Consider the following 128,631-nt stretch of genomic DNA (forward strand, 5'->3'; position numbering starts at 1 on the left):
ATGAAGACTTCCATGTACCAAACCTGCTCTGATTGCTAGCTATATACTGTATAGACTGTCACCAAACAGACATGGTATGGGTAGAGGGGTCTCAACAAAAACCTTGGCCAGCAGAGTGTTGATCCATGTGAGGCAAGAAGGAAGTATGGTTTAACACACTCAGTAGATGGGATTGGTTCAAACTTCTAGACTATGACACCAGGCAGTATTGGGAAAAAAAAGGTTTCCTAGTATAACACTATCCTGTGTGCACAATAAAACTTAAGACATAATTACATTGAAATGCTTTTCAAAATATATGTCGTCTCTTCTATAAAGACAGGTTCTACAGATAGACTACACCTGTCATCCTAAGGATTTTGGGGAAGATCTAGTATGGTCTCAGTCTTACAGATAGCACAGAGGTCACCTGGGCTAGTAACCATTTCCAGTTCTGTTTCTAAGAGTCTTAGGGATCCAGATATGGCCTCTGTCATACAGATTGGAGAGTTCACCAGACTATTAATCACATCCATTCCTAGCCTTCTGGGTACAAAATAGATCATTTCCTCCTTTGAAAAGGCAGCCTTCTGTATTTAACATTCCTGCTTTTCCCAGTGCTTCTCTGTGAACACAAGGATCTTATGTCCTCTGCAACATCAGTTAATATCTGATGGTACCTGTCTGAGGTGCTTTTAGCTAGTTATGAGGTCTCTAATTCAACACTCTGTTGGAGACTGAAGGGTTGAGTGTCATTTTAGGTCGACCAGTTGGAGCTTGCTTAGTGACAGCAGGTACTAGATAAGTGATTGTAGAATTTAGTGCCCTTTCATGGACCAGACTTTGATAGCAGGGAAACTCTTTAATCAGAAAGACACAAGAGCAGTAGGCGTCACAATCCAGCTATATTTGAGGCCTGAAATATGATCACATCAGTGTTAAACTTCCCTTCCATGTTACTATAACATATTAGTGTCATTACACATGTGTCTCTGAAGTCCTCAGGCATCTTTCTCATCATCACATTCTTAACATTTGGCACAGAGCTTTTCAAAACAGGTATTAAATAAAAGTCTGCTGACTTTTTAAGGGTAAAAAGACACCCTTAACACACTTTATCGCACATTAAATAGATAATAGAAACAATAAACTATCGGATGGAAGGAAATCTGTTCACATCCTGTCTCTCTTAAATCGTCTCTCACCACAGAGAATGGAGTTCCCTTTGTGCTCACTATTGAGAACTCTTCTTTGTTTCCTGATACAGAGTATTGTACCGGGTACTCGAGAACTCTGCTAGGGAAGTGTAACATGCGATATCTCCATGACTATTCTCTCTCACACGCAGAACCAAAGGACTCATGGGGATAAACACGCAGCCAGCCTGAGCCTCCCAAAGAAGCCCGGGGGGAGCTAGACCCCCAACAAATGATACTTGCCTACTGGGGTTCAGAAATCTCAATCCATAACTGCATGACATGTTGGTTTCTAGAGATTTTCAATGATCTATATCTCCCTGTGTATACCGCCTTCAGCGCTGCATTGGAAACACGCCAGGCAGTCCTCCCCTGATGATGTCAACCTGGAAGAACATTTGCAGGCAAACAGGTGTCCCACCCCTGCTGTGCCTGGTGCCTACAGCACCCCACAGAAAAGGATTCTGTGAAATTAAGCTATAAAAGAACTAAAACATAATTATTTCAGGCTTCATGGCTTTCAAACATTGCAGTTGAAAATGTTTGTTGGGAGACTGTTGCCTGCTGTTTTTTAAAATACATTTTAAAATACATAAAATATTCCTAGTTGGAGAACCATAAAACATCAGACTATACAGGACTCCAGGATAACATTTCACAGCCTTCTAGTGATCACTGTTGTACTAATAACAGTAGCCAGGGAGGGAACCAGCCTAGACAGCCACCAGAGAACACATGGTAGTGATCTACGATCAATGGATTTTAAATTGCTGGGAAGAAGTATGAAACCGTGGTATTTGCAGGGAAATAGATGGAAGTAGACTCATTATATTAAGTGAAATAAGGCAGACAAAATGACAAATAGCATGTTCTTTCTCATTGTGGGACATAGAGTTTAAATTATATATGTATGATGCATGTGTGTGTGTATCTGCGTGTGTGTATGTGTGTGTGTATATGTGTGTATGTGTGTGTATGTGTGTGTATATGTGTATATGTATGATGCATATGTGTGTGTATGTGTGTGTGTGTGTGCGCGCGAGCGCTCCCGTGGGCACACACACACGTGTTTGTTTATATTCATGGGTAGAGGTCATGGCACAAGAAAGGGGATCCTGAGACGGATTAAGATCTTTGAACTAGAGGCTAATAGAATAATACAGCATAAGTGAATGCAAAGGGAAGGTTAAAGGGGGAGACCAAAGCTGGGCGCCATGCAGAGAGCATGGGTGAGTGCAGTGGGGGATGGGAACACATTCCAATAGAGTATTATGTCACACATCTATGAAAATACTAAGATGAAACTTGTCATTTTACATATAGAAAATCTACTGGGCTGGCAAGAAGGCTCAGTGGATAAAGGTGCTTGGCAACAAACCTGACTACCAGAGCCTGATCCCTGGATCACATGGTAGAAGGAAAGAACTACCCTCAAACAAATTGTCTCCTGACTCTACACATGTACAGTGCATGCTCACATGTACAGTGTATACACACACACACACACACACACACACACACACACACACCATTAACAAACAAATACATGTAAACATTTTTTAAAAAATTAATAAAATAAGTTAGAGGGTCGTATTTCACCCATGATAGCTTCCTAGCTCTTGGGAAATGTCAAACCTGCTGCTGGAAGATGGTATTATTCTTTTCTGTTGAAGGTGCATGAAACACAGCATGCAGTTCATTGTGCTTGGGCTCTTCTGTCCTGAGAAGAACTGTCTGTCCCTGAATCTCTGTGTGACTCAGTCCTCCGCTCCTTTGCCTTTTCGGAGCACTAGTTAACTTGTCTTAATCATTTGAAGATGTGTTTTATCTCACTTGTTTGAGTGTTTTGCCTGCAGGCATGCGTGTGTACCACCTGCACACAGTGCCTGAGGGGTGAGGAGAAGGCACCGCATCCTTCGAAACTGGGTTTACAAGTGGTCGGAAGTTGCTATGTGGGTGCTCAGAACAGAAGTCTGGCCCCTGCACAAGCATCCAGTGCTCCTAACCACTGAGCCATCTGTCCAGTTCCCAATTACCCTGCTTTTTTAAAAACAAAATTTAGAAACTTCAATATTTTTAAAAATACAAATATAATATCACACACCAAATTTAACCAGTCCCCATGTCTATATACTCAGTGAACTTCTACACAGTTAGGATTGTCTTAAAACTCTGATCCATTGCCTTAGAAAAGGAATGTGAAAATTCTTTACAAACTCTAAACTGTACTTAAACACTTGTTGTGGGGACTGTGAATGTCATTGAACTCCACAAAGATATTAATTCTCACAGGGCATCGTGGATTACTTTGTGTGGATAAGGTTCCAGTGATAGAGTGTGGGAAAACCCTAAAGAAATATTACTTTGGAACATAAATTTTTAGCAAGCTATGAGCTTTTCTTAGAAACTCTTGTTTTGTTTACATGGGAAACTACTTTTGGGGGAGAAAGTTGTGGTTTCTTGACTTTCCACATTCAATGGATTAAAAACCACAGAAAAAGAAATCATTTTTGTAAAATATATTTTGAGAAGTCAATAATAAATGCCAAAGATTTTGTCCTTCAGACATTAAAATGACTGGAATCATTTCTTAGACAAAAAAAAGATTTTATCTGATAATTAGCAAATATACCTCCGTAGAGAAACAGTACATGCAGATGAATAATTGTTGTAACCACAATGCTTGCCTGTCTAATACATTTAGGGATTAAACAGCATTGAGTGCCACTGAACTGTAGCCACTCCCTACAACCTTCCGAGGGTGTACTGATGACAAAGTAAGACCATTTATAAAATATGTATTAGAAGTCATATCTAATTCTACACTTTGTCTTTTTATCTGTAATGTGCTTTATCATTATTTATACGTACCATTCAACATTTATAGCTTTAGGGGGAACAAAATTTGACATTTCGAAACCTGACACTTCCAGGTCCTTCCCTCCCTGGATCCTCTGTATATCACAAAGACGAAACAACTCTCCAGGCTCTTCTATGGTCCCCAGACATCTCCTCATTAACCGTGGAAAACCACATGTGCATCGCATGCTTGCGCGAGTGCTCACACACACCGCAGTCTGACAACCAGAGCTGCAGTACCAACCCGCCAGGAAGGACGTGCCCGCTGGTTCAGTAGTGAGCCTTAAGGGAAGGGGAATAGAGTGGAATGGGTGAAGGAGGAAGGGACCGTCAGGGCACATCACACACATTCACATGGGACGCTGAAGGAGTGAATGACAAAGGCCAGTGAAATTAACGAAGGGAAACTAAACACGGATCCGTAAAGCTCAAAAAGGACCACTGCACAACCACACGTGCACCCCAGCCGAGCAGAGAAAGTTCCATGAGAAATTCAGGAAGACTGTGATGGACGTTCAACAGGCTTTCTCAAGACAACAGTGTCCAGTAAGCAGGGAATACACATATCCTCAAAATAATCCTGTTTGTTAACTATTTCAAATATTTCCCTCTCTCAATTAAAATTGTAATTCAACACTGCCTGTTTCTTCCTTCTACTAAAACAAACCATTGGATATTAGTATGGCTCGAGTCACTGATTTTTTTAAAACAAGTTTTTTTTTCCCTTTTTTATGTTTATTTATTGTGTGTGTGCAGTGTGTGCCACAACCTCCGAAGTGTGTGGAGGTGAGAGGGCGATCTGCAGTAGTTGGTTTTCTTCTGCTGCTTTGTGTTCTGGGGGTCAAACTCTAGTCATTGTTTCCTTTGCTGCTGAACCATTTCACAAGTTCTGGTTTTGATGCCATGGTTAAAAAAAAAGTAGAGTTTCCTAATCCTGATTTTCCAAAATCTCAAGTGTGGCCACTAGTTCTTTCACAGGTCACCCTTCCCCTGTGAAACCTCTTCTGCTCCCTGCTGGCATCTAGACCCACACTGGAGTACTAGGCTGCCTTAACTCACTGTCACATAGAATCAAGGTCCACAGTCCCTCTGGACATTCTAGAATCTCACATACAGACCTGATTATCCACCCATCTTGCCGTACTCACTGCTAGCTGCAGAGATTTTGGAGACAGAACTGAGAAACAAATTTTATGGGAGAAAAGATTGTACTCGAACCTTGAAGTTGGCTTTAAAAGATGAACACATTATTTTAATTTAAACTTTGTGTGTTTTGTGTGGTGGTTTCTAGAAAACTGACAAATGTCACCGCCAAACACGTTAGTCTAAAATACTGTTTCTTACTTCATTAGAAATTGATGATTTTTTCATAGTTTAGAAACAGATTGGTCACTGAACATAGCAAGTAGACACTGAGGGTTATGTGTTTTCAAGAGTTCATTTTATTTGTTTTTCTCAGCTGATTATGTAGCCCTCCACCTTAGTTACTTTTCTATCACTGTGGTAAGATAGGATCCAGGTAACTACAGAAGCAAGAGTACATTTGAGGCATACAGTTCCAGGAGGCTTCCTAGTTATTGTAGGTTTAAAAAAATGGACTTTTAAGTGTATCTTTTCCCTTTTTCTTCCCTCTTAAGCATATTAAAGTCCTCTCCGTTAGGGTCATTGATTGCTCCCATGGGATGCAGCAATGATAATGTGCTTTAGAACTTTTCCCCCCACAGTAGAATTTGCTGTCTTGACTTTTGCTGATATGGAAGAACAAGACTGCCTTATCAATTTATGTCTCGTGACCTCTAGAAGGTAAATGTGATGCATCATTGGCCATTAATATAGCAAGACTGGATAGAAGTCTGGTTATTGATCCAGAGTACAAGCTTAGCCTTCAATAAAAAGAGTAAAATCCTCCCCTGTTTCAAGTCTTCAAGTGATATCATACTTTTTACTGAACTGAAGCTAGAAGAAATAAAGGAGCCTCTCTGTCCTGATGCTGTACAGAGTCTTCATATCAGAAAGACTTCCAAAAACATTTTAGGAATTATGTGTGTTCTTATGTAAATGTGAATGCATGTTTTGTGTGAATATGTGTTTGTGGAAGTCAGAGGTCAATGAACATCACATGCCCCTCAGTCTACCTTGTTTGTTGAGGAGTCTTTCACTGGCCTGGAGCTCACTGATTTCTACCAGGAAGGCTGGCCATCTATCTATAGGGAACCTCCTCTCTCTACCTCTCCAATATTGGGATTACTAGTGTGTTGCCACCATGCCTTGTTTCTTCATGTAGGTTCTGGGATTTGAACTCAGATCTTCATGCTTGCATGGCAAGCACTTTACAGACTAAACTATCTCTCCTGTCCCTCAGAGAGTCTTTAAAACGAGTTTTAATTCTCATCTGGTTCACATGACATAATTTCAGTCCTAAAATAAATCCTAAACATGGAAGGGAAATTCAATGAGTCAAGAGGGTGAGGGTAAATTCTTCCATGAGGTCACCCTTCCTCATCACAGAGGGAAAGTCTTATAAACTCCTGGAATGTTGCACGAAACACAGGCAGATGCAGTTCTTTGGTAAACTAGGCATACATTTGACAGGAAAAGGAAGCAAGGGTGGTTGGTGGAGTGTCAGACATGCTGTCTTAGCAGGCTTGAGATACTATTTGATCAAGTGACCAAGAACACTTGGTTGATATGGTTCAAGTCAGATTAGGTCATGGGACAGCAAATAAGGAAAATCTCTCCCTACAAACAAGTTTATAATGTGTTTCTTTAAATGTCTGTGAGTAGAAGAAATAAGAAATCTCAAAAGTGCTCATTTTAGGTTTTAATTTTGCTCTTCCAAAAAGCAGACAAGAGGGCATGATTAGGCATAGAAGTAACTTGTTGAGGAAATATTTGTGACAGGAAAAGGGAGGTGGGGAAGTCACAGAGATCCTAATCCAAACCATGAAATAAAGGGGGAAGGAAGCAAGAGTGGTTGGTAGAGTGTCAGACACGCTGTGTTAGCAGGCTTGACATACTATTTGATCAAGGGACCAAGAACACTTGGTTGATGTGGCTCAAGTCATATATGCTGTACGAGAGCAAAGCTGCCAGAGTAGCTAAGGGGTAAGATGAGTAGCATGTCCCTACTGTGCTACACGGTAAGCTGAGGGGGGCAGGTGAGCTCACACTGTTTACAGGAGGCTGTTTTCCCAGGGTGCTGAGGTTTGGGGGCAGTTGACCTCAGGAAGCCTCCTCCCACAGTATCTTACACTGTGCGGTTTTCACAGGTTGTCAGAGGATTGGAACTCAATGCTCGTTTGGAGAATTGTGATTTATTACTTCATCCACAGCCTTCTGAGCAATGTTTTTCATTTTCCTCCTGTTTTAACTTCCTAAGCCGTAAGAGAATTAATGGACGACACAGGTTGCAGTGGTGGTTGTTAACGTCAAGCCGTCTACTCTTCCACTTCAAATCGTAAATCCCAGAAAACAGTCCTAATTTCATTGTGCATTGTTCTAAGAAGCTGATTGACAGATTACCTGCTCCAAATCTTGCACTGTTTCTTTCTCACTAATCTTTAACTCAACCCTACCAGCCAAAGAGACCAGGTATGTATGTGCTGATTGACTGATCCTTCTCCAATCAGACTGCTTCTTCCTGTGTTACACACACACACGCACACACACACACACACACACACACACACACCTTGTGACTGTTCTGTTCAGTTGCTTTTCCCCTTCCAATCTATCAACCTGAATCTGGCTTAGCCTGCAATCCTTCAGTCAAGTGTGTTACCAACAAGCTTTGCAGACTCTCCCCATCTCCTGCATGTCTTGACCCCCACCACAGCCGGTGACACAGTACTTCAGAATGAAGCAAGAGGAACCTCTCTTTGAGTTTCTGAGTTTTAGGGAATTCAGCTCTGATTCTTTAGCCACAGACTTCTCCTTGATATAAGGGTCCACGGGACTAAACCTCATGCCTGATTGGAGCCTGCACCCTGAATTTCACCTGTCTCCATCCTCTCTGGACAGACTCACAGGTTTGTACTTGTCACGGCCAACATGTGGCTCTCAGGAGGCCTGGCTTAATGGGCTCAAATCCATTTGCCTGGCCCCTGTAGACTCAGGGAGAGGAGGAGAAGAACAGCAGGTGTCGGTCCTTGGTCAGCTTCTCCAGCTGTGCAACGTTGGAGCCTTCTGATGTCATCATTTTCCCAAGTAAAATTTCAAATTCAGCATCTATGGCTTATGCTAGATTATAGGTATATTTCTACTAAAAGTAAACCAAAAAATGTGCAGGGGATAAAAGGAACTCCCAAGTAATTGATCCATAAGATGAATGGTAAACAATTAACCAGAACCATGAACAACACTCTTCAGAGAGTTGATTTCATGCAACCTCACTAAAACAGCCTTGGTGGGTTTCACTATTCCCTTTAAAACTTAGAAAGTCAAGACCCAAAGCCTCACAGGAGGTGGGACTTTCTCCTCAGGTCTCCATGGCCAAAGTCTCTTTGATGCACCTTCCAGGAGTCTGAGTCATTGTTGTCACCATGCTTTAAAGGGTGACTAGAGTGACTAAAGAAAGTGTGTACTATGTGCACAATTCAGCCATGAGGAACAAAATGACATCATTTGCAAGAAATATATGGAACTGCCAATTATGGTGCTAAATAAAATAGGCTGGACTCAGGAAGTCAGACATTGCATGTGGGCAACTCGATCTGTACATATATGTGCATAACATTCCTAAATATTACATATGACGTGAATGTAGAATGTAAAACTACTTGAGGAAAATATAGGGAACTAGGGGGAGAGGGTGATGGGGGTGAATATGGACAAAGCACATGACATATTTGAGCTAACATGTCATTTTTATAAGCTATCATTTTGAATAATAACTATAAGCTGATAAGATAATTAAGAGTACATAGAAGGTGGCTAGCTTCCCACTCATCAACCAGTTAGCAACCGGAAGCTTTGTGCTGAGTCAAGCTGCAAAGATTGAAATTCTAAAGCTGAGGAGGTTTGGAAGCCGACGTGGTTAAAGTGAGTGGTTTGCGCAATAACTAGTTAGTGGGTGGTTTAGGTATCATCCCATGTGTTGGGCTTACAGATTTAGGGATTCCAGAAACTTTAGTTCATTTTTCCCTCCACAGCCTGTTTTCACGCAGACAAAACCACTTACCTCATCTACTGTGGAACAGATATTAAGAAGGAATGTTCATGAGGTAGGGTAATCTAAAACTGAACATCGGCTCTCCCTCTAGGGGGCGAGATTCCCAAAGAACAAACAACTCCTCCACATTCATTTGACCAGGGACAGAAGTCCTTCCGGTTCTAGAGCAGCCTCCTCCAAACGGGGAGGGATCTCAGAGAGCACGTGATTTAGTCTCTGGGGTTAAAAGAGCTAAATTTCTTGTCTGTGTGTCCACTGGGCTTCCTCTATACTCCAAGTTTGTCAAGAAGCAAACCATTTGTGTATATTCTCCTTAAATGTTACTAAAGTCCAAACAAATCCAATGTGGCAGGTATGGGTAGCACATCTCTAGACTCAGGGGTACTGAGATTTTATACATAAAGGAGAAATAAATCTAAGTACTAGGTCTTCAGTATCATAAGATCCCTGGTCATACTGTGTGTCATACTGCTGTTGAAAAGTTATCTCTAAACATCATTTTTTGGAAAATGACTAATGTTAACACATGTTTGTTCAGAAGAAGTAGCAGAAATATAGGGTTCCAGTGATCCAAGCCCTTATTTCATACATGCACGCAAGAGAAGACGGTACCTACTACACGCAGCTGTAGCCCCACGCTCCTAAGGTTACCTCTGTCTTACCAGATTTACGGGATCCTAGCAAGCATTTGTAAAAACCATGCTCTGTCTGAGTCAACAACAATGAATGACATAGGCAATGGGAACCATACCGGGAAAATTCTTGTTTATTCCTAGTTCTCTGAAATTCTTTTGACTTCACGTAGTCCTAAGTTAAGCAGAGCATGGAATTTGTCCAGAAGAGATAAATAATAAAATCGGTTGTGTGAGCGCTCCACTAAAAAAAAAAAAAAAGAAGAAGAAGAAGAAGAAGAGAAAAGAAAAGAAAACGGAAGAGGGGAAACTCTCCTCCAAGGTTATATTTGGTTATATTTTCTTTTGAGAACCTGAAACAAATGCACTTAGAGACACTAGTTGTGCGAGAGACTGCCTTGAGAGAATATAATTTTTAAAACTATGTAACCAAGTGAAAGAAGGCGGGTCATATTTGAAAAGACTTTATTTTCCTTGAACTATTGCGATCAAATCTAAGGAATAGTCTCTGGGTTTATGAACTTTTTAGACACCTGCAAATACTGTCAAGCACCACCACATTTGCCACCGCCAGCCTCACACTTACTGTCTAAAACGAACCCGGGCCGGGACTTGGACTAAACTTTTCAAAGTAACCTTAGGAGAATTTCGGTGAGCACATTATCTATTCAGTAAAAACTTGGAAAGGGAGTCTGGTTTTGGTTTTTGTTTATTTGTTTGTTTGTTTCTTTCTTTCTTTCTTTTCTTTTGTTTTTTTTTTTTTATGTAAAAATCAGCCTATTGATAGGTGGAGACCCAGAAAAGGGAAGGAGAGGGAGGGGGATAAGGATCTAGAGTGGAAGGGGGGGGGGATAGAAGAGAGGAAGTGGTAAATGGGAAGAGAAGACACGGAGGAGAGGGGGAGGTGGAAAGGGGACAGAGAAACGGAGAGGAAGAGAGAAGAATCCACTTTCTAAGTAAGAAAGAGAAGGACAATAACCCCGAGTTTTACGAGATTTGTGCGGGTTGCTGCAGAGGAATACGGTAACAGCTGGAGATTACGGTACTCGCTAGGCTACCGCCTGCCTTGTACTACGTCAACCCGAGCCGCAAAGTTCCAAGCCGCTCTTTTCTGGTGTCCAGAAACTGAATATCAAACTGGTGATCGTGGAGTTATTGGCTCGCTGTATTTGTCATTTCTTTTCTCTATTTTCAGTCTTTATTTTTAAAAGATCCGGGAGAAACAGAAGCGAGCCCGGAGTTTGAGGTGCTCGGTAGTGGTGTGTGGGGTGAGTCAGCGGGTGCTAAGGACTGGGTCTTGGTCTTTGGAGACTGCCCCCCCCCACGCCCCATTCTCCTGCAGAGAAGCAGCCGGCGCTGCAAGGACTGAAGGTCCGCTTCTCCTGGCGCCAGGGCCTCCGCAGCCGCGCAGCAGGTGAGTAGCGCAGCGGTGCGGGGTGCGGAGCGCCGGCATCCCGCAGGGCCGGGTTGTGGGGTAGACTGGTGTGCCCCAGGACCTCCACTTAGCCCTGCATCTCCGCTTTGGGACCGGGTTTGATACCAGCACCCCAAACCACCAGATTTCCCTGATTTGCCATGGGGAGTTTCCTTCTAGTTAACAAGTGTCATTTTAACCCATATAAGACCCCAGATGGGAGGAAGCGGTCTCCGCAGTGGTGGCATAATTCGGTTATCACCTGTGAGGGCTTGAACTTGTGATTTTCACAGCAGCCTGCTCCTGAGATCCCTGCCTTAGGGCCCAACCCCAAAAGACAAAGTATGCAGGTCCCCAACCCCCAACCCTCCTCTCATGTCTTCTGGTCTGGTCCTTTTGCAGAAATCGGGTTATTTAGGTAGATCATGACCCTAGCCCAGAAAATCCCAGGCATCCCCGACTGCTGGCACGCGGGCTTGATTTTTTAAGTCCCTTAGGAAATCTGCAGTGACTGCTACTTGCAGAGCCTGGTCCGAGGAGTAATATACTCCCACCCAGGTCCCCAGAAAGCCCGGGTGTGGCTTGATACTGGAATCCCTAGAGCGGGCGCCCCTTGGAAATCCTGCCTGAATCCACCCGGGGCCCTGTTTAGCCCTGGAGATTGGCTTTGCTGGGAACCTGGCTCTTTCTCGAGCGTGGCTTGGCTGGTTGGCAGACCCGCGCGCTCTGCTCCCACCAGCGCAAATTCCGCGGGAGTGAGCGTGCGCGTGGCCCTGCGGTTCAGTACCCTCTGAGGTTCGCACTCCCAGGCCGCCCTCTCCAGGTGACTATGGTGCAACCTGTTCAAAGGGCGACACGGAGGATCCTCCAGATTCCACCGGCTTGCCTCTGTGAGACAACCTCAGCTGCACTCCAGCATGTGGAACTGGGAAGGTGGTGCAGGAAGGGGGCGTTTCAGGGTTTTATTTTCTTCAACCTATTTCTCGAATTTCAGTTTCCAGCTACTGCAGCTTGGGGTTTTGTTGTCATTATTTGAGGTGGGGAGATTGTTTTGATTTTTTTTTTATTGCTTTTGATTTGGATTTTGAACTTGGTCAGCCAAGACAAGGTGAAACATTTGAAGGCAGCTTCCCAGAGGGGAGGACTGCAGAGGGGGACAGAGCACGCAGTCCTCTCCTTTGTCCCGTTTTGCCTACGTCAGGGCAGCCCAAAGCCACTCAGGGACTGCAGAGCGGCGGGCTCCCAGCAGGAGTCTGGTTACTGGGCGAGCTCCCCAGGGCCTGGCTGTCCAGGGAGCCTGGCTCATGGTTTGCCGTTTTCTTTGTGCTTTTTATTTTCAGCTGGATTCAGATAAACGAAGCTCCAGGGCCACTACGGTCTCCTCAAATATTTCAGACCCATGTCACTTAGCCAGAACTCCTAGACGCTGGAGCTAGCGACATCCCATAGATGGGCGGACAAGTGGCGAGTAACTGCGGGTCGTCTGCAGCACCCATATGCCCAGCGTCCCTGCCTTGAGCTTCGAAGGCCGAGCCACACTTAGCTACCATTTCAGCAAAGACTGGTCATAGACTTGTGAATTTCTAATTGTGTGGATGCACAGAATGGATCAGACTGCACAGAAAAGCAGATTTTTGTAATTTCAGGTTGCTTCCGCAGCCTGTCCTTTTAAACCTTGGGAAGGTGTCCCCAGAAACCCAGAGCGCCCCTGGCCATGTCACCTTTAATGCACTGTACCTTAACGTGGCCCTCTGAGGGTTTCCAAGGCTGCCCAGGGTGGTTTGCAACAGGTGTGTTCTCTCCCTACCGGAGCCCAACCCAGCTGTCAGGAGTCCCCCGAGCTGAGATTTTTTGACTTGGCTTCCTCACACCGGGTTTCGCACAGGCCCCACCCCCACTCCTGGAGGGTGGCCATCCAAAGCCTGACCTTGCCCCCTCCCTGAGACCATGGTGCTTCTCTCTGAAAATGCTTCGGAAGGCTCCAACTGCACCCACCCACCAGCTCCGGTGAACATTTCTAAGGCCATTCTGCTTGGGGTGATCTTGGGGGGCCTCATCATTTTCGGAGTCCTGGGGAACATTTTAGTGATCCTCTCAGTGGCCTGTCATCGGCATCTGCACTCCGTGACTCACTACTACATTGTCAACCTGGCTGTGGCAGACCTCCTCCTCACCTCCACTGTGCTGCCCTTCTCTGCCATCTTTGAGATCCTGGGCTACTGGGCCTTTGGCAGGGTGTTCTGCAATATCTGGGCGGCCGTGGACGTCTTATGCTGCACAGCGTCCATCATGGGCCTCTGCATCATCTCCATCGACCGATACATTGGTGTGAGCTACCCGCTGCGCTATCCCACCATTGTCACCCAGAGGAGGGGCGTCAGGGCTCTGCTCTGCGTCTGGGTGCTTTCTTTGGTCATCTCCATCGGACCCCTGTTCGGCTGGAGGCAGCCGGCTCCAGAGGATGAGACCATTTGCCAGATCAATGAGGAGCCGGGCTACGTGCTGTTCTCAGCGCTGGGCTCTTTCTACGTGCCACTGGCCATCATTCTGGTTATGTACTGTCGAGTCTACGTAGTAGCCAAGAGAGAAAGCCGGGGCCTCAAGTCCGGCCTCAAGACGGACAAGTCAGACTCAGAGCAAGTGACGCTCCGCATCCACCGTAAAAATGTCCCTGCAGAAGGCGGCGGAGTCAGCAGTGCCAAGAATAAGACTCACTTCTCAGTGAGGCTGCTCAAGTTTTCTCGAGAGAAGAAAGCTGCCAAGACGCTGGGCATCGTGGTGGGTTGCTTCGTCCTCTGCTGGCTGCCGTTCTTCCTAGTGATGCCCATTGGTGAGTGTTCTCAGCCCCTTGTTTACAGATACTGGGTGGGGAGTCTCAGTGGGAGACCCACCCGCTATGGAGGAAGAGGGATCTGCATTTCAAAGGCACAGGAAGGACTTCCTGCTGGGAACTCGAGTTTCTTCTCCTCTTTTATCCCCCTAGTCTTCTTTGCATTGGGTCCTAGGGCACTTTGTCAGATTCAGTAAAGAAGGTGACTGACTGGCTGCTAGAGATTTGTTGGCTTTTAAGGAGAATGTCAACTTTTCTTAATGTTAACTTAAATCAATTCAGTCTCTTTAGAGTCCCCCAAGCAGACTACTGGATACTGCTCCTGTTCTGTTATGGGTGGGGACAAAAGTCCTCTTGGCTTGAAACTACACACTATGCATGTTCTGGGCAAACCGGACTGTATGGCTGGGTCAGATGTGTTAGTCTCTGCGTAGGCTCTGGCTGTGCTCATTTTGTTCTCAAATTCAGTATGGAAGAGAATATGGCAAGCCACTCACAACAGAAACATTTTTTTCATGTCCAAACTAATTAAAACTCCATAAAGAATTCCCCATTAAAAACCCCATCGAGCGAATACTCTTTTATTTGAGCAATGAGTTTGAAAACAGACACCACTCTTATCCAAAACCATCCTGGAAGTTGCAGGTGACAGCTTGAAAACAGTACAACAATGTGGCGAATCCAACCTTTGCAGATGCAAAATTAGCCATTGTCAAAATTAATTAGCTCATTGTAAGTGTCAACAAGTCAATCCGCTGGGACAGTCTGCTCTCTCCAAAAGGCCTTCCTGCAATTCCAAAGCACTTCTTCGCTATTTTTAGTTTGTAAACGAAAATACAGACTCACATGCTGGTTACCACCAAACACAAAACAAACTCAAAATCATAGCAAATGTGCCCTCTAAAGGGCCCTTGAACCCTGTATCAATTACGGTACCATACTCTGCAACTCCGTGTCAGAATAACAGGACTAGTTTTTGAGTACCAATGGTGCCCCAGATGTTAACCAGTCTTTTCAATACCTGTCATCTTGCCACCACACATGCAATAAAGACACTTCTCAACACTATATCCTCCACACACATGTAGCTGTTTAAAAGTGCATTAAAATTAAATTATACCCAATTTCCATCTCTCAATTCCACTAGCTACTTTGCAAGTACTCAATGACCAGCTGTGGCCAGTACCTACATTTTGAGACAGTAGAGGCACAGACATTTTCTACAGTTGCAGGATTTCTGTGGAACAGGACTACTGAAGAGGCTGACCCTACAATGGCCTTCCTGTGCCTGCCTGTCCCTGTTCCTAACTCTTCCTGGCAGGATGTTGGAGCTTTGAGGTTACTGGACCAACACTCTTTGCTCTAGCCATTCTGCCTACTTTTCTTCCCACGCTCCTTCTCTTTCTGCTTCTAGGAGTGTACACTATTCTAGTTGCCCCTACTCACTCCACAAATGCTAGGTGAACCCTTGTTTCAGCCACTAAAGGTGGCTTTGTTCATGAAAATAGACACGTGCACATATGCCCTAAAAATGTGAAAGACCAATAAGCACTGAGAAGTACTGTGGAGTGCAGGGGATATTTGAGCAGAGCCCTGACTGAACTAACCTTGCAAAATCCCGAGGGAAGAACAGGTTGGCAGAGGGAACAGTGGCTGCAAATATGGGAGAGCCTCACATGCTTTTAAGCAAGGGTAAGAAGCAAGGACAAAAAAAAAAAAATAACACTTGAAATGTATATAAGAAATACTCAAGCTAATAAAAAAAAAGGGTAGATAAGGTAACATCATTGGTGTCTTTAGTTGTTGTTGAAGTAAACTTTGGATACTTGTGATTGGAAGCTGTTGGAGGGGTTTTAGCAGCTGAGTGACTCACCTTGTATTTTGTAATGATTATTGTGATAGCCAGATAGAGAGTGGCCTATTGCAAGCAAACAAGGAGACCAGTTAGGAGGCTGAAGGTCTGGAGCTCTGGTATACTGTGCAAGTGACCACACTCTGCACTTCCCTCAAAGGCAGAGCTGGGCACAGGGTTAAGAAATCAAGTGTAATTTTAAGTCCAGAACTGAGTCAATGGTGATGTATTTGACCGGGACTGAAAAGAATGGAGAATGAGAAGGGAGGGGAGGGGCTGGGGAAGGAGGGACATCGGAGCATTGCTCCCACTATGCTGAGAATGCCCCTTGGACATCTGAGTGTCTGCCAGGTGGGCAGAAGATATGTGAACTGGGAGCTTCGAGGGGACACGGGCTAAGGGTAAAACCTTGGACACACCAATGTATACAGCAAGAGGCACAGGAAGGCCTGCCAGAGAGGAGGCACCCAGAGAAAAGACAGAGAAGAACCAAGCCTCAGACGTGTCAGTCAGGGAGAGAAGCAGGCAACACAGGGAAGGCAGAGTGTATGTAACCCAAGAGGTGGGAGGAAAATTAAGAAAAATAAAGAGACAATTGTGTCACATACAGCTCTGGAAGACAACTTGGTGTCCTTAATGGTGGACAGCAGTCAGGTGAGGCTGATGGCTTCTGTAGAGTAGTGGGAACAGAAGCCCTGCTGTGCATCCTCCAGGGAGAATAGAAGATCAAGTGGGATGAGGGAAGACAGACAACTCTTAGGAAGTGTTTGCTAGAGGCACTAGGAAATGGTATTGCTTGAGAAAGCCAGGGGCAATTCTCAGAAGGGAAGACGGACCTTGATGTTTATATTCTGATGGGAAAGATCAGATAGAGAGGGATGCAAATGGCATAGGCAAGATTAGAGAGAAGTGCCCAAAAGTGAGAAATGGCAAAGCAGTCAAGGGATGTGAGCACCACAGGAAGAAGGAGAAGGAGAACATTAGAGAGCTCTCAGAGCACTTCAATATCCCCAGTGAACTAAGCAGAGAGAAGGAACAAGGAGCCTGTCATTGAATAGCAAGGAAAAAGACACGAGCTCTCTTAGGAATGAGAGTCTGTATATTATGAAAATTTAGTCAAGACACACCAGTGGCCCAAAGGCCTGTTTGGAATCTATGGTCATGAATCTGAAACCAAGCAGGAAAGAAGCCTACACCATGCTCTCCCAGAGCTAGTGACTGAGGGATATAGGGTGTGACTGAGGGTGGATAGGCATATTTGAGAGGGATGAACGCCAATGAAGTCAGATTGGGACCCACACAGAGCAGATGCTGGAAAAAGTCAGAGATGATGGATACCTGGACTTTAGGGTTGTGCTGGTGACTGGGGCTCTAAAGGAGATGGAGTGTGGTTACCTAGATCCTGGTGTCCCGGAGAGTAGGTGGATGTTTGAAACTTGAGTCTTCTCCTAAGCACTGCACTCTCGAGGAGTTGATAATACTGAAGTAAAGATGTTATGACAGAGGGACTTCTGGCTTTAAAAATAAATTGAAAGTAAGTAAGAAGGTAGATAGATAGATAGATAGATAGATAGATAGATAGATAGATAGATAGATAGATAGACAGACAGACAGACACAGAAGAAAATTGAAAACCTATACTTCACAGTGTGTCAAGAAGCTGCTTACTGGACCAGAAGACCCCTAAACTCACCAATGTGTGATTGGCAATTTCCTCTTCACACCAAATGAATATGGTGGTGTTTCTCCCAGGAGTTATGGATAGGTAAGTCCCAGCCACCAAAGCAGAAAGAATGGAAAGACGCATTCAGCACACACTAGCTTTCCAGGCCTGGAAAGTTAATTAAAAAGACATGGGCCTGAAAGACAGATGCAGCATCAGTCCCCCGTGCTGAGGAATATAGCAGTTTCATTCATCTGGAAGTCACTGTAGAAGCTTCTAGAAGTAGCACTGCTGATGGAGCAGGTTAAGAGAGCAGGACCTTGACTGGGCCATCAGGGAGATGTAACTTGTTTTCATTGGCAGCCTTAAGTGCCTTTTACACACAAGATGTGAACAGAAAAGTAAGTAGGCCATTATGTTATCAATCCCCAAGAGAAGAGGTATCAATCCACACTTGGTGGCCCAAGATTGTAAAGATTAGAAATAAAGCAGAGTCCAGAAGGAGGCAGATATGCCGAGCTGGGATGTGAAACACCCACATGCAGGCTATCTAAGGGAAGTCAAATGAGTAAGTTCTATCTCATCACCAAAAGTTCCTGAACACCGAGGTTCAATGGCTCATACCTGTAGTCTCAGCACTTGACTGGTGGTGTGAGGGAGATCAAGAGTTCAAGATCACCTTCTGCTATATGACACTCAAACTACAATGAGCTCGAGAGTGGCCTGGGCTTTAAGAGACACTTGCCTTTCAAAAATCCCCAACTGGAGACCAGGAGCAGGTTAGTGACTGATTTATTGATGATTGATTGATTGATTGATTGATTGATTGATTGATTGTATTCTGCCTTTGTTATAACACATTCCTTCCCTCCAAGCTCCTTTCCACTGAGCCTGGGGTATATGCTGGATTGACCAGTGTGTCTGTGGGTGAGAATCTAACAGGACTGCTTTCTAACCTAAGCCTTGCTTGTCCTGTTTCCTTTTTGCAAGCCAAATGTTTGGTTGAAGCTCAGAAGCCATTCAGCTAAGGGAGGTGACTCTGGTGGCTGCTATCAGACATTCTGACTTGGCAGTAACAGCTTGTAAAAAGTGAGTGTTGATGCCAGAGAGACTAGGAAAGTGTTAGTCCTCTGCTGAGCAAAGGAAGGGTGGAGACTGACCCCCAGGGAAGGCCAGCAACTGCATGATGTCATCATCTTTGGAATTTGACTCCTTGTCTGTCTCCTACTACTTCCTGGGGCCTAAGATTTAGACCTCAGCTCGACTTTTTCATAAAACAAGGGACACCATACAGACTGGGTTTCCCTGTAGTGCCTAGCTCAGAGCAAATGACAAAGATTACTGATCTTATTAAAATTCATACAACTCATTGTGGATGTGTGGACATATGGCTGTTGCCATGGGTGTGTGGCTGTTGCCATGGATGGGGGATGTCCCTGGAGGTGTAAGGGGGAGAGAGCATTAGAAAACAGGAAGTGAAGGGGACATTTATCAAACATATGATTACATGTCTGAAATCTGCATATAGTACGCTGTTTCAATACAATGCCTGGCATTGCTGTTGGACCTCCACCACTGCTTCAGCATCAAAGGATCCAATGAATTGGGTTGGAGTTTGACTTATAAAGGCAGAGAACATTTGAGAATTAGCTTCCTGGAAGACAGGAGACATGGCAAGGAGGGAGAGTGTGTTCTAAACTGGGATGCCCGTGTGAAGGAAGAGCTGGTGAGATGCTTACTACATGGAGGCAGAAGGAAAGAATTTGTTTACTCCATAAAGTTTCACAGGCTGCCTATTATGTTTTAGGTAGCTAGAGACCCACCGACAATCACAAGGAATCCCTGAAAGTTAGAACAATTAGAGACACGCGGAACTTCAGACAGTGATAAGTGAGAACACAGCCAATTGAAAGCACCAACTCGTAGAATAGCTTTTAAATGTCACATAATGGCTGGTTCCTCAGTGGGTGCCCAGATAACAGGTGTCAATCATTGCTTTCCTGTAGGTAACATGGGACCAGGCCCATGGGTACTATAGAAAAGAATGAGGTCTTGCCAGCCAAAAGCACTGGCAAAAGACTGCATCCATCTTTTTTTAAAAAAAATTTATTGGATATTTTATGTATTTACGTTTCAAATGTTATCCCCTTTCTCCTCTACCCCCTCCTCCTGCTTCTATGAAGATGCTTTCACTCCCACCCATTCCCACCTCAACACCTTGGCATTCCCCTACACTGGGGCATTAAGCCTTCACAGGACCAAGGGCTTTTCCTCCCATTGAAGCCAGACAAGGCCATCCTCTGCTACATATGTGGCTGGAGACGTGGGTCTCTCCATGTGTACTCTTTGGTTGGTGGTTTAGCCCCTGGGAACTCTGAGGGATCTGGTTGGTTGGTATTGTTGTTCTTCCAATGGAGTTGCAAACCCCTTTAGCTCTTTCAGTCCTTCCCCTGACTCCTTCTTTGGGGTTCCCGTTCTCCGTCTGATGATTAGCTGCAAACATCCTCATCTGTATCAGTAAGGGTCTGGCAGAGCCTCTCTGGAGACATCCATATCAGGCTGCAATCCATCTGAACTGTGTCTGTAGACATAAGTCAGAGCTCAGCCTGACTGGTGGTCAGGACTGGCTGGCCTTCATGGTAGCCTCCAGTGCTATAAATCAATTTTCTTATAGTGAGACCATATGTCTCCCATCAAAGAGCATTAGCTACCAGACATCTGTGCAACAAACTGCATCCACCTCTGGCCCAACATCAGTGCTCTCTCTTTCAGGATCACAGCAAGTCAGGAGACTGGCCTAAGCCCAAAGGAAGAGAAGCAGACCAGTCTCTTGATACAGGAGTAAGGAATACATATAGGGATGGGGATGGAGGGTTATAATGATAGTGCCAAGTACTGGCTCCAAGTGTGTGAAGCAGCCTCTCCCTTCTATCTGTCAGCTACATTGAGAATTTGCCATGAGCTGGGCTTAGCACAACACCTAAAGTCCTTTATTTTCCTTCCTGCTAGTTTCCAATGTCCAGAGTGAGACCCACACAAACAACTCTGAATTGTATATGATGCTAGAAAGTGGCTCTGGGTGGTACCTTAAAATCCATACAGTGGACTAGGGTAGTCCTAGCCACCAAGGGCTGCAATTCTCTCCCAGAATGACCTAACCTTTGAGCCAAGATCTATATAACTGGCTGATCACTAGTGGTTCAAAGTGAGTGGAAGAGCTGGGTATATGGCAACATTGGTGGAATGTTTAGCTGGCATTCCTGAGCCCTAGGTTGCATCCCCAGCACTGAATAAACCAGACATGGAGGCACACACCTAGAGTCCCAACACTCTGAGGTAGAGGCAAGAGGTTCAGCAGGTTCAAGATCATTGCCCACTATAAAGTTAGTTCAAGGGCCAGTCTTGTCTAAAAGGGGGACAGGAGGAAACAGAATGTGCAAAGAACCTGGCAGGGCCAACCAGATGTCCACAGGGTCTTTTCAGATGGTCACTGTGGTCAGAGTTAATCCATGTATGAAGCTGCAAAGAGTAGTGCCAGATCAGGCAAGGTTTGAGAGTCATTTCTACAAGTTGTTTTTAAACCGATGACAGCCAGGGCACAGAAATGACAAGTTCATATGTCAACATCTCAAAGATGAACGTAAGATTGTGGCTAGACCAGTTGGGAGAGCTTTGCCTTGGACGGGCTAAGCTATCTGTCTCCTGCCAGATACGGTCTGTATCACATGTTCCTTCCGGGGCTCTGCATGCCTCTGGGGTTCCTCCTTGGTCAGCACCTCCTGAGCTCTGATTTACAAGAAAATGTGCCTCATCGTCACAAACAGTATAGCCACGGTTGGCTTTAAATGAACTTCACCTCCCTCCAGAAGACAAATTTGTTTTGAAGATATACTTGTCATATTCAAAGGAATACACAGTGGGCTGGGAAGCTATTGGCCGTGACCCCTGCAGTGCTGTGAACAATAGCTGAGTCTTTCAAAGCCTGTGTAGTCTGGCAAGTTCCAGGCTGGCTGTGTAGGCACCACCTACGGAACACACTGCTGTGGCCTTACCTCAGCACTTTGAGGTGAGGAAGAGAATATCTTCTGAAACATTTTCTTCGTCTAATGAGTTTCTTCTCTTCCCACCCTACTATTTAGCTTGCCAGTCTGACACATACATAGTGGCCTTTCACTTTTAATAGCAGATTTCTCTGCTATTCGAACATTTCTTTCCACATTTGTAGTAGTCATTAATATTTTTCCCTCTGACAAAATTGCTTGTCTGTGCTTTGAGGGCACTTTTCTCCTTCATTGTCCTCAGTAATCACTCATAAATACTGGCTTGTCTGCCTTCTGCAGAACTCAGATGGGTTGAGAAAACGCAGCTGCTTTATATTCCAAAGAAACATTTGATCATTCAGATTTCTACAGCAACACACACACACACACACACACACACACACACACACACACACACACACAGCCACTCCCACACTTAATAGTATCCCAAATTAGCTCCCTCAGATCCGATCATTTCGTATCATCCTACCTACCCTGTATCCTTCATATGACTTGGTGCCTTGGTTTACTTTGATGCCCTTCCACACCAGGTTATTTCTGAACAACAGAAACTTACACCCCGTGGTTCTGAAGCTGGTAGGTGTAAGAAAAAGGCCCCAGCAGGCTCAGGGGTGAGACTCTGTGTTCTGGTTCTTACATTGTTCTAGTTGTCAAGGTGGAAGAATGGAGTTTCGGGAATCTTTTCTTCATCCCAACCAAAACCCTTACCTTCTAATACCATTCTGTTGAGGGCTAAGATGTCAACATACACACTTTGGAGGACATGAGTCCTCAGAGCGGAGGACATGAGTCCTCAGAGCAGAGGACTTGACCTTCTAGAACTTTGTTCAAACATACTGACTATGCCAGCTCTTGTAGAACTCCAGGGTTATCCAGGGCAGGAAATAAGAGAGTGAGTTGGTCAGCTTTCCATACTATAATAGAATGTCTGAGGCAATGAACTTATAAAGAAAAAAGGTTGATTCTCATGCATGGCTCAGCAGATTGTGGTCTAAAGTCTGGTAACCTCATTGCTTTGGACCTCAGATAAAGACAGTGTGCCATGATGGGGAGTGTGGCAGAACAAGTACTTAACTCCAGGAGCCGGAAAATCAGCCAAGAGATGAGAGAACAAAAATTCCCTAACCCCTTTGGAGCTCACCCTCCATGACTTCAGGACCTTCTGTAAATCCCCACTTCCTGAAGGTCCCCAGCATGCCAGTCTAGGCAGCAAGGTTTTATGGAACCTGCTACAGGATGTTTCTGTAGATACACTATGGTCTTAAATTTGTCTTATTAGTTTGTGTATTTTTAGTGTTCAACAAGGTGAGGTGGGTTAGCCCAGTGGTTGGCCCTCAGATATCTAGTCTCTAACTCTCACACCTGATGAACCTGGGACTGCTCTTCCACAGACCGCTGCTCCCCCAATGACCCTGCCACACCCTATCCTCATTATGACTATAGACCCTAAAGGTCTGACTGTGATCCCACTGGCCCATAGCTAGGGTCCACTTGCCCTATTGCCACTGGGCAGGGGGTCACTCAGTATCAAGAGTCCCCTTGCCCACCTTTGGTAAATTCCTGAGCCAATTTTGCTGCACAGTTTTTATTCTGGGCTCAGTGCAAAGAGAGCTGTGGGCTTCTTGCACACTTGTGCTGCCCAAGACGTGCTCTCTATCCCTGATTGGCTCCCCAGTTCTCTCGTCTTCAGATAATTTTAATGGTTCCCCAATCTGTGCTGAGGAGAAGCTCAGAACAAGTGACTACCTGCCATTTTCTACCATATCTTCACAGTCCTTTAGAGTAGAAAGAGACAAGGCCTCTTCCTCTGGCAAATAAATGGGACCCTCGGTGAATGTTGTCACCACTTCCCAGGGTGGCCCCCAGATTCTGTAAAATAACCATAGCTAGTAGGCTGCTGAGAGACAAAAATGGGCTTTAAAAGAAGAATGGGAATGTTTCTATAATCCTTATACTTGGGGATCATTTTCATTTGCATTTTTCTGGGACTTGTTTGTTTTCAGTCATGTAAACATAGAAAATAGTTATGCCATCAAATGTTTTAATCCATTTCTTCATGGAATGTGTCCTCTGGGGATACTCGAAGGAGCTTACCCAGCAGGACTCGGGTAGCTTATTTTCTTTCAAAGCATCATGCATTGTCTATCTGGAAGGTTTTGTTCGCATTTTGGTAAATGACACATAAGTGTATTAATTTTAAAATGGTTTTAGATCTGTCTCCACAGATTTATTGAGTAATCCATCAGACGCTATCGTACTTTGAAAATGTCATTTGTCATAGTAAAAGGGATCTTGAATCTGTTTTATTTCCATCCCATTCATGCTTTAGTGCTGATGCTGCATTAATCGAATAACTGTGCCCTTCTAATACTGTGGTTTCCTTTAATCCTTCGGTTTCCCTACAAACTATAAAGGACGTTGATCAGTTTAAGACCTTCTGGCTTATGACTCCTGAGTGAATACTCTTTCAAAATTATACCGTGCACTTTTAGATACCCAGTCTTCCTGGGAAGCTTGTGTGCTTCTGGACCCATCTCGGAACTGTTGCTGCTGCTCTAATTCAATTACAGGTCTCCCAAAAAGGGACCATTCAGGCCCCAGTTTAAAATGCATTTCAATTCATTTCTGTTTTGGAATGAAGTTCCATCAAAACTGGATCTATCAAACATGGGTTTTTTAAAAATCTTTTATACCATGTCCTAGCTGACATCCTTGGCTTAGGTTCTGTGTGAGTAGGAAGCTGCCCCTCTAAATATTTACTTCTGCTTTGTATTTCTGCATCCACATGGAGTTGAGCTGTCATCTTGACCCCTTTTGGGTACCAGCAAATTGTAACATATTGAATTTTTTTTGGACCATCAGTAACAGTTGAACTAGTGTAAGAATTATGTGTGCCCCGAAGCTTTGAAAAATTTGCCCCATAAAACACTTGGGCTCCGTTCCTTTTATGGATGTAAGCCTCTGAGACTCGTTTCTATTCCTTCCATGGATACTCATCTATTCTGATTGTCAGGTTTGATAATTTGTATTTTATTTTCCCCTCTCCCCTCTCCTTGCAGGTGAGTATTTGGGATTTGTGCATCGCATTGTATAGTTTCTCCTCTCCTGGGTGTCTTCCTCATCTTCCTCTTTAGATATCGAAAACCTCCTTCCCACGTCACTGCGACAACTGGAAGAGTTCTTTATTTTCTGACCTCATTTGCTTGGGGGCTTTTGCTGTTGTTTTGGTTTTCTGTTTTTCCTTTCAACAAACTCTGGTTCTGAGTTTATTATTTTCATTTGTTCTCCAATTAATTAATTTAGTCTCTAGGATCTTCTCTCTTTCATTTTCTGCTTACAGTTTTGTTTTTCAATATCAGCTTGACCACAGTGTTTGTGTATTTTGGTTCTCTCTTGTTGAAGATTGGAAACAATCAAAGCTATTCATCTTCCTCTAAGCAAATTCTCACTTCTTCTCCTAATGCTTTACTCTCTAGTTTTTTCATCTGCTTGGTCTGTATTTCTAATTTTGACTTTTCTTTCTCTCTTTCTCTCTTTCTTTCTTTCTTTCTCTCTCTCTCTCTCTCTCTCTCTCTCTCTCTCTCTTCCTTCCTTTCTTTCTTTCTTTCTTTCTTCTGTTCTGTGTAGACATCAAAGGAGTCCTTGTGGTTCTGGTTAATTTGAAAATAACTGGTATTTTATTTCCCAGTTCTTTAAAATTAATTCCAATTTACTCCATTCTAGTCAAAACAATGTAAACTCAGTAATTTTTAGCTATGGAAATCATCGAAGCTTTTAGAATTAATCAATGATACACAGGCTGGATATATTTCACGGTTAATAGATTTCTCTCATTTTTACCCTCATCCATTATCTAGTTTGTCAAGTGTTCTGAGGTCTGGTGAACTCCCACTGCTCCCGTGTTGCTTGTGAGTACTTTTATGCAGCAGGTGGAGAGCTGTCCTTGTGAGCCTGGGGCTATCATAGAGCAGCACAGATGTGGCCTACATGGCATCATTTCCTCCTCACAGCTCTGAGGCTGATGACTCCGGGCTCAGGGGAAGGTGTGATCAGTTTCCAGACTCACAGTCACCTTCCCTGGGTCCTCACATGGCAAAAGGAAACTTAGACCTCCTTCTCCTCATAAGGACACCAGTACTCCTCACGAGTCTCCACCCTCATGACCTCTCTGAAATCTAACTACTGGAGCTTCAACATACCAGTAGGGAATATGTGTCATTCTGTGCCACTGTATGTGGACGCCACTTACAGAATTAATTCAATTCTTGGACTTCAGGATAGAAGCTACAACACTGAAGGAAACTGAGGCCCACCTGGGAATCAGTGAGTTCTTGCTGGCCCTGTGTGGCTGCCTTCCAAGAGACGACAGTATGAAGGGCCTCATTCCCCAGCCCAAGTTCTCACCCACAGGGTACCACCCATCTTCTGGACTCTGCCTGTTTGTCCAAGGGAAGAGGGGGTTGCATTCTACTTTCCAAACCAAGTTTCAGAATTTTGTGCAAACTAGATCCAAGATACACACTGGATGTAAGTAGTGCCTTGCTGGTGACAGCCAACTAGAAACCCTGAGTCCCGAGCACTAAGCAACACCCACACCCACTCCCTTTCTGCTGGCAGCTCTGCAAGGAGATCAGAACACAGGTCGCTCTTCACCAGGAGTGTCAATTCCAGACGCTTGGTAGAAGGCCCTGAGAGGACTGTGGCAAGGAGTGCAGCCTGCCTTTTCCAGAGGGAAGGAGGCGAAGCTGACCTGGGCTCATGGGTTGTTGTTATTCTGGAATGCCCGCAGTGCAGTAGCCTTTGCCCAAAAAGGGTTTGAGAAGGGAACAGTTTGCACGATCACTTTTTTTTAAATGTGCTGTTCACATTTAGTTTATTGCCAGACATCTAGTTGCAAGTTAGAAACCTGCTGTTCACAAACTGACCATGTGCATCCATCCCTTATTGTGAGAAATGTTTTAGCAGTAGCCCCGCAGTCTACATTGGTGATAGGGGACCTTAGAAACAACTGAGCCATATTCCAGGCATCCCAGGCTGGCTTCAATCTCCTTGTGTAGTAAAGGATAACCTTGAGCTTCTGATCCTCCTATTTCCATCTACGAAATGCTAGGATGATGGGCGTGTGCCACCAGACCTACTGGGCTTCCCACATCTTAAATAATGATTGTTTTAGTCCTCAGACTCCTGAAGGTTCTCAAGAAGTCTCTCCATCATGTGTGTGTATGTGTGTGTGTGTGTTTAATTGTGACCATTTGACCATTCACATGACATATGATTTGCTGTTTTAACAACTTGAAAGTGTCAGTTCAGCAGCTCCTGGCAGTGCACTGATAGTGCTATGCAGCCACCACACTAATTAGCTCTTCTCCATCTCCTCCATATGAAACTGTATCCATTAGCAGTGATTCCTCTCTTGCCCCTGGCAGACATCCATCCTCCTTCATCTGTATGATTGCCCTACCTTAGTCCTGTGTCCATACGGAACCACGCAACATGTGGCCTTCCACATGTCCTCCCATAGCCTGCTCTTGCGAACGTCACTCGCGTTGTGACCTTGTCGTTCATGACAGGCTAATATTCCATCGTGTGGATATACACTATTTGACTGAGCTACCCATCCACTGCTGGGCGGTTACCTTTGAGCTAGTTTTGAATATTTGCCAAGATGAATATTCATGGACCAGTCTTTGAATGTCTGCCGCAGTCCATTTGGATCCATAATCAGAAGTGGAACTGCTGAATCATCTGAGACTTCTATGTTTAGTTTGCAGAGGGTCTGCCAAGCTGTTTCCCACAGCAGCTGCCCCAGTTTCTGCAGCCACCCGATGTTCGATGCACAAGGCCCCACTCTTTCCAAGGCAGCCACCACTTCTTTTCTTGCCTGTGAGGGTTACAGCCATGGAACGTGTAGCAGTACTCAGATGTTTGGCATTTCCTCATGACTCATGATGGCCTGAGGCTTCCTCTGTGTTGTGGTCACCTTTGTTTATCTGCTCTGGAGTAATGTCTACCTGCTTGAATCACTTGCCCACTGTGACCTGAGTTGTTTGACACTCATGGCTGAGTTTTCAGAGTTATTTGTCCCAATACCAGCTCTTTATCAGTTTCGTGAATTCACAGATGTTTTTACTTTTTAAGTTGCCCCTTTCTTCTTCATCCCTTGGCCTTCTTGTTATGATTCCTCCTCCTTCTTCTTCTTCTTCTTATTGTAGTTTCTATGTATAACCTCTCTCAGCCTCAAATTCGCCATTGTTCCTCCTCAACAGACCTACAGCTAAAATTTCAGGCACATTATCACAAGGCGCCATTTTCTTCATAAAGTCCTTTGATGCACATCTCTCTTTAATTTTTTTTTTTTGAGACAGGGTTTCTCTGTGTAGCCCTGACTGTCCTGGCATTTACTCTATAGACCAGGCTGGCCTCAAACTCAGGGACTTGCCTGCCTTTGCCTCCTGAGTGCTGGGATTAAAGGCGTGCACTACCACCCTGTCTTTACTTTTATACAGTGCAACTTATCTGTCTTTTCTTTTGTTGTCTATGTTGGCTTGCCATATTTCCGAACCATGGCCTGATCCAAGATTAGGAAGATCTATCCTATCTTCACATCTAAGGATTTCATGGCCTCAGTTCTTACAGTTAGTCTGTTGATAGGTTGTAAATTAATTTTTGTATTTGGGTTGAAATAAGGTTCCACATCATTCTTCAGTATGGAGAAATCAGTTGTTTCAGCACCGACCATTATTGAAGCGACTGCTCTCTCACCCACTGAATGGCTGTGGCACAATGAACACAATGTTAATATGCACAGACAGAGGCCTAAAGGTGACTTCAGCTGTATTCTCCATTGCTCTCCACAGTATGGGCATATTCTCATAACTCACAGCTCAACGCTCTGCTTAGGCTGGCTGCCCACCAGCCTCAGGGCTGCATCTGCCTCTGCCTGGCGAGTGCTGTTTACTGACTTGAGACACTACTCTCAGCTTTCTTCCTGTAGCTGTTAACGTCAGTGCCCGAGATCGGAACTAAGGTCTTCCCACTTGTTTGTCAGGCACTGAACTGTCTCAGCTGTCTCCTGGGCTCCTACCCTATTATGCATATTCCATAAGTGTGCTATCTCCACACTAAAAACGCACTGTATTGACTATTGTAGCTCTGTAATACATTTTAAAAATTGCTATCCACCATTTTTTTCCACCTCTGGATGCTAAAAAGACAATTTCAAGATAATTACTTCTCATAGAAAATTGTGTAATGTAGTATGGAAACATATTTTCATCGGAATGTCCAATTTCAAAACCTACCAAGACAGAAGGTTCAACATTAATAAGTTGTAGTGCTGATAAATTATTTTTAAATGTTCCAAGAGATGAAAATGCTAACTTTCCTGGTATGTTTAGTCAGTGTCTATACATGTAAGTTATTGAGAGGCATCTCATATATAAATATAATTAAAATAATAATGGGGGCTATAGCTTGACCTGATGAGAAATCTCTTGGCCCAGAATCCAGTCTGAACTCACAAGCCTATTTGTATATTTTAAACTCATACAATATGTTTCACAGTGTGTTCATATTTTATTCAAGCACATATACACTAGAAATATTACACAATATACAGCATAGAACTCCTTACTGTTATAAAAATCTATTTTCCAAAATACATTTAACTCCCAAGATTTGGGGAAAGGAATTATAGGTAGCTACTTTACAGTGCTCTGATTTCCAGTCTCCAATTAGAAAAACAGCAAGATAATTAATAGATTTGTTTCATGCAACTAACACTGATGGCGCCACCGCGCTGTGCTGGCATCTTGCTCCTCCTGGATCCACTGGGATTCCAGACAATTCTCCTCCGTCTGCGTCTCTTATAGTTCCCAAATGTGGGCCAGGGGTAGTAGCACAGAACTTTAATCCCAGCACTCAGGAGGCAGAGGCAGATGGACCTCTGTAGATCTGAGGCCAGCCTGGTCTACAGAGTTAGTTCTAGCACAGCCAAAGCTACACAGACAAACCCTACTTGACCAAACAAAATAAAACAAAACAACAAATTTGTACTTGAATCAGTTTCTTTGATTGCGCTTTACCCTTCTGAATTATCCCTTCAGAACAAAATGTCCAGGCCATCCCTGGGTTGTGCCACGATCTGCTTCAGGCATGACCAGTCCAATATTGTAGCTCATTTTACTCACTCTATAATTTACCAGTAAGACTTTAAGACAGTATTTTCACCATGATTTCTGCTCCTATAAAAGAGCCTCATAGAGGATAAATAACTCACTAGATATTACCAAGCTATTCCATGACACAAGCTTTCTCGGTGTTTCTCTATCCTGTTCACTTTCTTTGACAAATGAAGCGTTAACTGTGACTTGGGGAGAAAACCGATAATCCTACATTTTCTGCTCCACCTTTGTCATGAATAGCTTGTATCTCTCCCTGTGTGAGGGGAAGAAGAGAAATGAGTTGAAGCTGGAGAAAGCCATGAGGAGCAGAGAAGTGGGGGAGCAGAGAGCAAATAATTAACTCTGGGGTCTAATGTCCACTGAGTTTTCCAAGGTTTTCATGTTCAGTGCTAACCCTGCACTGACTGATTAATCACAAAGCATTTATGAAGCACTGGGTATTTACTGTGCCCTTAGTCCTGAGCTGAGCCTCATGAGGCACTTGGAACAAGATCCACTGCCCACTTTGAGAGACAGGGTTATGCAAACCAAGCAGCAGTCATCAGGACGAAGTCATGTTTGTTAGGAATGGGCTAGAAGTTCAGAGATAAGATGTAGCTGGGAGGGAGAGCTTAGGTAGTCACAGACTACTTCATGGAAACAAGCAGTTTTCAATGGGGTCATGAACAACAGGATTGGAAAAGTCCGAAATAGCAAGGCAGGAGCAAGAAATGCATGATCATGGCCTGGTGAGCTAATAGTGTGCTGGCCAATACTGACTGTGCCATCTTGACACTGTAGAAGAACATCCGTGTGCATTTGTGAGGGAGTTTCTAGAGTTGGATAACCTAGTCCAGAAGACCCACACTAAGTGTGTGTGTGTGTGTGTGTGTGTGTGTGTGTGTGTGTGTGTGTGTGTATACATGTGTATGTAGGAGAGGTTTGATGATATCCCACCTGATACTGTGGTGTAGAAATGAGGAAACCATGAGTATAAGACACTGGGTATTTCTCAAGAAGGCTGAGAGATGAACTTTAGGACATGGAGGAAACTGGAAGGAATAAACAGAAGAACAAATGTAAATTCCCTGAGGTTGGAGGCAACTGGAACATTTAGGATAGCATAAAACTCTGACAAGACAAAAAGAGACAAGAGTCAAACGCAGCAGCAGAGCTGGAAGGAGAGAAAACCACAGAAGTGTTGTCAGTAAGCCGAGGTCATTTGTATCTCCATTTACAGTGGGAAAAGTCCTCATGGGCAGGAAGACCCCAGTTCTCAGGCTGTGTAGCATTCAGAACCTGAAAAGAGTTTCTCAATTGGGAAAAATGTCTCCGTAAGATTGGCCTATAGGCAATTGGGCATTGTCTCGATTAATGATTGACGTAGGAGGGCCTAGCTCACTGCGGGCAGCATCACCCCTGGAAGGGTCCTCAATTGTACAGAACAGCAAGTAGAATAAGCAATGAGGAACAAGCTGGTAGAGAAGTCCCCCATGGCCTCTGCCTCTGTCCCTGCCTCCGTGCTCCTGACCTCACTCACCTCAATGTCGGACTGGGACAAGATGAAACAAACCCTTTCTTTCCTTCAGGTTGCTTTTGGTCATGGTGTTTTTCTCACAACAATAGAAACCAACTGAGGCAGCAAGTTAAGGGATTTACTTTGGCTCACAGTTTGAAGCCACAATTCATCATAGTAGGGAAGCCATGGTGGCCAGAAGCCACAGTGGCAGGAACACGAGGCAGCTGGTGACATTGTAACTGTTGTCAGGAAGCAGAAAGAGGTGAATGTTTATATTTGCTTTCTCTTTTTCATTCAATCCAGGACCCCATCCCTTGGGATAGTGTCAAAACACACACACACACACACACACACACACACACACACACACACACACACACACACACACTTAATGTGGGTCTTCTGGCCTAGATTATCCAACTCTAGAAACTTCCTCACAAATGCACACGGATGTTCTTCTCCTACAGTGTCAAGATGACACTATCAGTATTGGCCAGCACAGTAGCCACAGAAATGATGGCCTTCACATTTGGATGGGTGAGAAAGGGCAGGAGGAGAGGGTAGAGTCTGAGACCTCAGGTGAAAGGAGCCACAGGTTGACCGGAACACAAAAACATCTCAGCACATCTGATCACCTTTGGTCCCTTGTCTTCCCCTGGATTCTTCCTTTTGATTGGCTTGCTCTTAAACCTTAATTAGTTACAGCCTGATTCAAGACGCTTTATGTATAGTCACTAATGTACTCCACGAAGACATTTAGAGCAATAGGCATTTTGATTCCTATTTCAAAATAGAAAGTGTGGTCGAGTGTGATAAGAGTGTGATGAAGTAACTCACTCAGGGTCAGGCAACAGGCATGTGGCAGAGCAAGAACTGGTCTGGATCTCCCTGGTGCCAAATCTCATGCCCTAAATGTCCTCTATGCCCTCCAGACCAGCGTGCTAGAAAGGCCAGTCTACTTCTGCTGTGGTGGGTGAGTGGCTGGTTCACAGCTGTGCCCATGCCCACATAAGGATTCATTTGCTCTCTTCAGCCATAATTCTCCCTTGTTACTAAGAGGTGGAAAATGGGCATGGGAAATCACACAAATAACACCTCCCGGTGTCAACCCAGCTTCCATGGGGACAAAAGTGCTTTAGCAACTCTTTCAAAGTAACCAAGGAAAAGCTTGACCTTCGAGCAGTTTCTCCATTTAGAGTTAAATTTGTCTTCGAACAAATATAGTTTGAGCAAATCAAGACCTCCTGTTTCAGCTATGTAACTGAGAAGGTGATATTTCTAATCTGATTTAAGATTTTTCTTTTGCCAAACTCCTCGGGGCAAGAGAGAGAGAGAGAGGGAGAGGGAGAGGGAGAGGGAGAGAGAGAGAGAGAGAGAGAGAGAGAGAGAGAGAGAGAGAGAGAGAGAGAATGAGAATGCCAACCATCAGAATAAAAAAGAAATAACCCAAAAAGTGCATTGTTATAAACCATAACCGTGCTCGTTGTAAATAGCACTTAAACTTTTCAAACCTTTCTGGGGTTTTCATGGTAACTGCCTTTATTCCAGCTGATTTGAATCACGATGTTGTGTAGAAGCCATTGGCAAGAACTGGATGTGTGTTGAAGGTCAGGTGTCAAATGGATCTTCTGGGGCAAATACCAGAAAGAAAAATCCTGTGCACAATACCATCCCAGTCACCACCTACCCACACTCTGCAACTGTGTGGGGAGCAGTGCTTCTCAGTGATACCCAGAATCACTGTCCTCTCAAAGTCAGCCCAATGCCTGCATCCCACTGTGAGCATCTCTACACTCCAACTGTGCCCCTAGGAAGGGAATTATAGCCACGAGCTCTTAGTTTACTAATGTTGACTCTTCTCTCTGAGTGTTCTTGGGTAAGAGTGTTTCGTAAGGGTCAGGAAGGAGATTTGACAGCACGAGTCAAACACAAACTTGAGAAGCTACATATTGCCCTTCTGTGATTCACCCCGGCTTGCAGATGTAAGTGAGGTCCAAGGTCTGTGGGCAGCTCCATACAAAGGTGTCTCATGCAGAGAACAAATGGTATGGGGTAGAACCAAGGGCCTGTTCTCTCTCTTGACCTTGATTAACTTAGCTTGCCTGACTCTCCAGTCCCAGTGGAGTCATGACCAGTTTGTGTGTTTTCTCCCCAACCCTATACCCTTCTTTCCATCCCCAGGCCCTCCCTGCTTCTGACTTCTAGTCTCTGGGAAAGACTGAGAAAAAAAAAAAGCATGCACCTCTCACCAAATCAGTCCCATCTCTTAAAAGGAACTCAAGTGCACCTTTTATAGGAAGTCATCCCAGACTGGACTGAGGTCTTAGAATATCTTTAAGAAACAAGTTGAAACCTTAGTAAATGCCAGATTCTAAAAGATTCTGCCCTCACAGTTGGCCTGAGAATAAGCTCAGCATGGGGCTCATGGTCATACAGGTAGAGTCAAAGGTCAGAGGTCACTGTAGACTCACAACCTATCACTTTATGGGGCAATTAGCAGTGTGTGTGTGTGTGTGTGTGTGTGTGTGTGTGTGTGTGTGTGTGTGTGTGTTCGTGTGGATGGGCATGCTTGTAGAGATAAGAAGTCAATGTTGTGTGTCTTACTTAATTGCACCCTACCTTATGTTTTGAGTCAGTTTGAGCTCACTGACTCAGCTAGACTAGCTGGCCAACAAGCCCCAGAGATCCTCTTGTCTTTGCCTACTAGCACATAGATTACTCATGGCATCATATCCAGTTTTTCTATGAGGATATTGGGACTATGGACTCGGGTCTTGTTGCTTGTGTGGTATCCACTTTGTCAACTGAGCCAGCTTCTTGACCCATATGTTTATTTTGTGTGCATCGGGGAGGTATGGGTGTGGCTGTGTGGGCCTAAAGAAGCCAGAAGTCAGTCTCAGGAGTTGTTCCTCTGGTACTCTTCACCTTGTGTGTGTTTTTTTTTTTTTTACAAAGTTCCCTTGGTCTAGTCTAGGTGACTAGAATAATTTTTTTTTATTAACTTGAGTATTTCTTAAATACATTTTGAGTGTTATTCCCTTTCCCGGTTTCCGGGCAAAAATCCCCCTCCCCCTCCCCCCTCCCCTTCCTTATGGGTATTCCCCTCCCAACCTTCCCCCCATTGCCGCCCTCCCCCCAACAGTCTAGTTCACTGGGGGTTCAGTCTTAGCAGGACCCAGGGCTTCCCCTTCCACTTCACCTTGTGTTTTGAGACAGGCTCTTCCTCTAGCCTGAAGCTCACCAAGCAGGGTAAACTGGCTGGCCATTGAGTTCTCAGGATCTGTTTGGTCTTGCCTCCTCAGTGCTTATATTATGAGTGCTTTCCCATACATTTGGCTTTTTTAAAAGCATAGATTCTGAGGCTCAAAAGCAGGTCCATGTACTTCTATGTCAAGTACTTTAATGAGTGAGCCATCTGCCCAGCCCTATAATACACACTTTAGCTCCCCATATCCATATGCAACTGAGCTTGACCTGTCCTTCAATGGCAGGTCCTAAGTGTGAAAACCTTGTCCTTATTAGTTTGACTTCAATATCTAACTTCCCCAGAATGGAGCTAAGAACACAGTTAGGATCATAATGCTTTGAGGGCATAGTTGGGGACACATAGGCTACTTCGGTCAGAAAGGAGATGGCCCTGTGCAGAGTGGAAACGTGTGTCCAGAGGAGGGCTGGGTAGTTCCCTGAGGCCCAGGGCTACAGAGAAGCTCCTTGGGATAGTATTTTAACTGCCATTATTTTTGTTTGTTTGCTTTGTAGTTACATAATCCATGGCAGTCACGAATTCAAACATTTAAATTGCCTGAACTCTCGCCTGCTCTATACCCTTAGCTAAGACCCTTCCTTGTCTCCAGGTCTTGATATACCATCAACAGAACCACTGGGATGGCTTAGGCCATCAGCACTTAAGCCCCAGAGGATATTCTTGGGCCTACCCTGGATCTGCCTTACTCATATTTGAATTCTCAAGACTCACTAGGCATCAGAAGTAGGTGCTGAATAAATGTTTATTGAATTAAATTAAAGACAATCAAAGTCTTTTTGTATTTCATCAGCGAGTACCCAGCCAGCTGTGGTTTATTTAATGTGAGCAGCTTGTATTTTCAGCCTGTCACCTAGACTCCAACAGTAGTGAGTTGATCTTTAAGTAGGTCCATGTTGGTGACTTAGGCTGTAGATTCAGACAAGTCCTGGATTTGGGCCATGTGTTGTTGACTATGTGAATACACAGTGGAAAAACAATTTGGTTTTCCAAGGTGCTTAAATATAAACTTAAGAATGTATCCTAGCAGCTTTTTGATGCCTACGAGGGAAAAAAATATGGGGTGAAACATCTGTTTGATTAACTGCTTGTCCCGATTTGTACTTAATTACTTGGCTTAACTTTACACAGCTTGGAGAAGCAAGAGTCTTGTGATTGGGTGTAGACAGCCAACTGGAACAACTTAAGCCAAGGGGGGGGGGGATCTGAATTGTTCTGATTGTGTGTTCTGCTTACAACAAGTTGATGAATTCTATTTCCTTGCCTTCTGAGGTACTTCTTTAAAGAGTAAAGTAACACATAAAGGCAGATGTCAAAGTCAGTAAAGGTCACTTTAGTGGGTCTCCTTTAAAGGGAGGTGACTCAGTTGGCAAAATGTCTGCCTTACATCTCCGAGGGCTTCGGTTAGCTATGTTAAAAATCCCATCGCTGAGGAAGCAGAGACAGAACTATCCTTGAAGCTTCCTGAACAGACAGATTAGGCTTCTTGGCAAGTTCCAGGCCAGTGAAAGAACTACCCCCGCCCCCCTGACCGTGGAAACAGACAGTACTGAGGAATAACACCTAAGGTTGTTTTCTGGTCTGTACGTGTGCATGTGCATACGTGCTCGTGTGCACACACGCATGCACACACAGGGAGAGAGAGACAGAGACAGAGAGACAAAGACAGACAGAGAGGGAGGGAAGGAGAGAGAGAGAGAGAGAGAGAGAGAGAGAGAGAGAGAGAGAGAGAGAGAGAGAGAGTTCTATGCACAGCAAGGGAGGAACTAATTGTGACCATTCTGGATCACACATCTAGTCACAGAACCCTCTGCAAACAAGCTAGCTCACCAATGCAGGCATCTGAATAGCCCCTGCAAAGTAGTCTCCTTCATCCAAGCTGGTGTTGCTGGGTGGTACCACATCTCCAGGAAGCAGGAGACACTCTCCTCCAATGCATATTAGAGCCTTCAATGGTAAACTTCTTGTTTCTCCTTTTATCTCTTTGTGGGTGAATTATTTTTAAAAAACATAAAATCTATCCTCCTAAAGTTGTTTTCATCCTACATGGAACAGAAACCATAGGAGAAAAAAATGACTTGGCAATCTCTTTCGATGGGGTTAAAAGCCTATAAGCAGAGAAAGATGAAGTCGACGAGTATTAGTTTTATTGCAATTCACATGGTCAGCTGTTTCACAATGCCTCCGTGTTGGTCAAATCTGTTTTCTCATTTTGTACTAATAATACTTCTTGGGCCCAGCAGGTACAGGATCATGAGTTAGGAAATGGTTGGGCTTGGATTTTAACGTGGATCTCCAGAGTCTAGTGTCAGAGCCTTTCCAACTGTGTGGCTCGCACCCTCTGCTCTGAGCCTCTGTGCTCTCCTCTGCCCTTTGGAGCCTCATTTAACTGTGCACAGCCTACTGTAACTTCAACAATAACCTTGGCTCACCACCCACCCAAACACTACTGCTGACTCCTGGTACAGAACACAGGAGGAGCACTCCTTTTGAACAACCATTGAAGTTTTGCTTGAAAGTTCTGAGACCTGTTTGCAGTTTGCAACTTGACATAGGAGGCTGACTTTCACAGGCACTCATGCATATAATAAACCTGCCAAAGTTTCTTTGGTTACAGTTTCTCTCTCTCTCTCTCTCTCTCTCTCTCTCTCTCTCTCTCTCTCTCTCTCTCTCCTCTCTCTCTCTCTCTCCTCTCTCTCTCTCTCTCTCTGTTTCTCTCTCTCCTCCTCTTCCTCCTCTTCCTCCTCCTCCTCCTCTCTGTTTCTCTCTCTCCTCCTCTTCCTCCTCTTCCTCCTCCTCCTCCTCCTCCTCCTCTCTCTCTCTCTCTCTCTCTCTCTCTCTCTCTCTCTCTCTCTGTCTCTCTCTCTCTTTACTGAAAAAGAGTCTTACCATAGCCCAGGATATCCTCAAATTTGTTCCTCCTGTCTCAGCCTCCCAGTCTCTAGGATTATAGATATGCACCACGATACCCAGCCACCTCTGTGCTCTTGGCATTAAATAAGTCTCTAGTGACTTAGCAACAACGCAGTACATTCCTTGATTCTGAAACACCCATGCTTTCTGACTGACAGCTCTTTTGCCGCTTGCTCTTACATAGTGATGTGGCGTGGGAGCCTCAGCATTGGCCCCAAGAAAGGAGCGCTGGAACACTGGCATTTGTGACCATGTGTCCAGAATAGCAGCCAGTTTTGCTTACTGAGCTGTAGATTAGAGGCCCTAGTCCATTGCCCACATACTTGACTCTATTAAGGAATATGAAGAACACAGGATCACCAAGGAGAACACAACCAAACACATTTCAGCTTTGACACTACCCTCTCAGACTACACCATGGAGTGTCTAAGGACCCACAAAATCGGGTACTTAGCAAGGGGTTTCTATCAAGTTCCTTCCAGAGCTCAGAGTTGAACTATTGGAGAAGTGATTTGCCTACCATAAACAGTGAGTCACTATGGAGGTATAAGACAGTGTTGCATAGACCGTGGGAGATAAAGGTTCATCCTCTCCAAAGGAAGCCAGGCTTCTTCTGATGAGCTACATGACAGTCAACAAGGCCCACCTAAGAAAGCGCAGGGTTGGAGACATTGATAGCAATGGGAGACTAACTTCCTGTCTGTTGCTGAACATAATAAAACCAGCAGCTGCTTTTCTTGTTTCTCTTCTTTACTTCATTTTTACAATGATTTCTCTTACATTTACAATGAGCACCTGACAGATTTGAAAATGCCGACTCTCCACACAAAGGATGAGACCATCACCATCATGTGAAGCCTCAGAAGTCTAGTAGACACATTAAGCATTAAAACTGGGATCTACGCCTTTCACCTATATAGCAGAAAGCCCACAGGAAGTGGAAGACATCCAGTGTTCCAGCTGAATGGTCACTCCTCTGCCAGATGTTTGTTGTCATGGAGACCCAGCCACAGGATGTGCACTGAGTGCACATCCAGATTTTCTCAGTGCAGTCAATAGAGACAGGTCCAAATTGTAGGCCTGCACTGGTTTATCTAATACAATGCCCAGGAGCTTTCCTGGGCTGGTAGACTGGGATAGAGGAAGGCCCTGGGCAAAATAATATCCATGAGAACCCACAGTTGCCTGAGAAGCGAGAACTGATTTCTGTGTCCAGCTATGTTGGCTAGTAATTGAAAGAAAGCCCCATCTGCATTTTATCACTAAGGTTTATAAATAGACACAACTTCATTCTCATTTGAGAGAGAGAGAGAGAGAGAGAGAGAGAGAGAGAGAGAGAGAGAGAGAGAGAGAGAGAGAGAGAGTGTGTGTGTGTGTGTGTGTGTGTGTGTGTATGTGTGTGTGTGTGTGTGCATGTGGGCGTGCACACCATAGGGCATATTTGGAGGACAGGGGACAGGTTGTGGATCTTGTTGTCTCCTCTCACCTTTCTGAGTGCTCTGGGATCAAATACTTGTGAGGCTTCACTTCCTGCACTTTTACCTACTGAATCCTCTTTCCTGACTGTGTGCAGCTTTAAGATACCTTTTAAATCTAACCAGCCAACATTCATTCCCTGCTCTGCCTCATTTTTTTTCATTCATATCAATTCTTCCAGGTGAAATTAAGAATGTTTTTAGCCAATGCTAATAAACTATGATTTGGAGTTCTGTTCACTAATATACTCAAACAGATAAAACTGATATATTCAGTACTTTGAAGAAAGTAACAGTTTCTTAGAAGCCAGCCCATTTGCATAGTTTTCCTTGTTATTCTTCTGCACCTCTTTGTATCCCTGGGTTTTCATGCTTTTACTACTAAAGTGAATGGAATTTTGTCCTCTACTGTGTCAAATGCTGGTTGTATCATTACTGAATAAAGCCATAGGTTTTGGGGCATTTATTGCTTAACCAGATATGTCCCTGCTTTCTTATTATACTGCTAAGCACTTCTAGCTAATCCTTGTTCATTATCCGAGTATATAAACACTATCCTTATTTACTGGTGTCTCTCCTTTCCAGTTCTCATAGCTGGACTTTTTCTTGGCCGTCTGCATTGGCTGTTATTTCTACAACAGTCTGGGCTTTGTTTCTTTCCCTATTGCTGTAATAAAATGCAGGTTAAGGGAGAAAGGACTTATTCTGGCTCATGGCTCAAGGTCCACTCCAGGTAAGGAAGTTAAAGAATCAGGAGCTTGAAGCTTGCTGGTCACGTTCTATCCACAGCCAGGAGACTTGAGAACAATGAATGTTTGTTAGTATTCAGCTTGCTTTCTCTATGTTATGCTTTCCAGGATCCTCTACTTAGGGAATGATGCTGCCCACAGTGGGCAGGTCATCCCACTTATTAAGGCAATCAAAAATAATCTCTGACAGATACTCCCTGAAGCTTATCTCCTGGGTGATTCTAAACTCTATCCAGGTGATACTATCACAAGCACCATAGCAATACTATAGAATAGTATAGAGAAAACACTTAAATATTTCTGTTTAAATAAAAATAGAAGCAAAATAGTATAAATGAAAATGCCCAGTTGGAATACTGTAATCTTCTGGACTGTTCTTTCCATATCAAAAGCATCAGGTTACTTTGAGGTTGTGTGAGAGCCTTCACTTACTAATAAAAAGCAGAATGTCACACTGAGAAGTGATGTTGGGAGGAACTAACAGGCTGAATACATCGTTTCTACTTGCTTTGAGGATACAGTTGGGGGAGAAAGTGTCTAGTGATGAGGCCCTTCCATTTTTATAGCATCTTAATTAGTCTCAAGAGGAGAGCCTGAGTCACACTGGGATGCCTGTTTGGGGCAGAGGCAGAGCCAAGTACCTTCATTTCTCAGCACTCTGAGTCACTCTCCGCCTAAGGCAGACAGTGGGGTGTCCGCCTGGAGTCTTTGCTTTGTATTTTATTCTTGGTGCCAAGTATGAATCCATATTCAAGGTACTCTAGACAAGTCAAAGGGAGATAAAATTTATCCCTTGGTTCTATTTTCATCTCATTCAAAAATAGCAAGCAGAGAGCTCTCAGGAGTTGGTATGCACTCAGACAGGAGGCAGCGCACCTGCTGCCACTGGGACAAGGTCAGAGGGAACCATTGGTTCTGAGACAGCACCTGATCAGCAGGAACTTGTGTCTCCCATTGAAAAGGAGTCCTGCCAGCCTTAGAGTTATTGGTATTGATGCATTGTATAATTCAAGAACCAAAGAAGCTTACTTTTTCTAGTATAATTGTGCACACATGCTCGTCACTTCACAGACACACACAACCTGTACCCATGCCCTGAGTGCTGTAATGAGCCATCTGCCTACCCACATCCACTCCAGAGTGTGTGGATGATTGGCAGCAGGTAGCTGCATGTCTGCCCTGGTGGCTTTCCTCTGCAAATGGGAGATACTTCCTTCCTCAGTGTAAAAATCCCAATGGCTAATCCACATCCTTATTAGATACCTATATTCAGAGGGATGCTGTCTTTGCTACAGTTACTATTGCTGTGATGAAACACTGTGACCAAAAGCAACTTGGAAAGTTCCATATATAGTTCATTATCAAAAGCAGTAAGGGCAGGAATTCAAGCAGGACAGGAATCTGGAGGGAAGCAGTGGCTGGTGCAGAGACCATAGAGGAGTGAGTGCTCCTTACTCATCATCAGTTGTTCAACCTTTCTTTCTTTTTTTAATCTTTATTAACTTGAGTATTTCTTATTTACATCTCGATTGTTATTCTCCTTCCCAGTTTCCAGGCCAACATCCCCCTAACCCCTCCCCCTCCCCTTCTATATGGGCTTCTGCTCCCCATCCTCCCCTCATTACCACCCTCCCCCAAACAATCACGTTCACTAGGGGTTCAGTCTTGGCAGGACCAAGGGCTTCCCCTTCCACTGGTGCTCTTACTAGGCTATTCATTGCTACTTATGAGGTTAGAATCCAGGGTCAGTGCATGTATAGTCTTTGGGTAGTGGCTTAGTCCCTGGAAGCTCTGGTTGGTTGGCATTGTTGTTCATATGGGGTCTTGAGCCCCTTCAAGCTCTTTCAGTCCTTTCTAAGATTCCTTCAACGGGGGTTCCGTTCTCAGTTCAGTGGTTTGCTGCTGGCATTCGCCTCTGTATTTGCTGTATTCTGGCTGTGTCTCTCAGGAGAGATCTACATCCGGTTCCTATTGGCCTGCACTTCTTTGCTTCATCCATCTAATCTAGTCGGGTGGCTGTATATGAATGGGTCACATGTGGGGCAGGCTATGAATGGGTGTTCCTTCTGCCTCTGTTCTAAACTTTGCCTCCCTATTCCCTCCCAAGGGTATTCTTGTTCCCCTTTTAAAGAAGGAGTGAAGCATTCGCATTTTGGTCATCCTTCTTGAGTTTCATGTGTTCTGTGCATCTAAGGTAATTCAAGCATTGGGGCTAATAGCCACTTATCGATGAGTGCATACCATGTGTGTTTTTCTGTGATTGGGTTACCTCACTCAGGAGGATATTTTCCAGTTCCATCCATTTGCCTATGAATTTCATAAAGTCATTGTTTTTGATAGCTGAGTAATATTCCATTGTGTAGATGTACCACATTTTCTGTATCCATTCCTCTGTTGAAGGGTATCTGGGTTCTTTCCAGCTTCTGGCTATTATAAATAAGGCTGCTATGAACATAGTGGAGCATGTGTCTTTGTTATATTTTGGGGCATCTTTTGGGTATATGCCCAAGAGAGGTATAGCTGGGTCCTCAGGTAGTTCAATGTCCAATTTTCTGAGGAACCTCCAGACTGATTTCTAGGATGGTTGTACCAAGTCTGCAATCCCACCAACAATGGAGGAGTGTTCCTCTAACTTCTTGAGTTCTTTGTATATTTTGGATATAAGCCCCCTATCAGTTGTAGGATTGGTAAAGATCTTTTCCCAATCTGTTGGTTGCTGTTTTGTCCTAACAACAGTGTCCTTTGCCTTACAGAAGCTTTGCAGTTTTATGAGATCCCATTTGTCGATTCTTGACCTTAGAGCAGAAGCCATTGGTGTTTTGTTCAGGAAATTTTCTCTAGTGCCCATGTGTTCCAGATGCTTCCCCACTTTTTCTTCTATTAGTTTGAGTGTATCTGGTTTGATGTGGAGGTCCTTGATCCACTTGGACTTAAGCTTTGTACAGGGTGATAAGCATGGATCGATCTGCATTCTTCTACATGCTGACCTCCAGTTGAACCAGCACCATTTGCTGAAAATGCTATCTTTTTTCCATTGGATGGTTTTGGCTCCTTTGTCAAAAATCAAGTGACCATAGGTGTGTGGGTTCATTTCTGGGTCTTCAATTCTAGTCCACTGGTCTATCTGTCTGTCTCTCTACCAAAGCCTTTGCTTCCTCTGTACTCACTGTGTATCCTGCTCGAGACCCCACTAACAGTGCCTCTTTGGACAAAGGCATTTTGACTACTGTAAGATAGTCGTCTTTCTCAATGAAGGGATGCATGCTTCCAGTTGTAAAGATGTCTCCGGCTCCCTTTCCCAGGAGGCTGGAGCATGTGTCTCTAGCCATGAAGGAGAACAGCCTGATGTTTCTTGGCCCTGTAAGCATCCATGTGCAAATCAAAAGACAAGACAGAGCACTTGGTTTACTGTTGTATCACTCTCACTGCTCCTGTATGGATGGCAGGAGGAATTTGGCAGGAGAAAGGGAAGCAGGTCGTCTCAAAAAAAGGACTTGAGATCTTCATGGCTTCTTCATCTAAGCAGATGAGAGACCAGCAGGGCATCCTCCCCTCCTCAACCTGCAAACCAGAGACAAAGGTGAGCTAGCCTAGAGTATGGAACTATCCAAGGCAGAGTGTACATGGGCTGATACTACTGCTGAGAGCCCCAGACAGGAGTGGAGAGCATTGGAGGACAGAAACTGAAGATGGAGAAAGAATGGCAGAAATCAGAATGCAGCAAGACCCAAAGGATTCTCAGGTCCCTGTGTATATGACACTATGTTCTCCTCATCTGGGGGGTGGGGAGCAAAGGACAGGAAAAGGACTTTGATGTCTCTCTTCTCAAGATGACTGTTCTTAAGTTTAAGAAAACCCACTTGACTATTTTGGTATGATGCACCTCCTCCAATGTCTAAGACACCAAGTGTCACCTGGAATTTCCATGAACCTCTCAATGGGGTGTGTGTGTGTGTGTGTGTGTGTGTGTGTGTGTGTCTGTGTCTGTGTCTGTGTCTGTGTCTGTGTCTGTGTCTGTGTCTGTGTGTCTGTGTGCATGTAATGTGTACACACAGAGGCCAGAGGAAGATGTCAAGTGTCTTGCTCTTACACTCTGTTTTAACCCCTTAAGACGAGGTCTCTCACTAAAGCTAGAGCTGAGCTGGAAGCCAACAGGTCCGAGTGCTCAACCTTTGACACCTCATACCCCAGTGCTGGAGTTACAAATGTTCGGGATCACAGCTGGGCTTTTACATGAGTTCAAGCTCAAGTCCTCATGTTCAGCCTCACGGTAAGTGCCCTTACCCAAGCAGGATAACCTGAGCCCCAGCTAGACCTTTCATAAACTGGTCATCCTCAGTGAAGAGGCGCTTTTAGGGGCTGGCTCCCAGGCAGGCTCAGAAGGGCTCGGCGCCAGCTTATCTGCTTAAGCCCTGGGTACAACATCACCACTGTGTTCCTGCCTTGGCATTGTTGGCATCTCCTCTGCCCTCATCAGTTTGTGAAATGAATCTGCCCCTATAGGCTGATTTGTAGAAGAATCATTATCCACAATAAGCATTTCATAACTCCCTCGATTTTTACCAGTTGTTTTAGATCCTCCTCCCTAGCTCCGTTGGGCATGCTGTTATCTTAATCTTCATCAGGTCCATGTGAGGTTGACAGATCTGCAGGGTCTGTTTGTGTGGCTGCCAAGGAAATGTGATTAGGCTATAACTCCACAATATGAGGCTCCTGAATGTCCCTCTTCCTCACCTTCTGAACCCTAGGTTCATCTCCAAGTATATTTCTTTAAGCACAAGAAACTATGAAATTGTCTGTGTATAAGGCTGAACAAAGGCACCTCATACGAATAACATCTTGTGCTTTCAACAAGTCATTCAATCTTGTATAAATCTTGATAAACAACAGAAAGTAAGAGAGAGACCCACACCCACAAACATTAATCCCCTCTCAGACCCTGCTGTGGCAATGCAAGCCTGCTCTGGTAGGTCCCAAAGGAGTTTCCACAACATTCAAGGGTAGAGCTGGCTCTGTGATTTTGAATGGTTCTTCTAGGGTCATCTAAATAGGAAGATCATCTGAGTGTTGGCAGCAGAAATGACTGTGTAAGGTATAGCTCATTTCTTAATGTACTTGTGTGTGTGGTACATGTGCCTCTGTGTGTGTGCTCACTAGCGCGTGTGTGCCTGTGTGTTTGAGTGTGTGTGTGTGTATCTGTGTGTGTGTCTGTGTCTGTCTGTCTGTAAGTAGGGAGCATATGGCCCACATTGAATGTCTTTCTGTATCAGTCTCAACCATGTTTGTGGGGTTATTTTGTTGTTGTTGTTTTGTTTTGTTTTTTAACATGGTCTCTCACTGAATCCAGAGCTTACTGATTTAGAGAGGCGGGCTGACTGGCCAGGGAATCCCAGTGATGTTTCTGTCACTGGCTTCTCCCCTACGCCCAACCCCGCTCATGCCCAGCACTGTAGTTACACGTAGACCACCATGTCCAGCTATTACATGAGTTCTGGGGGTCCAAGCTCAGGTTCCTGGGCTTGTGCAGCAATGGCTTGGCCCATGGCACATTTTCCCCCAGCACTGCTATACTGTTTAAGGATTACACGGGTCTCCATTACCTTGCGTTTTAGAAAGACTGTCAGTGAGCTGGGAGAACTTCTCTGTGATAGATGATGGAGCACATACCTGAATTTACCTTACCTTGTGGCCATATTTTCATCAACCCCCTCCCCACACCATCTTGTGTGGCGCAGGGTTTATCCAGATTCTGGTGTGGCTAAGACAGGTAGGCTGCCTATGCTGTATTAGTCATTGTGGATATTGGCCCACTTCCAACTCAGGTGACAGACTGAAGTCACTACTGTTACTAGTATGTCTGAGATCCCAGAAATCACAATTTAGTGTGGCTCTGAAGTTACTGAGATGTAACATTGATATATGATATATATATATATATATATATATATATATATATATATATATATCAGATACAGGATACCAGTCAAGCACAGCCTTGAGCATGTAGCCCTCAAGGTAGGCACTCCATTGTTCCCACTGTAAAGGAAGAAACACAGAAATCTTAAGACAGTGTGAGTGAACTGGCATCTGAGAAAGGCAGAATTTGAGCCAGGTCCTGGCCTTTTACCCAGAATGCCCTGTGTTTGATTATGACATGGCCCTGACAAGACCATAGGCGTTGCTTTTTTATGTTGCTTTCATTGTTCAGATTCACTAGGTACCCTCTCAGGAAACACAGGGTTTTGAAAGAACTGGGACACCAAGCCATGGCTTCATAGGAAAAGGTTCTTCAGGGTGGGAAGGCCTCTGAAACCAAGTAGACTCTGTCATGCTATAGAAATGCCAGTGTTGCTGAAAAAAGAAAGGGAGGAAGGAAGGAAGGAAGGAAAGAAGGAAGGAAGGAAGGAAGGAAGGAAGGAAGAAAGGGAGGGAGGGAGGGAGGAAGGAAGGAAGGAAGAAAGAAAGGAAGGAAGGAAGGAAGGAAAGAAAGAAGAAAAAAGACATCGAGTCATGTCTCATTTTCTCAATTCTCTTATACCAAGCCTACCTCTGCACATCCCTACTTGTCTCCAACCTATTTTCATACCCATACCAAATTCCCCAGGTGTCCCAAGCTTACATCCCCACCTCCCCTCCCTGACCTTTTCCCTGCCTATGTCCTCAAATCGCCCATCAGTGCCCAGCTTGTTCTGGAAATGAGCAGCACCTATGGGTTAAAGCGTTACTGCCTAAGAAAGGACATGGGCATGACCTCGTCCAGGAAGAGATGAGAAAAAGGAAAGAGAGCTAGCATACCTGGGCTTAGCAACAGATCTGGCCCCCAGGGATGACTTGGAAGTCACAGATAAGTAGGAAGAGTTTGTTTAGATACCAATCAATATTCCTTAATATGAGAGAAGGAAGGAAGGAAGGAAGGAATGAGTGTTTGGGACACATGGGACAGGTTTTTGATCCTTGTGTGATTGTTCCTTGTGTGAAGTGCTATGTTAGTTTCACACAGTTTCACAGATAAGAAGGTGAGGTGTCTCAGTGCTATGGTCTGAATATTTGAACCCCCAAATCACTATGAAGAAACCTTGTCACCGCCGTGGTGGCAGCAAGCGCTGAGAACTTGAGGAGGTCATGAGGTCATGAGGACATAGCCCTGATGATTAAGATCACTGCCCCCACCTATGGAGACACAGCTACAAGGATCAAGAAACTGAATCTCATTAGACACTGAATCTGCCAGCACCTTGATTGTGGATTTCCCAGCCTCTAGGACCATGAATCTCTATTGCTTATAAGCCATGTAATAGAAGCTATTCTGCTATAAATGCCTGAATGAACCAAGACAGAAATGATATGGGCCCTAAACACCCACTTGCTGGTGAGTGACAGAGCTGATATCTCAATTTGTGTCTGTCTTATTCCAAAACACTCCTACAAAACCTCCTCTCTCTATCCAAAACTCTCAGCCACAGTGAGTCCCAGAATCTGTAGCTTGCTGTCTGTTGTGCTATGACAGTTCTTAGAAAATCTAAGTACTCCATAAGTACAAATCGTTTCTGTGCTGAATCACAGGGGTACCGATGGTCACAGTTAAAGTCACCATGATTGTGTTCTTGTACTCCATTTTATAGATGGAGATGCTGAGTCACAAATTCATTCAATCATGCATGACTCAGTCATTCATACGAACAGCACCCTGGCTCTAGACCAAGCACAGCAGTGTTCTAGAAGTCAAGAAAGAGACCTACTGCTTGCTGGGGGGGCGGGGGGACGGCAGTGGCAGGTAGTGTCCATGAAGGCAGCAGCGAAGCGAGGTTGCATGCACTAATGCTAAGGAGACGGAGCTGGGTGAGTGAGACCAGGAGACAACTGGTACAAATTAGATGAGCATATGCTACATACCACAACTCACTCTCTCTCTCTCTCTCTCTCTCTCTCTCTCTCTCTCTCTCTGTCTCTCTCTCTCTCCCTTCCTCCCTCCCACCCCCCTCTTTCTCCCTCCTGTGTGTGTATTCATGTGCACACAGGAGATGATATAAGGTATCCTTCTGTCCTTCTCTATCACTCTCTGCCCTCTTCACTTAAACACTTGAGACAGTGTCTCTCACTGAACATGGAGCTGAGCTGGCAGCCAGGAAGCTCTGGCAATCCTCCTGTCTCCATCCCTCAGTGTTGGCATTACAGATTCAGGTTCACCTGGGCAGCAAATGCTCTTCCCCACTAAGCTATCTTCCAACTCTATACCACAACATTTGAAGACCTCATAGAAATGTTCTATTTCTTTAAAATCAGAATAAAAATAAGCCTTATGTCAAATAAATCATACTGATGCACAATAAAGTCATCTTTGTACCAGTAAGGGTTATAAAATATAATTGTTAGTATTCTACATGACCATAGGGTCCCATGAAGGCAAAAGTAGCAGGAGCTAGAGCAGTCTCAAAGTCACATGCCATCCTCTGTGGTCTCCTCCATGCTGATGAGTCAAAGCCAATTAGGGAGTGATCCAACTACAGGTAGGAGAAGTCTGAGTCCCTCCTACGAATCTGTCAATCACAAACATAGATTCAAGAGATTATCTGTGACCTTCACCAATAGCTTTAGCATTCCATATGCCATTTTTCCTTGACAAAATGAGTGTTAGAGTTACTAGTTCTGAGGAAAGCCACGGCAAGAAATCTGATCCACTCCGAGCCATGCCAGGCAGAAAGTGGTAGCTCAGTTGGAGCCAAGCCCATGGTCACTGTCTCTACAAGGAGAATGAGGTCAACTTGTGGGGGTGGTGACTTTAATCACAAGGAGAGGAAGGCAGCGCTCACAGAGAAGATGTGCTTTTGGCATGGCCAGAGCCTAGCACTGTCTCTGGAACACTGGAGGAATTCAAGAAATGGCATTTGCTCCCTCATGCAAATACACTGAGCACACTCAGAAGCCAGCTTTCTGCTGCAGTGACCACTGCATAGGCAGCCCACAATGCCTGCACTATGCTTGCACAGCCTTCGCAGAACACCGAAGGGTGTAGAAGAGATGGTGCCTGACATTGCTTGCTAATTCCACAGGACCTAGAATCAACTAGGAAACTAATCTCTGGGACACGTCTTCTGGATTAGGTTAAGTGAGATGGGAAGAGCCATCCTGGCTGTGGGCAACACCAGCCCATGGACCGGGGTCCCAGGCTGTATAAGAAGGAGAAGGGGGAGCCTTCATCTGTCTCCCTGTTTCTGCAAATACAATGTGACTAGCTGCCTGAGCTCCTCCAGCCACACCTTCCCCACCAGAATGAATGGTATGAACTGTGAGCCAATAAACCCTTCCTTCCTTAAGATGACCTTGTTAACTATTTGATTATAGCAAAAAGACAAGTAGCTACCATATACTTAATACTTAATAATAATTCTTTGGTTTCCGGGCAAACATCCCCCTCCCCCCTCCCCTTCCTTATGGGTGTTCCCCTCCCAACCCTTCCCCCATTGCCGCCCTCCCCCCCACAGTCTAGTTCACTGGGGGTTCAGTCTTAGCAGGACCCAGGGCTTCCCCTTCCACTGGTGCTCTTACTAGGATATTCATTGCTACCTATGGGGTCAGAGTCCAGGGTCAGTCCATGTATAGTCTTTAGGTAGTGGCTTAGTCCCTGGAAGCTCTGGTTGCCTGGCATTGTTGTACATATGGGGTCTCGAGCCCCTTCAAGCTCTTCCAGTTCTTTCTCTGATTCCTTCAACGGGGGTCCTATTCTCAGTTCAGTGGTTTGCTGCTGGCATTCGCCTATGTATTTGCTGTATTCTGGCTGTGTCTCTCAGGAGCGATCTACATCCGGCTCCTGTCAGTCTGCACTTCTTTGCTTCATCCATCTTGTCTAATTGGGTGGCTGTATATGTATGGGCCACATGTGGGTCAAGCTCTGAATGGGTGTTCCTTCAGTCTCTGTTTTAATCTTTGCCTCTCCCTTCCCTGCCAAGGGTATTCTTTTTCCTCATTTAAAGAAGGAGTGAAGCATTCACATTTTGATCATCCGTCTTGAGTTTCATTTGTTCTAGGGATCTAGGGTAATTCAAGCATTTGGGCTAATAGCCACTTATCAATGAGTGCATACCATGTATGTCTTTCTGTGATTGGGTTAGCTCACTCAGGATGATATTTTCCAGTTCCAACCATTTGCCTACGAATTTCATAAACTCTTTGTTTTTGATAGCTGAGTAATATTCCATTGTGTAGATGTACCACATTTTCTGTATCCATTCCTCTGTTGAAGGGCATCTGGGTTCTTTCCAGTTTCTGGCTATTATAAATAAGGCTGCGGTGAACATAGTGGAGCATGTGTCTCTTTTATATGTTGAGGCATCTTTTGGGTATATGCCCAAGAGAGGTATAGCTGGATCCTCAGGCAGTTCAATGTCTAATTTTCTGAGGAACCTCCAGACTGATTTCCAGAATGGTTTTACCAGTCTGCAATCCCACCAACAATGGAGGAGTGTTCCTCTTTCTCCACATCCTCGCCAGCATCTGCTGTCACCTGAGTTTTTGATCTTAGCCATTCTCGCTGGTGTGAGGTGAAATTTCAGGGTTGTTTTGATTTGCATTTCCCTTATGACTAAAGATGTTGAACATTTCTTTAGGTGTTTCTCAGCCATTCGGCATTCCTCAGCTGTGAATTCTTTGTTTAGCTCTGAACCCCATTTTTTAATAGGGTTATTTGTTTCCCTGCGGTCTAACTTCTTGAGTTCTTTGTATATTTTGGATATAAGGCCTCTATCTGTTGTAGGATTGGTAAAGATCTTTTCCCAATCTGTTGGTTGCCGTTTTGTCCTAACCACAGTGTCCTTTGCCTTACAGAAGCTTTGCAGTTTTATGAGATCCCATTTGTCGATTCTTGATCTTAGAGCGTAAGCCATTGGTGTTTTGTTTAGGAAATTTTTTCCAGTGCCCATGTGTTCCAGATGCTTCCCCACTTTTTCTTCTATTAGTTTGAGTGTGTCTGGTTTGATGTGGAGGTCCTTGATCCACTTGGACTTAAGCTTTGTACAGGGTGATAAGCATGGATCGATCTGCATTCTTCTACATGTTGACCTCCAGTTGAACCAGCCCCATTTGCTGAAAATGCTATCTTTTTTCCATTGGATGGTTTTGGCTCCTTTGTCAAAAATCAAGTGACCATAGGTGTGTGGGTTCATTTCTGGGTCTTCAATTCTAGTCCATTGGTCTATCTGTCTGTCTCTGTACCAATACCATGCAGTTTTTATCACTATTGCTCTGTAATACTGCTTGAGTTCAGGGATAGTGATTCCCCCTGAAGTCCTTTTATTGTTGAGGATAGCTTTAGCTATCCTGGGTTTTTTGTTATTCCAGATGAATTTGCAAATTGTTCTGTCTAACTCTTTGAAGAATTGGATTGGTATTTTGATGGGGATTGCATTGAATCTGTAGATTGCTTTTGGTAAAATGGCCATTTTTACTATATTAATCCTGCCAATCCATGAGCATGGGAGATCTTTCCATCTTCTGAGGTCTTCTTCAATTTCTTTCCTCAGTGTCTTGAAGTTCTTATTGTACAGATCTTTTACTTGCTTGGTTAAAGTCACACCGAGGTACTTTATATTATTTGGGTCTATTATGAAGGGTGTCATTTCCCTAATTTCTTTCTCGGCTTGTTTCTCTTTTGTATAGAGGAAGGCAACTGATTTATTTGAGTTAATTTTATACCCAGCCACTTTGCTGAAGTTGTTTATCAGCTTTAGTAGTTCTCTGGTGGAACTTTTGGGATCACTTAAATATACTATCATATCATCTGCAAATAGTGATATTTTTTTAAATCAGTTCTTAAGAGAACCTCCTGACACAGCTGAGCTCCAGCATCTGATCAGAAACGGAGCCGCCTTCTGCTCTTTCTGCCCATGATTAAGAAGTAAGCGTGCTCATGGATCAGAGAGCATCGCTGACTTTTCTTTCAGGAATAAAGATGGGCTCATTTAACATAATTTCTACCTGTTCTCCTGTGATTAGTGTTTAAGTGACTGTCTCTGGGTATTAGTCACTCCAAGGAAATGAAAAGATGCCACGGTAATTGGCCATGTGGTTTTCTTTGCTTCCCTGGGGATTTCACTGGGCTCAGAAATCATTTTTTAACACAGGTCCTGTCTGCACTCTTTATTTAGCTAATTAGAGGGCTTAAGGGAGCAGTTGGCATGGGAGGGGGTGTGGGAGGCGAGAGGAGAGACAGCATGCTATAATGTCAGAAGAATTGCTTGAAAAAGACTGAGTTCTCGTCCAAACTAATAAGCTTCCTCTCCTATTACGTTCTTCCCTGGGACGGCTGCATTTCCTACTCATCTCCCCTAACCACTCATCTCCCCTAACCCACACCTTGGGACGCTGGCATTATGTCCTCCTTTGCACTGGTGAGCAAACCAAGTTCAGAGAGGCTGCCTTAAGCATGGTTTCCTTGCTGGGAAGCAACAAGAGAGGGGCCAGAGTTCTAGTTGGCCCTGACTCCTTGTTGGACCCATCCATCCTTGTTTAACCTATGAGATGCACCTGGGTTTGGGAACCTGCCACTCTGCCTCCCCACCGTTGCTTGCTTTGTTTGTGGTCCTGCTGATGCTGGCTCTGCTGGGCGTCTGAGTGCTTTTCTTTCTGAGGAAGATATTAAGCATCTTCTCTCACTTTCCCCTTCCTTGCTCTCTCCCTCCTTTGTGCTATTCTTCTCTTTCTTCTTGCATTTAAACTAGAGCTGGTGTGGCAGGTACAGAGGGTGGAGAAGGGAGGGACTGGAGAGAGAGAGAGAGAGAGAGAGAGAGAGAGAGAGAGAGAGAGAATTCTGTCCATTACAGTGTTTTCTGGAGCTGAGCAATACTTGCTTCTAAATGAGAGCAATATGAGAACAAGAGATGAAATTTCTGTTTCTGTGTCTTCACCATCTTGATGATGATGATGATGATGGTGGTGGTGGTGGTGGTGGTAGTGATAACGATGATGAAGACGACAATGACGATGATAATGATGATTCATTCACTGGACACATTATCACACCTCTAGTTCCTTGTCACCTCTCCAGCTAGAATTATCATCTGCAGGAGGTATTATCCCGCTTAGATTTCCTTTGTCCACTTGACGCAAGTCACCTAGAAAGAAGCAACTTCAGTTGAGAAAGTGCCTCTATCAGACTGGCCCATAAGCAAGTCTGAGATGTGTTCTCTTGATTAATGATGTGGGAGGGTAAAGACCACTGTGGGCAGTGCCACCCCTGGACAGGTGGTCCTGAGTTATATAAGAGTCTACCTAGGCCCTGGGTTCGATCCCCGGCTCCGAAAAAAAAAAAAAAGGAAAAAAAAAAGAGTCTACCTAAGCAAGCCAAGGAGAAGAGACCAGTAAGCAGCACCACCCCACGGCTTCTGATTTAGTTCCTGCCTATTGGTTCCTGCCTTGGGTTCCTGCCCCAACTTCCCTTCACAGTGGACTATAAACTGTGCAATAAAATAAATCATTTTCTCTATAAGTCGATTTTGGTTACAGTGTTTATCATATCAATAAAAACCAAACAACAGCAGGGGGGTTATAGTCCCCAGACTCTTAGACCCTCTAACCCCAAATGTCTATTAAACAGAAAGCAAGAATGCATCTCCTGGTGCTTCATTGGTGGCCTTGTGTGTGGGAACTTTGCCAGTCCATTTCATCCCATTTTTAAGAGTGTAGAAAGTATTTATTCCCTCTTCATGGAAACCACACCTCTTTTAGAGGACTTGTGAACTCACCAACATAAAACTGTAACTTCCTTTGGCTCCTTTAGAGGTTCTAGAGACAGGGCTCATCGTGGGAATCATACCCAAATATATTCTTACTGGTTACCTGCTGATTGCCTTCAGGCCCCCATCACTGATGCTACCATGGAAGGCAAAACCCAGCAGTTGACAAATGTAGGAGGCAGGTGCTACAGTATGATCCCGTGACTGTGTATTACAGGCAAAGTCACACTTTGAAAAGAGACCAGCCATATTGTTTGCCTCCCCTACCCTTCCCTCTTTTGTTTACTTCTGGCTTTTCTACCCACATCTGTAACAAAGATTCTCAGTTTACAGCTATGGGTAAGGTCATCCTCTATCCAAAACCTTGAGTTATTATATGGACTGCAGACTCACTTTAATTTGTAGGTGTCGATCCTTCCAAAGTCCTTTACATCCTTGTTTCTGCTTTGCATCAGCTCCATAGAGATTATGGGAATCTTATTCTATAGCAATGTACGTCTGTCTGCCCAATAGAAGAGCCACTAGCCAGATATGGCTAGTTAACTTAAAATGACTCCAAAGCTAAGTAATTGAAAAGCTTCATTTCCTCACACACCAGGCGTATGTCAAACTCCCAGTAACAGCCTAAAATAGTAAGAACATATGTGCAATCGTGTTAGCCCTCAAGACTTAGTGACATGGCCCAGGAAGCAAGTACAGCTTTGTACATGAAGATTCTGAGGTTTGGGGTAAAGAACATATGAAGAGCACTTGGGCTACTCAGGCTCCTGCATCCCCTTTCTGAACAATCAAACCACACTGTCCCCGGGATGGAGAATAGCCAGGAGGATGCTTACTGAATACTCTGCAAATACTGCTTCTGAGAGGTGTGCACACAGTCTTTTTACCTGATCCTCTCACTGAAAGCACAGCAGAAAACCCTAAGGCACTGTTTATGCGGTAAATGTGAGAAGACTCTGAAAGTTGGACAGAAGGTAGACAGACTGGCTACCGACCTAGAGACGGGAGAAGCGATCTGGTGACACAACCCTCAGATTTCCTTTTTTTTCTCTTGTACATCAGTCACTTCCTTGGAGCTAAAGAAACCAGCGATGCAGAAACTCGGGCTCAGTAAAAAATACTGTGAGCCAAGGCTGCGTTCTTCAGCCAGTCATCTTTGATAGGAGCAGACGGAGTATGACAGAATAATTTCGCTGCTTAAAAGAAACAGCAAAGGAAAAAATGTAGCCCCATTCTGACCCGTGTCATCAAAGGCTGGGTATGGAGCCGAGACTTCCGGCTGTGCCAGGTTGGGTGAGGTACCTGACCCTGGTCTACAGAGTGAGATTTTCATCTCCATCAATTGGCAACTGTATGCATCATGATTGTAATGGAGACATCTGAGAAAATCAAACCCCATTTCTACCAGGGGATCCTCTCCACTCCCAGTCAGGGAAAGTGAGTTGCTGCTGATGTGTACAGGGTTTTTAGATTAAAGTGTTGTGTTTGCGTCTTATAGGACATATACAGAGTTATATCCTTACTATGTTTTCTTATGGCTACTATTTAAGGTTTTTTTTTAATGTTTCAGTGTGTATGGGGGCAGGGTTACCCGCACATGTGGGCACAGGTGCCCCAGGAGACCAGAGGCATCCAGTCCCTGGGAACTCAGATTATGAGCGATTATGAGCTGTCCAACATAGATGCTAGGAAGTGAACTCAGGGGTTCTCTATAAGAGCAGTACAAGCTCTTAACCACTAGGCTATCTCTCTCTCTCTCTCTCTCTCTCTCTCTCTCTCTCTCTCTCTCTCTAACACAATGCTTATTCTTTAAACAACATGATATAACCACTCCTATTTTTTAAGATTTGTTTTATTTTATGTGTATGAGTGTTTGCCTGCCTGTATGTATGTGCACCACATGAGTGTCTAGTGCCTCAGAGGCCAGAGAGGCCCTGACCCAGGAGAGGCAGGTGGTTGTGGGCTGTCACCTGAGTGCTGGCAACTGAACCCAGGTCCTCTGCAAAAGCAGCAAGTGCTCTTAACTGCTAAACTACTCTCTCCAGCTCTGGAATAACAACATTTACATCATGTATTAGAAATCCTCTAGAAATGTTGTGAAAGAAATTTCACAGCACAGGTTATATACAAATGCTGTACCTTTTTGCACAAGGAGTTTCAGCATTCCCAGGCTTTAGTATCCTCCTAACCAATGGATTTGAGTCCGAAACCAATCCACCACAGATACCATAAGACTGTCTCAAAACAGCACCAACAATATCAACAAGAGCAACCTATAGAGCAGGTGGCTGGAGAAATGGCTTGCTGAGAGCACTGACCTGGCTGCTCTTACAGATTCGGTTCCCAGCACCCCCATGGAAGCTCATGGCCAACCCTGACTCCACCTCCAGGCCTTCACATTGGACCATCATGCTTTAGCTGTCAGGCCATCACTCCAGCCCCTTACCAAATTCCTTGAATAAATATTTTTTTCTTTTGCTAAATTTGGAGAGACTTCTGCCATTGTTTCTCTGGGTTGTTTTTGCGTTGGTTTTATTTCTCTTCTCACTGCAGGCCTCTAGTGACACAATGCCAGACCTTTATTGGTCTGTGTATTGGTCCCTGAAGCTAAGTTCTGCTCCTAAAAAGAAAGTGATTGTGTCCTCCGCCTCAGTTGGATCATTGATATTGGTCTGTCTTCCAGTTCACGAGTCTTTCTCATCTCCTCTATATCTCTTCTCAGTTTATCGCTTCCGTTGCTTGTTCCAGTCCCGGGGGCTCCTGCGCCCTCTTCTGACATCTGTGGGTATTGCACACACATGGTGCACATACTCATACACACATGGGCCAAACATTCATGCACACACACTAAAACTAAATAATTTAAAAAGAGAGAGTAGGAAAAGAAGAGCAAACTAGAACTAACTTAAAAAAGAAATGAGAGCAGAAATCATTGCAACTGAAAACAGAAAAAAAATCATTGACAGAAAGGACTGGTTTTTTGGAAAGATCGATAGAACTGACATTCAACAAGTCTGAGAAAGAAACTAAGAACTAAGACATATTGTTCAAATATCGGAAGTGAGGCGAGAAACTCCCTCAAGCCCTGCAAATATCAAAAGGAACAGCACTAACACCAGTCTGAGGTTGGAGATGAAGTGAGCAGATGACTGGAAGTAGCATGACTCCCTCAAATAGATAGCCTGAGCAGACCTGCAGTTAACCATAGAAGAGCTTAGATTCAAGCTTAAAATTGAGTTTTAAAACGACCAGAAAAGAAATGGCCAGCATCAGATGGCTTCACTAAAGAATTCAATGAAAAGGAAGAGTTAAGAGCAATCTAATTTTTCCAGGAATTAGACAGTAAAATCCATTACAATTTTTCATGACACTTATATTGCTCTAATATGAAATCCAGAGACCATTTAAAAAAAAACCATGAATAACACTTTAACAGTTTCTTGTGAATACAAGGTAAAAGTCATTAACAAAATAGAAAGTAGAAGCATGCTAGGGGTGGTAGTGTGTGCCTGTCATCACAGCACTGGAGGGTGGGGGAGTAACAGGAAGGCCATGAGTTCAAAGCAATCCTCAGCAACATACTAAGTTCAAACCCAGCTTCAGCTACATGAGACCTGATCTCAAAACAACATAAAAGATGTCACAAGCCCATAATGACTCTTGCCATCCTCAACTAAAGACCTGTGTCCAATACCCAGCACCCACATAGTAAAAGGAAGGAGAGACCCACTCCTACAAGTTGTCCTCTGACTTTCACATGTGTGCTGTGGCATGCTTAGCCACACACACACTCATTCTCCTCTCTCTCTCTCTCTCTCTCTCTCTCTCTCTCTCACACACACACACACACACACACACACACATGCATGCCTTTTCTCTCTCACAGACACATGCACTTGCACCATCTCTCTTACACACACACACACACACACACACACACACACACGTATGCACCCATGCGAGAGAGAGAGAGAGAGAGAGAGAGAGAGAGAGAGAGAGAGAGAGAGAGAATAAGTAATTCGTAAAACAGACAACAGGATTAAGTCAACTGTGTGTCAACAGAACGTGACTTGGAGATGGGCTCAGTCGGTGCACAGCCTCACTGTGAGCCTGAGACTGCCCGAGCTCATCATTTCTGCATCAGCCTTCCCAGCACTGGTGATGACAAATTCACTACCACATCCAGATTCACCTTAAACCTGTTTACTTCACACAGCCCCTAACCTACGGAGGCTGGAGCCATTTTAAAAATGTGTCTTGAGCTTGCATGCTGGAGGAAAGTTCATTTACATTATCTTCATAATATGACAATATTCTGAATCTGTCTTTAAAAACTTTTATAATTTGTTATGTTTTTCTTTCCTGTTGTTAATTAGTGTCCTTTAATTTCAATTTGAAGAGCTCCCTCAACATGTCTTGTAAGGCATGTATGGTGTGAAAAACTCAGTTTCTGTTTGCCTGAAAATGTTTTTTCCCGTCAATTCTGAAGGATTACTTAGTGAGGAACAGTGTTCTTGTTTGACAGGGGATTTCCTTCCTCCTTCCCTCCTTCCTTCCTTCTTCCTTCTTTCCTTTCCCTCTCTCTCTCCCTTTCCTCCTCTCCCCTCCCTTCCCCTCCTCCTTCTCCCCCTCTTCTTCACTTCGGCCTACCTTATCATTCTTCTCTCAATGTTTCTACCAAGTGAGCTCCTAGAAGGCCATCTGCCTTCTACATAATGAACAGCTTTCAGATTTCTTTATTGTCTTTGGCTTTTGACCACTTGATTATATCTGCTTCTGTCATCAGTTTTGCTTTATCTTTTGGGGCACTCTGAAGTTCTCAGTGAACCTATTTCTTTTCTCTAGGGCCAGTGCTCTGCTGTGCTTCAGTTCAGGTGCCTTCTTTATGAGCCCTGTCAGGTTAGAGGACTACTCACATGGCTGCCAATTGTATGGGAAAGAGCCTCTGAGTGTTGAGGGTGTGCGTGGACTACTTGAAGAGGATGGTGCAATTTGAGGTTTGTAGCAAAGCCTCACTGTGACCCTCACAGGACACGCAGTAGAAAGTGAGGTAAACTGCACTCCAGTTGCTGTGAGTCCCTGCCTTTTCCTCTCCCCTTTCTGCCACTACACTATGTGGTCAACTGTGTAGATCCCCTCTGTGTTTTAGGTAACGTGAGAAACAGGTCTCTTGCCTAGAGTCCTATAGGGTTAGGGGAATCTGTGCCAACCTCTGTGGGGTGAAGTTTCTCTCTTGGCTCCATATTCCCCTTAAGGAAACCTACGTGAAACGAAACCTTGCGATGTGTGTATCCACGGATTGTCTTTCTGCAGGGGAAACAGAGTCCTGGAACCACCTTACCAGGCTTCTGAGTGCTCACAAAACAATTCTGTGGGTGTTGTTAAAATGGGTAATTCTGTGAGGATGAGATGAGACAACCGTCTATTCCAAAGCCCACTTACTGATTCCATTTGAGAGCTTTTAAAACAACTTAAGGAAACACAGAAGGAAATAATGACTAATGAAATCTCCCTTCTAACCTTCCTCACTTCAGTAATGATTTACTCCCATTTCCTAAGACAGTTACAGAAAACTAGGTGAGAGGATGCATGTTGAAAGGCTACTAGTGCTCACCATGTCAAAAAGGATTCATAATAGGAATTTCATATAGCAAATTCCCACTGGGCATTATGTGGAAGTGTAGTTTATATCCAATAAAACGTATTGCACTCTAGAAGTTCAGTAGGTATTTGATAAATGCATATAATCATGCAGCTGCTGCCACAATCAAAAAACAGAAATTATGTCACCCACAAAACTTCCTTCACACTTCTTTTTACACAGCCACAGAGAACTTGTGTTCTTTCCCTCACCATGCCTCCTTCCCTTCCTCCCTCTATCTATTGACCCCCCACCTCACTGTCTACCCACCTCTGTCCCTTCCCACACTCTCCCTCCGTTTCTCCATCCATCCTTCCCTTCCCCTCTCTCCACATCTACACCCCCATCCCACCCCACCTCAGCAGTCACTGACTTTTCTGTCTTTGCAATGCTATCTTTCAAAGAATGCCACAGGAATTCAGTCATGGAGGCATCCAAGTTCCACAGTTTGCTTCTCTTGCTTAGTTTAACATCCGCATTCAAAATCCATCAGTGTTGTGTGGAGGATTCTTCACAGTCAATCTGAGGCATATTCCACTGTACAGATAGGTCACAGTTCTTCATTCCTGCCTGGGTGGGGGCATTTGTGATAATCTTCTCTTTGTCTTTTCCTGTTCTTGCTGCTGTTCTTTGAATGAACATGAGTTCTCATTTCATTTGAGTAAATACCTACAAATTAATTGCTTGGTTGTTATGATTGTTGTAGATTTAATGTCATAAAACACTGTCAAACTGCTTTGCAAAGTGACTGTGCCATCTTGTTCTATTATAAACTGTTCAGATAGAGTTGTCTGGAGGTTTTTGGTGGGAGGGATGTGTTAGCCAGACACTTCACACTGTAATGTCTGATGTACATCACAGGAAGGAAGGGGACTTGTGTTTTCTCATGGTCTCAGAGATGTCAGTCTTTGGTCCTTAGTGGGGTCTTGGTGAGGCAACACATCATGGCGGCACAGGTGGCAAAGGCTGTTCATTCCACAGTCAGAGAGCAGAGAGATGCCCCGACAGAAGACTAGGATAAGTCTCTGTCCAAGGACACAGCCATAGTGACCCACTTCCTCCAGCTATGCCCATATAAATGAAGTTTCCAGAGCCTCCCAAATTAGCAGCATCCAGCTGTAGACCAAGCCTTCAACAACTTATACTCATGTTTGAACCATGGCAAGAAGGAAGACTAGCTGTTTTGTTGATTTTAGCCGTTCTACTACGTGTCCAACGGCATTTCATTGCTTTGATCTCCATTTTCCAGATAGCAACTGATGGAGCCAGCTATTCATTTGCTATGGCCACTTATTGGTAAATTCACAGTTCAAAATCCTTTACTACTGTTTTTATTGAATCATTTCCTTACTGGCAAATTTGAAGTGTTTTGTATATTCTGAATACAAGTCATTTATTAGACATATGATTTGAAAGTATGTATGTGCATGTGTAGTTGTACATGTGTGTGCTGATGTGTATACACATGTGTACACTAGCCTGTGGGGGAGCAATGTTGCTGTCAGGAACCATCCTTGATTGCTTTGGCATGTTACTCATGGAGGCAGGGTCTCTCAATCAAACCCAGAGCTCAATTGACTTCTCTGTAACAGGAGAATTTTTAAACATCTAGACTGTTCTTTCTCCAAAGCTGGAAGCCTAAACTATGATCCTGATGTGTCTTAGAAGACTTCCTCTTCCTTGTCTTCGCCCATGTGATTCAATCCAGTATATCTTGGTGAGGATTTTATAATGGAATTTTTTGTCATTTTGGCCCATGTGTCTAAGTGATTTTGAGCAATGAGAAAGGGGAGGATGAGCCATTCTGCAACATCCAATGATTGGACTGCACACAGTCAGGAATGCCGCTGCCCATTCGGGACGTTCAGATGTTAAAACTCTTCTTAAAATCTGAAGAATGAAGCTCTCCGTCATTCTGCTCTCATCTAATCACACCCATTACAAGAATTGTAATAAAAATAAATTAAGAATCACTCAACACCCTCTTCTTCTTAGGATAAGCCTGTTTCAAATTCTATGTGAAGTGGCCTAACAAGTACAGGGCATGGTGATACATGCCTTTAATCCCAGCACTCAAGAGGCAGAGGCAGGAGGGTCTCTGAGTTCAAGGCCAGCCTGGTCTACAGGTTGAGTTCCAGGACAGCCAGGGCTACACAGAGAAACCTTGTCTCAAAAAAAAAAGTAAAGAGAGAGAGAGAGAGAGAGAGAGAGAGAGAGAGAGAGAGAGAGAGAGAGAGAGAGGAAAGCAAAAGAAAAGAAAAGAAAAAGTAAAGAAAGGTAATACAATAAATTCATAACATGCCTGTGTTAGCCAAACAAACACATCTGTGGTACCCGAGGATCACCACATCAGCCTTTTAAGACAGAGCCACTTAGCATCTTTCTCTGTTTCCAAATGAGATGCTCCTAGTTGCACCATAACCCTACAGAACTGAGGTTGCGACCCACGTGTAAGGGAGAAGTGCAGCACTTGTTTGCAGGTCCTGGTTATGTCACTCCAGGTCCATCTACTTCACACTTTCATCTTTTTCCCCTTTACAGTCGAACAAAACCTCACTGTGTCTGTGGACCACATTCTCACCATCTGTCCATCAGTCCCGGGGCATCTAGGCTGCTCCCGTATCCTAGCTATTGTCAATGAAGCAGCCATGAGCACACACACACAAGTGTCTCTATGGTAGGATAAAGAGTCCTTTGGGGGTGTGCCTAGGGATGACATAGCTAGATTGTATGTCTAGCTCTATTTCTAACTTCTTAAGGAACTTGCATGTTGATTTCCAAGCACTGGCTAAAGTCACCAATGGCTGAGAAGAAGTTCAGGAGTGGGCTCTGAGTGGATGGTACTTAGTAACCATAAATGAAGGAAGACTAGTGTCAGGAATAATGTGTCTTTACATAGCCAGAGGGTAAGCTCACCTAAGCAGGATCCAGCCTTCGTCGTGATTGTTTCTCTCCTAGGAGCTCATAAAATGATCATAGAAACAGCCAGCTTGTCAATCAACTCAGTGTCTGCCGAGGAAAACGTTCCTTTAAATCCGTGATTGGGTGCTAACTAGCCCTAAAGACTGGCTGAACACATTGATGAGAAAGGATGAAACATTAAAATGCCAAACAAAGCAAATCTTGAGTTTTCCTTGGGGGTGGCAGATTAGGGGGTTTTCAATGAATTGCTCGATGACACTTGAAATCAGAGCAATTCTTTTTGTCACTAGAATAGGACACATGCTTGTTATAAATCAATGCCGAACCTGCCAATCAAGGAACAACGCTATGAGGGCATATGTGATATGGAGGTGGGCATGCCAGGGCAGGAGGATGGACATCAAAAGGTGACTTCTGATATCCTCCAGAGCCATTAGGAAGCTAATACCGTGACCCTTTAACAGTGCCTCACATTATGGTGACCCCGCCCCATAATGTTATTTTTATTTCTATGTTATAAATGTTTTTTGCTACTGTTGTGAGTTATAATATAACTATCTCTGGTCTTGGGCAACCATTGTGAAAGGCTTGTTTGACCCCATACACACAAAGGGGTCAGGACCCACATGTTGAGAACCACTGCTCTAGAATCTCCGTGCCATTTTATGAATGGCTGGTTGTTTTTCTACGAACAAAGCCATAGGATTATAAACTGATACATTCTGGAACACCATCACTGTATCACGATGTATTGGTATGTTAAGATTTTCCTTATTTTTTTTTACATCCTCCTTATTTATTGGGAGAAAAGGCATGCCATGGTATACAAGTGGAGGAGAGAGGACAGCCGGTGGGAGCTGGTTCTCTCTCTCCACACTTCAAGTCCCAAAGAACAACATGGGTCATGAGGCTCGGCAGCAGCTGCCTTTACCCTTTGTGCACCTCGATGCCCCAAAGTGTTCTTTCTTATTTGAGTGTTTCGGAACATTATGGAGTAACTTGTTGCCTTTAATTGAGCTTCTCGAAAGCACTCTCCACTATTTCATCCTTTTGCCCATGGCCGGAAGACTCCAGCAGATGACTCCATTCAGGAAACACGTGCAGCCTTTCTCCCTAGTGAGGCAGAGCAGCTGCTTCAGCCTTGTTTCCTGTCACCAAGTCTTCAGATGGAGCAAGGAAAACAAAACTCCTACGAACTTGATTGACTCGGTGGGAATTCAGACAGCAGCATGAAGCTAGTCCGAAGTGAAAGTCTGGATTAGTAGAACTCGCATGGCGGTCCCTTAGCAAAATTGCTTTAGTGGCGACCACAATTGGTATTATGGATATGACCTCTGAACATATTCAAGTACTAGTAGTTGGCTGTCTGAAAAGACTTGCACGAGCCCGAGGAACTCTGTTCAGGGAAAGGCAGAAAGTAAGAGGACAGCCAGCTTTTGTCAGAGGATCCTTCTCAGAACTCCACAGCTGTGACAGGTCAGGAGGTCGGTACTGAGGATGGAACAGTGGTCTAAGGAGTGTCCATTAACCATCTACAGCACACAGATTGAAGCCATAAGCCATGTCTAGGACTAACACTTTGCTATTGCCCTGTGGGTAGGTAGCATTAGTTTGCATGCATTGAGACTAAATCAGTAGCCATAATCCATTCTCCTTCACTCTCTCCCTCCCTTTCTCCCCTTTCCCCCTCTTCCTTCTTTCCCCATCCCTTTCTCATGTTCTCCCTCCCTCCCTCTTTCCCCATTCCTCCCTTCAACAGTAGAAAACTTTCCACTTACAGCACATTTCTCAGTATAAAAATAAAAGTTACTATATTTTCTTTTAATTGACTGCACATCCCCTATATGCATGGCAGAAATTATAAACTGATACTATATTGACTGTTCCGTGGCCTGCCCATTCCCCAGTAAAGTTGTAAAGCACTTTCATATTTCAGCCTCCAAAGGCAAAGTGACAAGCTTGTTGAGAAGCAGCACGGTGCTTCCCTGTCTGAGTCCAGGCTCATGGAGCTGAGATGACAGGGCTCTGGTTCTAACTCATCTGCTGAGGAAGAGGCTTTCCTGTGGGCTTTGGTGAGTTTAGGATGGCTAGGCATTACTTTCAGAGATGTGGGGCCTTAGAATCTGATAGGTTTTAGATCAGAATCGAGAAGAAAAAGTGTTCTAAGCAGAGAAAATTACATAGTCTAAGCCATGAAAGCTAGACGTTAACTTTTGGTAGTAGTTCAAATGGTTAAAATTCAGTCTGGGTGTGGCAGACAGTGAGAGTAGGACGTACCCATTAAAGTTGCACCGGAGAGGCAAGCTCTGCAAATGTATACTGGGCAGGTGCATACATTGTTCTATATTGTGGCAGATTCTAAGGGGACAATGATGAGTGGGGCAGGTCCCTGACTGTCAGATTCTAGGGGGACAATAATGAATGGGGCAGGTTCCTGACTGTCAGATTCTAGGGGGACAATGATAAATGGAGCAGATCCCTGTCTTCAGAGCTCATCATTCTCAAGAAGAGCCCATGGACTCTCATCATAAACAGCAGTTCAGCTATCTTCATTACCAGTAAGAACTACATCCCCAGTGAGGGAGATGATGGCCCACTAAGAGAGTGGGAACTTACTTCCAAAACCTTTTTACACAATTGTAGTAGAAACATAGGGGAAGGGTTTTGTGTTTGTGTTTGTTTTTGTTTTTGTTTTTAAAAATCAGTTGTTACTCATTATTGTTTTTAGGCTGATATATAATTTTTTTTTATTCCTTTACTTTAAGAGATTTCTCAGGATTGGGGATTTAGCTCAGTGGTAGAGCGCTTGCCTAGCAAGCACAAGGCCCTGGGTTCGGTCCTCAGCTCCGGGGAAAAAAAAAGAAAAAAGAAAAGAAAATGCTAAAAGACTCTACCATGTCAAAAACATTCATATATTATGGGGGTTGGGGATTTAGCTCAGTGGTAGAGCGCTTGCCTAGCAGGCTCAAGGCCCTGGGTTCAGTCCCCAGCTCCGAAAAAGAAAAGAAAAAAAAAGAAAAATAAATACATAAAGAGATTTCTCATGTTGGGTTCTGAGGGCACTCTCTGGCTTTTTGTAGGCACTATGCATTAATTGTACAAAATGCCCTGTTTGCTTGTGACATTTTTATACACCATATGGCATACCTTGGTCACCCACCTTTCTCACCCTGTCCCCTCATCTCTGCTAGCACCTTTTCTACTTTCCCATTGATTTCTGTCTTGAGTTCCACACAGAGAGAAAACATGTAATATATGTAATATCTGTCTTCTTGTATTTGTCTTAGCTCAGATGACCCGATGACCTGCAGTTCCAGCCATCATCCTGAAAAGAACACTCTTTTGTAACTGAATATGCATATCTATCTCATTTTCCTATGCTAACAACATGTATTTATGCATTTTCTCTACCGGTTCATCTATTGACAGGGACCTAGCCTGGTTCTGGATCTTGATACAGTGATGCCTGAAAAATGTGGCAGGCAGATACCTGTGTTGTGCTGGGCTGATTAGAATCCTTAAGACAGAAACTCAAGAACAAGGTACCTTGACCATACAGTACTGCTGTCCTCAGTCCTTTGAAGAACTTTTTCTATACTGATTTCCACCGTGGCTGGACATTTACATTCCTACCATTGATATAGATGGATTAATTTTCCCTAACCTCAGCCCCTCTGCCCCCAACCCCACCCTACCCCCAGCCCCACCACCCCCAGCATATGTGGTTTTGTGGTTTCTGGGTGACAGCTGTTTTGACTAAGTTGAGATGAAACCTCGATGTGGCTTTGATATGCATTTCAATCATGGCTAAGAATGCTGTGTGCTTGTTTGTTTGGCACCTACTGGTCATTTGCAAGACTTCTTTTGAGATTTGTCAGCACCATTTATCTCAATCTCTTGGTGGTCAGTGTTTTTAATTCTCTGATGTTCTAGGTATTAGTCTTGTTGAACATACATCTGGCAAAGATATTTCTCTGATTCTGTAAACTTATCTCTTCTCTTCCTTTGCTGTAAAGTTTTCTAATTTCACACAGTCGAATTTGCCAGGTTTGGATGTAGTTTCTGTGCTAATGGAGTCTTTCTTCAGAAAACCATGCCTATGCCCCTGTCTTGAAGTTTCCAGTAGTTTAAGCCCTTTGCTAAGCCCTTTGGTCCATTGCGAGTTGATTTCTACACACGATGGGCTTTAGCTTCTAAAGCAGATGCACTGTTTCCTTGAACCACCTGTCATAGGCTGGCTTTTCTCCTGGGGATGTGTTTGGCACCTTGCCGAGAATCAAGGGCCTGTTTGTGATGCTTTACTTCTGAAATCTCATTCCCCCGCCCCCTCCTGTGTACAGCTGTCTTCAAGGACTAAGTTTTGAGTACTAAGCTGTTCTCTGAATGGTTCTCTAGTGTTAGCTCTATGTCCTGTGGTGATGGTTTGAGTTAGTTGTTTGCTCTGCTTACAGTTGTTTGACTATTAAGGAATGTTAAGATTACTTGTCTAGGTCCGTGAGAAATGTAACTGTTTTGATGGGGCCTGCACTGAGTCTATGGATTGTCCTGAGTGACAGTCTCATTTTGACAGTATTGATCCACTGATCCAGGGACATGAGGTATCCTTTCATTGTGTCCTTTCTTCAGTGATTTATAATCTTTGGTGCAGAAGTTTGTGTCATGTTGGTTAAGTTATGACTAATTCTTTTTCTTTGCGAGATGCTTGCAGTTGCCATTGTCTTCCTGATTTCTCAGCAATTTCATTGTTAGATGAATATCTAGGTAGAGCCAAGAATGAAAGTATACCCTGCAATCCCAGCACTCAGACAAGAGGCAGGGGGATTGTTACAAGTCTGTAAGCCAGCCAGATCTCCATAGGGGACCATAGAGTTCCAAGGGATACACAGTGAGACCAAGTAGTATTGGTAAACAAGAATGAAAGAACTTATGCAAGAAACAAAACTGAGTTTACTGCTCTGTTTGATGTAGACAAGCAAAGTTTCTCAGTCCAGTGAGAAGAGCCAGTGTGGATCCTGGTGTGGCCTTTTCGCTGGGAGGAGACAATAGCAGAGAAACATGAAAGGAACAACCAACATGTGTTTGGAGGTAGCTGAGAGAGATGTTTGTGAGATCCCAACCCTGTGATATCAGATGGTCATCCAGAAGCAGGCTGAGGGACAAGCATGAGCCAAGAGAGCTTCACCATTGCCATAGATGTGACCCATGGAGTCCTGAGAAAAGCCAAGTCACCACAGAAAGAAAAGAAGACAAATATGCAAAGGCCCTCAATGACAAATTCTCCACGGCTAGTTGCTATGTCCACAGTGTAGTTTACATGAAAAATAAGAAACCTAGGTATGCAACAGTAGGAATGGGTTGAATACACACACATACACACACACACACACACACACACACACAGACATACACATACACACAGATACACACACAGACACCCACACACACAGACACATACATACACACATACACACACACATACTTACACACACAGACACACACACATATACAGACACACATACATACACACACATATACACACATACACACACATATACATACATACACACACAAAAAACACACACACACACAACTGCCTATAAGGTTAAAAAAGATACAGGGTCAGAGATGAGAGAGCCAAGTCTTAAAAATTTAGAAGTACTTAGTATGCTACCTTCTTGATAAAAAAAAAGTCAAAGTAGAAATATATAAATACATTCCTTATGTTTCCATAAAATTAAACAATAGAAAAATAAACAAAAAAACTAATAAAAGTTATCACCTACAGGGCTGGAGGGAAACAGGAGAGACAGGGTCAAGGCTAAAACAGCCCAATGTGTATTGTATATGTTGTTCTCATTTTAGCCAAGGAATTGTTTAAGTAAAAGCAATGCTAAATGCATAGCCATGCGTCTGCTGTGAAGGACTTGAGAAGCGTGTGTTTCCAGGGAGGAACAGGCATGGTGAGAAACAGGTGCATGCTCTTTGCTGTAGGATACAGAGCTGGAAAAGGAAGAGGTGGGCTCAGAATTCACAGTTTAGGGACAGAGGTGGGTTTCCTCTCTCCCTTTGCTATGTCCATATCTTCCTTGGTCCCCTACAGTCTTTACTTGTCCTAACCCGAACCTTCTGAGCTATTTCTACTGTGGGCCATGCTACTGCCCTACCAAAGTGAGCCTCCTTCCTGCCTCCATCTTTCCTACAGGACTCTTCATTCACCCGGGCTCCTGCCTGCCCAAGACACCAGAGAAACCCCAGGACTGAACAAGTCCCAGTCATTATTTCTCTTTGTAAGGCTCACAACACTATTTGACTCACTAGGCAGGTCTTCCTGAAAAGACAGGCCTCCAAAAGCCAGTCACGCTCGTCTGCAATCCCCGCTGCTCAGGAGCTCAGGAAGAGCCACAGTTTAAGGCCTAGCTAGGTAACTTGAAGGAGGAAGAGTGCTGCTTGGCTCTCTCTTGGTGTGAATTCTGCCTCACAAAGGAGTCTTGATGATCCAAAGGCTTCTGGATTTTTCAGAAGCTCATTCAGTTAACACACAGTGTGTGTGTGTGTGTGTGTGTGTGTGTGTGTGTGTGTGTGTGTGTGTAGGTATACATATGTGTAGCTGTGTATGGAAGCCAGAGAACCTCAGCTGCCATCCCTCAGGTGCTGTACACCTTGTATTTTGGAATAGGATTGCACTTTGACCTAGAACTCACCAATAAGGTTATGGGGTAGCTGGCAAGCCCCATGAATCTGCCCGTCTCCACCTCTCTCATGCCAGGATTAAAACTTCATGCCAACATATATGAGTCCGTATGTATGAGTTCTGGGGATCGAGCTCAGGTGCTCAGATTCTGCATGCACTTGGTACACACACATGGGAAGGCAGACACTCATATGCAGAAAATAAAGTGAATAACAGCGTCCTGTGGTCCATTTCATGACCAGGCTCTGCCCTCTCCCCCAGATCCTTCATTTCTCTCCTGTCTGTAGATGACACCCACCTGCACCCTCTCTGATAAGCTGCGGTAATGGCCTCTCCCACTTCTCTCCTACATTGGATTTAGAAAGTCAGTTGTTATTCTTGAAGAGTCAAAGCCAGTTCTTCTCTCCCAAGGTTTTCTATCTACCATGTCTGCCCAGGCCTCAGCTCTTGTTCCATTCTCCCAAACCTCATCCCTGTTTCATCCCCAGGGTTGGGTGCCACCTCTTGTAATGCATGAACTTGGATGCAATGAAGCGAAGTCTGAGAAAGCAATCCACAGTGTTGGAGGTTCTGCACTAAACTGTAGGCTGTGTTGTTTTCAGGCATCGAGGCCCGACAACTTTCGCCTAGTGTGTGCCAACCATAATTTACCACCTGAACAGGACCCTGAACACTGGAGAGTTTTCATTTCTGTCAGGCTCTGGCATTGTACTTGCAGTCTGTTAAAACTTAAGCAGAAGTCACAGAAGGCGTGACTTTTGCTCTTTCTCCCACCTAGAGGCACCATGAACTGGATAAAGGGTTGTCTATGCTCTTGTTGTTCATTATCCTACAGAACAGAGGGCCACCTTAAAGGTGAAATCTTAGCAACTGAGGCAGGAAGGTTGTAGAGAAAGTCTCATTCAACGTGGGAGGCTAAATGAATTTTGATCAAGTTGGAAGTAGGGAGTGGTAACTCCCCATTGCTGGAGGGAGGAGAGGGCAGAGAAGGGGATAAAGGGGACCATGGAGGGGATTCTCTTTCTTTCTTCAAATGAGGAAAACAAGAGATGGACTTAGCACTTTGTTGTATGAACAGAACATAGAAGAGAAGGCTGGAATCCAGAGTATATACCCACTCCTGCCTACATGGTTTGGGGTAGGTAATTTAGCCTCACATGCCTGTTTCTACTCTGAAACTCTAAGATATTAGTATCCTTCTTCAGAAAAGTTAAATGAGACGATGTAGGAAAAGCATTTGAGAAGTTCTGAGCACAGAGTGACCCCACAGTCACTACTAGGTCCTGTTTCACTTTGAGTCATGGTCTTCCTCTGTTATAACAATGCAATGGTCCAGTACATAGCTGATTTGCTTTAAAGGGATATAGGCTATACCTTATAGATTCATTAATCACAATAATTTATTATCCAGCTGTGATACCATAGACAGAGAAGAAATAAAGCACCATTAATGTTCTGTTGTGATAAAATATCCTGACAAAAAGCAACTTAGGAGAGAGTTTGTTTCAGCTCACAATTCTGACTTATAGTCCATCATTGAAAGGCAGGTAAGACAAGAACTTCAAACAATTGCTCACAGCACATCCACAATCAAGAGAAGGAAGAAATTAATGCATTCTTGTTAACTTGCTTGCCTGATGTGCTCACCTTGACTTATGCATTCTTATTTAGTTCAGGACTTCTACCTAGGGAATGGTGTCGCTCACAGTGGGCTAGATCTTCCTTCCTGCATCAACTAACTTAATTAAGACAATCCTCCAAGACATAACCAGAGGCTAACCTGATGTAGACAGAATCTCATTGAGATTCTCTTCCTAGGTGATTCTAGGATATGTCAAGTTGACTAAGCCAACCATGACCACTAGTGATGATGCTAAGGTGACAGGAATATATTGAGACTGCCTATGGAAAACTAGGAGGAGAGAATAAGGGACCAAGCTGGCTCAGACATGCCTGAGCTCTTGTAGGATTTGATTTGTAACCTGCAATGCTCATTGGAATCACCAATGACATTAGAAAAAAGTCCAGCTTTGTCTCAGGTGGTAGAATCAGAATCTGTGGAACCTAAGTGTGTGTGTGTGTGTGTGTGTGTGTGTGTGTGTGTGTGTGTGTGTGTGTTTAAAGTCAATTTTAACACAAAACCATGGCTGTGTTTGCTGATGAGCTATGAAATTCCAATTTTGTGGCTTCTCTAAGCTGTTAATATCAAACAATAAGAATAAATTAAATTTCTATCAAACTTTATTGTTGTAATTATTTTCACAACTCATTTCATTTGGACCCTACCACACCCATCCTCTGTTCTGCCGAGTAGACACATAAAGTGATCTGTGTCATTCTGGACCTAACACCTAAATTTTCATGTAAAGGTTTCTACTTTATATGGTCACTTGTTCATTAAACAGGGATATGTGTCTAGATGATTCCAAACAAAACCAGATGCCCAGGCAATAGAGTGATGTGGATTTCAGTCTAGAGGCAGATGCCATAGTGCATCCATAATCACATCAGCCTTCCATTTCTAGTGCGGGATATGAGAGGAGCTGTACAGTAAGTGCCTCTTGTCATTCACTTATCGCAGTGATACTGAGACACATCCATGTGAGGCATGAAGTTTGTCCTTTCTTTATTCTGGAAATGTTTATATGTGTATAGAGAACAATTTTTAATGAGTATGTGTGTGCACACATGCATGCACATAGACCCATGCATCTGTGTGTGTGTGTGTGTGTGTGGTGTGTGTGTGTGTTTCCTATTTGGTGCTTTTACAAAAATGTTTGAATATGCACATACAAGCCTTTATGTAGCTACATATTTTCATCTCCCTTAAGTGTCAAGGAGAGAAACAGCTGGATCAGGTGAGAGGCATGTGGATGTGTTTGACTTTTTAAGAAATCACATTTTTATTCTCTTGCAAAGTGATGACAGTGTGTATTAGTATCACTGGATTATAATTTCCATGTCCCTGATGACTAAGATTGCCACTATTGTGTGGAACTGAAGGAGTCTCCTGAGGCTTGTGTGCTAAAGGCACCCAGTTCAGGGTGCTATAGGAATCTGGCAGAAATTAAGAGTTGGGGCCTTATAAGAGGTTTTAGGTCATAGGGAGTTCATGTCCTTGAAGGGAATTGTGGGACATTGTCCTCTTCCTCTTTCCCGTTGTCTAGCATTCACTGTGAGGTAAACAGGTCTCCTCCTGCACATTGTCCCTCGGTGCTTTGTTACTATGAAGCTGGAGCCATGAGGTGAGTTTATTGTATACTGTTATTATCTACTTTTCTGTTGATGTGATAAAATACCATGGCCAAGGCAGCTTAAGGAAGAAAGAGTTTGTTTGGCTTACAGTTCTGGTAGAGTGAGAGTCCATGACATGGAAACATGGCAGCAAGAGCAGAGAGCTGAGAGATCGCATCTTGAATTATAAGCATGAAGCAGAGACAGCCAACTAGAAGGAGCTGGATTCTTGCAACTTTCAAAGCCAACTTCCCATGAAATACTTCCTCTAGCAAGGCCACACCTCCTAAACCTTCCCAAACAGCACTGCCAACAGGACTGAGTTGGTGGTACACCTAAGCCTATGGGAGAACATTTTTATTCAAACTATTTCACATACCAAAACTTCCAAAACCATGAGCCAAAATACACCTATTTTCTTTTTTAAGTTGATGGCATAGTGTCTCAGATATTCTGTTATAGTAACTGAAAGCTGACTACCAAATGCTAAATATATTTTCGAGCATTTATATGTCAGTTGTTTATCTTCCCGTTCAGAGTGTCTAATCACATTGCTTTTCTATTCTTCGAATTGGCACTTTTATTACTTAGTAGTCACCTCCAAGTATTCATTTTAAACACAGGTGCCTGTAGGTGTTCATAGTACCTGCCTTCTCTCCCATGTTTTATTTTTCTGTTCATTTTTAATGGCCTTTTATCAAGCTGATTTATCTACTTCTGTATTTATCAGTTTCTATGTTCTATGAAAAATTCTCCTAATCTAAAACCACAAATATATGTTCCTATCTTCTCATAAATATATGTGTAGTCAGGGGACTGGAGAGGTAGCCCAGCAGTTATGAGCACTTGGTGCTCTTGCGAAGGACCCAACTTAGTAGTTCACAACCATCTATAATTCAGGTCCAGAAAATCTAATACCTTCTCTGGCTCTGGGACACCAGACATGTACATGCTATACATACACGCATCCCGACAAAAGCTCATATACATACAATAAAAATAAATCTTTACAAAGAAAAAGCTGTATAGCCTAATCCTTTACATTCCTAAATCCATATTAGGTTGATGTTTCTTGTACAATGTAAAGAACAAATATATGATCATCTTTTTGTTGTGATGGTCAGTTTCTTTTTCCCTCTCATTGAAATCACTCTTCTTCTCCCCCTATTGAATTGCTTTTATACCTTTGTTGAAAACCCAGTTTGGCTGCATCTGTGCAGTCTGCCTCTTGAATCTGTTCTTGTCCATCTATCCATTTCTCTATCCTCTCACTAACACAGTACAGCTTTGATCGCTACATCTCCTTCATAAGTCAAGAAGTTGCTCTAACTTCGACATTGTTTTCCCTTTTGCATTAGCAATGCTAGATCATTTGCAGTTCCATATAAATCAATCAATTGATGACATTTTATATTCTTCGGACAGTTTTGAAGTCTTACCTATTTCAAAGAATGTGCTCATCTACATTATTGAATTATTAGAAAAATCATCCAAAATATTCACTTACTGTCTATGCCTTAAAGAGTGATTCAAGAGGTTATGCACATGTGGACACTTTAAAAGTGAAACAGAGCAGAGTGGAAAGTTTATCCCATAACCTAGACTTAGCTGAGATCCCAAAAATGTATCCCTTAGGAACTCAGGAAAACCTCAAGTTGAGTCTCAACAAATTCCTTGGTTCTCTTGTAGTTCTTGCCTCTTGCTTGTACAGCCCAATGTTTAGCCCAGTTCAGGACTGCCTGTCTGAAGACTGCACAGGCCACTCCCCAGACCTTGCCTTTCATTTCATCCACCTCTCCATCCCTGAGCAACAATCTCTGCCTCTTCCACCCAAGGTATGCTTTCTGTGCAAGCACCTTCCTGTGTGACAAATGCAAAATGCTGATAGAGAGAAAGGAAGAGAGAGCACAAGCTTTGAGTTGCTCTCAAGTTATGTGTTTTCACCTCTAGAGCCTGAAACTCTAAAAGCAGAAAACAGCAAGTCTATGCAGAACCCAATTCAACCGCTACTTTTTATACCAGAAAGGTGTGTCACAACCCGTTACTGTACCATGTGCCCAGCACAAACTTTGAGCAACTGCCTATGTCATGAAGACAACTCTTAGAAACTTCTAAGTAACTTGGAACTCCATTATTGAAATTTGTACATGGAAAGAAACATGCACTGTTCAAGAAACAGTTCAGAAGCAATAGTCACGATGTCTTTTGGAAAGCTTTCTCTGGATGGGCACAGAAAGGGGCTCAGCACATTGGCATGTGCTGATACATATGAGATAGGCAGCTCAAAGTTCCTCTGAGGGCATAGACAGAAGGTGCAGTTTTAACATGGGTTGATGTTTTAGAAAGTTGCTTCAAACTTGTTTTTCCTCATATGAAGAATGTGACATACATAATCCCCCAAAATATCCACTTTATAAACTTTAATATATCTAACAAATTGTATTTTCTCTGGATATCATCGCAGCTCCATTTTTTCATTAGGTTCCAGAGACTAGCAAGTCTGCTTTCACTGCACAGACATTAAATGGCATGTCAAGATAACAGAATTGTTATCTATGCCTGGGGAAATAATTTGGAAGAGAAAAATGCCCTAAGAATAAAAAGTAAATGAGAGTGAGCAGGAGGCAGGCAAGAGCCACACATGCTCTTGACTTCCGTGAGCAAAGAGAAGCACACATGCGAATCTGCTGACCGTGTTGTCAGCGAATCTGCTGAGTGCGTTCTCGGCGAATCTGCTGACTGTGCTCTCAGCCCCTTTCACACTGTGTTCTTTTCACCTGGATGAAGAAAACTGCTTTTTCTGAATGGGAGAAGTTCAATCATTCTCCCAAAATGACCCCAGGACATGGCTCAGTAGGTAAAAGTACTTGCCACTAAACCTAATGACCTGAGTTTGATCCCTGGGACCCATGGGTTAGAAGCCAGATAGAGCCAGTTTCCTCTAGCTGTTTTTTGAACTCCGCACTCTTGAGTTCTCTCTCTCTCTCTCTCTCTCTCTCTCTCTCTCTCTCTCTCTCTCTCTCTCTCTCTCTCTCTCTCTCTCTCCATAAATATAAATCATTTAAATAAAGCTTTCTCACTCAGCTGGCTGGACACTGGGGACATTGTTCCACTGTTCAGATGGATGTCGGGGTTCAGTGAAGGAGGGCAGACAGGAGAGCATAGTGGGGGTGAATATGGCAAAGTACATAACAAACAAGCATGAAAAAGTCATGATAAACTCACTGTTTTTTATACTGACTGGAAAATTTTTATTTTAATAAGTTATTTAAGGCACATCTGTCAGCTGATGCAAACAGCAGCAATCTGATTTTGGATCAAAAGGCAAACTTGATAACTTGAAGACATCTTTATCTCTCCTGCTTCAGCACCCAGACCCCAGACCCCAGACCCAGGGAGTGCTTAAGGATCACCAATAAACTTATTTATTTCTGTTTTGACTTCTTTTCTTTTGAAATTCCCCTGAAATTCTTCTCAACAAATGGGTTTTCAGATCTGTTGTCCATTAAAATCCCCCTATCCCCATGCCCCATTTCTAGGATCATCACACAAGACCTCAAGGTGGTTTCATCCATGTAGATTAGATCTCCAATGTGTACCATATTTGTAATTAGAACTGAGAAAACATTTAGTTACAAATCTTTTAAAATAAGGAAAACAAACTCAACAGCAGCAATAACAACACTAATGCTAAGCCTATATGTGATCAGATAAAGAGTACGTTTTAGTGAAATGAAACTGTTTTCCAAATTAAAACAAAAAAAAACAGAAAAGAGAAGAAGAACTGGGGTTGAAGAAGTAGCTCAGAGGTTAAGAGCACCTACTGCTGCTCTTCCAGAGGACACAGTTTAGCTGCCAGCACACACATATGAATGCTCACAACGTCCAGGTGCACACATATCACACACACACACACACACACACACACACACACACACACACACACACACACACAAATCTTTTTAATTTGTTAAATTAAAAAAGTATTAGTAATGGTTATCAGACATTCTAGTTGTATTCTGTCTTCATTACATAGCTGGAAGAGTCTCTAAGAAGTGGCACTGCTGGTGGGCTGTTTGAGGTGTAGATAATGCAGGATTTATGCTGACCCTTTACCTGTTTATCTGATCCCCCAGTAATCAGATGATTATTTAACTGCCTTCAAAGACAATAGTAAGAGTTTCTTTTCTCCCAGGATCATTAGGAACTTGAGGAACTAAGCACATTGATAATTCTTATTACATTTTCATGCTCTGTAACTCCCATTGACTCTTGCACTGTCTCACCTTTGGCCAATGGTGATGGACTGTACGGGGGAATTTTAAGACCTCAGGTTTCCTACACAGACCTGCAGTTTCTCCAAAAGTGTGTTGGGTCTTCTCAGAAAGTGAAGCACCATCTTATGATATGTTCATTGCAACTGCACTGAGAATGGTTTCTGGGTATTTTTAGAAGCCAAACTTCTAAAGGAAATGAGATTCATTTCTTAAAAGCATAAAGTACATCATGGGAGTGCGGACAGCAGGCTGTCTCAGGAGATAAAAGCACTTGTATGCTCATCTGGTGACATGAGTTCAATCCCAGATCCTACAACCTGTCAGAAGAGACACGGCATACAAGAGTTGCCCTCTGACATGCCTCCCAACATGCATGTGCACACACACACACAAATACAATATTATTAAATTTAAACACACCAGGTTTCCATACAGCAAATCAGTGTATAGTTCAGAAAGAATGGTCTTTATTTGTGTCCCCATTTTTCTTCTCTCACTGAACTGACTTAATCTTTTAGGTTATTATCAACTGGTTGCAACTTAAAAGATGTCTTCTGTTTACAATGATGGAAACAGAAGAATTCCCCTTACAATAAGAGATAATTTCTGTTAAATTGTTAACCGTGACCTCTGGGCCACTTCTGTACTAGCCCACCACCCCATTATTCATGACTCATGGGTTGGGAAGGATTTTTGGATTTTTAAATGTGTAGGGAAAAGAATCAACAGAATGTATTTCATGGCAGTTTGTCTAAAGTTCAAAGTTAGTGTCTACAGATAAAGTTTTATTGGAGCACAGCCACACACATTCTTTGCATCCCTACAACTTCTTTCCACATGCAATGGCAGAGCTGAACAGTCAGAGGTCTGGGGCTTGCAAAATTGGAACTAGTCACTGCCTGGTTCTTCACGTAAACACGTTTTCTAGATTCTACCACACTCAGTCATATTGTGTTTCAGTTTTTAAAAAAGACAAATACATTTAATGAATTAAATTTTATTATATAATTATGATATACTATTGTATAACCTTGTTGCCATTCTACAAGGATTTAGGGTATTTTTCTTTTGGTGGTTAAGGATAATTGATATTTCTCATTTCCTTTGCTTTGACTTGGGAATCTTTCTTACTTTGGGCATCAGAATCCTGCTCTCTTTAAAAATGATCACTCTTGGGTTGGGGATTTAGCTCAGTGGTAGAGCACTTGCCTAGCAAGCGCAAGGCCCTCGGTTCCGTCCCCAGCTCCGAAAAAGAAAAAAAAATGATCACTCTAAATTCACTATAGCAAAGAATTGGGATCAGCCTAGTTGTCCATCAGCTGGTGAATGGACAATGAAACTTTGTGTGTATATACATAACTTTGTATATGTACATGTATATATATATATAGTATAGATATACATATAGAAGCATATAAGATTCATATATATGAATGCTGTTCAACTTTAAAGAAATATGTAATCACAAAATTTACAAGGAAATAAGTGGACTTAGAATGTATAACATTAAGTGATATTACATAATCTCAGAGAGAAAAATATCCTGCATATATACATATATATATATATATATGCCTCATATGCAGAATCTAGCTAATGACGCACACCTAGTACAGAATAGCAAGTTTAAAAGACACGAGGAAAGGCTGAATATTAGGAGATGAGGAAAGGCTGAGTGCAAGCAATGAGCAGGAACTGTGGAAAAGGACATTGAGTTCATTGGTTTCTAGTTCTAATCCCTAAGTGCATAAAGAAGCATTCAACAGCCAGAGTGTAAAGCCCAACATGGCTGTTCCAGCTCTACAGAGGCTCAGTGGGTGGTGGAGTCTGCGAGTCTTGTTAATTTCCACCTGAACTGGTTTTTGTTGTTGTTTTGTTTTGTTTTTGCAATATTTTTATTAACAAAGTTTTTTTCATTTTGAAAAATAAAAAAGTAAGCATGGAAGCTTTGAACACGCTTAAGATCTTTAGAAATATTTACACGGCATCAGTACAAATAAATAGTGTGGGCCCAGCACATGCTGGGGTAAATTCTGATCATTTCTGTTATTCAAATGTTCTCCTTCGCCTTGAATAAAACAGTACAACTATCTACAAAACTCTCCCAGATCTTAAGATTAGCTACAGTTTTCTCCCGAAGTTGCCGTTAACCCTCTAAGCATTTAGAAGTACATTTTTTTCTCACTGTTGGTAGGCACCTGGGCTCAGCCAGGCTCCTCAGGGAACTATCCAATCTGGGGTCACAACACTGAATCCAACTAAATTTGCCAATTCAGCAAAATTTTCTGCTTTCTAATTGCAGATTTTTTTTTAACTATCCATATTTTAAGTTTTTGGTCTCTTCAAGGCTACTTAGTCTAATGGTCAGTTTGGCTCTCTGTGGTGTCCTCCCTGGCTACACCCAGACCATCTAACATTCTGTGGGATCCAATTGTGGCTTCTTGCACAGGGCCATCATTGTTAATGTCTGTAAGTTGCCTGTCTGTCTTTGCAGTTTTATTTTTAAATGCTTCACTGACAGGTAGTTTTAATTTGTTTGTGCAAATGTGTATGTATGGTGTATGTATATGTGTGTGTGCATGTGAGTGTGTGTGCATATGTGTGCATGTGCGTGTTGGTGTGCACAGGCCACCATATGCCTGTGAAAGTGAAAGCACAACCTTCATGGGTCAGTTTCCACACTATGGGTCCTGAGCTTGACTCAGGTTGTCAGGCTTGGTGGCAAGGCCCCTTTACCGCTGAGCCATCTTGCATGGCCCATATCATTACAACTGTTATTTTCAGCTGTAAAACTATTAGTAGCTATTTTGTTTTGTGTATATTTTAGACAGTAACTTTTAAGTAGAGATTTCACTTTTTCTAGTAATTTTTTGTTATACATACATTAATTGCTGTCGCTTAGCACGTAAGATTTAGCAGCTGTAGCCCCTCTTTAGTAAGTGAACCATTTCTCAATTTGGAAAACCCATTTGTTGATGGGAAGACGTAGGAGCCTTGTGCCGAGTGCTCGCTCCTTGTCCCTCGCTGGGATGGCAACTATTCTTCATTCCTGGCCCAAGTAGCTCTCTCAAAGGGAAACTTCAGAAAGAGGGGTTCAAACACTTAGAAAAATGTATACCATATGATTCATAAATTCTTTTCTTAGAATGTATCTTGAGAAAATATTCAAAAACTGCCCTTCCAAATCCAGCCACAAAAACAAAAACCAAAAACAACAACAAAAGACATTTACTTCTTGGTTGTTTATAATGTACAGACTTTGGAAAGAAGCAAGCATATTGACAAGAGTAAATAAATTTCAGTTCACTCACATGAGAAACACTATAATGTCATGAAAAATTGTTTCCTGAAACAAAAAATAAAATAGAATGTCGGTGGTTTCTAAATGAAGAAAGTCTTGTCACAAAAACATGCACTAGAAATACTATCCCAGTCTTTATGACATTCTTGTTACCAGAATGAAAGTTGAGACATCACGGTACTCCAGGGATGAGTATGGGGAGGAAGGAATGGTGTAGTGTCTTGAGAAGACAGATAGGCTGTCACCTTAAAGCTCCAACCCAAGATCTCAGAGGCACAGGAGGAAAATAGGAAGCAGGCAGTACCGTGCCATTCAGGGGCTTCCTCATTAAGGGAGAGGCTCAGTTGTTCCTCTAGTTCTTTTTTAAAAACTCTATACTTTTTTTGCAAATTAAAACTTATGTCAGTTAACAGACCCAAAGCCCACACTTTTTCAAAAGTCTTCAAATGTCCTGGGTAAAAGTAAATAAAGGATTAACTGTGATCATCTTAACACCCTGTGGTGGGACTTCTCTTTAACATTTCAAATTCTTAGCAAAGGGGATGGAGAAGCAGCCAAGGTGTGGAAAGACCAAAGGAAGGAAAAGTGAAGGACAGCTCTGGGGCGGACCCATTCCATCTGTGTTTCTAGACTATAGCATCTTGGTTGACTTTTAGTTGGCAGTATACATGTCTACACATACACACTCACACATGCGAGTGTGTGAGAATGCAGACACTGCAGGAGACACACCAATGGTTAATTAATTTAGCAGCCTGTACAGATTTGGCATTTGCAACTCAAACACAACTATTTTTAAGCACAGCTACAATAACCATTTTCAGATTGTTTTGGTGCCTGGATACAGAGAACCTCATTCTCAAAGGAAAGCCACTGTACATTACTATATGAGGAGTTTCTAGACGTGTCTTAATCATTAATTCTTGTTTTGCTTTTGCTGTCTAAGTCAAGACCTGATTTTTGCTTGGATTCATCCACAGGCATCCATAGCACTTAGGAAGGAGAGAGTGTAGGCTGCATACACACAGGCCCTCAGCAAGTGTGCTGTTGAGTCTATACAGCAGGACCAAAGCCAGGAAGCATAGCCCTAAACTCTGTTCATTCTTACTGATTATTTGTTCTTTGGGAAATTACAGAACACCTCTGTCTTTTTTTTCCTCACCTGTAAAATACGGATAAACTGTATGCAGCTTCTAGGGTTGAGATGAAACAGGTTATTACACAGAGCATGGACCCAGCACAAATACCCAATGAATCACACTGTTTTAGTTGCTGTCAGCCAACCTCATCACAACCCAAAATGATGAAGAACCCATACAAGTGTTAGAAAACTTTATAAACTTAAAATAAATTATTTCTAACTCTTAAAAGCCTTTTCATCTAAGAAGGAAGAAAAAAGAAGAGGAAGAGGAGAAATATGCTGGGTGACACAAAAGAACATCTGTGATCCTAGCATTGAGGAGGCTGAAGCTGAAAGATTGCAAGCTCGTGTCCAGTCTGAGCTACATAGTGTGACCCTCAGAAAGAGATAGATGAAAATGGGTACACAGATGACAGGTTGATAGAGCTAAAGAGATGATAGACAGACAATAGGTTGATAGAGATAAGTAGATAATAAGCATATGGGTAGGCAAACATAAAAATGATATATTAATAAAGAAAGCTAAGTAGATGATATACTAGTGGATAGATGGATAGATAGATGATAGATAAATAGATAGATAGATTGATTGATTATAGATAAATAGATAGGTGATATAGACAGACAGATAGATAAAACATAGATGATAAATAGATGATGATATAGGGATAGGTGGATGATAGATGACCAATAGATGATAAATAGGTAGATGATAGATGTAGATGGATAAGCAACATATACTTCCTTGTACAATATCATCTTGAACTTCATCTAATGCTTTATTTAAAATGATAGAACATACTTTCTGACTCACTCCTGCTTCTTTTTAAGTACATTTTACTAATAAGATTTTAGAAGAGGTTTTCTACAGAACCCAGTGTACACAGTTGACCCAATGTCCAAACATGTCTGTCCTGAACACATAATTATTCACATTCAATGGTTATTATTCACTCTTAATGATCAGAGTTGTATAAAATTCTGCTTTCTGAAAATAAAGTACAAATGTGTGTATGATTAATTCTTTTGTCCTCTCAGATAACTGTCTTACTTCTGAGCTCACAGGGCTATAACACCATGTACCCACTACACCATAAAGTCAGAAAAGCAGAGGCAGACTGCAGAGATTACATAATCTAGAAAGTAAAATACAGTTTAAACCACAATTTGGATTTGCATCTTAGCACAACCAGATATTTCAGTTATGAATTAAATTCCCTATTCTTCCATTTTCTCATCTGTAAAATGGATTTGCTGGTATGTTTACCTAGGGTTGTCAGTAGAATTAAATGGAATAAGATTTACAAAATATTTTACATGTTGTCTCATATTAAAAGTCCCAGGAAAGGGCTGGGAAGATGCCTCAGTCAGTAAGGTAACTTCTGTGAAAGCAGGAGGATTTGAGTTCAAATCTCAGCACCCTGATGAAAATTGGGTATAATTACACACATCTGTAATCTCAGCATAGAAGCAAAGATTGGTAGATCATTGACTGCCCTAGGAGAGGTCCTGTTTAGTGTAAGACCCTAGTTCCAAAAATAAAATAGAATAGTAGAGAAAGATAAGCAACGCCTACCTCTGACTTACACATGTATGTACACAGAGACACATAGGTACATGCAAACACACATTCACCTCAACTCATGTTTTATTCATGAGTAAACAGTAAGCATCTATACTGTGCCAAGTACAATTTATTTTGTAATCAACCATAGAAAGATAAAGACATTCAAGAAATCATCATACACATCATCAGAGAAGAACAAGTGTAGTAAATGCTGTGATGGAAAAGCCAAGGCTGATTTTACGACTGTTAAAAGATAACTCCTCCTAGACTGGAGTCTGGAGCATAAAATGGGTACAGGCAGACCAGAGAGCCTTTCCCAAAGGAAGTGGAATTTAAGCTGAGACCAAAGCAGTGAATGGGAGCCTCCATCATGAAGATGATGGAGATACAGAGAATACCCCATGGACGAAAAACAGCAGGTCCTGACAGAAGGTCCTAAGAGAAGAATTCTGTGAATCAGAATGTCCTGAGAAAAGTCAGAGCAGTGTGGGAAGGAACAAGAAGCAACACAAGATCAAACGTTCTAAGAGACCATACTAAGGATTCTAGATTCCATCTCAGAGTCCAGGAAGATGGTTATGACACATAAGCAAAAGATCACCAAACTGAAATTTCAGACAGTGATGAGAACATGCAGAAGTCCTATGAGAAGGCTATTGCAGGTGACAAGCTTTTGTGACTCGGCTTGAACAGCAGAGTTGGATGGCAGGAAGGACTCGGAAAATGTTAGGCAGATCATCCACTGGGAATGACCAGGAGAAGATGTCAAAAGTGATTTCTGTTGCAGCTTTTCATCCAGTGTAACAAACACCTGAGGTAAACGATCCCAACAGAGGAAGAACTTGCATCATAGTTTTACAGGTGTTAGTCCATGATGCCAGGAAGTGACAAATAGAGTGCTTACTCACAGCATCAAAAAGGGAGGGCTAACTAGCCTTCTCCTCTTTCTTCTCTTACTCCACCCAGACTCCCATCCTGTACCTGTACCACCCACATTCAGAGCTGGTCTTTCCTTTTTGGCTCATCTGTAGAAACATCCTCGCAGGCAAGATGAAAATGTGATGACCCCGTCTTCCAGGTGCCTCTAAACCTAATCAAGTAGAATACCAAAATCAGCCACCACTATGTCCTACTTTCTGTGACCAAAGAGCAGTTGCTATCTATCACTTATAAGGTGGGGAGCCCTAGAAGACAAGCAGAACCACATGAGTTTCTTTGGACTTAACTACCATACAAGTTCCTAGGAGAATTTAAGTGGAAATGTATTTGAAGTTGTGAGTTCAAACACTAAGGACTAAACCACACATTTAATAGCTGGATGCCAGCTACAGATACTCATCTCAAAAGTGTCCATTTTTCTCAAGTAGGTTTCTGAAAGATCTCAAATACTTCAACACAATTCCTACAGTAGCAAATGGAAGGCAAATTAACAGGAAGGATTATGAGCCAGGAATCTGAAAATCAGAGTGCTTTGCCTTATTCCTGGATGGTCACATCCTTACCTATTTGTAGCCCAGTCAACTTGGCTCTTCATGCCCTACAGGTTTATAGACAGTGGATAATGATTTGATAATGAATAACTTCAATATCATTCAGAGCAAATAGTAATTTGTGATGATTTGTAAATTCCTTAAAAATTCTTCCAGTGGACAATTTCTTGGTTACAATATTTAAAAAAAAAAAAAAGCAAGACATTGAAATCGTCGAATTTAGAGCCAGGTGTGGTACTGCATGCATTTAATCCCAGCACTCAGGAGGCAGAAAGAAACAGGAGGATCTTTGAGTTTGAGGTCAGTCTGGTTTACAAAGTGAAGTTCCAAGACAGCCAGAGCTACACAAAGAAACCCTGTCTCAAAAATACCAAAACAGAAGAGACTACACTCTGCCCACATTTCTGACTCCAGAGGAAAACACATCTGGGACCCTGGTGCACCAGGGGCGGGGGGGGGGGGTGGGTGGTGGAGGCACAGGCCCTCCTGGTTGCCGCCCTCATGGACAGTTCAAGAGCAACCCCTCCAGGAGTAACTTCAGCCACGGGACCACAGGTAAGACCAACTTTTCTACTTCAAGCGACCTGCCTGGTGGACTCAGGACACAGGACCACAAGAACAGCTGAAGACCAGTAGACAGGAAAGACTACACACCCAAAAGCAGAACACTCTGTTCCCATAACTGACTGAAAGAAAACAGGAAAACAGGTCTACAGCACTCCTGACACACAGGCCTATAGGATGGTCTAGCCACTGTCAGAAATAGCACAACAAGGTAACACCAGAGATAATCTGATGGCGAGAGGCAGGCACATGAACCCAGGCAACAGAAACCAAGACTACATGGCATCATTGGAGCCCAATTCTCCCACCAAAGCAAACACTGAATATCCAAACACACCAGAAAAGCAAGATCTAGATTTAAAATCACATTTGATCATGATGATGGAGGACTTCAAGAAAGACATAAAGAACTCCCTTAGAGAAATGGAGGAAAATATAAATAAACAAATAAAAGCCTATAGAGAGGAATCACAAAAATCCCTGAAAGAATTCCAGGAAAACACAATCAAACAGGTGAAAGAATTAAAAATGGAATTAGAAGCAATAAAGAAAGTACAAGGGAAAACAACGCTGGATATAGAAAATCAAAGGAAGAGACAAGGAGCCGTAGATACAAGCATCACCAACAGAATACAAGAGATAGAAGAGAGAATCTCAGGAGCAGAAGATTCCATAGAAATCATCTACACAACTGTCAAAGATAATGTACAATGGAAAAAGCTACTGGTCCAAAACATACAGGAAATCCAGGACTCAATGAGAAGATCAAACCTAAGGATAATAGGTATAGAAGAGAGTGAAGACTCCCAGCTCAAAGGACCAGTAAATATCTTCAAAAAAATCATAGAAGAAAACTTCCCTAACCTAAAGAAAGAGATGCCCATAAACATACAAGAAGCCTACAGAACTCCAAATAGATTGGACCAGAAAAGAAACACCTCCCGTCACATAATAGTCAAAACACCAAATGCACAAAACAAAGAAAGAATATTAAAAGCACTAAGGGAAAAAGGTCAAGAAACATATACAGGCAGACCTATCAGAATCACACCAGACTTCTCGCCAGAGACTATGAAAGCCAGAAGATCCTGGACAGATGTCATACAGACCCTAAGAGAACACAAATGCCAACCCAGGTTACTGTATCCAGCAAAACTCTCAATTAACATAGATGGAGAAACCAAGATATTCCATGACAAAACCAAATTTACACAATATCTTTCTACAAATCCAGCCCTACAAAGGATAATAAATGGTAAAGCCCAACATAAGGAGGCAAGCTACACCCTAGAAAAAGCAAGAAACTAATCATCTTGGCAACAGAACAAAGAGAAGCACACAAACATAATCTCACATCCAAATATGAATATAACAGGAAGAAACAATCACTATTCCTTAATATCTTTCAACATCAATGGACTCAACTCCCCAATAAAAAGACATAGATTAACAAACTGGATATGCAATGAGGACCCTGAATTCTGCTGCCTACAGTAAACACACCTCAGAGACAACGACAGACACTACCTCACAGTAAAAGGCTGGAAAACAACTTTCCAAGCAAATGGTCTGAAGAAGTGAGCTGGAGTAGCCATTCTAATATAGAATAAAATCAATTTTCAACTAAAAGTCATCAAAGAAGATAAGGAAAGACACTTCATATTCATCAAAGGAAAAATCCACCAAGATGAACTCTCAATCCTAAATATCTATGCTCCAAATAATAGGGAACCTACATACATAAGATAAACCTTACTAAAGCTCAAAGCACACATTGCACACACAATAATACTAGGAGATTTCAACACCCAACTCTCATCAATGGACAGATCATGGAAACAGAAATTAAACAGAGACATAGACAGACTAAGAGAAGTCATGAACCAAATGGACTTAACAGATATTTATAGAACATTCTATCCTAAAACAAAAGGATATACCTTCTTCTCACCACCTCATGGTACCTTCTCCAAAATTGACCATATAATTGGTCATAAAACAGGCCTCAATAGATACAGAAAGATAGAAATAATCCCATGCGTTCTATCAGACCACTACGGGCTAAAGCTGGTCTTCAACAACAATAAGGGAAGAATGCCCACATATACATGGAAGTTGAACAATGATAACCTGGTCAAGGAAGAAATTAAAGACTTCTTAGAATTTAATGAAAATGAAGGTACTACATACCCAAACTTATGGGACACAATGAAAGCTGTGCTAAGAGGAAAACTCATTGCTCTGAGTGCCTGCAGAAAGAAACAGGAAAGAGCATATACCAGCAGCTTGACAGCACACCTAAAAGCTCTAGAACAAAAAGAAGCAAATACACCCAGGAGGAGTAGAAGGCAGGAAATAATGAAACTCAAAGCTGAAATCAACCAAGTAAAAACAAAAAGGACCATACAAAGAATCAACAGAACCAAAAGTTGGTTCTTTGAGAAAATCAACAAGATAGATAAACCCTTAGCCAGACTAACGAGAGGACACAGAGAGTGTGTCCAAATTAACAAAATCAGAAATGAAAAGGGAGACATAACTACAGATTCAGAGGAAATTCAAAAAATCAAAATACAAAAGCCTATATTCAACAAAACTTGAAATTCTCCAGGAAATGGACAATTTCCTAGACAGATACCAGGTACCGAAAAATCAGGAACAGATAAACCATTTAAACAAACCCATAACTGCTAAAGAAATAGAAGAAGTCATTAAAGGTCTCCCAACCAAAAGGAGCCCAGGTCCAGATGGCTTCAGGGCAGAATTCTATCAGACCTTCATAGAAGACCTCATACCAATACTATCCAAACTATTCCACAAAATTGAAACGGATGGAGTGCTATCAAATTCCTTCTTTGAAGCCACAATTACTCTTATACCTAAACCACACAAAGACCCAACAAAGAAAGAGAACTTCAGACCAATTTCCCTTACGAATATCGACGCTAAAATACTCAATAAAATTCTGGCAAACCGAATCCAAGGGCACATCAAAACAATCATCCACCATGATCAAATAGGCTTCATCCCAGGCATGCAGGGATGGTTTAATATACAGAAAATCATCAACATAATCCATTATATAAACAAACTGAAAGAACAAAACCACATAATCATTTCATTAGATGCTGAGAAAGCATTTGACAAAATTCAACACCCCTTCATGATAAAAGGCCTGGAAAGAATCGGAATTCAAGGCCCATACCTAAACATAGTAAAAGCCATATACAGCAAACCAATAGCTAACATTAAATTAACTGGAGAGAAACTTGAAGCAATCCCACTAAAATCAGGACTAGACAAGGCTGCCCACTCTCTCCCTACTTATTCAATATAGGTCTTGAAGTTCTAGCCAGAGCAATCAGACAACAAATGGAGATCAAATGGATACAGATCGGAAAAGAAGAAGTCAAAATATCACTATTTGCAGATGATATGATAGTATATTTAAGTCATTCCAAAAGTTCCACCAGAGAACTACTAAAGCTGATAAACACCTTCAGCAAAGTGACTGGGTATAAAATTAACTCAAATAAATCAGTAGCCTTCCTCTACACAAAAGATAAACAAGCTGAGAAAGAAATTGGGGAAATGACACCCTTCATAATAGTCCCAAATAATATAAAATACCTCGGTGTGACTTTAACCAAGCAATTGAAAGATCTGTACGATAAGAACTTCAAGCCTCTGAAGAAAGAAATTGAAGAAGATCTCAGAAGATGGAAAGATAAGGGTTGGAGATTTGGCTCAGTGGTAGAGCGCTTGCCTAGGAAGCGCAAGGTCCTGGGTTCGATCCCCAGCCCCGAGGAAAAAAAAAAAGAAAAAAAAAAAGAAAAAAAAAGAAGATGGAAAGATCTCCCATGCTCATGGATTGGCAGGATTAATATGGTAAAAATGGCCATTTTATCAAAAGTGATCTACAGATTCAATGCAATCCCCATCAAAATACCAATCCAATTCTTCAAAGAGTTAGACAGAACAATTTGCAAATTCATCTGGAATAACAAAAAACCCAGGATAGCTAAAACTATCCTCAACAATAAATGGACTTCAGGGGGAATCACTATCCCTGAACTCAAGCAGTTATTACAGAGCAATAGTGATAAAAACTGCGTTGTATTGGTACAGAGACAGACAGATAGACCAGTGGACTAGAATTGAAGACCCAGAAATGAACCCACACACCTATGGTCACTTGATTTTTGACGAAGGAGCCAAAACCATCCAATGGAAAAAAGATAGCATTTTCAGCAAATGGTGCTGGTTCAACTGGAGGTCAGCATGTAGAAGAATGCAGATCGATCCATGCTTATCACCCTGTACAAAGCTTAAGTCCAAGTGGATCAAGGACCTCCACATCAAACCAGATACACTCAAACTAATAGAAGAAAAAGTGGGGAAGCATCTGGAACACATGGGCACTAGAGAAAATTTCCTGAACAAAACACCAATGGCTTATGCTCTAAGATCAAGAATCAACAAATGGGATCTCATAAAACTGCAAAGCTTCTATAAGGCAAAGGACACTGTTGTTAGGACAAAACAACAACCAACAGATTGGGAAAAGATCTTTACCAATCCTACAACTGATAGAGGGCTTATATCCAAAATATACAAAGAACTCAAGAAGTTAGACTGCAGGGAGACAAATAACCCTATTAAAAATGAGGTTCAGAGCTAAACAAAGAATTCACAGCTGAGAAACACCTAAAGAAATGTTCAACATCTTTAGTCATAAGGGAAATGCAAATCAAAACAACCCTGAGATTTCATCTCACACCAGTGAGAATGGCTAAGATCAAAAACTCAGGTGACAGCAAATGCTGGCGAGGATGTGGAGAAAGAAGAACACTCCTCCATTGTTGGTGGGATTGCAGACTGGTACAACCATCCTGTAAATCAGTCTGGAGGTTCCTCAGAAAATTGGACATTGAACTACCTGAGGACCCAGCTATACCTCTCTTGGGCATATACCCAAAAGATGCCCCAACATATAACAAAGACACATGCTCCACTATGTTCACCGCAGCCTTATTCATAATAGCCAGAAGCTGGAAAGAACCCAGAGGCCCTTCAACAGAGGAATGGATACAGAAAATGTGGTACATCTACACAATGGAATATTACTCAGCTATCAAATACAATGACTTTATGAAATTCATAGGCAAATGGATGGAACTGGAAAATATCCTCCTGAGTGAGGTAACCCAATCACAGAAAAACACACATGGTATGCACTCATCGATAAGTGGCTATTAGCCCCAATGCTTGAATTACCTTAGATGCACAGAACACATGAAACTCAAGAAGGATGACCAATATGTGGATGCTTCACTCCTTCTTTAAAAGGGGAACAAGAATACCCTTGGGAGGGAATAGGGAGGCAAAGTTTAGAACAGAGGCAGAAGGAACACCCATTCAGAGCCTGCCCCACATGTGGCCCATACTTACACAACCACCAAACTAGATAAGATGGACGAAGCAAAGAAGTGCAGGCCAACAGGAACAGGATGTAGATCTCTCCTGAGAGACACAGCCAGAATACAGCAAATACAGAGGCGAATGCCAGCAGCAAACCACTGAACTGAGAACGGGACCCCCGTTGAAGGAATCAGAGAAAGAACTGGAAGAGCTTGAAGGGGCTTGAGACCCCATATGAACAACAATGTCAATCAACCAGAGCTTCCGGGGACTAAGCGACTACCCAAACACTAAACATGGACTGACCCTGGGCTCCAACTGTATACGTAGCAATGAATAGCCTAGTAAGAGCACCAGTGGAAGGGGAAGCCCTTGGTCCTGCCAAGACTGAACCCCCAGTGAACGTGATTGTTGGGGGGAGGGCAGTAATGGGGGAAGGATGGGGAGAGGAATACCATAGAGAAGGGGAGAGGGAGGAGTTACGGGGATGTTGGCCAGGAAACCGGGAAGGGGAATAACAATCGAAATGTAAATAAGAAATATTCAAGTTAATAAAGATGAAAAAAATAAAATAAACAGTCTCTCTGAGAAAGAAAAAAAAACCAAAACAACCAATTTGCTCTCCCTCAGCGCCATTTGTGTCTCAAGAAGTTCTAAAACCTTGGGGTTAAGAGGCTTCATAATCGGGCTGGGGATTTAGCTCAGTGGTAGAGCGCTTACCTAGGAAGCGCAAGGCCCTGGGTTCGGTCCCCAGCTCCAAAAAAAAGAACCAAAAAAAAAAAAAGAGGCTTCATAATCAGTTCTGGTTTACTAACTTATTTTCTTACTTCTTTGAGAGTTTCATGAAACCTGTTTTGACGATATTTAACACCCTCTCCTATGTCTTCTCAGAAATACCCCTTTTCAATCCTTCACAATCCAAAATATTTTGCTGCCAAAATATTCTTGGATATGTGGTCTTCCATTTTAGAACAATCAACTTACCAAGGTTCTCATGACTCATTAATTATTATTTTAATATTTGTATTTTTCTTTGACCATCTCATGCATTTATACAATGTAGTTTTACAACATCCATCTGCCATTATTTCCCTCCAGGCTCCAGTTCTCCCAAGTGCCCCCCACCCTGGCCAAATTCTTACCCCCAGTAAGATGCTCTACAATGAGTAAGATTCTGGTCACGTTATTTCAAGCAATTCCCTGATGGGAATAGATATCAGGTGAGATGTCAGGCAGGAATCACACAACATTGGAGAACAACCTTTCCTGAAAAACATGACTGCCCTTAATAACAGAAAAATGACACCTCCAACACAGGATTGGATCTTTCTCCTTAAATAATTACTTATATTTATTTATGTGTGTGTGTGCATGTGTGCCTACTTGTCTGTGTATGTGCCATACACATGCAGGTGCACATGAAGGCCAAAAATGGTACTGGATCCCTTGGAACTGGAGTAGGGCTGTTTGTGAGCTGCTGGATGTGGGTGAAGGGAGACGAAAACCCAGGTTTCCCAGAGCAGCAAATGCTCTTAACCACTGAGCAATCTCTCCAGCTCTGAGATTAGACCTTTCAAAGAGCCTTGAATGGTTTGGGTGCTATTTTGGATTTGTCCTTACCACTCTCCCCCATGAATCTTCCCTTCTGCCTTCTTCTGGCTTCTCTTCTATCTTCCCCTTTCCTGTTTTCTGGGTTTTACCAAACTTTCTGAGCCATTGTTAAACTTCCACCGGAGTCGCTGGACATTCTGAGTGATTGCTATCCATTGGCCTTAAGAAAATGTCTAGTGCATGTGTTGCCTCTTAGAAAACACATTTTAGTCCATAATCAAACATATCAACATCTGTATATACCATTTATTCTACCTTTAAATGAATCACAATGAATAAAAGGCACCATCGCTCTGTGACTGAACAAGCGCACTTATGTTCAAATCCAGATTGAATTTCCTATTCTCCTTTGATATTTGTGAGAGAGTTTGGTGGACACTGGAGTAAAAGAAACCTGCAACTAACTTGTTATCAAACAAAGTGGCTGTTCGGTCTCCTCGAATTTGCACTTCTCTGGGGAGAAGTCACTGAGCTTAATAAAGAGAGAGATAATCAGGATTGATTTTTCTCTCTTTCTCTAAATTTCTCTGGACATAGTGTGAAAAATAAGTTGAAAGATGTATAAGTCAAGATTCTTTAGAGTAACAGAGCTAATAGAATGGATATATGTATCATATATATGTATATATATATATATATGTATACACTACACACATACAAACACACACACACACACACACACACACACACACACACACACACAGCTGCCTATGAATAGAAAATCCAAGAATCTAGTAGTTGTTTATTCAGTCCACAAGGCTGAATGTCTCAGCTAGTCTTCAGTATATACTAGAATCCCAGAAGTAGTAGGCTCTAGCCCCAGTGAAAGAATAGACTTGCTAACAAAAAGATAGCAAGCAGGAATAGAGAAAAAGCTTCCTTCATCCATGTTATCATGGAAGGCATGGCCCAGATAAGAGGTTGGTTTTCCAAGATCAAAAGATCTGGATTAAAGGTGTGTCTTCCCACCTCAGCAATCCAAATTAGAAGTGGATCTTCCCACTTCACATTAAGTGAAAATCCCTCACAGGTGTGCCCCTCCATTTTGGGCTTTTAGTTAATTCCAGACATAGCCAAGTTGACAACCAAGAACAGCTACTGCAGAAGGGGTAAGACCAACAACAGGAAACCAGTTAGAGGGCTGGCACAGGGTCATAAGCAAAGGAGATGGTGGCCAGAGTAGAGATGGACAGTGACAGGAGATTGAAAGTTCTGTGGTCAGGACACGTGAGCTGTCATGAAGGAGTTGAGAGAGTGAGTGGTTGTAGTGGCCGTCAGGGTTCTAGCTTGAGTAACTGAGGGAAAAGGCTGCCATTGACTGCATGTAGAGCAAGAAGGAGCCATGGGGTCCATGGGAGACAGTGAGTTGGATTTGTTAAGGGTGAAACAGTTTGTGAGAATCAGGAGAAAGTTCTGATAATATGCATGCCCTGGAGACAGGAGCTTGGGATTCAGACAGAGTCTAGAGAATGGGATGTGAGAGAGTCATGGGTCAAAGAAAGTCAAGGAGTCTAAATCAATGAGCTGCTCTAAATGTAGTCTCCTCCCTGAAAGAATCACACAGTTCACAGGAGAGACTGCGGGATACTTGGTTAAGTTTGTATAGTTAAAAGGAAAAATGTCTCCTTCAAGCAAAGATGAACTCCTTAAATATTTCATTTATGATAGACAATTCTCATTTATGATGCCCATTATTAAGATAGTACATATATTATTGCTGCTTTAAATTTCATTGCTCCAATCCCTTATAGTATTTTTAAACTGGCTGGCATCATTGTATGTAGAAGCTATATTATAGATTCCAAGAGATGTCCTGTATTTTTTAAACAAACTATTAAAACTCTTGGCTATATCCACTCTGACAGTTAAAATACCCATATCGGGTAGAAGTCAGGAACTATGGTTCTCTCTAGGACTGGAAAGATGTGTGGAGCCACAGACAACCCATCCCTGGCTCCTCCTGGGCCACTGTGGGCAGGAGGGTGAGGTTGGCATGCAGGAGCCATGAATGAAAAACAGTTATTCTGATTCTTACATACTGCTGGAGGGTGGCCCCTGAATCAGTGGACATGCCTATTGGTAACCTGGTAGCCATCAAAAAGTACATGGTACATAGTTTCCATGTAAGGAAATTGTCCAGAAAGCATTAAACAGCATCAAGAACCAAAACCCTTTCGTGAGCTCTCCTGTTCACTTTTCACTACCCCAACATCAGCCAGCTCACCCATGACCTTGCTGGCAAAAAACAGGACTTAGACTTCATTCGGCCTTTCTGTTCAATGCAAAGGAACACAGTCCTGATAAAAAATCCCACACTTCCTCCTAGGCAGACCGATTTTGGTTATTTATGTCACTGCTTCAGATTGATGATGTTTGGCTCCAGACTCGGGTCCACAAATATGGGTGGGGATGATAGCTATCACAGCTGAAGTACAGGCTTTAGCTCTTCCTTCAGGACCCTGTAAAATGTTTTTATAAGTACTGGAAGTAATAATTTTATGAAGTGCCTGCAACTTAACCATATAAAATTGCTTAGAGAATGCTCTCATTTTCATGTAAACATGAGCATCTTGAGGATCAGGAAGATACAGTTTGGAATATGAGTTAAGATTCCTCTCCTCTCTCTCTCTCTCTCTCTCTCTCTCTCTCTCTCTCTCTCTCTCTCTCTCTCTCTCTCTCCCTCCTCTCTCAGTGTATTTATAATTGTGAGTGAATGAGGCCAGAAATTTATTCAAAATACCATCTTCTTCCATCAACAAAGACCCCATAAACATTCACTCAGCACTGTTTCCATCACCAAAACAGATACAAAGGCTCACAAGTAGCATGCACTAGAGTCATAAAGATAAAGGACACCATTCCACACGTGCTAAAAACTGTTGCTAGTGTTGGGGATACAGCAGCAGAGCCAAAACTGAAATGGTCTGTCCTCTTGGGGACTAAATAAATAAATAGATGAATAAGTAAATAAATGTAAACAAATAGACAGATGGACAGACAAGCGGGCAGGCAGGCAGGTGGGCAGGCGAGCAGATGGATAGATAGATAGATAGATAGATAGATAGATAGATAGATAGATAGATAGATAGATGAAAATGGAAGTGGATGCTAGAGAAGAAACTAATAAGAAGTGTGAAATGGTGGAAAGTGTAAGAAAGCAGGTTAGATTTCAGGTCTAGAGGGGTGAAATTTTGAGAACAAAAGGAAATTTGAATAGATTTATCTTTAAGTATCTGTAAGAGGCAGGTCACTGAGAAGAGAAGAATGGAGTGAAGAACCATAGCCACGTTTCAGAGACTGTCTTAGTGGATCACTGAAGAGACAGTAAAGGTCTCCTGGGCCAAGGAAAAAGCCTGCATGTTGGAAACTCATAACACATGTGCACAGGCATTGACTGGGCATGTGTATAGACTCTGAGCTCCACAGGCAGGACCTATGTGCCTGCCTCTGACCACCTCCTCTCCAGTTCTCACCACACTGCCTGACTCTGAGAAGTATTTGTTGAACGATTAAATGATGGAAGGGAAGATTGTACAGAAACTAGTGCAGGGTCTTGATGAAGGGTCTCAAGTTATTATGATGAGCTCAAGTTAATATGATGAGCTCGGACGCAGTCTTAAGAGTAACAAAAAGCTCCTGTGTGACCCATGTCATCAGAGAGATGCTTCTCGTTTTGAAGGAGAGAATTGGTGCTCAAGGCATTGTTGGCTAGGGAGACAGGACTTTTGAAGAGCTCTGGTTTAGGCAACTTGGAGGTATTTGGGGGAAAGTGTTCTGTATCTGGAGGACTTTCCTGAGACAAGCAGAGAAGGCCGTGAAGTATACTTCATCTTTCATTTGTTGTTTCTTGCCTTTCCTAATCTGAGAGAAATGGTATCTCTGTCTCTTGGAGAATAGCTAGCCATTCCATTCCCCACTGAACAGGGCCTCAGGAGACCCAAGTTTGCACATTATTTTCACTCATCATGTCCTTCCATGGATCCACCCTTTCTTACCTGTCTACCATTTCTTAAAAAGACCCAACATGCTGATTCTCTCAAAGAAGGAGCCACTTGTCTGCACTTAAGCATACAACGAGAACTACATAGTTTCCAGTTATAGTTAAACAGGGGAAGGGATAGGAGAGATCCTTCCAGAAAGGTCCTCAAGTCACATCTTCTGCTCCTACTCCAAAATTGGGCACTGTCATGAGACACAGGCTGAATGAGATGCATCAGGCAAAGACTTACCTCGTTCTCACTAGCTTCCCAGGCTTAGCCATGTTCCCCATCAGCACAGATCACTGTAAGATACTAATAGAAACTGATGGCCTCTCCCCAAGAAGATGTAAATGGTATATACAAAGGCTTGAATTGAAATTCACAGGGAGTCTGTTTATGGGTCTTGACTTGTGAACTTGAGTTCTTGTATACGCTAATCCAGGCAGCATTCTTAGTAAATCCTAGCCACCATACCATGTGAATAGTCTGAAGAATTCTAGTAATTGAGAACTGTCAAATTGTGACCTGGATGAACCCCATGAGGTGCTCAGTCAAGTCACTATGACACAGCCAAACTAGGAACCCAACACAGGCCATCTGGTAGACCCCAGGAAACCAAGAAGCTTGAATCTGTTCTTATGCTGTCATTCCTATGGCATTTCTCTGCGGTGATAGGATGAGGCAATTTTCTCCCTGGTATTAAGGGGACAGCTGGTTTGGCCTGAATGTTACTTGGCACTAGGGCTCCTTGGCAGGGCAAAGTGGCCAATTGTTTCTCTTCTATGTTCATTGGATATGTATCATGCCTACTACTGAGACCACTGTTGAACAATAATCAACAGTTAAAGGTAATTTTCTCCCATGGTCACATACATCAGATTCTCCTTTAGAATCAGATGATGATGGTGACTTTTTTTTAATCTAGAGTCATTTAAACACTAATTTTTCAAGATATGATAAGAATATTCTGAAAAGCTTCCTGAACAGTACATTCTAACTTTTTAAATAATGTAGGCATTAATTAGACCAGTTCACTCTTCCTTCTTATATGTGCCATACCGTGGAAACTGCTTTCACTACCACTAACACTGCCCGGGCTGTCCTTGGATTGCTAAATGGCATATAAGGACTGGGGGTGGGCAAAAATAACATGAAATAGGATCTAGAGTCACGCAATTAGGGAAACCACTGCCCTGCTCAGTTTAACTGTCTTGATCTCTTCAGGTCAGAGGGAGGCTGCTGGTCTCTAGAGACCTACCAATCCTTGAAGCCTAGAAATTTTGTGGATGCACTTACCTGGAACTCACCACAACCTAGGGTCTGTTAAAGTTGTCATCAGGACCTCAAGCTTTCAGATAGCTAATGTAAGGCACACATACTGGGAGGCTAAAAACTTTCTGATTCCATACTTTCAATATTCCATCCCCCTGATTCAGGATGGAACCATTTGATAAAAAAAAAGGGAACCCTTTAAATATCAGTGTTGAGTTAAAACTGAAGCATTCCATTTCTGCTCTCACTGATTTGGGGAGTAAGCAGAAGGGCTGTGGAATCAAATTCACGTAAGGGAATCAACACTTGTTGATCTTCCCGAGAGCACTGAAGGAAAGCAGCACTGTTGCCTCATAGCTGAAACACATCTGTAATAGCCAAGCCTTTTAGTATCTCCTTACCAACATACCAATGGAGCCCCAGGCCAAAAATGAGAAGCTGGGTGTTCCCAATGGTTAGGGCTTTAAGTGAAAGGCCAGGATGCTTCATCTTAATTTGCCAGTGTCAGTTTCTCCTTGGAATCTAGAAACTTCTACAATGAAAGTGAGGGTTCTGACTCTCCAAAGGTGAGAAGATTGTTTATGTTGGCCTTCGGTCATGAGCACCTGCTCCACCTGCCTCTAGCCAGCTGGTTTTAAAGTGGTCACAGGGTTTAGGTTGGAAAAAAGTCCAAAACCTGCAGCAACTAATAGTAGATGGAAAATCAATTGTTCCAGACCAAGGTAAAAGCACTCATATCAGACCCTGACAAACAAGTTCGGTCCCTGAATCCCACCTTTAGCCAGATGGGTGCAGTAATACTCATCTATAATCCTGGCATTCCTACAGTGAGATGGGAGGCAGATACAAGATCCAAAATCAACGGGCTAGCTGGCTTAGGATACAGAGAACAGGGCAGAACAAACAACAGATCATCATCGTCGTCGTCGTCGTCGTCGTCGTCGTCGTCGTCGTCGTCGTCGTCGTCGTCGTCGTCGTCGTCCTGCCTCAACAAGGCAGAAGGAAAGAATCTACCATGGAAAGAATTTCCTCTGACCTTCACAAACATGTTGTGGCATAGTCAGACAAATGCACACATAAAACATACACACACACACACACACACACACACACACACACACACACACACACACCCTACTTCGAGAATGAATGGATAAACGAACAAACAAATAAATCAATAAATATTTTTTAAAGAAGAAGCTTCAAAGTATTGAAAATTTTCCAAAGCCCAAGAATTAAAATAGGCAAAGTCACATGCTAAAGGTGACCTGACCTACAAGGCAAGATGTTCCAGGAACTAAGCTGATTGCTGTTGGATCCCTGGAGGCAAAGTCAGGACAGAGGTCACTGGGGGATGAAACACAGCTATGGTGACAAAAGAAGCAGGCACTTCTCACATAAGGTTTCAGAAAACTTACTCTTCCTGGGAAGCAGGACAAGAAATGTTGAGGTGTTTGACAGCAAATGGTACAGAATGGGGGAGAGGCATGAGAAAAATGCCAGTACAGAAAACAACCAAAGACCAGAAAGAAAGTGCACAGAAAAGGAAGAAAGCGCGAGAAGTGAGGGGTACAGTGGTTAGAAAAGAAAACTGCATCCCACAAGGTAGCCACAAGCACAGGGAAAGCAAGGACACTTAGTCATTCAGTCAACTACAGTCATCCTCAACCAGGTCAGCCACTCAATGGGAATAGTGGCTGGCCTTCCAAGTCATTATTCTAGATTCTAGAACTCTGGGAGTAAACAAAGCAAGTTCCTGATGAAGTGGAGTTTACACCCCACTGTCTGGGTCAGAGAACTATAGTTTGTATTCATTATTTTTCTGTCACTGTGACAGAATACCAGACAGAAACAATTTAAAGAAGGAAGCATTTATTTTAGATCATGGTTTTAGGGGATACAGTCTGTCATGGTCAGTAAATCAGGATGGCAGGAGTGTGAGGCCCCTAGATACATTGCATCCCAGCCAGGAAGCAGAGAAGAATGGATATTGGCACTCTATTCCCTTTATCCTTTTTATCCTGCTCAAGACCCCAATCCATGAAATGGCGCCACCCACATTATAAATCTCTCACAGACATGACCAGAGATTTCTCTTCTCATCCTTAGCATGACTGGTTCCACCCTGGTGCTCCTGAGAGATGGGAGACAAGGAATAACCTCCTTCATCCAGGCTCACATTTTCAAAAAGCATCACCAGTAACCTGGGAGAGAGGAATCTAAGAATAACACTGAGTTGAAAGGATACCTTTGGGGAGTCCAAATAAGACTGAATCTGTGTGGTAAGGTTTGGGCCAGAAAGGAGACAGTGGACTGAGGAACTTTAACACGACCTAGCCTACTCCCCACTCCAAGCACTCTTCCTAGGACAGAGATATGAAGTGAAGAAAGAGAGCTGAGGACGTGTCTAATATTCAAAGGAGAGCATAACCCCTTGCCATCTTTCTTCGCCTACTAGGAAGTCACTGGTCAAGTCTATTCTGCATCCTCCCCTAAGCACAGCCTCTTAGCAGCTTTCCAGAGAGAATCACATGTGTCCTTTCTAAAGTGAAAACCATGCTCTATGCAAGGGAGGAGATCCAGCCACCTCCCTCTAGGGAAATGATCAGATGGGAGTGGGCAAGTACGTACAAGGCTGAGACACATCCGGGTACTGTCACACACTTACTGAAATAAACCAAATGGGGCTGTTTATGGAAAGGTCTTTGACCTGGATGTGCCCCCTACTCACTGTTTGAATATTCAGAGATGTTCTTGGGTTAAAAAGAAAATCTCCCTGAAGAATTGAGGCTAGAGACTATCTTGTATCCAAATCTTAATATGTTTCTTTTTTTAAACTAACTCCTTTTCTTACCCTATACCTCAGCTACAGAAAATACAAATGGGATGTTCTGAATGGTGAGTGTCAAAACAGAAGCCCTACATGTCTGGACACAGCTTGGGAACCACAGGAAGAGAGCACATGAAATTAGCCAGGGGTCAGCTAGATGCAAGATTAAGGAAGCAGGGCTTGGGGAAGAGTGAGGGGCTCTGAAATTGAGGAATAGAAGAGAAGGGTGAGATTTATGAATGCCAACCTGGACTCTAAGCAGAAACAGGATCCTTGAAGGAACCTCTCAAATCACTTTAATACCTTCATGTTCAAAGAGCCTATGGGGTGTGTTGTTGCTGTTGTTAGCTGTAAATTCTTCAAATAAGGAAAATACCTCCCCCTATCTAGCTGGTTTGTTTGTAATGAACTCTCCAGATGAGGTGGATTTTGCCATTTGCAGTTCATCTCTGTTTGCCATTGGACATTAAGCCCAGGAAAAGGCAAAGATTTGTAAAAATTAGTTGTCTTAATCACATTGCTGTCACCATGAGAAATATTGGACAGTATATATGCATTGGAATGCAAAGTAAATTGTCCCCAAGAATTGACCATGTTTCCACAAAGCCAGTAATCATGTTAACATAGACCACTTTACCTGCTCTCGGATGAAGTTTGAAAAGCTTGAGTCTAACTGAGCCTTTCCCTAACCACTCATCTCACTTATCATGTATACCATTCTCCTTCCAAGAAATGTGCTAGTCTAGGAGATCCCGAGATTCCATGAAGTTAGACTTGAAATGTCAAGTCCCAGCCCTGCCACAGACTACCTGAGTGACCTTGGTTGAGTTACTCAACCTTATTAAGTGACAGGGTGTTTGGGATTTTTGTTTGTTTTGGTTTGGTTTTTTTGCTACAATAGAAATATTCATATTAAGCCTGTAACTAGTTATGTGATCACGTGCTTATGTGAAGGTACATATATGTGTTTAGATGCATATGCATGTGTATATGCTTGCATGTGTGTGTGTATGAGTGTGAAGATCAAAGGACAACTCCAGGTCGTATTCCTGAGGCACTATCCATTTTGTGTAGGAATGGGAAACAAGTTCTCTCACTGGCCTAGAACGTACTAAGTAGGCAAGGTTGGTTGACCAGAAAGCTTCAAGAATCTACCTCTCAGTGCTGGGATGAGCACTGACACATGCCATCCATCACATCTGTGTTGTTTTATGTGAGTTCTGGCAACCAAAGTCAGGTCTTCAGGCTTGCAAGGCAAGCGTTTTACTGATTGAGCCGTTTCCCCAGCCCAGAAGTCATATAACTCTCACTCTTATTGATAGTTAAATTATATGCAAAAAGTTAATCACACTGCCTAACTCAAGACATAATTAGTAACTCAAACCTTTGTTTTAATGATTAGACAGCACTAAAAACTTTGAACCGAAAGTATAAAACTTCTTCAGCTACATGGTTTTCCATAGTAAACACTTGTCAACTCATGTGTGTATGTGTGTGTTTGTTTTTGTGTGTATGTGCATGAGTGCTCACATGTCTGTGTGTGTGTATGTGTGATTTCTTTGAGACTCATTGAACTTGACAAGAATTGTGCTTCCGTGATAAATGTTCTCACCAACTATACCCCATTCTGTGTGTTTTGACTTCCACGGCATGTAAGTTTTACCTCTGGTTGAACTCAGAATACTGTTGGCTGGAGTCATCTATAAGAGCATCCAGTACGCGTGTTAAGAATCCCGACTCTATGAGTTTTCAGCTTAAAAGGAAGAGAAAGAAAGAAAATAAAGATCATACTCTTCCCAGCATGGATAGAGAAGGTGGCCCATGAAATCCCACCCTTAGCTTCGGACATTTCAGCAACTGATGGCTGCTGGAAGAGACAAGAGTATTGGTCATCTTCAGGAACACAGCCCCTGACAGACTGCCCCTGCTCCAGTGCACATTCACGTGCTCCGTGAGGTATAGGAGGAGCACATGGAGATGAGAGGGGAAAGTGGAGAGCATAGGGGAGGAGCTGGAGGGAAGGAAGTGTGAGCAGATTTTATCCAAACACACTACATGCATAGTGGGACCTTCTCCAGCAATAAAGTAAGATAATAGTACTAAAGACTAAAGGCTGAAAGGAAGGAAAACAATGTGAGGCCTTGAGGAAAACATTCATTCCACCTTCCTCTTTGTTTGAAAAGAAAATCTGAAGCCCACAGGTGTAATAAAACGTCCCCCAAGCCACTCACCTGAATGGACAAAGAACTATTACAGGAAGCAGGTGGGGAAAGGAGACCAGCTCAGGCATGAAATGTGGAACAGGGTGGGAGGACTGTGAAACTATCCTTCAAACCTGACTGAAAGGAATGAAGAGGAACATTTTGGGGGTTCATAATTTATACAGTGCATTTTGGGGGTACATGATTCATACAATGCCTTTTCAAGGAAGTAATAAGTGTTAGGAATGGGAGCTGGGCATTCTAGACCCTATGCTCACAAAGGATAGGATAGGGTAATCACAGCTTTCTCCCCTCATTCAGAGTCTATCTATGTAGTCCTGGCTAGCCAGTCTTGGGATTCCTTCCACAGACCAGGCTGACCTCAAAGTCTGCCTTCAGAGTGCTAGGATTAAAGGCATGCACTACCACACTTGGCTAGCGTCATCACATTTTAATGTGATGTGGGTTTGGGTGTACCCCCACTTTATTTTATCACTCAGGCAAAGCTGAGTGTTTAGACTCTACCAAAATGTGATGCCACAGTCTATAAAGCTCTGAGGAAGCTTACAGATGATTCCCTACAACTGAGAGAGGGAGCTGCTACAACCCTATCTGTGTGAAATGGTCTTTGAAAACCTAGCAAAGGAGTACCAGCCAGTATGAGACATTCACTTGCATCTGGAAGCTTTTGAAACTTTTTATAAATATAAAAAAATATGTGTGTTGTTTGTGGTTCTAACCGATCGGCCTCTGGACTTGCCAAACATATGTGTAACTCTTTGCGTTCTCTTTCAGGGTCTTTCTTCCCGGATTTCAAGCCTTCGGAAACCGTTTTTAAAATAGTATTTTGGCTCGGGTATCTAAATAGTTGCATCAACCCTATCATATACCCATGCTCCAGCCAGGAGTTCAAGAAAGCCTTTCAGAATGTCCTGCGAATCCAGTGTCTTCGCAGAAGGCAGTCTTCCAAGCATGCCCTGGGCTATACCCTGCACCCGCCCAGCCAGGCTCTAGAGGGACAGCACAGAGACATGGTGCGTATCCCGGTGGGCTCGGGAGAGACTTTCTATAAGATCTCCAAGACAGATGGAGTCTGTGAATGGAAGTTTTTCTCTTCCATGCCCCAGGGATCGGCCAGGATTACAGTGCCAAAGGACCAATCTGCCTGTACCACAGCCCGGGTGAGAAGTAAAAGCTTTTTGCAGGTCTGCTGCTGTGTGGGGTCCTCGGCCCCGCGCCCTGAAGAAAATCACCAAGTTCCAACCATTAAGATCCACACCATCTCCCTCGGTGAAAACGGGGAGGAAGTCTAGAGGATGGGAAAGGTCACAGGAAAAGGGAGAACACTAGGTACTGCTGATTTTCCCACTCGGAAGGCCAGGACCATTCAACAGGGGAAAGGGGAGAAGGAGGATGCCAGTTTATCAGGCGAGTGGGTAGAGCACAAGGGAAGAGGCAGGACGTAGGGTAACTGACCGCTTCTAAGTGATGAGAGGCCCATTTCCCTCAGTCGTTCTCTGATCCTGCTTTCCACTACTGACCCTTTCAACAAGAAATACCATGGGAAAGAAAATTTCATACACAATCCAAAAGACTATAAATACAGGATGATGATTTCATTGTGAATATTTTGAGCACACACTCTAAGTTTGGAGCTATTTCTTGATGGAAGGGAGGGGATTTTATTTTCAGGCTGAACCTACTGGCGACTACATTTGACATTTATGGAGAGGGGACCTAACAGAAAGGGGTGTAAGGTAATGGCCAGCATGCTTTTACAGCAAGTTTAGAAACACCCCATATTCTCAGCTTGGGTGAACCTGGAAGTGTGGGTGGTGGTGGTGGTGGTGGTGGTGGTGGTGGTGGTGGTGGTGGTGGTGGTGATGGTGGCCGTGCTTCTCAGTGGTTGCTCTCTGATTGGTTCCTTATCCCCATTTGAAACTGGGGTGCATTTTCCACTCTTGGATCTGAGGAGTGAGGCCAGGACTAATCAAGGACAGCACACTTTTACCAAGACAATAAGGCATGCCTGAGGCAGCAGTTCTAAGACCTGGTGGTGAAGGAAGGCTCCTTCTTTTATCTCCATAAAGAGCAAGAGGCTGGAATGGGATGGACACTGACATTCAGGCTAATGCCCTGCTTAATCTTTGATGTGATAAGCAATTCGCCTTTTTCAGAACTTCATAATGGGATGGCAGAATGCTGGCTTCCTTTCCTCCCACTCCCTTCACTACAGTGTATTGAATGGAGTTCACTTGTGGCATGTAGAATGAGACTTAGGGTCCAGATGCACCACCGCCTGAGCTTCCAAACATATTGAGGCCTATCCTCAAACACTTAAACTCATTGCCAAACAACTGCCCAAATAGATTTCTACGTTTTGCAAAACCTGTGAAGATGTGCTTTTTTTTTAAAACCAAATCCTTGCATTCTTTGTGTTCCAGATTATTACAAGTGGTGCCTATTAATCACATGTAATAACTAAAATATGCCTACCATTCTACCATAAGAATTGTAAGATAAGGTTTATGGCTGTGGCAGCAACTCTAACAAGAATCACAACTACCAATGTTTTCTTATAATTTCTTGCCCCACTCACCTGATTTCTTCTAAGAGCTTCAGAGCAGGTTGAAGCTACCATGAAACCTTCACAATGAGGCTCCTGACCTTTACACCTTTCCTTTCCTCCTTATATCAAACGAACTCTTTTCTACCAGCCTTTCTAAGGGCAGGTCTCTACCCACGTTGCAGTGGAGGAACTGTTAGCATGTGGCTCTGGGTGTTGTGGTTGCTTGTCTTGGAACTTTGACTATGACCTGCTTCCTCTACCTTTTCCTGGATTCTGTCTTCCTATTGGCTGGCTAGGTCATTACTCAGCCTTGTGTTCTGAACTTGGCTTCTGCTACTGAGAAGTTGGCTAGGATTCTACCAACTCTTGGGCTCTCTGCATAGCTCTTAACAACTCTAACAGATGTGGGTGTGTTGATATCTGGAGAGAACTCCAGAATGCAAACCTGTCTCGTCTTCTCTATAGGCTTCATTGTTCAGAATATCATCCTTCTAAATCTAAATTCTAAAGCCCACTCTTGACCATGTCACCCCCTCATAGAAGGGCCTCCTTACGGGAAGAGGAATCTTAGCTTTTTTCAGCAGAGTACCATTCCGTGTTACCAGTCATCTTTAAATCCCTTGATAATAAAATGTAAATGTTAACAGTGAGAAAGCTTAGGCACACTGAAAAGCCACCCACCATTGGTGCCATTTCTAATCAGAGAAAAGGAAAAAACAACTAGAAAATGAGTTGTCAGATACAGCCTTGACAAGCATACACTTGTAAAGGTATCCATAAACAATCGCCTGCACACTGCCGGCATCCCTCCATCCGAGGAGGCGAGTACCTAACAGCTTGTTCACTCCACAGCAGGATACACTGGATAGAAGCGCACCAACTTTATAAGAAATTGATAACGCCACCGTAGTGTCAAACACAGGGTAAACAACTTAGAAGTGGACTTGCATTTTCATCATCCACCAGAAATGTCTGTACTGTTGAGTGTGCCAAAAACCGAAGTGGTTGCGGCCAAACAAATGATTGTCGTATTTATATTCACGTGTTTACTGCTTCTATTTGGAGTTTGAGGAATTTACCCAGAGTAACCCCAGTTAAAATGTCCTCTTCTGTGTGTTCTATAAAACCATTGCTTTCGGGTTGTCTCTATGTCACAAAATCAATCCGACACTGCAGTAGGGAATTTGAGTCCCATCTTAGATTCAAACCCTGTATATGAAGAAGGACCTTGGATCTCTTTGGTCAAAAAAATCTCTCCAGAGCATCAGAGATGTCACTCAGTTGCTAGAGTGCTTGCCTCCTGGACACTTGACCAGCAGGACCTAAAACCTGAGTAGTGGCTCATGACTATAAACTCAGCTTTCAGGAAGTGCAAATAGGGGGATCAAGAGTTCAAGGTCATCCTTGAATACTTAGTAAGTTTGAGCCAGCCTAGACTACTCAAGACACACACAAACACACACACACACACACAGAGAGAGAGAGAGAGAGAGAGAGAGGACAGAGGGGGTGGGGAGGGAGGAAGAGAGAGAGAGAGAGAGGACAGAGGGGGGTGGGGAGGGAGGAAGAGAGAGAGAGAGAGAGAGAGAGAGAGAGAGAGAGAGAAGGCTATATCCGCTGTGAGAAAAGCACTTTTCTTTTCATAGCCTCATCTATGAATGCTTCTGCATGAAATCACTCTTCGTTTAACAAACTTTGCAGAGCACCAAGGCTTCTGAGCCTCCTCCTGATTGCTAGTCATGGTTTATATGAACACCTAGGAAGAATGCCTCTTCAAAAACACACACAAACAAGTGTAACATTCATTCTCAATCACCTGCATTCCAACTTTTATTTTACAACTTAGCAAGAACAGAAGAGCTAGAGGCATTCCACTAGGAACTGCAGAGCATGGACTGGGCTCATAATTTTCATATATGCCAATCAGAGTGGAAGGCTCAGAATGCTGCTCTCCAGGTAGCCAGAGACTGTGGTTAATTTTGACGACAGGCCATTGGTAAGCAGCTGTGCATCTTAGTTTGCTTCCTTTTCTATATGAACCACCATGAAGACCTCCTAGACCAGCAGGTTTTGGGGTAAAAGCCTGGGGAGCAAAACTATTTTAGGAACCATTTTCTTGAGCAGGTAATTGTTCATGTGTTAATCACCACTCCGTAATCACCGCTAACAAACATTCCTAATTGCTTCTGGGGAGAGCTCTGTCCCCATCCTCTTGCCAAAATATGAGGCTGCCTCTTCGATGAATGCCTGCTGACTTAATTAGGGAAGAGATTGGCTCATCTGCAAAGGGAAAGCGAACAGGTGGATGTTCAAGCAAGCAGATGAAAGGCAAGTGAAAACCAGGGAGACAAGACAAGACAGGTAGCAGATCCGCAGGCCTCAGATATACTCACTATCACTGTGGTCTCTTTTTTTACACTACCAGGGCTTTTATCCATGAAGCCACCTGTGCGACAGAGCCCAGTTGGAACACTTCACCTGCTCTGGGCTGACAAACTAATGCTGAGGAGCTGTGCTGAGGCCACATCTTCCAAAAGCCATGGCAACAGTGGCCTCCCGCCCTCCAAGGTCCCCGCAAGATGAAGGAGTGGACATGACTGTTGGGGGCCTGGGTTGGGAAGCAAGCTAGGATTTCAGCAGACAATGCCCGCCCCAGGGAAAGGTGCCATTGGTAGGATCTCCTTCATGTTTCCCAGACCTATGGCATAAGGGTGAGCTGAGAAAGAGGCTTACCTGCTCTCTGCAGAGAATGTCATGGTTCAAAACACCACTGCTGAACTTACAAAGGCCTTAGGAATGGCAGGGAGCACTGAAGGGAAGATTGACCATAGCTGTGGCTCAAAGCAGAGAGGTTTAGTTATGCTTTTCCTTGACTGATAAGCAAGGAACTGCCCTGAAACTGGAGGTTTGGATTTGGGAGTTCTTGCCATACTGTCCCTGTAGCTCACGCAGAGCCATCTCACTTAAGGCTGGAGGTGATGATTTGTTAAGTCGTGAAAATACAGATTTAGGTGAAAAAAATCCTAGCACAACTTAGCACTGCATTTAGAGAAAAGAATATGATGAGCATCCTGGTCTACAAAACAGGGTGAGTAAAATGAGTGTCTGTGGAAGTCATGGGGAATGAAGGCTGAAATCCCAATATGAATTTAAGTTTATGTGTATCGCCACATACTTACCCAGGTCATTCCAGTGTGGGAGAAGGAATAGAAAGGAAGGTTTTGTTGTTTTTTTTAATCTACTTTTGGTGTGTGAAGAAATAGAAGTTATGAGTCAAGGACGTCTTTGAATGCTCTCATATTCAATCTGTATTAGTGATGCTTCCGTGTCCCCCAGAGTTCGCTGTGTATTTTGACTCACTGACTTTCCTAGTGAGCTTCTTCAGTTCCAACTTGTAACCCCAGCTCAGTCTGGACCTTCTGCCCTCTTGTCCTGGCCAACAATTGGGAAGAGCCTGTAGTTCATGGCCACCCATTCTTGCTTTCCTGGCTAACAGACAGGCATGAATCACTTTGTTCTTTCTCCATAGATAAGCTGCTACCAAACCAGGGAAATTGTCAGGACAATCATTGCTTTTCTCAATAGGGTGACATGTAATGACAAGCCAACTGTCACTGTCACTGTGAGGTCCTTAAGAACACAAAGGCCTCAAAGGGAACCTGTGGGCCTTTGGGCATACTCTGACCAGCAGCCCCAGATGGCCACTCTTCATTGTACCACCCTGGTGTGAAACCAAAGAGAGGTGATAATAGTCCCCAGTGTATGAGGTGGCAAGGTGGTGGTTTCATCTATTCGGAAGTGAAAATGTGCTTTTCCAAGAGACATTGTTACAAAATGGGGTGGGGGTTGTTCCTAGAGAAACCAAAAGTAAATAAATAAACACCTGTTTTATGTATACTAGGAGTTGGCCAACTGTTTCCATAAATGGCTAGATGGTAAACATTTTAGGTATGGTGAACTATATGATCTCTGTTTTGGATCTTTTCGAGGGAAAATCCTTTAAAAATATAGACCATCATTAACTCAAAAGACAGCAAGGAGTGTCCCAGGTTTATCCCATGGGCCACAACTTTTCTTCCCTGATTCACACCACCACCAGTTGGTTATAGAGCCAATACTTGTGAACTCCAGCTGTAGGTGGTGAGCATGCTTTTATCAGGAGGTCACTAACCTAACATACCCACTGGAATAAATCAACATTCCCAACCTGTGTGAGTGGTTACATTACGCAGCAGGTTCAGAACTTCATGATTGCCCATCAGGTGGGAGTAGCAGAGAAAAGCACCTGCCAGTTCCACATTGAATCCTACCACAAAGGCAGGTCAGCAGAAAGTGCCATGAGGGAGGAGTCTTCAAGGTTAGGAGGTAACTTCCCCCATGACATATATACAAAACTAACCCTAACCCCAACATCAATGCCAACCTTAAACATGAAACCTAACACCGATCCCAACCCTGATCCTAACTTTAATACAAAACGTAACCCTGACCATGACATTGACCCTGACACTGAACTTGACCAAAAGCCCAGCCACAACCACAAATCTAACCCTAATCCTACCCTAAGCTTAACCCTAAACCTACCCCTATCCCTATCCCTAACCCTAACCCTATCGCTAACCCTAAACCTACCCCTGTCCCTAACCCTAACCCTAAGCTTAACCCTAACCCTACCCCTGTCCCTAACCCTAACCCTAAGCTTAACCCTAAACCTAACCCTAGCCCTAACCCTAGCCCTAACCTTAACCCTAAACCTACCCCTGTCCCTACCCCTAACCCCAACCCTACCCTGACCCTGAGCTGCTGCTTGGAAAGATTTCTGAAGGACATCTGAGAGAACTCTCATGCTCTGGACATCTTTCCCAAGCTCTCGAAGTCAGCTTTGATTCTCCCTCGTCATCTTGTGTCTCTGGCTTTTGTCTTTTTTTTTCCTTATAAACCTTCCCTCTCAAGAGTTCCTTAAAGCCTGTCGAGGCCTTGATACATGAGACTCAGTTTCCCCTTTACCTTGAGCGATGACTAATCCATCAGGAAGCATATCCCAGGCTAATGATCCACAGGGATGCTGTTTTCTCCAAGGCTCTGTTCCTTGCTCCTCCCAACACACATAGTCCATGTGCATCTGGGACTTGGGATTGTCCTTTTCATGGACCCTGCCCTTGAACTTGAAGGAAAATTTCCACTCTGGAGAGTCTTCCCCCACATGTGTTCCAGTCTTTGCCGGGAGTTTCAGCCTTTATATCCCTGTGTTCATTTATCAGGTGCATTTCCACCCAATTCTGCAGGCTCGCTCGGCTTCCAGAGCATTTACTGTTTTCCTTACCGTACTGGATGCTAGAAGTACAAAATCAAGGCATTGGGTTGTTTCTTCTTCACTGCGTCTTGACCTCCCCCTGAATTTTCATGTGGTCTTTTCTCTGTGTGTACACAAGTCCCTGTGAGAATATCTACTTCTTACAAGGACACTGGTCATATTGCATTAAGATCTGTCCCCCATGACCTCACTGCACCTTAATTATCTTTCGAAAGACTATTTCCAAATACAGTCACATTGTGAGGTGAAAAAAAAAGTTCAAATTGAAGTGGGAATTTAGGAGGCATTCAGTTCAACTCATGAGATCCCACATATTCTCTCTTTTGTTCTCATGCCAAAAGAATTTTAAAAAAATATTCATAATCCTTTACCAGGATAGGAAGTTCAAATTCAGCCCTTTCTGTTTATCCTCTACCCTGGCAAGTTTTTATGCCAATTGTCTGCAAAAATGTATTTAGCAACTAATTATGCACTTGCTTGTATTCTTAAAACTCTTAATACTTAGAGTATTTTGAGAGGTACCTCATAAACATTGATCTTATGTGGGTTCTGACAGGACAGGGACAGTCACTCAGTACTGTCACTCAGTACACCACAATACCCCTGAGAGAGGAAAGCCTTCCACCCCCAGCCAGGCAAGGAGGTAGAGGAGAAGAAATGGCTGGGAGAACAAATCAACAAGAACTTGGAAGGGCCAGAGCAATGGTTGGAGACCTGGAGGTTTCTAGAGATTTCATAACTTTATACACCAGCTGTGGGGAATCCCAAGCTGGCACATGGTCCTGGGTGAGGTGGGCATTTGATCTCCATGAGAAACATCAGCACCCAAGAAAGCAGAACCCCAGCATGCAATGGGGCAGTCCCTTGACCACACAGTTGGAGTGAGGCAGAAAGTGGGAAGAAAGATGAATGGCAGCCTCAGTCCTGAGAACTGGGTCAGTAGGGCCCCATGGGAACAATGTGATCACCCCAGGTCCCATCTATCAAAATAACCAGAACAAAGGTCACGATGGCCACTCCTGCTGAAAGAAATTTCACTTAAGACCTCTGAGGATCCCTTCTCTTCACTACTTCCCAAACCTCCCAGAACCCTAGTGATGTGCTTTGCCCTTCTTCAGGGCCATTGAGCACCTCACCCTGTCTACATCACCTCGTGAAATTCTACTTCTGCTTCATCATCTACCCCAGCCCTTATGGTAGACAGATTTACTGTCCCCACAGTCTCACTGTGACAAGCATAGAACAATGTCTTCTCCTCTGTCCTGATTCCTGTCAAGAAGTGGAGATCATCCATCCTCATTAGGAAGCCTCTGCTCCTCCACAGCATGGCGTCCTCCTCTCTGCTTTCCTTACACTGAGCTGTGCTTTGGTTTCCTGCCCTCATCCCACCCCAAGCCTCTCAGGCAGGAAATATCTCTGGTCTCACTCTCTCTGTCACAGTGCGGTGCCATGACATGTTTAACATTAGTCCAATCTAGAAGTGAAGAAAGGAGAATGTATTGTGGAATCAAAACCTACAGAAGTATTTAGAGGCAGAAGTCAACCCAAAATAAGTCTGAATATGTGGGTCTCTGTCTTGATGTGTCCCTAAAGATGTCTGGTGTGTTGTTATTGTTATTGTTGTTGTTGTTGTTGCTGCTGTTGCTGTTGTTTTCTCCTCTCTGATCAAAATCTGAGTATAGGATTATGACTTCTCAGCATGCAGTGTCTCCCCTTCCTGGTCCCTGTGTCATAACAGAAGTGACAGTGGTTGTAAGAAGCAGAGGCATGGGGTACATTAACAAACAGCAAGATGCCTGTGAGCCGCAACTTTCTACTACAGAAGAGGTGCTCAAATATCAGCTGATAACATAGGAAGGCTGTTAAAAAGGATGGCCTGCAAATACTTAGTAACCATTCATTGTCAGTTTTCTGCAAACTTGTTTTTGGTTTGTTTGTTTGTTTATTTGTTTGTTTGTTTGTTTTAAAAATGAAATCCGTATTAATTTAATTAAAAGGTAAAGCCCTTGCTTGCTCTCACCTCCATTCTAGCAGCCAGCCTGACTCCTGCCTTCCTAGGTTGAGTATTGCACCCAACCTTCATCCCTAACTTCAAGTGAGAGCAGGCAGTCTGCTAGAGCCACCCTGTCTCAGCTACAAAAGCCCAAATCAAAACGCATGCTTTCCTCATTAGATGTAAAGAAAAAGAAATTGCATTCTCTAGACCCAAGAAGTTACAAACAGCGTCCTTTCAGCTATATCCATAGTTACTTAACCCAAGATAGCAGATACCAACATCATCTCACTCCTTCCTTCCTGTGACTCTGATGCATGGTGCAGAAACGAGGCAGAAGTCATAAAAAGTAGATTGTTAGGTTCATGGGGGTAAGCCAACTGATAAAGTGTTTGCCTTGAAAGCATTGTGAAATCCCCAGAAGCCATGAAAGAAAATAGGTAGGAAAAACTGACAGAAAGGAAGGAAGAAATAAAGGAAAGAAAGGGACCATAGCTCATAGCATGGGGAGCAGACATGTGGATCCTGGAGCTGGCTGCCTTGCCAGCCTAGTCAATTCACTGAGTTCCAGGTAAATGTGAGAGAGTGTGCCTAAAAGACAAGATGGTCAGCTCTTGAGGGACATTTTCTGAGGTTTGTTTCTTGCCTACACACATATGCACACATAGCTATATTTTTAGAACACATGCTCCAGGCTAAACCCTTTAACACACTTTGAAATGATGACATACCAAGGGACAAGATTTTCTAGTCATATTATAAACGAAAGATTTTCACAGAAAGCTGGCACAAAGATTTGTGCGAATGGAGAGAGGGGAAGGTCTTCAGGGAGCTTGAGAAATAGAAGCCTGAGACTTGACCCACCCATTGCTCTGAAACGCTCTTGTGTGAACCTGACCCAGACTCAGCATGCTGAACCTTGACCCAGTTCCACCCAGACCCCAGCCCAGGAGGAAAGCCAAAATAATGCCATGATTGGGTATAAAGAAAGCTGTAGACAGGGCCATCAGTCCTGGGCTTTAGTGTGTCTCCTGTCTCGAGGTGACTCTGAGCAAGCTCCTTGACCTCTCAGGCCCCATACCTTCACCTGTGAAATGTAGGTGTGAGATGTGAACTCAGGAAGATGCCTCATGAGATGATAAAACCAACCAATCATGGTAGGCCTCTGCACACACCAGGGCACACCCTCTTTGTGTATTCCCCTCCCAGCTGTTCCCTACATGGGACGAGTGTTATTAAGGACCTGCAAGGCCTGACCATTCCACGTACAATTGAGAGATTAAGCCTTCCCTTTACCCTTCATCCCTCCTCAGGCTTCCTTCGGGATCACCAGCAGCCATGGATAACTTCTGTATTATTAGAAAGGAAGGCAGAAAGAAGCTGTACCATGCCTGGTGCTGCATTCTGAAACTCAGACTTGGGCTCAGTTATCTGTACCCTTTCCCCACTGTGCTATTTTCTGTGGATTAGAGATGCCTTTACCTGGACATTGCACTTTAACATTTTTTAAGTCAAACTCCCTAACCTACTTTGAAGATGCCCACCTGGCCAGGGACCGTCTAGGCAGAGTGGTGCTTGTGCTTTCCTCACCTACCAGCTGGGTACAGGACAAGTTTTACATTACGGAAGTGGCCCTGTGAAAGTCTTTACATGCATGGTGCACGTGTGTCTGTAAAACTGATGCCACAAGAAAGAAAACACGTTCTGAGTGCAGGACAAGGGACAAGGGATTGAACACAGAGCTTCAGTTTAAATTTGTCCAAGCAATGCCTGGCAACTATCAGAAGTAAATGTTTACAAGATGAACAGCCATTCCCAATTACTAGCAGGATCAGTTGGAGTTGGCATGGAATTGAGTGCCTGTCATGTGAGCTGTAGGTCACATGTTCTCCTCAGATATGACCATGGGCCCTTCAAAGAACCTCTGGGAACCTCTGGACAGGTGACTTAATGGGAAGGTCCACACTACTCATGGCTGAGCATGACTGGCACATTTGAGAGGCTGACTCTGGCTATCTCTTTGCCAACAGTCTCTCATGACTCCAGATCTCAAATTTGCTCTAAGCAGAAGGGAAAAGTCAGTTTCTGAGCTGAGGTTCTTGGCCCAACTGTGCTTCAGATAAACACAGCCCAGGGCTATTTCAGTTCTGGATTTTAGGGAGCAGCTGTGAGGTTAGAGAAAGAGCCAAGGGAAGAGCCTTGACCCAAGTGAATGTTTCTCTGAGTGCTTGGAGAGAGAAAGCACTCAAGGGTCAGGAGGACATCATGGGGCTGTCCCATTGATGGCAGACATGTATCTCAATTCTAAGAACCCTCTTCTCCAAGTTCTGACTCTAAAAATGAGTGTTTGGGATTCAGGGTAAAAATTACTACTTTGTAAAAAGAGAGAGTTGTGTTGCATTGATACCTGGTTGTCTAAAAGCAGATTATGGGAGCCAGCAAGATGGCTGAATATTTGCCACCAAGCCAGAAGATTTGAATTCAGTCCCTGGGATCCACACGGAGGTAGGGGGAGAACCAATTCCTTCAGTTGTTCTCTGACCTCCACACATGTGCTGTACCACACATGCAAAATAAATAAGTAAATGTAAAACAAAGAAAACTCATTTTAAAAAAATCATAATATGGTTCCCTAAAGGTCCACCTACCCTGCTTTTTATTGAAACATATGCCTATTACAGAAAGTCATATACCTATCTGTGACTGATATCCAATCTCCCCAAATTATCCTCTGTCCTTCTGAGATCACCTCAAGAGATGCTGAGTCCTGCCCAACATGTGGACATGTCCCTTGTCCAAGCATCACCTCACAGGGACACAAATCTCAGTCATGTCATAGCCTTCAACACTGGGACAAAAGCAGTTCAATATCATAAAGTGAGCGTGGATAACTTCCCCCAGTGGATTCATACAAGTTACAAACCAAAGGCTGAGGGTGGCCGGGCATGAATATGGTCTAAAGTTGATCCCCAGCACCATATACACACAAAAATAGCTAAACACTGAAGTCCCTTTAGTGTTCCTCAAACCCTAGCATATCCATAGAAATAGAGGGAAGCCAGCACACAAAACAAATCCCCACCTTCTTCCTGAGGAAGCTCCCACTGCATCCAGCTGTGGGCACCATCACTGATCTAGGATGTAGTACGGGCTTTCTAGGACCCAAGGAATGAAGAACAACAGTGACAGAGATAGTCTTCACCTTCAGGGCATCCATGCTCCATGGGGGGGAGGAACAAATTTGTGAGTGGAATAGTTCTGGAGGATCCTGTGATCCTTCAAAACTAACCACAAAATTAGGTTTCTCAAAAATATTATCCCTTCTGGATCCTGAAAGAAAAAGACAGTGAGTAATAAAGGAAGTTGCTCCCCAAAAGGAAGGAGTACACCAATGCTAGTCCACCCCAAGTATGGGCTGGGTTGCCCCCCCTTTGGTGTGCCAGGCAATTAACTATGGCAGCCCCTTGACTCAGCAAACCTCACTCCCCAAGTCCTGCAGGCAAACCACTCCTATTTTCCTCTCTCTCTCTCTCTCTCTCTCTCTCTCTCTCTCTCTCTGACAATGGAAAACTCACTGGACAAACCAGGACACAGCAAATGGTGGTCCAGTGGGACCACCATGTCTGATAATCAGAAAGCATTGGTTATCATTGGTTATCTAGTAGCCTGCATTTGTTCTCAAAGCTTTCTACAATGTTATAGTGAGATGACTATATAGAAAAATATCTAATTTCTTTTTCATTGTACATTTTCTCAAACATGAGGTATTTAATCCAAAAGAATAGCCAAAGGCTTGAGAAGGCTTAGTAAGGAAATTGTACAGAAGGCACTTCTGTGCTATTAAAAGTCGAGAAACTGTTATAGCAAGGAAACATTGTGCAATATGTTCAGAAATAAGGAGGGGTTTTTTATCTTGCAAAAAATACAGCAGTGAACTGCATGCATCACTAAAATGTCCCACTGGTTGCCTACCATGCCAGAGAGGAAGGGGCAGTAGCTGGTTCTGCCAGGACAAGTGTTCTGCCAATGGTGTTTGGTGATTATCACAAACTAAACACAGCCCAGGAAGTGGAGGAAAGAGCAATAAATCGAAGGACTTGGACTACACTTTTACAGTCTGCCAGCGCTCACCAACTTAATTTACTCAGACTAGGGAAAAGTGTGTCTCAGTAAACAAACTGAAGCTGCTGCTATTCCGACATGAACCCTGACATTTGCTGGCCTGATGCAGCTTTTCTACCTGTCTCTTCCTCAGAGCTGCTGCATACACACACACAAGACTTCCATGCTGCCAGAGACGCAGATGCGGGCTGCCTGGCTGGTTTCAGCTGCCATTATTCTCCTATAACCTTGGCGATTGGGATATGTAACATCCCCAGGAGGTACAGTTCCTAACTGCCCAGCGGTTGAGAGCTATGCCCACCAGTTCTAGGTTTGGTCTTTGGTCAGTGGAGTTAATGATTATGTTTCCTTCAATTAGTGTAAATCATGCTGAGCGTCTGGTATGTGCTCTATGCTCTATAAGGGAAAATTCCCTCCCATGTGAAAATAATGTATCCATGTGTGTGCATTGTTGTACTTGAATTGTGTGCACTGTTGTGTATTAATGCATATAGGCCACACTCAGACATCTACAATGGCTTCGAAGCTTTTGATTCCATTTAAATGGACTCCATGCCCTTGGCATGTGCTATGTAAGTGTTTATGAACTTTTTCCAGGCCCATTTATTTATGACGTGACATGGTAGACAATCGTGTTGGCTTTGTGTTCTTGTTTTTCAAGAAAATCAATGTACATACTACTAAGCAAGTGAATAAATTATTAAAATATAGATGTATGGCTCATGCCCACTGTTAAAAATAAATTTATCTTATTTGTTTCATAATATGTCTGCCACGATGATGAAAATTTATATGGTCCTTATACATATCGATGCCGTGTATTTAAGCTTTGTTCAATATTGATGAGTGTTCCCTAATAAAGTATTTTAAACCTCTTTCTCTAAATACACAAGGCCCTCACTATTCAGTTGTGCTGTGCTTTAATATGGCTGGTGATAAGTGGCGTGGGTAGCTGAGGCTAGGAAAGCTGTGTTTGGACGACATATGGGAGAATGGACGTGCAGTGTGTGTGCTGGCTGCAATCAAGGCACAGACCATATGACCTGTTCATCAGGCTTAGAGGGAGGCAGCAAGGAAAGGAAGTAATAAAAGTCAGATCTGGAGGTATTAAATGTATTCGAGGCAAATTGAGGGGCCAGTAGTCAGAAAAAATATGTGCGCAACCCAATCTGAGGAGAATCTCCTAGCGATTCCAATAAGAGATCATTTTCTGACCATGATGTCAGAACCTCGGAATCCTAGGGTTACACTTGAGCCCCATTCCCTCTAAAGGATCAGTTGCCATGACCAAATGAGCATGGCCCAGTGATGCAGAGATGGTTCAACATGCACAAACCAATACATGTAATACATCAGAGTAAAATATGCAAGGGCAGAAACCAGACGACCATCAGACAACAGATGCAGAAAGGTCTTTGAAGAAGTCTAAAATCCCTTCATGATAAAAACCTCAAAGAACCAGAAATGAAACAGAAAAAAAGCAGTGAATGGAAGGGGTTTACCTGGATATGACAAAGGCTTTTTATGTCAGACCTACAGTCAACAGTATAGTAGGTGGGGAAAACTACTAAGTTAGAAACAAGAGCAGGGTTTCCATCCTCTCTAGTCTCATTCTGTAGAATATCTGAAGTCTTATTAGAGAAATAGCATAAAAAAACAAATAAAAGGACCGCAAATAGGAAAGAAAGAATCCAAACGCTACTATAGGCAGATGATACAATCCCACATATAAGAGACCAAAAGATCCCACCAGAAAACTCTTAGATATGATAAACACTGCCAGTAAAATATCAGGGCACAAATTCAGCATACTGAAACCAGCAGCTTTCCTATATGATAACCTCAAAACATTCTTCTTGTAATACTATCCAAAAAAAAGTTACATATCACATATGCAACACACATATCCTTAAAACACACACACACACACACACACACACACACACACACACACACACGAGAAACATGCAACGTTGAGAAGAAACAAAGCCAGACCCGGACTGTCACAGTTGTACCTTCAGAACCATGTTTACAGAAGTAGCATGGTGCTGGGACAAAAGCAGACACATAAATCTGCAAAACAGAGGATCCAGCACTAATCCCACCCAAGTGTAGCCACCTTGCTCTTTACAAAGATGCCAAAACATACATTTAGTGAAAGACAGTCTTTCCCACCAGTAGTCCTGAGAAACATGTCTACATGTAGAAAAACAAACTAGTTCCTTCTCCATCATCCTGCACAGCATAGATTCCAAGCATATCTAAGACCTAGACCTCTCAAGCTATTAGAAACATCCCACAAATACATGTAGGAAAGAACTGCCTATGCTCAACAAGCAGGATTGCATGAAGTTAAAGACTTTCCAGCAGGGGGAAAGGTAATAAGTGAAGAGACAAACTACCAAGCGGGAGAAAACATTTATTAACAGCACTACAAACACAGCATTGACATCTAGTATTTAAAGACCTCAAAAAGCTGAATACCAAGAAAAATGAAGTTATCAATGCATGAGCTAAGGAACAGACCTGAAAAGATGAAATATAACAAGATATATAACCAAGAACCTTACTGCAGTGTGTGCTGGACAGATGATTCAGCAGTTAAGAGCACTGTCTGGGCTTCTGAAGGACCCGGCTTCAGTTTCCAGCACCTACACAGCAGCCCACAACTGTCCGTAGCTCCAGTTCCAAGGGATTCAAAGTCCTCCTTTAGCTTCTGTGGATACTGCATACATGAGGCGCACAGACATACATGCAGGCAAAACACCTGTGCTTATAAAAAATAAATCTCGTTTTAAAAAAAAACAAACATGGAAAATGTTCAACATCCTTAGTGAGTATGGAAACTCAAAGCTACACTGAGGTTCCATCCCTGGTCAGAACAGCTGCCAAGAAGACAACTATAACAGCAAGTACCAGTCCAGATGTGGGGAAAGAGGAAACCTTTTATACTGCTGGTGGCACAGCAAGCTAGCCAAACAACATGGAGATTCTTCGAAAAGCAAAAAGGCAGAACTACCATTTGGCTCTGCTATACCACTTCTGAGGAGGAAGGATGTTCAGTCATCATATCACAGAAATACTTGAGCCTCCATGCTCACTGCAGTACTAAGTCGGGAGTCAGCCAAGGTGTCCATCAACAATGGATAAAGGAAACTATATATATATAATGAAGTGTTATTCAACCATGAATAAAAGAATTAAGCTATTTGCCAGGGAATGGGTTTAACTTCAGATCATCACATCAGGCAAAATAAGCCACGTTCAGGAAAACAAATAATTCGTGCTTTCTCTCAGTTTTAAATCCTAGGTTTTATAGAGATACATAAACCCACTTATGAGAAAACAGAAGGAGCCTAGGGGTGGGGAAAAAGAGAATGTCAGGGCGGGGAGAAAAGGGAAGAAGGGAAGAGAAGACATGTGGGGTCAAAGCACATATTGTACTTGAAAGGATTCTTTATGAAGCCTACCACCACATATGCTCGCCAATAAAAAATTCTGAAGAAGAGCAAATCCTTTTTATCACACTCAATTCTTAAGGAATACTTCCGCAGGATATATGTCTGAGGTATTATACAGCACAGGTCCTATACCCCCACCCACACTGAATTTGTTAGTCTCTAAGGTTGAGTGATAATTCTATCCCTTTCCATTCTGATGTTAGCCAACATATTGAATGACTCTGTGAACCAGTGTTCCCAGACAGAGAGCAAATTCCAAGTCACTCTGCTGGCCAATTATCTCTCCTGTTTGTAAATGTAAATTGCTTCAAACAGAACTCACAAAGAATCACTGTTGTGTAGATGGGGGTGGGGGGATGCATTCTCTGTGCTCACTCCAGGCTTACTATTCTACTCTGATCCCGACAGACACTTATTTAAAACAAAATTCATGCACATGGAAAGCTAATCAATTAATTGAATTATCATGTTGGAGTTGAGATGTGCACTGGGGTCTGAACTGCACCCTTCTGCAAGGATCAAACGTGGACAGATGCCAATCAGTGACTTTCAGTTTTTACTCATTCTCTAGGAGAGCTGTCTCCCACATCCTGGGTGTCACTACAGAACCACTTGAATCTGACCTGCATGAATCTGAAATTTCCAGGGTTACAGAATGTTCAGATCCTTCCAAAATCCCTGTGTGGAAATCTAATTTCTAGTGTGAATGTGTTTGAGGATGAATGAAGCATTTGGAAGGTAACTGAGTCATGAGGGGAGAGCTCTCTTTCCTGGGATTCGTGGCCTAAGGAAAACCAAAGATAGAAGATGGTGGAAGGCATTGAAACGTGGGTAAACACCATCAAAGCATGGTGTGCACTGTGGAAATGCCCCAGGGACATGGCATTGATTAACTTACCCAACATTGTTTTGATGGTCAACTTGATGAGATTTAGGACCATCATAAACACAAACCTCTGGGCTTACCTATATCAGTATCGATTGGGTTAATTGAGATGGGATGAGTTACACTGAATGTGATGGTACCATTCCATGGGCCATCTTTCTCTACTTCCTGACTCTGATTGCAATGTGACCAGCTGTCCCCTGCCCCTGTCATGACATCCTCACCTTTGTAGACTGTACCCTTGAGCTGTGAGACAGAATAAGTCTTCCCTTCCTTAAGTTTTGTGCATGAGGGATTTTGTCCCATCCACATATAAAGTAACTAATGCACTTAGAATGTCTGAATAATTATAATAAATAATGTGTAGCCCCCCCCAATAAAAACAATGACCTCAGAAAACTGCCTCACCTCTTCTGTCTTATGGAATTACATCCAGAAGACCACCTACTAACCAGAGAGCAGGTCCCTAACACTGTGCTTCTGGGTAGCTCAGTTCCCACAATTTTCTGTTGAGGGGAAGCCACCAGTTTATACATTTTAAAATTTAACAACCCAGACTTAAACAAAAGAACACCCCAATGTCCTCATCCATCCAGTCCATAAGCAAGTCAAGGAGAAGCAAGTCTTAGTCATGCCTACTCTACAAGCATGGCTCTGACCATCGAGTAGCTAAGAGGGAATGCTAAAGGAAGGGTGGATGGGCTGGAGAGATGGCTCAGCCGTTAAAGGCTAGGCTCACAACCAAAAATAAAGGAAGGGTGGCATTCATATACTAAGACTGTGTGGTTTGAAGACAAGCCAGACTGTACCTTCCCCCTTGGTACAGGGGCACGGGAAATTTGAAAGGGCCAAGAGTGAGAGGAAAGTTAAGGATCTAAGGTCCTTCCCTTCTGTGCATGAAGGTGTAGATACACGGAGAGAAAAAACATCTCCCCCCCCCCATGTAAAAGCTGTCTGAGGATTTAAATGGAGAAGGCCCCATTCCATCAGCCTTCTGCCCTGTTCTCAGGAGGCAGCCATCGTTCTTATTAACTGACTCATCCAGCACACTTTGACTGAGCATCCCCTATATACCTGACTGATGTCATCAAAGCATCCATAAGAACAGTGTAGTGGGGGAAAGATATAGGTTGTGGCGTTTCCATGCTAGGCATCTTCAGAAATCGTCTGTGCACATTCAAATCCATAGCTCTTTTTGATCGCCTTATAAAAGCAGAGTGAGTCAGATCTCCTGATTGGTTGCCCCCAATGTGTTTTATAGGCCAGAGGCTGAATACATGGAGGTTTCTGGTTATCTTAGATGTTGTGTTTCTGTCTTCACAAACACACTGAGTTAAAGCCAAGTCCAGTCTCCTGCCCGTCGGGAAAACAACGGTTTAATATTGAGAGTCCTACGAAACGACTCTCGGAGCTTATTTTAGAGTTTCTAGCATTTTGAAGGGCCATAAACTTGTTTCAACAGTGTTGCCACTGCCCAAAATATTTCTGGAACTCTTCTGAGGTTGCCTTTGGAGCCAATTCATTTGTGGCGCTGCCCCCTGAAAGTTGGTTATTTACTTATGACCGCTTATAATACTAGCTTTGACCACAAACTTTTTTTTTCTCAAATGAGAAGTGTGAGCCTTCTGTTTGAGGGGAGGCTTCCAGGGCCTCTGTTGTTGGAGTCCACAAGTGGCCATTGCCAATGCATTGGCCAGATGACTCTGTCATCCTGTTAGCCAGATGCAAGTCACAGAGGTCAAATCACTATAAAAAGCTGTTCTGAATAAATTCACTGGGAAAAATTGGGTCAATGCTTTACACAGATTTTTTCCCCTTCATCTTGCTTTTTTCTTAGCTTTTTCCCTTTTTTATGTGTGTGTGTGTGTGTGTGTGTGTGTGTGTGTGTGTGTGTGTGTGTGTGTAAAACATAAGTTAGCTTAAAGTGTCACTCTTCAGATACCATTCCTCCTTGTATTTTTGAGACAGTGTCTCTCGTTGCCCTGGAACCCGCCAATTATACTAGGCATATTAGGGAGAGAGCCCCACCCCAAGAATCTGCAGGCTCTGCCTCCCCAGCACTGGGATTACAAGCTGAGCCATTTCTCTAGCCCCAGATAAAATCTTACTCTGGTACACACTATCCAAAGCAAAGAAAAATGGAGGAGACAATGCCTGCTGTGAGAAAGAGAGCTAACCCCAGCTACTCAGTTACTCAGTTACACACACACACACACACACACACACACACACACACACACACACATATCCTATCTCTGTTTCCTTCCTAAGAGCCACTGTAACAGGGCTGAAACTGAGCAGAATTCAGTCCTTTGGAGTGGCAGCCATCTTGCTCTCCTGTAGGCTTGTTGCCCATGGCTGTCAATCACAGAGAATTTCCCAAATGAGGAAAAGAGTGCCTGACTACTGGTGTTGGAGCCTGGCCACTTTAGGATTTAGTTTTATAGAAGTCTACTACAGATAAAAGGAGAAACAAAGACCAAAGTTGGTTACCAAACATGGCCTGCATCAACAAGAATTCTTCCTCGGAGACTGTTAGGAAGACTTGAAGAAAGCAGAGGGACTGACTGCTCACAGCCCCAGGACGTGAGGGGTTAATAGCAGATGACAGAGAAGGTGACAGGCACTCAGGATTCCTTTTGTTCTCCTCTTCCTCAGCAAAGAAATTATTGTATTTTGAAATTAGCCCTGGGGCTGGAGTGATGGGCTGGACTGGTTGCTCGGTGGTTAAGAGCACATAGTATTCTTGCATAAGGGGGTTCAGTCCCTAACACACATCCGTGGCTCACAACCACCGTAACTTGGGCTGACACCTTCTTCCAGCTTCCTCAAGTACCTGCACATATGTGCACTACAAATACATACATACAATTAACAAAAAAAATCTTCTAAAACTAGCCAAGTAACACATATGTACTGAGCAAGTGATCCTAGAAAGTACATAGTGACATGAACAAAGTGACATGGAGAGACAGCCCGGAATGGGTTGTGAAAGACCAAGATTCATCATCCACCCTCCCGTGGCAATGGCTGAAGGAACGGCAAGGGGAGTTAGGTGGCCACCATTTGCAGTCTCGGAGTAGGTGTTGCTTGCAATGCTTTCAATGTTAGTTCATGGGATTCTCTCAACACAGATATGAAGTGGGTTCTGTTATTTTCCCTTTTTAAAGAAGAGAAACTGCAGTTCAGCCAGGGCTGTGAGTTTAGAAAATTGACACACCAACACATGGCCAGTCTGGGATCAGAATGCAGTCATTTTGATTTCAGGGAGTGTGTGTGGCGGGGGGAAAGGGAGGGCGTCTCGCACGGGCGCACACGTATGCACGCATGCACTAGCCCATGTGAACATATATGGAAAACCAGAGATTAAACCCCATGTGTCCTCTTCAACCATTTCATTATGTTATTTTTTGAGACGGGGTCTTTCTTTGAACCTAGAACTCTGTTTTGGCTAGACTGACTGGCCAGCATGGCACCAGGATAGATGGTCCTGTCCCCATCTCCCTGGAGTTAGACAAGCACACACTCTCTTACTCAGTTTTTACTTGGATTCATCTGTACTTAGTGTTACCTCAATAAAGACTCAAGTTGAAGGATGTGACTTACATCTGTGGGCAAATGAGCTTTGTGAGGGTCTTCCCTACAAACACTACAGTTCTAGGGGACAGGAAGTGGGAGAGGCTAGGAGGTCTGCTAACCAGTTGAGAGACCCGAGAGCTATTCAGGGAAGGGCTGCTCCAGAGGAGGAGGGCTGAAGTCTGCCAGATTATTGTTTTTCCAGTTTCACCAATCAGATCCAAGTATTCCTACATGAGAGAGATGGAAGGAAAAGAGAAAGTGTAGGAAGAGTCACACCCTCTAACATGGATACCCAGGAGGCAAGGACAGGTCAAAGCAGCAGAAAGCCAGTAGAAATCCAACATTGTACACAGGACCAATGATAGCACAAGGGATGGGGGGACTGAATTGCCACAGTCTAGAGCCAAGTGACAGCTACAATGGAGGCAGTGGCCAAAGAAAGGGCAAGGGCTGGCAGATTTGGCATTTTTACACAAGTGTTGGGAATCAAACTCAGTGCCCCATGCTTGTAAGGAACTGAGTCATTTCTCCAGCCAGCTCAATCCCCAGCCAAACAAACTGGGAAGTGACTGTAACCACTTTTATGCACCAGGCCTCTTGACCCTTGACCTACACTGTCTGTGTGAGCCAGCCTTCTGTAACTGTGACAAAAGACCCGAGGTAATCAACGAGAAGAGAGAAAGGTTTATTTGGGCTCAAGTGCCTTGGCATTTGTCTGGGTTTCTTTGGGCTTGTCATGGAGCAAGCATCACAGTGGAAGCTCTTGAGACACTGCTCACTGTGTGGGATCCAGAAGTCAAAGAGAAACCAGGGACTGAGCTCCTTCTATCCAATTCAAAAGCTGGTCCCCAACGGCCTCATTTCCTCCAACTCTCTTCCAACTAGGCCCATTTCTATTATTATTATTATTATCATTATTATTATTATCATCATCATCATCGTAATCATCATCATCATCATTACATTTTTTATTTATTGACTTTGTGTACATCTATTGGAGAGGATCATATAAGCCATGGCACATGGGTGGAGGACAGAAGAAAATTCATGGGAGTCTCTGCTTTTTGAGTCTCAGGGCTCAAACTCTGGTCATTAGGCTTGGAGACAACTGTCTCCAAACTAAGCCATCTCTCTCCAACCTCCTCTACTCTTCCAGTCAGGGTCATGGCCTGAGGCCTAGCTTTATCATATATGCCTTGGGAGAATATTTCAGAACCAAACTAACCTCTATCTAATCTCTTCTCAGGCATCTTTTAAAATCTATGTCATGTTCCCCTTACAGATAAGGGGACTGAGGTGCATTCCCAGCAAGCACCATCACTTCCCAGAGCCGTACCTCTCCTCTTCCTGTCACATAGCCTAACTTTTTCGCAAAAGAAGAAAAGAGACTTGCTGAGGTGAGAATGATGAAGCACCACACCATCTAGAATTCTCCATTGCACAGAACCAAGTTCTTAGTAATATGTTCAGTGTTATTTCCCTCTGAAGTGCTGCCGTTCCCCACACTTGACAATATTCAAAATTGGGGTGCATGGTTTTAGGAAAGACAGGATGTTTAGAACTGGGACATCCCTGGACACATGGCTGCCATCACTGTGCGAGCCCCTGGTTCCCAAGCAAGCAACATCAGCAAAATGCTCTCCTACACCCAGCTATATTAAGACGCTTCCAAACTAATGTTGTGGTGCCAGGAGTGAGCTGATTCCATCTGACTTTCTCACTATCGCAGGAGAAAGCCAAGGAGACACTCAGACCCGGGTCCAGGTTTTGCAGCTACCCCCAGACTTACAGCCAGATGACTCTTTGGGGACTCAGCATTGAACCCCACTTAGTAAATATTGTCTCCAGGAAGAAAAAAACCCTCTCTTCCCAGAACTCAGCTCAGTAACACTCTTTAATTACCACAAAGTGAGCACCAGAGTTAATACCTCTGCTGCCACTGCAGGCTGCTGGCTGGAGACCTACTTAATCCTCCCTTGTGCCCCACACGAAGGGTGCCAGGGATCCTGTCAAGCTGTAATAAATATTTAATATGAGAAGAGAGAGACTGTTCTTACCAGGCTCCGTATTCTGTGGACATGTGGAGGTGTGGGAAAGACTTCCATCTGTCCTTAGCACACAGGTCCTCATGTCATCACGGTGTACCTACAGCTATGAGGCAGAGGACAGGACGCTAGGACAGAGCAAGGCAAACAAGAGCTTCGTGTCTCCTGGGCAAAGCTCCTGGGCATGCCTCTGTACTGAACCGGTCTGAGAAATACTCAGTTCTTGAGGAAAGAAAAATTACCCTGCTGGACAAGCCATGCTTTATTGTCGGCTTGGGATTAAGCTTGCTGGGGATGTGACTCAGTTCCTTACAAGCATGAGGAACTGAGGTTGATTCCCAACACTCACATAAAAATGCCAGCAGTGGCATTACATGCCTGTAATCCCAGCACTGGGGAGGCAGAGAAAGGAGGATTCCCGGTGTTCATTAGCTGACCTGTCTAGCCAACTCAGTGCATTCAGGACCAGTGAGAGACCCTGCCTCAAAGGAGGTTTGCAGCATTTATGAGGATGACACACAAATGTCCTCTGGCCTGCACACACACACACACACACACACACACACACGCATCCACACATTTAATGATGATGGTGGTAGTGGTGGTGGTGGTAGTGGTGGTGGTGGTGGTGGTGGTGGTGGTGGTGGTGGTGGTGGTGGTGGTGGTGGTGGTGATTTAATATTTTGAAGGAGACAGTTACCTGAACATTAACTTCATGGCTCTTTGCTTTTAACAGTGGGTATAATATAACCAGCCAACCTCAAGCTCTTGCCACCATTACTTCTCCACCATTATGGTCTGTATCTTTGAACCGTGAGCCAAAATAAACCCCTTCTCCATTAAGTTGCTTAAGTCAAGAAATTTATATCACAGAATCAGACAAGTGAGTGATACAGAAGATACAAGAAAAGTGACTAATGCTCAACTCAGGCTGGACGTGTGTGCCCGATTAGAACAAGTCAGTCTCCACAACTCTTCCTTTTATTTTCAACCCGGAGCTCAGTTTAGTATATGTTATATGTCCCTGTTTCTTTCTATGGTAAACATCTGATTATTCCAGCAAATACGACCAACAACACCCTTGCCCCGCCCCCTTCTATAAAACCACACGGAATAAAGGTGTTCGATCTGCGGGACTTTTGCAAATGCCTTTTCCGTTCCCCCACAGCGATCCTTAAATTAAATCTATCTCGATGTCGCCATAAATACCAAGTGAAGACACTTCATTCATTTCCCATTTCTGATTATATTCAGTTGACTCATCCATCTACATGCAACAGATAAACGAATTCAGTGCATTCCAGATATAAAATAACTCCTTGTCACATGAAATTTCATGAGTTCGTTTAGTGGGGGAGGGGAAGCAGATGGCTCTTTGTGTGTGTGTGTGCGTGTGTGTGTGTGTGTGTAAGGACATTCCCAGTGTGCACATGGAGAGGCTAGAGGTAGACATTGGGTGTCTTCCTCTTCCTGTTTTTCATTTTATTTTTCAAGACAGAGTCCCTCGGTGATCTTGGAGCTCCCCATCTGAGCTAGAGTGGGTGACTAGCAAGCCTCCAGGCTCTGCCTATCTCAATCCCCTGTGGGAGCCGTATTGGATTTGGGCCTGGTTGCTTTGTCACTGTGTGGCCTTAGTCTCAGATTGTAGGATCAAAAGCCCCTCCCTGTAATTTATGGCACAAGAAGTTTACATTCACAGAATGTTGTCAGCCTGAACAAGACCCTTCTGGGTCTCCAACAAGGTTTGACCCCTGCTGAGCCCTGCCCTTGCATGTGGAAGCCTTTTGTCCCCAACTGGGAACAGTCTGGCCAGGTACTTCTCACCTGAGTCAGAATTAGGCTGGCCTTCCTGGTTATTTCCCTAAGTTATTCAGGCCACATAGTCGGTCCTTTGTTACCGAGGTCTCAGCCAGGGTTCCCCACTGTGCTTGACAGTTACCTGCTAAGTGGTGTTCTTTAGATATATAGTTTGGTCAATAAAGAAATCAGAAGCTCTCTTCCTCTTCTGGCTTGACACGAATAACCTGTGTGTGTGCTTCTTTCATCCCGCAGGCTTTCGCCCGATTCTCGGTACCGTGTCGGTGCTGGCGCCAACAATCCCCTAGTTCTGGGATTGTGGGTGTGCATCACCATGCTGGTGTTTACAGAAAGGCTGAGCATCTGAACTCAGGTCTGCTTGCTTACACAGCAGGCGCTCTATCCACCAAGCCATCTCTGCTGTGGCCCCAGATTTTTTATCTTAAGCTCACCTTTCCAACAGTGCAAGGCTCTCATCTCACAGGGAAAATGAGGTCTACAAAACTAGGCTCCAAACAGCCTAATACAATTCATACTTTGTGGTGGTTTGGATGAGATGTTGCACACCCCACCCACCCATCCTGATTCTCAGACATTTGAACACTTGGTCTCCAATTGGTGGCTTTTCTGGTGAGGCTTAGAAGTTAGGAATTGTGGCCTTCTAGAAGAACTGTATAACTGGGGACAGGCTTTGGTGGTTCAAAACCCATGTGTCATTCCCAGGTCTGTCTCTGACTCTCTCCGTCTCTCTGACTCTCTGTCTCTGTCTCTCTGTGTGTCTCTGTGTCTCTCTGTCTCTGTCTTCTTCTCTGTCTCTGTCTCTCTCTGTATGTCCCTGTGTGTGTCTCTGTCTCCCTCTCTCCGTGTCCCTATCTCCCTCCCTGTCCCTCTCTGTCTCTGTGTCTCTCTGTGTATCTGTCTCTGTCTTTCTGTGTCTTTCTGACTCTCTCTGGGTGTCTCTCTGTGTGTCTCTCTCTGTGTCTCTGTGTCTCTGTGTCTCTGTCTCTGTCTCTCTCTCTCTCTCTCTCTCTCTCTCTCTCTCTCTCTCTCTCTCCTTGCTACATATTGTTTGAGATTGAGAACTCTGCTATCCCTGCACCATACCTGTAGGCTACCAAGCTGCCCACATCCCCCATGGTCAGCAGAGTAAGGATCCACAGGAGGCAAGAGAGTACTTTGGCTCAATGTGCCTACACAGCCAGTGTTGGTTCAAACTTTCAGAATCTGGTTCTGAATATTTGTATTTTAGGCATACTTAA

The 128,631-nt window shown here is 43.4% G+C and overlaps 1 protein-coding gene and 1 long non-coding RNA gene across 8 annotated transcripts; both read left to right on the top strand.

The window, feature by feature from the left end:
* Positions 1-10,904: 10,904 nt before the first annotated feature.
* On the top strand, positions 10,905-116,491 carry Adra1a (adrenoceptor alpha 1A). Of its 7 annotated transcripts, none has more exons than XM_087585471.1 (5): positions 10,905-11,250; positions 12,591-14,080; positions 102,402-102,640; positions 102,734-102,956; positions 106,601-108,070. In XM_087585471.1, exons 2-4 carry the CDS (start codon positions 13,198-13,200, stop codon positions 102,917-102,919), a joined length of 1,308 nt encoding a protein of 435 aa, XP_087441597.1. In that variant the 5' UTR covers positions 10,905-11,250; positions 12,591-13,197; the 3' UTR covers positions 102,920-102,956; positions 106,601-108,070.
* LOC148001005 (uncharacterized) lies at positions 74,698-75,391 on the top strand. The gene is made up of 2 exons (XR_015638891.1): positions 74,698-74,808; positions 75,216-75,391. It is a non-coding gene; the product is annotated as an uncharacterized LOC148001005 (long non-coding RNA).
* Positions 116,492-128,631: the final 12,140 nt, after the last annotated feature.

This window comes from Rattus norvegicus, chromosome 15 (assembly GCF_021556685.1).
Source record: "Rattus norvegicus strain SHRSP/BbbUtx chromosome 15, alternate assembly SHRSP_T2T, whole genome shotgun sequence".
Lineage (NCBI taxonomy): Eukaryota > Metazoa > Chordata > Mammalia > Rodentia > Muridae > Rattus > Rattus norvegicus.

Excerpts from the sequence above, each read along its gene's own strand:
- Adra1a (XM_087585469.1), top strand. The coding sequence starts at position 13,198 with ATGGTGCTTCTCTCTGAAAATGCTTCGGAAGGCTCCAACTGCACCCAC. Across the intron at positions 14,081-102,401 it reads CTTCCTAGTGATGCCCATTG|GGTCTTTCTTCCCGGATTTC; the intron begins GTGAGTGTTCTC and ends GTTCTCTTTCAG.